The sequence below is a fragment of the Meleagris gallopavo genome, chromosome 4 (assembly GCF_905368555.1).
Source record: "Meleagris gallopavo chromosome 4, MGAL_WU_HG_1.1, whole genome shotgun sequence".
Taxonomy (NCBI): Eukaryota; Metazoa; Chordata; class Aves; order Galliformes; family Phasianidae; genus Meleagris; species Meleagris gallopavo.
In genome coordinates, this window is record NC_139407.1 from 39,888,292 (window position 1) to 40,006,460 (window position 118,169).

The following is a 118,169-nucleotide window of genomic DNA, read 5'->3' on the forward strand; positions in this document are numbered from 1 at the left end:
GGCAAATATATTATATAACATACATTTTAACAACCTATTACATGTACTTTTAAATAATAGGTAATGGTAGCAACTGCAGATTATTTTATGCTGAAGTATACTGAAGAGCTAATGCTCAGTCCTTACCAATCAAAAGCCACTGACAGAACAAAACAATAATAATTCAGGAACTGGAATAATAATTCCAAAAATAACTCATTTGAAAAAAGAGACTGTGAAACTTTTCCCTGAGATTTTAAAAGACTAACAATTTTTAAAGATGTTTTTCACATACTCTTCAAACAGTACTTGAATTTCAGGATTCAGTTTCTTCCTCCACTCCTAAACGTCTTGTGCACAGAGCAACATTGGAAGATCATTGATTTGGATGGCAGACTTCCTCCAAGATGGAGGCTCCATTTCTTCCATTAAATAATAATAAAAGGGCTCTGAGACATGTTGGAACAAAAAATTCAGTAAGCAAAACAAAGAGAAGCCTGTTCTCCTGTGCCAGATGAAGAAATAAACAGAACATGAAATACAGTTCAGGTTTTTACTTAAATCCATGGGAATTATTATGAATTAACTCATCAATGCAGTTGGTTGTTCATTAAGACCAAACATCACGATTTTTGTAAATCATAAACAACTTGATCATAAGAAACTGCTAGTAAGATTTGTCCTTTCTTGACAACAGTGGACACTCCAATGTAAACAGGGATGAGCTCAAAATAGCAATCAGGCAAGCTGACAGCATCTTCCATTTGTTTTGTCAGTGAGAATGTGATCATCATATCAATTATTTTATTAAAATGAATCAATTATGACTGAATGACGCGAGCTGAACACACATTCAGCAGCTTGTACTTAGCCCTGATATCCAGGAAACATGCTACTAATGAAGTCAGCTCTAGTTTATGAAAGCATCTTGTGCAGTTTGTTTGGCTACAAAGAGATTACAGAACAGAAAGAAATGAAAACCCTCAGGTATGGATATTTTTAGGATTTAAGCACACATGTAATGCATGATCCGGTGTCCATGAACTTCAGAAGACAGAAGAATTTGTTAAAAATAGCAAAATATACAGAAGTTCTGATTAAGCAAGGTTGCATTTTCAACTTGAAATGTGTAGCTGGTCTGAGTGAGGTCATAGCAAAGCGGGGCAGTTGCAGTACTGGACTTTCCACTGTTAGGTTCTAATTTAGTAACTAGATGTAGGTACTTCAAAAACAAAACAGGTGGATACAGCTTGGGTTTGTCAAGCTAATTGCTTGTTTGCTATAGTGACAATGCAAAATGATAGCAATTATGAAATAGGCTTCTCCCTCCCCCCAAAACACACCACTTGTTTTATCCCGGATTGCTTGTTTATACTTAACATCAGGGAACCACTTTTCGTCCTGCATGATTCCCATTCCTTCTGACAAGAAATACTGCATTTCTACCTTCTGGTCTCATCACTCCTGCCAGTGATGTTTTGAAGACCATTTGGAAACTCAAAGATTTCTTCACCAACCCTTGTAAATACCAGAAATATTTCACCTGACTTGTGAGATTAATTTGAAGCATTTGGATTCTTGTACTATAAGAGGCATTGCTGGTTGATGAACACTAGCCACAAGACTGGGCCCCTTGAGGACAAGTGAGAGTTCATTTCCCTATACATACATATTTCTGACTGTTTATTAGAGGTTTCAGCTTAAAAGACTCACCTATTATCCAAAACTCTTCCCATCACTAACAGTGATGGGAAGAGCACCTCACTCACAAAACTGCACGGCTATCAGGCTCCAGTGACTCTTCTTAGAGAAAAGTAAACGAGCAGATCCCAGGTTTTCCTGTTGACAATCCCAGTCCCCCTTGCAGTTTCATTTGAAGGTGATTGACATCTCTTCTCTCTGTTCTGCTCCCACACTTCATTTGATTTTCTTCTGGTCACCCTTTGACAGCCTAAGGTCACCCAGACTGCTCCTGCTGAGACAGGCTGCAGGACTCCACATTCCCTAATCTGTTTCCCCCTTCTCTCAGTTCTTCCTGTCTACATCTTCACTTGGTTGATTTATATGTCCATATGTCCATATAAGAATCCTTAACTACATATTAGTAGTTACATCACTGATGGTATTTATATTAAACACAAGGCTCTGGTGCAAATTTCAAAGAACCCAGAGAGAAAGAGAGAACTATTAGAAACACCAAAATACACTTTTACCATCAAATCTGTGCTTTCAGATTTGGTATCTTGAAATGGTATGTCGGATTCATAACAGATACCTGACTGTATTACTTGTAAATGATGAGGTGACAATCTGCTTTCCCTTAACTATCTCAGGCACGTGATTAAAAAGATTATAAAGATATAAATACACAATAAAATGCATATATTGAAATATAGTATAAAGGATTATATAATTTGCCTCTTACCTACTGAAGACTTAAGATACTGTGACAGCTCAGGAACACTGAGCGTGGGGCTTTTAATTTGCTCTGCATTGAAAACTTCTTTACTGTTCACACATTCTGACAAACAGTGCCACTGTTAGTTGTTCTGCATGACAGCAAAGGGAACTCTGCAAAAATATGACATGTAGGCTCATTTGAAGTGTATCTTTTACTGAAAAATACATTTTATTTGTCATTACATTCAAACAAAACAAAACAAAAAACCCACCCATAATACAAATGCTTACTCATTCAACAACAACCTTCGGTATCTGGCAGTTCCAACCAGTCTGTTCTCAAGCGATACCGACGTCTCGAGGTGTCCTTGACGTGTAGTGCAATTCCCAGAGCCACTTGGCTTCCCTAACATCCCAGGCTCATGGCACTCAGCAGCAGGATTGCTCCAGGCTTCAGCTGCGTGCTCCCACACTGTGGCCTACATTGGAAGCAGCTCAGAGTCCATTTTTCTCTAGTTACAGCTTTATTTTTCCACGTTATCCACACAACGCTTTCACGGCATTTTCCTGTTTGCCTTATAACTCACTGCTCTTCCATCAGACATACCACCCACATTCTATTAGCAATCACTGCCCTTACTTCACACGTGCACTTTTAAATACCTTTACGCTGATAACCCACCCCTTAGAAAGAAGGGGAACAAGTAAGAAAAAAATGGAAAAAAAGAGGGATGGAGAAGAAAAAAAAAACACAGAGAGAGGTGGAAAAAACACAAGTATTTTTAAAGTACTGTATGTGTTCTTGGGTAGTGACAAGTCAATGATAATTTATGAGAATTAGGAATGACACTTTGGTCATCAGCACTAAATAGTAGAGGCACCTTTGAATGCAGACAGGAGAAAAAAAAAAACCCAAACCACACACAACCCATAAATACATTTTAAATCATTCACCAGGGATTTCACTTTACTCAAGCGAAACCGACCTCGCTGCGAAGGACCAGAGCCACATTCACGCATCACTCCAGTCCCATTGAACCTAAAACTCATGGCTGCAACAGGCCTTGAACCCCGCCACAGGGTTGAAAGGGAACCCAAGTGGTGGGCAGGCCTTTCCCTGTTGAATTTCAGCTGCAGTGTGCTGTAACTGCACTATGAAATATCTAATACAAGCAGCTTATAGACCCCAACACCAAGGGCTTGCCTCTCACCCAAGGCACAAAGTTATGCATCGCTCCATCAGAAGGAGAAACTCACCCCTGGCTATCCTGAGGGAGCACCACATCCCCAGATTTTTTTCCAACAGTCTTTTCTGGCAATATCTGCCAGGCTTAAGCCCAGGCTGGATGCACACTATGTGGAGAACCAGGGGCTTGGCCTTGCAAGTTACTGGTTGCTCCCAGCCCAGCTCAGCAAAACATCATGCTGTCAGGCCAAAAACCATCATGGCCCCAAGAAGACCTCAGGAATCTCCAGAGCCAGGGTGCGGGAGGGCTTGGCTGGGCTGGGCTGGGCAGGCATGGGCACCGTTTGGTAACAGACAATATCTAGCAAACATTGTATGACATTAGAAATTAAACATTCTACTGAAGAAATCTCCCCTGAGAAAATAAAGTAGCTGTTGGTATCAACTCATGTCATTGCTTTCATCTCTACAGGCAGTTAAAATAATAATAATTAAAAAAACAAAACAAACAAAAAAACCATACAAAATTTTCCTCCAACAACTACATTTTGAAATCCTGGGCACTTGTTTCCTAGGCATTTTTTCCCTTCAAGTACACTGGGTAAAACTGTAAACCCTGAGTTTGTGTGTGCAAACCTCTGTCTTGTAAACTGCAACATGAAACTTCACTCTGAGCACCGATATAAGAAAAGGTAGCACGCAAATATTTTTAAACATGAATGCTAATATTGTAATGTACGTACCATACACGTCTTTGTCCCAGTGGACAACTTACTCTGGTACCTGTGCCGTCCTGCAGTCCAAAGCACTGTTTTAATACTGATGGTCTACTGGTAACATGCACAAAATTACTGAGTAAAGGGAACGGGGACAAAGCATTCATTTTCCATAAGAGGCATTTAGCCAGAAGCCCAGCAAAAAGTTAAGGCTTGTAATCAGATCAAATGAGAGAAATGCAGAAACTTAAGATTACATGCTACAAGTTCTAATCGGGCACTTCAAGCTCTTAAAAAGGGTCAGAATATTATTTTTAATTAGATTTCCATAACAATGAGATAAATGAGAAGATCCATATTACATCAGTCACTATGTGTGTACATGCAGTGCATCTCATCCTGAGGGCAATGTCAAACAAAATCTCACACCCATAAGGACAGCTGTAGCTGATCTCTGTGTTTTGCAAATTACTTGCGGAAATGACAATTTGGGGAAAAAAAAATGAATGTAAAAAAATACTTTGCCAGGTAAAACAAATCAGCACAGCCAAAGACTTGGTTCTCATGTAGAAAGATCGTGAAAATAGCTAAATTCTGCATAAAAAAAAATAGTGATAGAATATGATGAATAGAAAGCCCAGTAAATGCTTAAAGTTAAAAACTACTCAGTTGAACATTCACTTTATGAGCTCTAAAGCTGACAGCATCTATCTCCTTCACAAGAGTGCAATAGCTACGTTATTCCATTTGCACCATGTTTCACACTGTGCTGCCTACCCACCAGATCTTTTCAGTTCTAACAGTGAATGGAAGAAATAAACTTTTCAGGATTTACTCAGTTTAAAAGAGCAAAAAATGCTAATGAATAATGCATATACAAATATATTTATATTCTAAATAAATAGAAAACTTTACAAATAGCTTGAATGCTTCTCCATCACCAGTTTGGAAACTAGTGGAATAATTCTCTTCTTCCCGTTAGCGTGACAATTATTTAGAAGTAGGCACAGGAAAACCCTGGACATGGCAAATCATTAAGTAGAGGCTTTGGGGGTTTGCATTTAGATCTAAAATTTTCAACATTTCACCTTGAGAAATTTTTACATTAAATAACTTAGGTTTGATCTTATGCTTACAGGCTTCTCAAAGGGCTTCACTGGACTGAAACTTTGGGCAAGGAACATGAGTAACTAAGTAGTAACTAAGGCAAGTAACTAAACTGTTACATCTGCATGTTCATAATTCTTTTTTACTGAGAAAAAGTAGTTGCTGTCAGCAAAATCATCAGTTGAGCAACATTGGACACACGTTCACAAGTCATTGCATTTTGAGTGACCATGGAGTTTCTTCTTTAAAAGAGAACTGTTTTCTTAGCAAATAAAGATAGCACGGATGTGGCCCTCAGGTGAACCTGTCAGACACTGTTAAATGATCGTGTGTGAACGGAACTGGAACAAAGAAGCTTCTCTCAGGAGAATCAATAGGGGTATCGGCAATGTGGCAGTTTGAAACAGAAAAGACTGCAGCCTTAAAAGCAAAATAAATGCTGTCTTCTCCTTTAGAATTGAGATCTACAAATATTACATCCATCTTCTTTCCAGTATTTCAACACTGCGATAATTAAGGCAACTTGTGATGTTCAATACAGTACAAAGAAGCAAACAAAAAATGAAAGCAATCAAACATATCTTCCGATATTTACACAATCTCTTTTGAACCATGCCAAAAAATAAACACTACAAAGGACTTGAACACTACAGTTCTCTCTGTTTGCAATTCAAAGTGCATGACTATAGAGTACAAAATAGAGATTTGACCTTAAATTGGCACCAAAACCTATGGGGATGATTGTGATGTGCAGCAGTGGCAGAGAGATGAGTGTCTTATTTCTTATTCAAGAGCCATGTAGTTACATTGGCTAATCCCAAGCCACTGCCAGCACCTGGAGAAAACTGTGCTTTGATCCAAATCCAAACACAGCTCCATTTGCACACTCCGTTTTACAAACAGCTGCAGCAGCAGCAGCGCCACTTTCAGCCACATACAAAGTCTGCAGAGCAGCTTCCATACAAAAACAATTGTGCAGAAAATAAAGCAGTGATTTACTGTCATTGAGGAAACCAGAAACTTACACACTTGTTTTGTATGAAGCAAAAAAATTAGAAAACTGTAGAAGCAGTTTTTAGGATGAATGTTTGGAGTTACCAGGCTTATTTCAATTAAAGGAGAGTGATCCTTCTTCCTTGGCCCTGTAAGGAAAAGAACAATCATTAATAAAAAGTAGATTCTTAGAGAACTGCCACAAACATTTAAGCAATCGTTTCTATTCCAGAAAAGCATGCAGCATGTCCTTCACTGCTACAGTATTTTTCCTATGAAGTCCCCCAAACTTCTGCCAAGGATGAAACAGCAGCATCCCAAGATTTTAAACAGTGTTCAAGGCCAGGTTGGGTGGGGCCCTGGGGCAGCCTGATCAGGTGGGTGGCTGCAGCAAGGGTTTGGAACAGGGTAGGCTTTAAGGTCCCTTCAAACCCAAACCATTCTGTGATTCTGTGAACCTACAGTCAAGCACCCTTGTATTTTCAGCAGAACCAATCCCAATGTGTGGGGTGTGAAGCACACATTGCTTTAATTTCCTTCTGGGGAGCCCTGTGTAGGTACATCAGAAGAGTACAAAACCATCTATCAGGGATTTTTTAAGCAAAGGCTTACGTTGGCCTGGAACATCTATGTGTTCAGTGCTCAGTCTGGGATAGCCAGACAAGTTTTCTGATTTTAGTAGCATCAGTAACTATACACATCTGGGAAGTGCAGGTGCCAGAGTTTACTTACAGGCCTTGAAAGTGAGGTACAGCACCCAGCACGATGCATGTAAGTGAAAGAGCCTGTAACCACATGTGCAAGCATTTGCAAAGTTAAAGCTTAAAAGCTGGCTCAGGAAAGAAAGCAGAAGCACTGCTGGTGGTGTGACGCTGAGGGCTACATAAAATCTCTGAGTCAACTCTGGATTGAAAGAAGAGTTTGGAAATAGGCTTTGCTTCAGCAGCCATATGAAAAAACAGCAGCAGGAAAATCAAGGTAAGAACTGAGCTGCCAAAAGGGGACAGAGGCCAAGCCAGGTGAGTCCCTTATGTGGTGATACAGTCTGTGAAAAAGAAAGAAAATATATCCTTTATGGGAAGATACTGAAGAATGGAGAATAAGTATGGCTCAAGCTTCAATTCAGATAGAAAAAATGGGACCCAGCCAGCTCAGTGTGTCATCCCTACCAGCCGAAGCCAGGTCTAAGCGATGGAATCTGACTGCTTCACAAAGCCACAACCTGACAAACGGCCCGACCTCATGAGAGAGCAATCTGTGCGAAAGATGACCAACAGGTCCTACCTGGACCTGTGTGAAACACAGAACTGCCACTTCTGCTTCTGCTCTCGCATCGCAGTTTCTTGTTAGGGGAAAACCTACCCCAAACAAAGCCACAGATGCGATCAGAAAGATGAAGACAAAAGGGTAAGAAAGGAAACCATGATAATCACAGAATCATAGAACATCTAGAGTTGGAAGGGACCCACAAGGTTCATCAAGTCCAACTCCTGCCTCCACACAAACCACCTAAAAGTCAGATGCTGCATCTGAGTATCGTCCAGGCGCTTTTTGAGCACCGGCAGATAATGAGAGAAAGAGCCGAGTGGGGACAGTGAAGTTATGAGGACAAATAGAACCACTGAGTTTATAGGAAGATCCAACACGACAACGGGGAGAAGTACTGCAGAACCCAACGGATGCCCGATCTTGGATTTGCCCTCCGACCCAAATGGAAGAGGTGAACCCTTTTCCCAGTCTGTCACCTGACGCGCTAACGGGTAGCGCACCCCCCAGCCGCTGCCCCTCGGCACTCACCGGCGCTCAGCGATGCTCCACCACCAGCCGCATGGTCGTGCCGTCGAAGGAGGGCGGTGCCACGAGCCGCGAGCCGCCGCTGGGCGCCGTGATGCTGACAAGCGGTTTGGCCTCGGCCGCCCCGCGGCGCGCCGCCGGCCCCTGCCCTCCGGGCACGTAGTAGGGGCCCTCGGGCTCCGCCGGGCTGCCCGGATCGGCCGCGCCGCTGCCTTCGCTGCCCGGGTGGGAGAGCGGGCGCGGCAGGGCGCCGGCGGGCAGCACGGCGGCGGCGGGCAGCAGCCCGGGGTACAGCATGTAGGCGGCCCCGAAGGCGCCGGCATTGAGGGCGAGGGGCGACAGGGGCAGCGACAGCGGAGCGACGGCGGGCGGCGGCACCGGCACCTCCACGTATTGCCCGCTCTCGGGGTCGAAGAGGCGGCGCTTGGCGGGCTGCTGCGGCGGCGCGTCCAGCAGGTAGTACTGCCCGCTGCTCACGTCCAACAGCACCCGCCGCTGCGGCAGCGGTTCGGCCGCGGCCACGGATGGCGAGAAGCAGAAGAACGGCGCCGGCGGCGCGGCGGCGAAGGGCGGCAGGGCCGGCGGGAAAAGAGCGGCCGCGGCGTCGGGGGACGGCGGGGCGGCGGAGGCGTCGGCGGCGGACGGCAGCCCGGGGCCGCCCGCGGGAGGGGCGGTGCCGAAGGGCACCGGGGCGGGGCGGCCGCCGCCCGCCGTCGCCGCCGCCGCCGGGGCGGGCCCGGGTCGCGCGGCGGCGAGCGGCAGGGCCAGGTAGCCGTCGCAGTCCGCGCCGCGCTGCGGCTCCGCCCGGCCCTCGCCGCCGCCCGCCGGGAGCCGCGGGGCTCGCGGAGCCAACGCCGCCGTCGCCGCCGCCGCGGGGCCACGCACGCCGCCGTCCACCGGGGGCTTGGCGGGCGGCGCGGCGGCGGCGGCGGGGCCGCGGAGCGTGAGGAGGGCGCGGGGCGGCGCGGGGCCGCGCTGGCGCTGCCGGGCCAAGCTCTCGAAGGCGGCCGCCTTGGCGGACACCTTGTCGGCCGCGGCGGCGGGGTTGGCGGCCCGGCGCGGCAGTCGCTCTCCTCCCGCCGGGCCTGGGCCCTTGTTCGCCGGTTCCTCCGCCTTGGGAGTTGGCTCGGCGGCGATGGGCGGGCGAGGCGCGGCGTCGCGCTCCTGGCTGGCGATGAGGGACAGGACGTGGCTGCCGGTGATGGGCAGCGGGTCGCTCTTGCGCTTCCACTCGCGCTTGCTGAAGCTGTACAGTTCCTCCATGCTGCGCACCGCCGCCGTCAGCTTCTCCAGCGCGTTCTGCACCGGCGCCGCTTTGCCCTCCTCCCTCGCGTCCTCCTCCGCGCCGCGACCCTTCTCGGCGGGCGCCGGGGCTGCCTGGTGCCGCCAGGGCGCGGCCGACTTGGCGACGATCTTAAGCACGGCGGGTTGTCGCGGGTCACTCTTGTTGGGCGCGATGGTGGCCACGGGCAGGCGGCCCGAGGTGCGGTGCACGAGCACGGTGCCCTCCGGCGGGCAGCCCAGCGCCCTGCCCGCCGCCGCCGCTTTGCTCCCTGCTTCGGCCGGGCCGGGCTGCCGGTGCTCGGCGCCGCCCTGCTCGGATCCCACGCTGCCTCTGTCGCTGCAGTTATCCGCCGAGTCGCCGCCGTGGGAGCCTTTGATGAGCTTACGCACGTCCCGCACCTGATGCAGGGGAGCCTGCGCCTTGCCCTTGCCCTCCCGCACGTCGCGCACCAGGAACTGTGGCACTCTGTCGGAGCCGTCGGACCGCGGAGCTCTGTGGCCGGTGTCGGGCGGCCGGGCTGCCAGCTGCGGCGTCAGCAGCTGCGCGATGCTGAACGGTGGCTCGGCGGGCGGCCCCAGGCTGATCTTGATCTCGGGGAGCCGTGGCCTTGCGGCGGGAGGCGAAGCGGCGACGGGGCGCTGCCCGGAGGGCTCCTTCTCCTTAGCAGCGTGCTGGATGCCGGGCACGAACAGGCGCGACAGCTTGGTGGCCTTGCCGGCGGCCGGCTCGCCCGGCTCGGGCCGCGGGAAGGGCTTCGCCTTGCAGCCTGGCGCCCGCTCCTCCTTGCTCTCCGTCTCCCGCTCCTTCCACGACCTGAAGGCGCTGTGCTGGCTGCGCAGGAAGGTGGCCCTGGCCGCCTCTGAGCCTCCCCGCCGGGCCTCGGCCGCCTCCTCCGCCGCAGCTCTCTCCTGGCTCCCTTCGCGCGGCGTCGACGCTTTGGAGGCCGGCGAACGCCCGCCGCCGCGCTCCCCCGGCTCCTCTGGCGGCGGCGCGCCGTGCTCCGAGCCTCCCTCCGAGAGCCGGGAGCTCTGCCGCTGCACGCCGCCCTCCCGCGGCCGCCCGCCGCCTCCGGTCCCAGCGCCGGGCTCCGGGTCGCGGCCGGCGGGAGGCGCGACGCCGGGCCCCGCCGAGGACGTGTCGGTGAGCTCGCCCCGCTCCATCTTGAACTCGTGCTCCAGCTGCATCTTCTTGGAGATGACGTTCTTCAGCAGGCTGGAGGCGAACCTGGACTTCTTGCTGGCCTCCTCCTCCCCGGGGCGGGCGGCCCGGCCGGGCTCCCGCATGCCGAATGTTCCCCTGGGCGGCGGCGGCGCTTCGACGTGCGCGATCTCGCCGTCCAGCTTGCTGACCACGAACTGCAGCGCTCTGCTGGGCGCCTTGCCGGAGCGCACGCACAGCTGCCCGCCGCCCGCCGCGCCCCGCGTCCCCAGCGCGCCGCACTTGAGGTCCAGGTAGGTGGACCAGCGGTTGACGCCCAGCGCATGGTCGGAGAGGGAGGCGGAGGAGGCGCGGGAGCCGAGGCTGAGAGTGTCGAAGTAGGGATACGCCAGGCTGCGGAAGGCGCGGGCCGTCAGGTTGCGCACCTCCTTGTCGGCGTCGTCCAGTTCGCTGACGGCGCTGGAGGCGCCGCTGGAGCAGCCGCCCGCCTCCCTGGCCCCGCAGCGCGTCTGCAGGCGCGCGGGGACGGCGATGAACTTTTTGGCGTGCTGGCGGCCGGCGTCCTGCCCGAAGCCCGCCGCGCGCTCCGGGGCCGCGGCGACGCGGAGGCTCATGTCGCCTTCATGCTCGGCGGCGTAGATTGCGTCGCGCTCTTCCCGCGCGGCGCTACACTCATTTATAGCCCGCGAGGCCGCTTTGATTGATAGGAGGATGTGTCCCGCGGGGCTCGCTCCCGCGCCGCCGGGCCGCCGAGGCGCGTCGCTGCCCGAGCTGCCGCCCGCCGCCTCGCTGCCGCTGCCCGCGCTGTCCGCCCGCGCCGTGCGCTCGCTGGGCGTCGTGCTGAGGTAGCAGCTGTTGTCCTCCGTCGGCGTGTCGCCGGGGGTCTCGTCGCTGCCGAAAGAGGCGTAGTCCACGAAGGAGTAGATCACGTTGTCGTCCTCGAAGTCCCAGCGGGCGGCCAGCCCCGCGTCGAAGTCCATATCGTGGTCCACTTCGCTCAGCTGGATCTCCTGCGTGCTGATGTAGTGCGGCCCCGCCGAGCCGGGCGCGCCCCCGGGGGCTCTCCGGGGGGGGCCGCCGGCCCCGCGCCCCGCTCCGGCCTCCTCGTCGCTCTCGCAGCCCAAAGAAGAGGAGGAGGTTTGGCCCCCGGCCGCCGCCGGTTCCTCCGCCCCCCCGCCGCCCGCCGCGCTGCCCGCCGAGGGGCAGGAGGAGGAGGACGGCGACCCCGTCTCCGCGCCGCATCGCGGGGCGGCGGCTTCGGGGCGATTCCCTGCCGGGGCCGGGCCCTCCGCTGCCGCCGCCGCCCCGCCGCCCGCCGCCGCGCTCGCCCGGGCCTCGCTCTCTGTTCCGGCCGAGCCGCACACCTCCGCGTACGCCGCCTCCTCTTTCTTCCCGGGGCCCCGTCCCCCGGGACCGGCGGCCGGCGGGCCGGCAGCGTCCATGCTGGGGCCGGCGGGCGCGGCAGTGGCCCGAGGGAGCGGGCGGGCCGCCCACCCGGCCCCCTCCCCTCTGCGGGTGTGGCCCGAGGGGCCGGACCCGGCTGCCCCCGGGCGGCAGCGGGGGCTTCGGGGGACTCAGGAGCGGGCGCGGGGCGCGGCTGGCAGAGCCTCCGCCTATAGATAGAGCCGGCGTCACGCGTGCCGCGGGGCAGATGGCTGTTTGAAACACCCGGTACCGGCACCGGCACCGGCGGTGCTGTCCAGTGCCGGAGAGCCCCGCGAGTCCCGGCCGGCACAGAAGGGCGTTTCGTGGGCTTTTCTGAGCCGAACCCGAGCGATTCGCCGAGCGGTCGCAGCAGTGGCACGGCTCCCCTCCCCCAAATCGCCGTGGATGGGAATAGCGAGCTGTCAGACCGCTAGGAGACTAAGGAGAGCGGGCGAGCAACGCCTAGGAGCGGTCCTGGGGTACAGGATGCAGCTAGCAGCCGAAATTCATACATTCGGAGCCATACAAGCCCCTGCACACTCGGCGAATTAGCTGGCGTTGGGCTGACGTTGCGTATCATCTGGGGGAGGGCGTCAGAATCCCCCACACAACACCACTGGTCGAGCTCTCGCAGTTGTGCCCGGGTGCACCAGGGGGAATGCGGTGGAGAGGCAAGGCCCAGCCCTCTCCCCCAGCATTTCCACACCAAAGAACGGGTTTCCTGGTGCTCCTGGCCCTGCACTGGGGCTGCTCCACTGGCACTCACATCCCGATGCTTGCAGCATTCCCATAAATCACTTCTTTGTTTTTGAAACCTGCACAATTCCATTTTTAAGTGGTAACCGTTGTTCACAGACCCAGGCTGAGATCCCCAGCCAGCATCCCCACCAAAATGAGCATTTCTACGGTCTGGTTTCCAGCTGTGGCAAGACATGGTTTTTCTGTTTTCCTGTGGCAGTATTTTGAACTGGATTCACTCAATTGCACAAAACCAACAGATGATTTTCACAACTGAGGCTAAGACCATAGCAGAGCACTCATATATGTATGCTTACAACACTTACAATGCTTACAGCTCCATCACAGACAAAAATCCACACCTGTTCCCCACAGGAACATGCGCATGCCTTGGGCATTTGCACCAGCATCCTCCCCCTGGCACCAAGGTGTACCAGCCTAAACACAGACACTTCAACCCCACCTCCCCTTGAAAAAAGCAAACTGGTAACATCTGGCCTAAGTGTCCTACATGTATTGGAAAATGGGAAAAATTGAGAGGGATTTCCTCCTCTTTTTTTTTTTTTTTTGTGGGTCAGAAATTTCTGCCCTGACATGTTGCCAGCCCCCCAGAGCTACTTTGCTGTGCGCCTGGCCTAGAGCAAGGTGCAAAATTCCCTGAGAGGTCAGCCTGAATTCCTCCTTCCCAGCCTTCCCCCTAAGCTACCCTTGTGGAGGCTTCTGGAGAGCCCATTTCAGAGGTGCCTCCAAATCCCTGTGTATTCCACGAGGAGCACAGCCTGTACAGTGTGTAAGCCGGTCCTCACACAAACTTCTCCTTGTCCCACTTCAGGTCATCAGACACAGCCTGTGATCGTTCAGCGAGATTTTTCTTCCCTAGTGGATAAAGAAGTGAAGTTTAGTATGCGTGAATGGCCGAGTGGTCAATGTGTGCCACTGTGCCAGGGCACACAGACACTGATAACTCACAGCTCAGACTCAGGAAGGCAACAATGCCGTTCACTGACTCAGGAGACCAAAAATAAGGAATTGTTTATTTTCAACAGTGACCAAGATGTGGAAAATGTTGAAAAAGACCATCTGCTGATTTTTTTCCATAGTTTTTGTTGCTGTCAAGTTATCGGCACAAACAAATAAAGTATCCTTTGAAAAACCAAGCCAAAGAGTTTAGGAGAGCCAGCACAGGCTGAATTTCTTTCTTGTGTCTGAGGATCAAACTTCTTCAGCACCTTTGGAAAGCTGTGGATTTCTTAAAATTGTCTGCATCTACTGCCGTTGCCAGACAAAACCTATAGCAAGTGATGTGTGAGACCTGTTTGCTGCCTGCCAAATGGGAAGGCTGAGTCTCCATCCTGTATTCTTGCAAATAGCAGTTTCTCTCTCTAATCTGGCAAAGCATCTCATTTTTAATACTGCTGGCAAAATATCTCATATTAATCTCCAATTAATAATCTAATTAATTTTACTTCATAATGTTGGAAATCAGTAATAAATAAATCACTTTATTATACTCTGTATAATACTCTTTTGTTTTCACCTTTAACTATCTCTGACTCATTAAAGGTGCCAATGTCTATGATTTCCAAATCAAAAACTGTTGTGAATCTGTCCTGACAGTCAAATAAAATCTGAGTATCACATGCCTACCAATAAAAAAGTCTGCAACTTTCTTTGTTACAAAAGCTAAGGCACACTGTTCCACCACAGTAAAACTGATGGAAACATTCCAGACACACTGAGTTTGCACACCCTACAGCACATCACTCAGGGAAGCAGAGTGGGGATGGAGAAGGGATTTCAGAAGAGGCACCAGAGCAGAATAAAGAGGTTCCAAGTGAAGGGAGGGAGACTGAGGCAGAGCTGAGGTGCGGGAGGCCCAGGGGGATTGCTGTCTGAGCTGGCACAAGGGCAGCAGCATGCATGAGGGGTGGTGGAGTAAGCAGAGAGGAACGGCTTTGCAGAGCAACCCCTGGCAATGGGAAGAGAAAATGGTAATTTGTTCATTAAGAGATGTTAATGCTGTGCTACACGTTTTAGTTCTTGGGGTGTTGTCAAAGTTTTTAGACACTGAAGTAGAAATAAAAATTAGAAGTTCATAAAATCAGATCAGAGTCGAAGAACAATTACAATATTATTTGCACAGAAAAGAAGTTGTTCCAGTAGTGAAGATGGCCCACAGAAGAGGTTAAATGTCTTGCATGGAAAGAAATGATGGATTTTGCAGAAAATAAGGAAATTGCAGAAGGGTCCCACTGCCTGCTGTGCACACAGCAAAAGCCTTCATTTTGCTATAGGTTTGATGAAGAATGATACAAGCACAGGAGGAAGCTTTCATTCTGGCAGACCAGTCTCCTTTGAATAGTAACTTGAAGACTGCTGGATTTGATTTCTTTCTTGGCAATTTTTTTTTTGTAGCATTGTGTGCTGTCAAAATGAGCCCTATGGTAGGCATCGCCTTTCTGCTCTTTAAAAGTGAAACAAATTCTTCTGGCTGGAGATTAGATATGTCTTAAAGAGAAAAAAAAATCAAAAATAGCATCCTGATCTGCTCTCAGAAATAGTGACTGGAGAGGGAGGAGTGAGGGCCACTGTAAGAAGGAACAGCACTTGTGGTTTAGCAATAGCAGCAAAGCCCGGCGCACGTTATAAATCTCTGAGTGCAACCAGATACAAGAAAAGAAAATACAATCCCCACAAATGCACTTTGGTATGAAAACTGTGGAAAAAAAAAGCAAGAGTTTTGGAGCTTTCACTAAAACAATGCCTCTTTGGGTTTAGCAGAGTCCTGGCTGATACAGCACTGAGCCCTAAGTGAAAATCAGCATGTGAGGGTCAGCCTCTTCTCTTACACACTGTCGATACAAGCCAAGTGGTCTTTTCCTTTCCATCCTGTGTCTGTTGGAGAGATTCAGGGACTCTCGACCTGCGCATTTGAACCACACGTGGGTTCCCTGCTGGCAACCCCCTGCCTTTTGGTGCAAGCCAGACTCTCTGGTGGGGCTGGAAACCCCAGGGCTGGGTGGGTTTCAAGCCCCTAAGCCTGCAGGGCTGAAGGCCTCATGAGCAGGAGGCTGCATTTCCTTCCAGGATGAGAAAGGATTGTGTCTGTGTGCTTTCTAATGTTCCTGTGTAACTGAGCCCTGCGAGAGTTGGGGGCTAAAGCACTTGTTAGACAACTAACACTCCCTCAGAAAAAACCCCTAGCTATAGGCAGCTCCTGCTGGATACCTTACAAGGTCTGCAGAAGATGCATATATTTTTAAAACAGATCCACCCTTCTCTTCCAGGCCCTAAAATCTCATGCCAAACCAAACAAGTGCAAAAGTAATCCCAGAACAAGCTTGGATTTCTTAGGTATTTTGCAGCCGTGCTGCAAATACAGGCTAAATCTGAGTTTGTGTATTTATATGGGGTGTCCGCTACCCAGATGAACTAAGTTAAATATGTGCTGAATTTTGCATATGGCATGTTAAACTGTGTCTGCAGCGTTGTGGAAGCAGGAGAATGTTCTGCTGGCCATTGCACCTGGACAGCAATAGCACACACAAACTGCAGGAAGGCACTGAGTAAGAGTATTTATAAACAGCTGATTGCCCTCATGAACATCCCAACAGGCATCCGTCCAGCCCGTCCTGACAAATGTCTGCTGCAGAGGCTTCACAGCTTCCCCAGGCCATCTCCTCAGGAGCTCGGCTTCCCCTGCCCCCAGTACTGTCCTGAACTGTACTATAAACCTATCCTTTCTGCTATGGGTGGAAGAAGGAGACAATTTCCACTCTTCACGCTGCAGCCTCTTGCATATTTAAAGGTGAGCTGTGTATCTTCTCTTCCCAACTTTTCTTTAGGTCCAACAGCCCTAATTCACTGATATTTTACCCATAGGACATACCTATTAGATCTCCCTCCTTTCATTGCTTTTAGGACTTTCTTCAGCAAACCTGTAAGCATGGCACAATGGGTTGGCCGCAAGTGCAAGGCAGAAACTCACCCATGCTGAGAAGAAAGGAGGGATGGCTTTGTGACCTGCTCACACATCCCTGAGTATCATGGACACGACCAGGTCCTTCAGCTCATGCCCTGCTGCAAGCATGTTTTCCCTTCATCATCTGAATTTTAAATGAAAATTTTGAACAAATGTGACTATTCTGCCCCCCTAAGTTCCCTATTAATAAAAATGATGTAGTATTTGCAACTACTCTTCAAGCGTGAGCCAAGCAGTCATTTCTCACCTCACAACTTCATTGGTACACTGCTCCCCAGAGCTGAAAGAAGGGCACAATGCTGTACCAAAGACAAATGCTATTTCAGTACTCTCTGCAACACCCTCTTGCCCTGTTTTGAAAGGAAATCATACAGACCCCTCAAGAACAAACTGATATCTTGTAAGGGCTACAAATTGCACGTTTATGCCAGTATTTTGACAGGAACTGAAGTCACACTGACTAACCTAAGCTCTACTGCTCCTTCTGCCAGGTCTGCTGAGGTCTCTCTCCCACAGGATCCCACCCACTAGCCTGCTCTGCCGGTTCAGTTTGCCCATCCCGCGCTTCTTGAGATGAACTTTCAGCAGTGACCCTATTCTTTGTACAGTATTATCGGGTAACTTGAGACCAGCAGATGTATCTGATTATTGGAACTGTGGGAGCGATTGCCACAAAACCTGAAACCATGACCTTTCCTTGAGTGTTATCAGCCAAGCTGGGGGTTGCAACAGAGCTGATTTATGACCATTCATTAAAATTACATGAAACTGATTATTTATAGAGGTAAGAGGTTCAGGACCAAAACCAGTCTCCTTCCTAGGTTTGGAGGTGGTAAACCAAGGATTCTATATGATCTTGACGCTACATGAGCATAACAGGATAAAGTGTATGTTTTTATAAGTGTCTATTTTAGCTGGGTAGTGGCCATTAGACAAAAATGTAGAATTATTAAGGTTGGAAAAGACCACTAAAATTATCTAGTTCAAACATCACCACTGTGCGCACTGAACCATGTCCCTCAGTGCCGTGTCTACCCTCTTCTTGAAAACCTCCAGGAATGGTGATTTCACCACTTCCCTAGACAGTCTGTTCCAGCACTGCCACTCTTTCTGAGATTAATTTTTTCCTAATATCCAATCTGAACCTCTCCTGGTGCAACTTAAGGCCATTATTTCTCTTCCTGTCAGTAGTTACCTGGAAGAAAAAGTCTACCCCACCTTGCTACATACAACAGAATTGCTGTTTTCCCCTTACTTTAGAATTAGAAACATAAACAGCCAGGTGACATTGGATAATTGAGTAATATCAGCCCTATATGCAATCATCTACCTCCCAGAGGACAACAATATTTTTCCATTCAACTGCTCCTACAGCCAAATGTGCACCTAAGCCAAACACTGCGGATTCTGTATCCTGAGACTGCAACACGAAATTGCCATGCTGTGGAGAACAGCCAGCACTGGACTGGGCTTAATCTGCTCACAGAGTTCAAGCAGCGTGTTCGGAGGGGCAGGCGAAAAGCAATCTGTGTTGATCGTGCCTACCTCCTGCCAGGGGGCCTATGTTTGGACATGGATCCATGGGCTGTGCACCAGGCCCGGGGGTGTTTCTCCCTGGGCTTACAGTAAAAGCCAGCTCAAGTGCCTGCCACCACATGGTGATGAAAGGGAGGATCAAACAGCTCCCAGAGCGAAGCCTCTTCCAGGCTGGAGTTTCTATATATAGGAGAGTTCAATAAACACCATTATGAACTGTGTGCAATCTGCCTGTCCAGAATTAAGGTCACACGCATACCTACGTCTCTGTAGGTCTGTGCTTCTCTGCCAGCTCACTTTGCTTACAGATTAAACAATTATATATGAGACGCTGCATAATTAGTAGTTACGAATCATGGAGGCTGCTGACTTCTACCCCACCTCAGGCAGCAGGCTGTAGAGGAAAGCAAGAATGAGATTCTTAAACCCAGGTGTAAAATCCATTGTAAAGGTCAGGCTTATAAGGAGATGATCCCAAAATGCTAATGACATGACAGTTTTATGAGGCTGGAAAATGATAGCTTGGCTGAAGCTGAGTAATATTAGAACAAGGGATTTATTTAAATTGGACTACTTTTTTTTAATTATTATTTTGAATTTTGCCTTTGGTCCTGTCAAATCTCACTGAGATAAGAGATCCTTACTTCTGTAAGTATTTCTCCATGCGGTTGAACAACTGAGGTGAGAACAGGCTGTTTAGGTAAGTATGGCATAATGCTGTGATCTTACACTCAAGGACTTTTACATGTTTTTCTGCAACATATATAATTGAAAGCTTATACCTTTTTAATGCCTATACTTTGCAAAATATATGTAATATACAGTATAGGCTCTTAACAGCTAGTCTCAGAAATATGAAGGCTGCTCTAAAAGTAATACCTCTTTATTTCATTATGTTGGCCTACGACATCAGAGGCATGGTGTTATGGCAGTAGAGGCTGAACCTTCCCAGCAACATCACTTTACATTTTATTACTGTGTGACAGATGGCAGGAGAGGGGCAGTTTGACAAAATGGCGTCTGACCTGGAAGCACATTTGAAGCAAAGGTGTGTCATTGAATTCCTTCATGCAGGAGAAATTGCATATATTGACATTCATCAATGCTTGCTCAACCTTTATGGAGACCAAAGAGTGGATGTGAGCAAAGTGAGGCAGCAAGTGGTGTGTTTCAGCAATTTGGCAACAGCAATGTGAAGGACAAGCCTCATTCCAGATGGCCATACACAGCTGTCACACCACGAAATGAAGAGCACCTCGATCAGCTCATCCATGTGAACTGGCTAGTGCTGGTGACTATGATGAAAAACAGTGCTTTGTGGCTGAGAATGCTATCAAACAGTGTTATTATGCTCTTTGTATCTGTTTCCATGGATATAAATAGGAGGCATTATTTTTGGAGTGACCAATATAGAAATGGTAGAGCTGTTACACAAACTTTAACGCAATTTGTCTTAGAGAAACCACATTTCTCTAGTGTGGCACAGGAGAAAACCTGACCAAAAGAGTTTATAGTCTAGTGTGTGCTTTTAACATAAACATATACAACCGTAGCCTGTACCACCTTACCAGGGCACACTAAGGATAGGTACTTGGGTGTCTAACCAGAGCGTAAGTGCTTTTTCATTTGCAGGGTAGAGAGATCTCTCTCACCTTAATGCTGTCCTCAAGAAGCAGTATTAATATGAAGTCTGAGTTGGTTTCTTGTTTTGGTTTGGTTTGGTTTGGTTTTCTTTACTTTGCCCTAATTCTTTTGCAGTGAGTGAATTCAGTCTCAGAAGGCTGTGAGCCCCAGGATGCATCCTTCATCAACCTGGCACTTCTTCTCATGCTGAAAAATAATGCAATTTTCTTTAAACTGCAATTTCAAGCTTCAGCCTCAAAGCATGTAAGATCTATTAGTGTTCTGCCTATAGCTATGCTGGATTTTTGCTTGTATAATTCTGTCTTTTCCACAATTCCTTTAATCAGCAGTGGTTTAGGAAAATCAGGAACATCTTACAGATGAAAATCCTCCTTTCTCTTCTATCCAGTCAGAAATTGTCTACGTCTACTCTTTTCCTCTGTCGCAGCATGAGGATAACTCAAGTGGTATCTCAGCACTCGGAGGGCTCCCAGCAGGCAGGCCTGATGCTGCGAGGTGTCGAGCACTCCCTGGGAAGCGATGAGCTCTCTGAAATCTCTGTGATCCAGGTCACTGGGTCAAACAGAGCTGGCCACATCGCCCGTGTCACCCTGGGAATTCTCCCCTTTGCAGCATGAACCAGCCTCGTCTTCCTCAGTTCATACAAAGCTCTCTGTGCCCAGAGTGATTTTGGGGCAAATACTGGCTGCTCTGAAGACTGCTGTGAAAGAATGCTGACACATTCATCCATGAAAGCCAGAAATACCCTATGGGGGCCATGCTCTGCTGGCACAGTGGTGGTCAAGGACTCTGGTGAGGATGCAGACAGAGATGGCATTCTTCAATGAGGATGGGTGTGCCCTCACCTCTAATCTTTCATGTTTTGGTCAGGCAGAAGTTCCTAAGTCATAGCTGTTCATGCAAGTGGTATTCATGCCACAACAAGATGAAGTGGAGAATCATTCCTGGAGGTGTTCAAGGCCAGGCCCTGATCTAGTGGGTGGCAAGCCTGCCCAGGGCATTGGAGTTAGAACTGGATGGTCCTTAAGATCCTTTCCAACCCAAGCCATTCTATGATTCTATAATCATGTTGTATAATTTTCATGAGATGAAAAATGGATTCTTACCAGAACTCTAGCACAGCCCTGCTCAGACTGCATGTACCTGAGCACCCTATTCTTGCCCTGCAGCGATGCTCCATGTGTCTGTCTGCTGCGCCAGGGCTTCCAGTTGAGGAGGCAGAAACAGAAAAACATCATGCCAGGTCAGTTAGAAGACATCAAAAGTAGTTTCCTCAATGTGAAACATTACAGTACTGGAGCTCCATGTCATACCAGGTAAAGTGATCTGATGAAACATTTTGACTTTGTTGGCAAGCAGATCTTGGCACATTTGAGCTGTATTTACACCAGAGGAAAGGAAATTTAGTTGGGGCTGAAGACACAGAGATGTTACTGGCAGGATGAGAGAGATCAAGGTAGGGAAGCCTGGAACAGTTGAGTTCTTACATCAGACAAGCCACCTTGGTGCATGCAGCTTCTTCAGGTGGCCATAAAATAACCAGCTTGCTTCCCATTTCCAAGGAAAAGCAACATTTCCAGAGAGACTGAGCCTTTCTAGGGTCTCACAGAGATACATGACGTACTGAAACCCATAACTGGGTTTCAGTGTTAAGTATGGATTACTAAATTTGAAACAGGATCAGCTGTCTCACCAACTCCACATTGCTAAAGAGAAAACCAATGAAAAACATTCCATGCTTTAGGCAGCCGTGGTGAATGAAAATGAAAATGTTTGAATCGGTCAGTATTGAAAAAAGCACGGTCATATATAAGCTCAATAACTGACACATGGGACAATGCCTCAGTGATACATTTAGCTTGAATGAACTCATGAGCTCTGACTCAAATGCATGCAGGTACTGCATGTTCATCTCCATGCAGGAAAAAGAGCAGTCCATGCAGGTCTTATTCCAGTATAGCAGAGGTCTAATTCTGCTGACTTTCCTTTGCAGTAAGTCATACAATGTGAATATAAAGCAAGTATAAAACACAGAGTAATCAGTTTCTATCACTGGCCAATAAAAGGAAGCATGCATTGATTTTTTAGACAAATTGCTACTGCCAGTTGAAGTCTCTGTACATCGTACAGGGATACACTGGGATGGGCAGGCACTTCATTACTGAAGCCAAAACCAGGCAGTGCCTGATAAAGCTGTATTGGTATGTATCCCGTTTGTGCTGCACAGTTGCTCTTTGTGATCAGAGAGAGGAAAAAGCAGCTGCCGGGACAGGATGGCAACCTGAGAGAAGCTGTGCAGTAACGGAGGGAGTCCAGCCCATAGCACAGCACAGTGCTGGGTTGAAAGATCAACATCAACCTACAGTGTACGTTGCCAGGTTCTTATTCACACGATTTCACCCATCCCTTACCAGGAATTATATTACTAGTAGTGTATGTTTAGGGGAAACCCATGGTTTATTAGCTTCTAAGCCAGAGATTAATGTTCTCCCTCTTTACCTAGAAGAGATGGTCATCCAAGGTTACAGGGGAAGAAGCTGCGAGATCAGCATGCAAAAACTGTGGTGGCAGCTGCCTTAGTCTGTTAGGCAGGCTTTTCTACTCCCGAGCAGATGGCTTTGAAGTTGGCACAAAAGCCAAGCAGACGAGACATGGATACACGTACAAAGCTCTCTTGCCCCAGCGTGCACTGATACCCTCTGAAGACAAGTCACACCGTGCTTTCACAGAGAGGCCTCAGTGTAAGGGTGTGTAGGAAGGTCACTACATTCTTCTGTTTAACAAGTGAGTTTTGCTTCCAAATGCTCGGGCAACTCAAAATTCAATACTGTCATGGTGAGCTGCAGCAAGAGAGATGAGAGCACAGTGGTCTGGAAGCAAGCAGGTCTTACCACATTCTGTGGGTTTTGTTTTCAGATGAATTTAAATACAAGAAGTAGTGAAGAAGTGCTTAGTAAGAACACTTCAAAAATAAACTTAGAATATTTTTAAGAACATCCCAAAAAGGAAATGATTAAAATGGAAGAAATAGCTTTTTCTCTTGTGCTATATGATTTAGGTTTAATACTGCTATTTTATGTTGGAAGGAAAAACAACACAGGGGCCATAAGAAACGTCAGCAGAACTATTCATATTCCTGATAGCACCTCCTGAAGTTTTCTGCAGTTATATAGCCTTGCTGCTCTTCCTGTGCAAAGTGCTGCCCTGCAGATAAATGTTACACAGTATGGTTGTCATTTCCTGACCCATCAGCTGTCCCACCACAATATAGATTATCTGACCTGCCTTAATACTGGGTGTTCTGGCCATACTTTTATGGCGGTGTTGGCTGACCAGCAATGCAGAACGGAATACGGTAAAAATGAATAGAAAATAACATTTAAACTATTTTTTTTTCTATAAAACACAGAGAGAAGGTTAGCCTGATCTTTGATTTGCAAATCTAAAGAAATAAGCCTAGGTCTCCAACTCTTATCTGGCTGCTACACCTTTACCAAGTGACCCAGACACCAGAACAAGGCAAATCTGCTTTGACAAGAAGAGTAGCTGACCAGCATGAAAATACAACCAAATGCTCACTATTTTGTATTGATCAAGCAGCGTTTTAACATATCTCCTCAGTCTAATCTTAAGTGCAGGGAATATCATAATGGTAATCCTCGTCACTCCTTGTATGTATGTTTATTGAAATGTATTTCAATAAAATATAGGAAGGTGAAGAGAGATATCTGAAAATTGTTGTCTTAAGGACCTGGTATCTTCCACAGGCAATTTATTTTTCGTCACGTTGTGCTAACATGAGCACTAAGCAGAGGATGCAGCAGCTGCACTGTTTATAAAGGCACTGCACACAGGTGAGTGGATGTTTGCAGAACAGCCCTGCACTTCACTGGTTACTTGCAAAAATGTAAAGGAGAGAGGTCAGAGCATTGGACAAAGCGAGAAAAGTAATTCATAGTAAGACTTCAGACAAGGTATATGTAAAAATTCTTGGTGCTGGATTAAAAATTAATCATATTACCAATACCAAACATTTAAACTTCAAGATTCATCAGATTTCTGTGTAGGCAGATGCAGTGGTTTGGAGTCCCCACTGGTCACCCTCAAATTCTACCGTTAAATCACAGATTTTTTTTTCAATAATGGTGACAAAACAAAACCCATTATTGTTTCTACCTCTGTCATTGAAAAGTTACAGTAAAGCTGTGGGGTTTTGACAAAATGTGCGTTAAACGCAAAGAACAAACACACAGCCCTTTTAAAACAAGGTGAGTTTTGATGGGAGTTTGACTGCCAAATACTCCCAAAGGAAGTTTAATGTAAGTCAGTACAGAAGTATAATTATCAGTTTTATCTTTGAAGGTGACTGTACCTTACCTAGCCCTTTTCAGTACCTGCTGCTGCTAAAGAAACTTCTCTAATTTCCTGGCTCTGCTGCATGAGCACCAAGCTGCTTCAGAGTGCTCTAATCCATGGGATGGATATACGCAGCATGATCATACAAAACCACAAGCACTGCAGGGGCTGAGCAGCCAGTAAGCATCTAGAGGGTCAAGGATTTTTTGTAGCAACTGGGAACAAAGAGTAAGAATGAACACTGTGGTCACTGCTAATGAAGGACAAAGAGCTCAAGCTAGCAGTGTGGCAGAGCCATCAGGAAGGACGTCAAAAACTGAGTAATAAAATTTGGGAAGAGTGAAGTTCACGTGACCTTTTCAGATGAAAAGTGAGCTCTCTAATGGAGGAAATACCCAGAAAAATACCTTCTCACCTCTCACTTCAATATTTGGAGCAGAACGGAGGCTGTGCTTTCACTAATCATCCCTTACATCCAAGAAAGGGCACTAGTAACCACCAGTGAGAATACTCTGGCCTTTGTTAGATGTTCACAGAACTGTGAGCCAGAAGCAGCTAACTTACCAGCATCCTGATAAAAACTCACCGTATGTCAGATAATCACAGAACAGACAAAGTTGGAAGGGATGACAGCCCAGAACAAGACATCTGTTTTCGGAATTTCAAAGTTTAAATTGAAATACCCAAACAGGAGCCGAAATTGAGAAGAACTGTACTGCCAGACTGAATTAAAACCCTAGATCCAAGCTTCTCTGGGGTTAGTAAAGCCTGAAACACAAATTGGGCATTTTGCAAAACAAGACATGCAATTTTCTTTTTCCCCATGTGTACCACAGCTTCCTAACATAGATGGCAGTACAACAAACTTACAAAATACCTATCAGATGAGCAATTGGTAAGTTAGCATATTTCCAATATCACCCATCTTTGCCATTTTGAGAAGAATAAGTGTTCTGTGATAGTCACTGCCCATGCAACAGGCCCTGCCAAAGGCTCTGTTCAGGACAGAGTCTTAGCGGAGCTAACGTCAGAGCCCAGAAGAGCTCCAGCAAAAGCTTTGAGGGGTTGAAACAGAGGGGGTGAGGAAAGCAAAGTGCGTGGAGTAAACCTGGTAAAACGGGCAGTTCAGAGGGCATTTCATTTTCAATTTGCCCTTTAGTCTACCTCACCAGGTAGCTCCCTTTATAATTTTCAGTTAAGCCTGTAAGAAAAGAAAAAAACCAACAACCAACTTAAAAACAATGTTGTTTAAACCATTCAGAGAAAATGAGCAGGTTGCTGTGGATTCCTGCAGCACCTTCTGCTCTCCCAGCTGTAACTTGCTGCCAGTTTAATGCTTGCCTTTTACAGGCAACCATTTGCAGGTCTGCAATCACACTTCAAATGAACTGCATAATTTTAGTAGATCTCTGAGATGGAGCCAGCATCTGCAGCAACCTTGCAGATTCCCTTGCTAAATGGCAACATGGGACATGTGCTGAAAGGCACCTACAGAGCAGATTGACACCTAGGGAGCTGAGGAGACATCTGTTGTGCTTGTATTTTAGCAGCACTAATCCGGGTCAGGAAGAGCAGATTTGAAGCCCTTGGGGCTGAAGTCAGTCACGTTTAAATGCCACACAAAGAAGAGTCGGGGGTGGCAGATGTCTGATCAATGTCTGGATGGGTCACATTCACCCAGGGCAGGAGACATTTGGGAATTTCAAGGAGAGTAGAACTCGTGCCAACCATGCTTTGCTGCTGTAGGTGGCAGAGGGGAACAGAGAGAAGCTTCAGCTGTCCCGTGTCAGGATGGGAGCCATTTGAGAGGCTCTGGTGCTGGGCTTGCGAGCAGCAGCATAAGTGGAGACAGGCAAGGACACTCAGAACACTCCCACACCATGCAAGGCATTGAGGGCTATGGCACCCCAGGGCTGTATAGATCCAGCACTCACTGCACAGCAGCAGAGTGTGACAGAAGGGCTGCACCAGCTGTGGTAACATCCATCCCACTGGGCAGCGTCCTCCAGCTCAGAGCTTTGACAGAGTGGTTGTATCACTCCTGAATCCACAGTCAGCTTATTTGATGTTGGCTTTAGAATCTTGACATCCTTCTCCCTTGCTTATATGCTCTTCAGTTGTAGAATAGAATGTATAGAATATCAATATCCTGGTAATGCAATCAGGTGCAGTCAGGCCTACACAGCCTTTCTTCCCCACAGTCTGGGGAACCACATCACATTGGGACTGGCTTTCTCCTCCCTTTCCTAAGGAACTCACAGTACCAATGTATTTCTTAATATGTCTGGTGCTGCTCAGCAAGCCAGCTTAGCTAATTGCTGCTATAATAACATTTAGTGCTCTGCAGCACTGTTCATGCTATATTTCTGCAGCTCTGAGGTAGAGGCATTTAGAATTACATTTCTAGCTCTATGTCGTAAATAATTTTCAAAGACAGTGCAATCCAGGCAATAAGAGTTGAAGACAAGATTATGGCTGCAAAACTGCTGGTATTTTGAGTAAACACACAAGATATACAGGTTCTTTGCTAAAAAAAGACAACCACCCAATTATTGTTGTGTTTTTAATGAGAAAAGCGTACATGCCTTCATACAGAAATGACCTTTCACTGCTCTTTTAAACCATGGATGGGATCACGCCTCACTCATTTCCTTCACAGACCACAGGGTGGCAAAGACTGCACAATGCTTCGCTTCCACGCAGTGAAATGAAGAGCTGAAGCACCAGGCCTTGGCATATAGTCGGGCAGAGGCCTGCACCTATTGCTCCAAGGTTAGCAGTGCTCACTTGGATGAGTGGGTTGTGCTCGCTTCCTGCAGGAAGAATGGTGGGTGTGGAAGAAAACAAGTGTACTGATGCTGTGGCAGAAGATGGGCTTGCAGGTGGAGTACATACAAGGCCATGCCTTTGCTTGTGCCAGGCCTCCAGTTCCTAACATGGACTGGTGTCCTCACAGGGCCTGCTGAGAATTCACACTGCAAATAAACTGCGAGGCAGCAGGTGCTGCGGGTCAGAGCCCACAGGGCAATTGTTTTCTCCCAAACAGAGTAATTTACTAAAAACACAAGTCGTGCCACGGTTATTTTTGGATATCCAGATGTCCCTTGAGGAAAAAGACACAGCAGTTATGTGACATGTCAGTCAGAGCTACCTGCTGGAACCATCCTGAAGTTACTGTAGAGATTTTGAGATGGATACCTACCCAGATCAGGGGCTAGATTTTCTGCTTGCCACATGGCAGGCTATCTTGCACTACTAGGTACCCAAATTTTCTTTTAATTTGAGTGTCAAACTTCTTGCTTTCTCAGAGATCAAAATGCTTGCTGGAATAAAGCTGTAGTGCAGGGAATAGGGAACATGGAGGAAATGCTGCCTCTATTGAAGATGTAAGTGGACTTATAGGAAAGAGATTTGCCTTTGAAAATCTTCCTGAGTTTAGACATCACCTTCCCATGCAGCTGTTCAGCAGAGGAACATGGCTCGTGCAGCAACCCTGCCCCTAGAACTCTACCACAGAAATGGGGGTTAAGGCCACGGCTCTGTAGTTCCTAGCTCATTCTTGTCTGATCCTTTGGGCTCCCTGGAGGATGTTTTATGCTCCCCGATAGACTGCTTTTTAAAATTGATTTATTGAGAACATTTCTGCTGTAGGGGGAATAGTACTGTGCAGAAGGGAGAGGGATTCATGTACTGTCTCAGTGTTATCTCAGCATTTAATGTAGGGTAGTATCAGGGATGGAGGTGGATGGGTGCTTAGTCCCACAGAACAGGAGGATGAAGGCTCCCCTAAACCTCTGCAGTGGGTTAGCCACTAGAGGGGTGCAAAGATCAGAGTCTGCCATTTGGCTGTTGCTGAAGGTATTTTTTACGACACTTTTACTTTCAATCTGCTTTCAGCACTGTGTTATGCCAAGCCCCCTCCTGCTCCTCACTAAACTCATGGTAAAATTAAAGTGTGACATCGACCATCCCAGATATTCTGTACATTGCATGCCAAAGGCAAAATCCTCCTTCAGAGGTCAGGGCCTCAGTAAGAGTGATCAGATTTGAGACAGAAAACAAACAAAAACAAAACAAACCCCAGAAGGTTTCCTATGTTAGCAACAAATTTTGTTCTACACAACAAAAAAATATATACACATTTTTTTTCCGCTTCACTGTTTTGAAAAGAATGTCTGGAAATCCAAACACAAACAACACTATTTTCCTCAATAAAGCAGTATATTTTCTGTCTACAGAATACACAATATTTAATAATTTTGAATATACAATATGTTTGGAATGCTTAGCCAATAATTACGATGCAAACATACACATATCAGGGATAACATCTAGGATACAACGTTTTGGTTTAACTCAAATGTTGTTGAAGGCTAAGAACTCTAATGTCACTTTGTCTTCTCGCTCCTTGCAGTTTTTATCATTACATTTACTTGCGATGGTTATAAAACAAGACAATTACAATGCAATTAGTGCATTGATTCAAACTGTTTTGTAAATAGTATGAGAGCTGCATAGATAAGGTGAGTAATAGTACTATAGGTGGAGGTTGGACTAGATGATCCCCAGAAGTTCTTTGTGACTTGAATTTTCTTACAGAATTCTAACACATACATTTATATGCCAGCGCTTAATGCTGCCCTTCTGCCATAAGCTCGTGGAAACAGAAATACTCCCACAGGGCAGACAGGTCCCAGGGGCTGGGACCTCAGTGAGATGTCCTCCTGTGCCTCGCTGGACCTAGCTCCAACGAAAGGCGATACCCTGCCCTTAAATATCTCACTGGCCTTGCGGAATTGAGCAGTGGTATCTGAGTGGATGGATGCACAGACCTCATGGAAGGAAATGATTTCTCAGAGCCCTTACTTTTTTCTTGCAGGAAAGTGAGAGGGTGAGGCTGCTGGGCTCAGCAGTGGTGCTGAGCCTTTCGGAAATCCTCCACCCCTTGCTACTGGCTTTAGTGCTCATGAAGCAAACGAGACAAGACACTGGCACTTCACTGCTGAGGGAAACAAGGTGGTTGCTTCCCTCTGCTAAAAGTGACTGCTCCTCCTAGATCGGTTCTTGTGCAGCACAACACAGAAAATCACATTCTATGTACTGTTCTCGTACTGAATTAGTTAACACTACTCTTTTCCTGACTTGCAAGCATATATACAACAAAGCTTTGTGCAGACCCTGTTTTTCTAGGCCATTTCTGCCATCTAAACTCCTAAAAACATCAGCCATCTTCCAAACACCCAGCAGCCTGCTGCCTTCCAGCACTGGGGCAGCACCCAGCAGGAGTCTTTCTGCCCGTCTGTACCTTGAGCAGCATCTCACGACCCTTTCCCATCACTGGTTTCCTCCTCTTGCATACACTTACACACACACTCTTACACGGGGACTTCCTGTTAAATAATACAACACTGTGAACTACAAATTTGCAGCAGAAGCCCCAGTTCCTCTATCACAGATTGCACGTGGTGATATGCAATCACTTACTACACCTTGGTGGTGCTCCAAAGGCACCTGGAATCAAAACTGAACAGCTCAATCTTTTTAAAGAAGACAACAAACACATATATTTCCTACTACCATTCCAGAAATGGTAGTAGGAATACCTACTCAAAACCAGAAGCAAACCCGTCTGATATCCTTTATAATTAAGTTGCATTAGTAACCCACAGATCAATGTGTTTACGAATTCACATTTTGTTTTATAAACAGCAGCAGCTGTTTATTCCATGACCCACAGACACCGAAAGCTATTTAAATATAGCGTTCCTGTATTTCCCAGTACCTGCCAGGACCACGGCTTGCCTCTGAGTTCTCTTTTTCACTACCTGCTTTTCATCTCTCCATTCAAGGTTTTACATTCTTCAACCACTTTTTTTTCTACCCAATAATTTCAGAATAAGATATATTTAATTTAATCTAAAGTAATGAAAAAGAAAATGTTTTTCACCCACTTATTTTCTTAAACCAAGAGAACAAAGCTGAAGACTGTTTTCAAAAGAAGACCCAAGCCAGCTTTACAAACAATCCCCTTAAAGCCCACAGCACTCAACCTGACACTGTTTGCTTGTGAATTTATTGAGTTCTACCTATGACTTCACTCATGTTTTTTCAAGATCCTGCAGTTCTATATGCTAATGGATACTCATACCGCAGCTTCTCTTACAGACTCTTTGGATACAACTGAATTTCACTGAATGCCATAGTCAGTTTCTATTTTTCCGTTTCCCTTCCAGGCAATCCCACCATTTTCTGCCCTCGCCTCTCCTGCCACTATTATTGTCTTGAACTTAAAGGCTTCAGTCTCCCTGTTTTGTGCCATGAATCCACCTGCAGAGAGAAGGGCATCTTATTCTTGGTGATAGCAGATGACTGCTTTTATGATGGTGGCACTACCTGAGATACAGCGAGGCTACAGGTACTTGCAGGAGACCAACAAAGCTTGTGCCATCAGAGAGAGCTAAAGAACTTATGGATTATACCCTTTGAAATTGATTTGTAAAGCTAAAATCAGAAGTGAGAATAGCTAAGAACGTTACCACAATTTTTTAAACAAAACCAGGAATTTAGTAGCAGAGATGGGAGCTATACATGCTGCTGATCTGAGTCTCTGTCAAGAGGGAGAGAGGAAAAGGGAGAAGCTCCTTGGAGCCCCATGATCCAGCAACGTGAGGAATGCGCCACTGGCACCTGCTCACTGCTCTTCTAGGACACAGTTGAAATGCCAGCCAGGTAGTTTCTTCCAAGAATGTTTACATGCAAAGGCAAGAGGGTGAGACTTTCCTCCCTCACTGGTAAAGCTGGTACTCGTGGGGCTCTTGACTTACACTGGCTGGACTCAAAATGCAGGCTTCCTGATACCTTTGGGCAGAGCACTGGTATAGCGCAAAGAGGGCTGCTTCATTAAAAAAGGCAGACAGGGAGCCTGCAAGGCTCCACAAGGCATCTGTATGTCCCTCTGCACCCCAGCTCTTCCTGCTGCCCTCCCCCATGGCCAAAAGTGATGTGGTTGGGGGTCTGGATGTGGAGACAAGATCAGCACCAGCTAATTACATCCATTACACCTGCAGCGCATGGCCTTTGTTTTTTCTTCCTGCTCACCTGACACAGGGACAAAGTATGACTGCTGTGATACAATATCTGCCCAGAGAGCATCACTGCTAGGTGAAATCCTGCCTACTTTTATCTCCTCATTAAAAAGATCAATTGAAAAAAAATCTAGACTAGGTGGAGAGAAAAACTGGACAACACTGCAGCCACTGGACAGAGCCTTGCCAAAAAATACAGCTCCACATTTTCCACTCCTCTGGCTTCAGATTTCATGTGCTCAACCCAGCTGTACAAATTTCAGTCTGGCCTTTAAGTTTAGGTGACAGGCCACCTTAGTAGCTCATCTAGACAGCTGCAAGACTGTCCCAAGTGGAAGTGAGGGGCAATTACTCAAATGAGTCTCTAAGTATTTCTTGGAAGAGTTTCAAGTCTCTTTGAAACCCTCCACAGAAATTACAAACTACCATTGCTGTCTCTGCTGTCTTCCCTCTTTGTGCTACTTTTATCCAATGTATAATTATAGTAACTTTATATTCAGGATTACTCTCAAAATATTAAGTGCCTTCATTTGGGCATACTGTGTGCCATCCTGATTAAATCTGAAAACAGAAAGGAGCTCAGAAAGCTGAAACTAAAATATCGTTGTAGAACTTGCATGCACATGTGCCTCAGAGCGAAAATCAATGGGTTGTTTACTCCAACCAACTTCATTGATACTGGAAAAAACAGCCTTGCATGTTTGACAGCTCTGATGCTGAAACTTTTATCCAAAATGAAAACACGGTGCTTTCTATTCACCTCCCCAGGAAAGTTCACAGAGCTTTGATGTAGAAGCCTGTATTATTTCTTTTCTTCTAGCTCTAAGTATGACTCATGTTTTCCTATGTAGAGGTTCCTAAAGTAGCCCAAGCATTTCAGAAAATCTATACCACGTCTCACACGTACATCATAATTCTTCTCCGTCTCCAGAATGGGAGCAGAGGGACAGCATGTACATAAGGGGCACTGTGGGATTCATTCATCGCTGTGCTCTCCTGAGACATGACAGTGCTATTGGAGCATGTAGCAAAACTTAATAAAATGCTGTCTTTAAGGGCTTTGCCCCATCTTCTGCCCTTAATCTATACACAGGCACAAAGTCCTAAAGTGGAAGTTCGGCAATGGAAGAAGTTGTGCTATCAAAAAGTAGCCAAAAAACCTTCCCTTACACGAAGGGACACCCACATGCTAAACTGTATTTGCACCACACTCAGGCACATGAATGACAAGTGTGATATATGGCTGTCCAGCAGTATTTATACCCTGGTGACTACTGCAGTATCTGGGCAGCGCAGTATAAATACAGCAGGGTGATAGCCAGGGAAGCCCAAGGAGTGGGTGAGGAGGGCGGGTGGCCAAGGCAGCTGACAGACGTGCTGGTCCAGGGCATCTCCTTCAGCTGCCTGAGACAGCAGATTGCCATCGAGTGGAGGTCAGGAAGGTTAGAAGAACTGAAATCTCTTTTTCCCCCTCTTGGAGCCCCTTTCCCATGCTTTGTTTGAGCCCTTTGTTTGAGTGTCTGTCTGTGACACACTGGTTTATTACAGACAGTAAGATGAAGCAGAGAAAAAATTAGAGGTGGGTTTTTCTTACCTAAAAAAATTAGCCATAGGGCTTTTAAGACAGCAGCTCAAAACATATTCCTATTTAAATATAAGTGTAAGCAATCAAAGGAGAATGGAAGTGGTTGTATAGGGAAAACTCCTGGGTGTGCATCTTTCAGACGCACGTTTAGCTTCTCCCCAGTGTACATTAAATGGCAAGGATGGTCCAGCTGGCTCTGAACAGGGCCCTTCAGCAGTGAGACCAGTGAGAATTCTGAGCTTTGCAAATGGACTTCTTTCTTCTTTATAAATAAATGAAAGTCCTCTATAACCAAATGAAATCCTTCAAATAAAATATAAGCAGGAAAGATTTCCTCATGTAAAGGCTATGAGCTTAGATTTTTGAATTCCGCTTTCAGCACTTGTGGAATAACGAGTTTCACAAGAAACTCTTTCTTAATAAGGTTCTTATTTGTTGTGAAGAAATGGGATGGTTGCAGCAGCCTACATCCTTGCTACAATTCTTGAGTTACATCTGCAAAAATCCAACCAAAACACACTGTCATAATTCACAGGATCACACGCAAATGTGACTCCTTTTCCAGCAAGGTCCAGTACCCCCGTAAGAGCAACCTCTTTTGGATAAGATTTCCTCTTTCCTCCCCCTGTTGCTACATATCTCAGTGGCATGTGTAACCCTGAGACAACTACAATATGTTTTATTACTACATATTTCTAATGTTGATGGAAACCAGAATTTAATAGCAGAATAAAATCATAAGGTGTTTTCTTGTGTTGAGCAGTTGAATTTGCCAGGAGGACAAATTCAAGTTGGAAAGGAAACTTTCAGCATGTTGACTACATGCTGGTAGCACCAAGCAGCCAGTTGAGTCTACTTCTCACTGTGCAAAGAAACACAAAACCATGAGCAGAATCCATCACTCATCAACCCAAAAAGCAGTTTTCACCTCGCATCCCAAGAAGCAAAGCCTCATTTTTTCACAGTGCTGATAGGGGCTACTGCCACCTAAGTTATTTTATGTAACCATGAGAGCAGACAAAGGATCAAAGTGACATTTTCCTTCTTGGCACCAACTAAATCGCCTCCTCACGTCCCTGCATCTGACTCCACTTTTTTTCTGGAAATGCTGCAAGTGTGATCCCTATTTGTATACTAGTGAGACATCTACAAGGTATGCTGGATGTGCAGCTTGCCTTTGATGAACATGATTATGAACATGCGTCTGTTATTATAATGCTTCTTTACCACTGGCAAAACACGCCACAGGTTCAATGGTGCCCAGCTTCTTAGGGCGTCACACTTTTGTTAGATATAGATTGAATTGTAGCAACACATACACAGACACTACATATATTTTAAATCAGTTAGCAAAATGGTTTCTCTTGGTACAACACATTTACTTTGGCTAGCACCAGCTGAACTGGGGTTTGTTATTGTTGTTCTGTTTTTAAGGTTTCAAAGATTTGGGTTAGTACAGGCGAGAAATACCAGTTGAATAGCTAATATTTTCCAGGTATTAGTGGTGGTGGTTTTTTACTTTTACATTACTGCACTTCTCAACAGATTGCAGACCCTGGCTGGTTGGCTTGTTTTTTCACTCCAACTCTAGCAAACAGATTCGTGGACTGTCAAGTGCTTGCAAAGTGAGGAAGCAGTTCATTACATTGTAAAGTTCATAAAGACGATTGCATAGAGAGCTAGCAGCACATCAGCTTCTTGCCTCAGACTTGTGATGTTCTGGGAGCTCACAAGTAGCCCACCCCAAATCCCATCAACATCACATATAAAAGTGTAAAAATCAGAGAAATGCCAAGAAGTAAATATGGCCAACGAGAGCTCCCAAATTCCAGTTCCAGGTATGATATCTTTCTTACAGTTTCTCAAAATTTAGAAAGAAAGAGATCTTATATATTTAGCAGATGTGCAAGTCTGATGAGGAGGTTCTTCATTTATAACATGACCCTCATGTTTCTCAGAGTGTCCTCCAGTCTTTTGCAGTGTCAGGTCTGTGTCTCAAATTTCAATTTCCTTAATTCTCCCTCTTCAAACAGACCAAATACTCTGTTTTCTCTTGGGTCATAGGCAAATTTTCTCTTTGTTCAAGCTTGGCTTATATTTCAATCCACAGTGCGGCAGAATACAATGGCCTTTTAATTACTTTTGCCCACCTGTAATGAAGCTAGACGAGTGGCTATACTTGGAGCACATCCATGGTGTTGACAAGGTCTGAGTGACATGCACTTTGCAACAGTTAAACCTGAGTGAACCCTAATTTGCTGCATGGTAACATAACCAGAGCTGATGACCGCCTAGCTGCAAATAGGTCCAACAGTATTTCTTCCTTGCATGATTTCTTCTCTTTAGTTTAGCCAAAAGGGAAAGCAATTTTGCTGCAAAGTGAAACCATTACCCAAAAGCTGTACTTTGCCCACTTCAAAACAGAGCCCTCCTGTTCTGCCAAAGTCACGCTGGCAAGAACACACCCGAATCAGCCCGCCCAGCCACTCGCTATCTGACTTGTTTATGCCAATCAGTTTGAGGATTTTAACACTGGAGTTAAGTTTAGCTGCGCTGGTTTTTGAGGGCTAATTATAACAGGCAAAGCGGGGTGAGATTGCAGCTATGAAAGTCGCAGTGTAAATAAAAGACCCTGACAGGTTGGCTGCTATGTTGGCACAGGACAAACATGTATGTCACGTGGAATCCAAGTGCAGCTGTTGCAGCCCATGCTACAATAAATAGCTATGGGAAAGCTGCATGGCCATGCGGGATTTTTTATTACCACCTACTGTGCTACTTGGCTGACTGTATGCACTTGCAAAAAATGGGCCGCCTACCTGCAGTTTAAACATATGGCAGGACACTGCTGTTGTGTTTTGAAGGCTTTAGTGAGAGCACGGCACGGCTGTCTGCCTCTCCCAACCATCTTGCTTCCACAGAGCCCTATCTACATTTCCTACACACGACTTCCTGCTCAGCAAAACCATGAGAACACTTGTTCTCATCTCTGTAAGCAGCTCTGCACCAACAGAGGACGCTGTGTGAGAAAACTAGATTAGGCCTCCTCCCTGTACAGCAATGCCAAGCAGAATACATGCAGCACCACGTCTCACAGCACTCACGGATGGAGAGGGCCTCAGGTAAGGCTGGGCTCTCAAGAGGATCTCTATTTATAACCCAGCCCCTGGGTGCTAATGTGACAAAGTGTTGGTTTTTAGAGTAGCTGAAATGCCTCAACATGAAGTGGAAGATGAAACTGCCGATGGCGTGTAAATGGTCATTCATGCCATTTGCTGGTAACAGAAGAAGCAATCGGTACTCAGGATTTGCAGTGCATTGAAAACCAGCTAAACTGAATAGGGGCCATGAAATACTAATCATAAAGCATCTGCATCCTTTCTAAGATTAGGTTTTTACCCTTTCTAGAAGAAAATAAGTGTCCTGCCATGGGGCATATGCAGCTTTAAATTAGCAACTGGCAATGAACTGAGCTTTTGACAAGGCTGTGGAAAATGCCTGGCATCCATAACTCCAGCAAGATGCCTTCTGGGTGTCTATTACACAGATGTGAGCAGCAAATTAACCCTTGTTTCCCCTGCAAGCAAAAGGCATTACAATTACAATCATTACCCTTAGAAAGTAAGGGCCCAGATTCTCGGTAATCTACTTATTCAGATCCCCCAATAGGCAAAATTATACAACATTCAAATGCTATTGATGTAGCACAATTTTATTTGAGCTCCTTTCTACTCAGCTCTCAGCATTTCAAATAAGTGTATCCCCGTATTCGTTTCTAGCTGCACAAAGGGATCAGGCTATCAAGTTTGATAGTGTAGACACACATTTTTATGCTATCTGAACCCAGACTTTAAAGCTGTAAGACAGTCCTGCTTAGAGAGAACAACACTGCTTTCACACGGGAAGCTTTAAAGAAACTTCGGCCATTTCTGAGGAGACCTGAAAAACATGTTGAAGGATTCTAGCACTGGTGCATGTGCACCAAACAGTGTACTGAGAAAGTTCCTAGAAGGTTTTCCTTGTAGAATTAAAACTGGGAACATGCAGACTTCACGTCATTATCTATGCTATTAAATCTGTGGAAACTGAACCACGTGCAACAACACAGCTGTTCAGCTAGCGGCATTTAATCTCCCACTATCATCTCAAAATATACGTGCTCCTGCTCTTGGTATTGACACAGCAAGCAAAGACCAGGAAAAAAAAAAAGCAAGCGTCAGGGGAAACTTCCTTCACTGATCTCCATGTCCCTGTTTAAGTTCACGGATCGGAAAAATATCCTTCCTTACTTTCCTCTAAAAGGGTAGCTGAATTTCCTAGAACAGATCATGTAGAGGTTAGAAATGCTCACTGCGGGTGGTCCCAGATGTCACATCTTCAAGAGGCTGGTGAATGTGAGGTTGTTTAGTTTTGGTTTTAATTAAGAGCAGAACTAAGAGACTTAAAAAGATGTATTACTAACAGAACATCTCTGGGATTGCCTATGAGCATATGTGCAGATGGCATGGCTATGTCCACTCTAGCTTGGAGGGAAAAAAATGCAGAAATGAGGGAGGACATGGCTGCTGGAATCATCTGTTATACCTGGGTGGATGTTGTTCTCACCCTGTTCTGGAGAACAAGCCCTGATCCTGACAGGGCTACAGTGATCTCTGAATTCTTCTCAATCTCATTTTCCCTAAGAACCTTGGCAACTTCTCATCCTTTTTCTCCCCTCTATTCTGCCCTTCCTGTCTCTGAACATATCACAGACAATGTCGGGTTAGTTGGCATCACTTGTAAATGTGTTGAAATTGGAAATGCATTAAATAAATGTAACTCAGGCATCTCAAACTCTGTGAAGGAAACTCTTTACTATGTTGATACTCAGTGCATCAAGCGTCTCCCAGCAAAGCAAACAGTATGACTTGTTTTCAATAAGCACTCCAAACTAAGAACAACCAAGTTAATTGCAGAAGGTATTGGTGCGCATGCTGTGTGTGAACACACTGGATGGATTTCCACACAGTTCCTGTAATGGATTTTCCTTTAGCATTTTTTTGGGTAGCTCAAAGCTGTCTGCTCAGATTATTACTAGGTGAGGTGAAAGAGTATATGGAAAAAAATTAGAATTTTCTTTTTTTTCCTGCCAAGTTCCATAAAGTATCTGGAGTTATTTCATTGCACTTCTGCAGCACTCATGCCTCTTAATCAACTTTATTAGTAGCTCAACTCCCTTAGCCAAATACTTTTTTATTACATTAATATGTCTTGGAGCCCAAGCACGGAATTACACTTATCTGAATAGATGATGATGACTTACTAGCCTAAATTCTGAATAAATTGAAATTATTTAGGCAGTTGCTCTGCAAAAACTTGAAAACCTGGAAGAATCATTGTGAAACCAGGATCTGATGGCCTGCAGGACCCAGGTGATTCAATCTCACCCAGAGATCCAGCAATTTCTGCCCAAACACAGGCATGTCTTCCCAAAATGCCTTATCCTAACAGTAAGCACCTGGCAGTCTGTCAGATCTGGCAGCTGCAATGGGAAGTGTCAGTGAAGTTTAAAGTTTGCATGTAATGATGGAATTCTGTAATAGCCTAGAGTGACACAGAAGACAAGGAATTAATATATAAATAGAAATATCATTATTGGCTTTCCCCTTCCGATTTTGCTGGCCATAGTTTTCTTTCTGTTTAATTATGACCTGAAATTAAAATGATAGTTTTTTGCTTTCCCTCTTTCTTTTTCACCTATAAGAAGACAGCCAGTTCCAAAAGACTTCAAAGCATTGTTCTTGCATTATATCACACTTTTTGCTTTATAATCACTGAAAGGTGTGAAGAGGCAGAAAATAAAACTCTACACTAATTTTCAGACACTTTGTTCTGCTGTTCCTTTCTGGGGTGTACAGCAAGCGTTGGAGCACTGCTGCTACCTACAGGTCTGCTTTGCACAGCGCCCAAAGCCAACACAAATGCAATGCTTTTGTGCTTGGGAAGAGACCTACACCCTGACAACAGTGCCTGCTGGCTTTTGTGAAACTTGAGCTGGCAATGTGTAGCCTTCCTGCCTTGTGGCTAAAGCATGTAAGAAAAACCAAACCTACATGGATCCGATTAAATAGAAGGCAGATCCATGCTGCATAACAGTTCAGTTTCTACTTTCATTTCTTTCTGTAAGCAAAGAGGAAATGTTGCATTCCCAGATGTAATGTAAGAGGAAGCATCTGCACCGAGAGGGGAACCCTCTCCCACCGCAGCCACGAATGCACAAAATATGCAGGAGGTCTGGAAAATACCTTCTGGTCTTCACTACTGAAATTCTAAGATAATTTGTGATATAATTAGAACTTGCTAAAATTTAGTTGTGGCTCATCACTCTTCAAATTTATGCCATCTCTTTTTTGCCTTTTTCATTTTCCACCTCTCTTAGTAACACGGGCAACCAAGATAACCTGAAGTGGACTCAGCAGAAGCACTGCTGAAAATAAAGCAAGCAGCTTTCAGAACATAAGAACAAAAAAAAATATAAGCAAACCATGGAGACATCAAAAGCTTCTATTGAACTGAAAGTCATAGATTTCAAGATCAAATTACCAGAAAGAATATCAGATCACACAGGCTTCAGTAAGAGATGGAGGAAGGGAAAAATGCAGGCAGAGCGAGTAAGGAAAGAAAAAGTTGATTTATGAAGTCGTCTATAGCTGAATGCTTCACTGACAATATGAATGGTCAAGCAAAGGAGAAGAGCATTCTGCAGCCATGATTAGATTGAACTCCAACAGCAGGATAGGCTGATCTGAGATACAGAAAATCCATGAAGCTTTGCCCATTCAGGAGGCTAGAAAAGCTCTTGTAAAGCCAATTCACTGAGAGCATCAGGAGCAGGAGGCTTTTACTGAGCCTGTTCCAAACTAACCTTAGTTCAAATGACTATTTATGAGAAAATAATTCACACTTCTGACCTCTTTGAATATCAGATCTTCTAGAAACAACTTATTTTCAGTGCTGGGTATGCAGTGAAAACTGTACTGGGACTGGAAAATACATAGCACTGTACCTCCCCTTAATTCCCCAAGATGGCCTTTTTTTTTTTTTTTTTTTCCTCCAAAGAAGTTTAATGAAAATAAGAATTTGACAGAGCTACAATAATTACTACCACGAAGCATTAGGGAACACAGAGAACCTCTGGCACACAGCACATCTTATAATCCTTTGGAAGGACAGGCAGCAGCTAACAGTGAGACACTTATCCACGGAGCTCATCCATCATCTAACAACACTTCATTCCCGGTTACACACGATGTTTTTGGCAAACTTCCATACAACTTTCCTACTGCTGTTTCTAAGTAGTCGGCAGGATCTCTCTAAAATTTACGTGGAGAAGAATGGCAATCGCCACAGTTATTACCAACCACGCAGCTACGAGCGTGAAAGAGCTCAGGAAAGCGAGCGCGAACCACTGGCAGCGCGGTAGGACAGCCCGCACCGAGCTGCCCCCGCCCCGCGCAGGCCGCCCTGAGGCGAGGCGGCCGCTGAGGGGCCGGCATCCGCCCAGAGGCACCGCCCGTGCACTTACCAGCGCCCCGCGGAGGCGGCCGCGGGCAGCCGCTGTCACCCGGCGGGACGATGACCCAGCGCCGGGAGCCGAGCGCCCATCTGGACGAGGAGCTGCGGGCGCTGGGGTAAGCGGCGGCGGCGGCGGCGTGGGGGTCCGCACGCGAGATGGCAGCCCTCTTCTCCCCGACCCGCGCCGGGGGGCGGCTGAGGGTCGCGGGCATCCCCGCGCAAAATGGCGGCCGCGGGGTGCGGCGCGGGGCAGCTGGCGCTTAGTTCTGGCTTCGGTCGGAACGCCCGGGGGTAAACGAACGGCGGCGTGTTCTAGCGAGCGCCGCTCAGGGCGCAGCTCAGCGCCCGGTCCTGCGGCGGGGCGGGATGCCGAGGATGCTGGCAGACGACGTGTGAGTGTGATGTATCAACAATTAGAAAAATCAAGAGCGCAGGCAGGTGCTTCAAACATAACCAGGAGGTTATGGCTACTTCAAAATGTGACAGATATCCCTCTATCAGGGAGACCTTGTGTTTTGTGCTGTTCTCCCTGCGTGGGACCAGGGAAGGAATTCTGGGGGGCATTTGCCACCTGTTCATCCAACATCCGAGGGAGCACCTCCAGAGCTGGACCGCTTTCTCAGGGTGCCCTCGGCCCTAGCAGGCAGCCTGGTCACCCAGCACCACACCCCAGGGGGCACAGGGCTGCTCTGTGCACCTGTGCTTCAGCTGCAGGAATGCTGGCCCCTGCCAGATGCCACCGTCGCTCCAAAACAAAGTCCAGCAGCAAAAGGAAGGCCGCGAGTTGCCACAGGTCCTGCTCCCTTCTCACCACTGGCCAGGTGATATGGCTTGCCCACCTGCCAGCTCCAGCTGGTTTTGCTTTCCACACCAAGAAGGCTAGCAGGAATTTTTTCCACAGACAGCATTGCCACAGAGGGGAAGGAGTGTGGGGAGCAGCACTGCACAGCCAGGGAGGAAAGGGTCTGTGGTAGCAAAGATCTTCACTTACTGAAGAGCTTGGACTGCAAAGTTGAAATTGCTACACAGCTAATCATTTTCCTTATTTGGAAGCACCTGTTAATGAAGTGGCTGTTACTGAAGCATCTAACATATTGAATGAGGTAAAGTCACTTTCGTAATGGTAGCCAGAGTGTGCATTGTTTGCATTCCCTACATAGCTGTAAGATTACTCTCATGAAAAACAAAAATACAGAAAAACTTGACTTGCAGCTTCTGTGGAAAATGGGGTTCCAAATTGCTAAACTTCTATTCATTTAGTCTATATGGCTTGAGTTGATCTAAACCAGCAACCTATGCTCACAGATCGCTTTGCTTGTTTCAAAGTTCATCCTAATAGATGAACCCTTAGGACTGCAGCCCAGTATGGTACAAGGAAGAAAAGACAACTCTGTGAAAAAGCTACCCAGATCCATCTTTAAACTGAAGCTTATTTATTTTATTTCTACTTCAGGGGAAAATATAAAGTTTTCACCCTACTACAAAGTACCAACCATCCCCTTAATGCAGTGCATTGAATTAAATGAACTAAAACTGAATAAGCAATTCCAAGCAAGGACTCCCTTTGGATGACTAAATAAAGCCTTTTTTTCTAGTATAAAGTTGACTTTTATTTTCATTTTTCATTTCCTTTTTTTTTTTTTTTTTTAAAGAGGAAAAAAAAATCTCACAAACCTAACACGGTCTAAAAGATATCAATGTAAGTACTTTTTCGCTCCCCAGACATTAAGATTCAATTTTTTTTTCCCCTTAAAGTTAGTTCCTGGTGCTATAACAGCAATGGGCTCCCTTAGAACCAACATAGTATCTATCTAGCACAACTGAGTCCTGGTTCCAGTGAGGAATATATATTATTGCCATAGTAAAGACCAACAGAGAAAGGATTCATTCAGACAGGGAGCAGCTTTGACATTCATATATCTTTTGGGGCAAACTGGAGTGGGTTATTTTAAACCTTCTGCTTTGCTGTGCAAAATTCAAAGAAGTTGGAAGAGGTTGAAGAAGTGTGATATGGGAAGCATTTTAAGGGGAAAGATACAGGTGACAGAATAACCTCAGTTTACCAGATCAGCTGTGATCAGAATTGAAAGTTGACAGCCATGCAGATAGGTTTTGTACTGCATACTCATCTGACACTCTGCTAGGCTTGGAGGATCTGGTATTTGCTGGGTTTGTCTAAATTAATGCTACTGTAATAATGTTGTAATTACTACATTGTTGAGCGCAAGGCAGGAAAGAGAAGATAAAGTTGATATATTCAAATCCCCATCTTATTTTGTCCCTGCCAGGAGTATACCATCCATCACAAAAAACTAATCAATGAAAAAAATTAACAATCCAAGTTATCTTCAGGAATAACCGTAGTCACTTAGAGACCTAGGCAAATCTACAGCTGTTTATCAAGTTATATCACTGCTCTCAAGAGCCTCAGTATTTATAAACATGAACTTTTGGGGCCTTTCCATTAAAGCAAAAGAGAGCAAGTGTAATGGAGTTGGCTTTTTTTTTTCTTCCTTGTTTTAAACTGTTTCATTCGGTCGGTCAGTCTGAGGGAAGATGGTGGCTTGTTTATTTGGAGCCCTCTAGACAATTTGAGAGGTTTAGTGGTCAGTTAGTCAAGCTCAAAACGGAAATCCAGAATACTGTCAGCATCATTGTCAAGGTGTTTATAGGTGGAACCACCACCGAAAAGAAGATCGGAATCAGAACATTTGTTGTTAAAAAACACATCACCTCATTAATTTCTTCCCTAAGTGTATGAACACTAAAAGGGAGCTTTGAAGCTTTTCAAGAGACACGTATACTGGTTTAAAGGAAAAAGAAACTGACGTGATTCTCCTTATGACGTCTGCATGGATGACTGGAGTCAGCTTTTTTTCCAGTTGCATTTATTGCTAAAATATTTTATATTGCATTGTGAACCTCGCGTAGCTGATCGCATATAATCTGAGTTCGGAGTATTCCTCTTTGTATTTCTTATATTTGTGCAAGAGATGAGAATGTGGACTGTCTGGGCATCTAAGTAATTACAGTCTGGTTTGGTAACATACCTTCAGTCTCAACATGGCTTTGGTGATACTAGTGTATTTTCTGTCTTTCAGGAATGAAAAGAAGGGGGGGAAGAGGAAAAGTTTTTGTAGCATTCTTCTCTTCATAATTTCACTGTTCTTTCTCATCTATTGTAGCGCAGCTTTTATGCTTCTCCTGCTCCAGGTTTGACAGTACTGTGTGACAGGTGGTATTTGTTTGACTGAACAGTACTCTTCGTACTTAGCTTTAGTAAGAAAATAAATTATATCACAGGCCTAAATCAGATTATGATACATTTTAGTTCTGGGTTGAGGAACTGATATGAGCAGGACAGGACAAGTAGTCAGAAGATTTCTTTTTTTTATCTGTATCTCTAATGTAAACAAGAGCAAAATTAAAACAGTTAGAAAGTTGGCAAAAGAAGTGGGTAAAAATCAGAACCAAGTCAGTTGAGAGAGTGGAGAGAAAAAATAGAAGTGAAAAGCAGAAGCTGAAGTAGAAACAGCCTGCGAATAGAAGACATGAATGTAAAGGTTGGATGCATTGAAGTCACTTCCTCGTATTTCTATTTTTTAATTATTGTTCCTATGACATGCTGAGAAGTCAGTCCAACCAAGTACTTCACATGGGTGTGTGATTAGGTGTGTCACATTAAGTTTCAGTGTGACACATGGAAAAGTTCTCTAATAAACACATTTTAGGTTGCCTGCCACCTATAACTCTTCTTGGCATTCTCACCCTTTCCTAGATTTCTTGAACCTAGAATCGTTAAGGTTGGAAAAGACCACTAACCATCTAGTCCAACTGTCAACCCATCACCACCATGCCCACTAAACCATGTCACTCAGTGCGATGTATATCGACTTATGTACCATTAAAAACATTGACAAATCATCATTTGTAGTGATGTGACGTAAAAAGATCCCTTCCAATTTTAAGATGATAGGTAATATTTCTAGGGGAAAAAAAAAAAAAGAACAAATTTGACACATTTGATCTTGGAATTTCTGAGATTTAGCATGCATAGACTTGGAAAGCCAGTGAGGCCATTATATAGAGTCATTTTTTGAGTAAAGGCACATGAAGAGCATCATGTACAGTCAAATGAGATAAATCAAGCAGTACAGTATGCTAATCCTTAAACTAAGAATGGGAATACTTCTTTAAGAATATATATATGGTATATAATTTTGTAAGGAAATTCAACTTGCTATAATAGAAGGTAATTTTTATACCTTAAAATGTGCAAAACCTGCCAATATCTACCACCATCAAAGAAAAAAAGAGATTAAATAGCTGTTCTGAATAACATAGGATTGAAGTCCTATTGAGAACACTTTTAGATCACCTCCACTTGCTGAAGAACTTAATGAAGATCTTTGTTCCCTTTTAGAGGTAAATGAGAAGTGACGTATTTTACTGTATTTCTGCTTGGCACCTGCAGCCTAGACAGCCACAATGCTATCCACAGGATAACCCAGCTGAACACCGAGAATCTCCTTCCCGATTCTGAGAAGGAACTGTGAAATCACCTGACTTTTACAAGAGTGAACCAAACATACAGAGTGTCTAACTCCATCCAGGTTATAACTACTTAAGAGCATAATCAGATAAAGACACAGAAAATAAGCCAAACATCTGCCTACTGCTCTTATCTGATAGCGAGGCATGCATCAGTTAAGCATTGCTTCAGACATGAAAAACAAATGGCAATCAAAACTTCTTGCTGTGCGTACTACTGCTGTTAGATATCTTTAGTTCTTATGATGAGGAAAAGCGAGTGCTTCCACTGGGTGTTCAGCGGTTTGCATACAGAAATGACCGAGAAGAGGGTCAGCCAAGTCCCTCAACGCTTACCTGTAGGTCAGCCATAGATGAGTGTTTGTGTTTCTTGTATACTCTAACACCGTTAAAAAGTTAACCTTCCTGATGCTGGCTGTAGTGTCATTCACCAGCCCCTATTTACAGGGGCTGAAAATAAGTGTTTTAGAGGAAATGTCTATACAGTTCATAGAATCACCAAGATTGGAAAAGACCTCCAAAATCATCCAGTCCAACTGTCCACCTATGGCCTGTATTTCCCACTAAACTATATCCCTCAATACAACATCTGAATACTTCCTGAACACCTCCCGGGACAGTTGCTTTGCCAACAGCTTTACTGAAAAAGGCAGATACCATGCACAAAAACTGATCTGTAGGTGACATTGGAATGAAACTTCTGTAACTTTTTCTTTGATATATTTAGTTATTAAAGAATAAACGAACATTTTGAAGAGGGTGTTCTTATCTGAAGAGGAAATTCCCCACTAAAAACACTGCTACAGTGTGTTTCTGATTACCACCACCACATAGAGAGCTCTAGTTAGTACGTTAGCTGTACAGATCTTAAAAAAAAAAAGAGGTTGTCATGTCAGCACACCCTTTTCTGGGGTTGCAGTGAGTGTCATAGCTGCAGTGATACTGATATAGCTCGTGCTGTGGCCACCAGTTTCCCCGTAGTGGGAGTCACACTGGTGCCTAGGTGGGCAAATACTTAGGACTGCACTGGGATGTCTTGATTCTCTGGGGTACCGTCTTTTTTCTTATTCTTCCTCATCTTGACAGTGAAGCCCTTCCTACATTGTCACTGATATGATCTAATCTGAAAAGTAGTCTGATTTCTGGAAATGTGATACTTTCCAAAGAGAAGCAAAGCTAATCCCAGTAGTGTGACAGGCTTGCCTTTAGACGTGCTGTCCATAGGCGTGGAAGATGCTTCCACTCTGAAAAGCAGTAGGAATAGTATGGTTCTTCAGCAGCACACAGTGATTAAAAAAAAAAAAAAAAGTGCTTTTGAGCATAGGATAGTGAGATTAACATAATTTTGGACAAAGTTAAAGGAACAAGAATTGACACATGACTCTGGCAGCAATTGTATACCCAGTCTGAAATCATTTGTCAAACTGACAACAAGGAAACTAAAACAAGGAGTGGTGCACACAGGACTTTTGATCAGAGAAATGAAGTAACTGGAAAAAACCTTCCAGATGCGTATGAGTTCGAGAGGATATGCAAAGCCAAGGGCAGCCAGCAGAAGTGGCTCAGAGAAAGGAGAGGTCTTCTCCCTCTTTCCCATTTTATTTCTTCATAGAGAGGTTTCTGTATCAGCATCCCCAATTTCTTCACTCCTGGTAACTTTCAGTCTGACAAGTATCGGAGTATGGAACATATTCCTGGAATTTTTGTAGTAGATAAAGTTCTGTAAGTTGAATCAAATAGAAATGACTTTTTGAAGGATATTTGGAGAGAGCCCATTTTACCACACGTGGACTGTGATTTAAAAATGAAGAGCTGACAAGACAATTCAGCTTTTGGGAGTGGAGCTTCCTGCTGGCCTCAAACAGCTGGATGTTTGTAAAAACTTTTAAATACAACTAATTTCTTGTTTTAAGTAGATAGACAAGAGAGTTACAATGCATTTTCTACCTGTTTTCCTCCGCCAAGCATCATTCAGAACAAAACTCAAGCAGAGGGCGACTGCCCCTTATAACGAGCCATGTCTCCCTACTTTGATACCTGCAAAGACTGACCTTCAGCCAGCTGTCTTAGAAGTTCTGTTGGTATCAGACACTGATTTACCAGGTTAACATGACTTTCTTTCTTGCTTTTTTTTTTAATAAGAAAATTTGAAGGATTTCTCCTCCTGCCCCAATCTCCCAACAAATACTTAAATTCAATGGAAGCACATGTAGTAGTATTAACTACAGGGCTTTAGGTTAATTTTTAGCGTTATTTGCTTTTACCTTTGTCATCAGACAGGTTGATTAGGAGAACAGAAGGATGTTTAAACATTTTCATGGGGGTGTATTTACTTCCCTGGTAGTCTGTGTGCAAATGATTACTTTTCAATGCAATTTTTAAATTGTACCCATTTCCATATGGTCGGAACAAATTTTGAATGTCCATTTTCTTAGCACAATAAAGTAACCTGAGAGTTGTTACTAATCCAGCCATCTGTAACAATAGATGAGGGAAAAAATAGCCATGAGTAAGATAGCTACTTTGACGCTGGGAGCTGTGTTATTGCTTCATGTTCACTTTTTAAAGCTGAGAAAGATGACCATAGTAATATCCGAGGGATTTTTGTCTGCAATAGCGTATTGCAGAGGAGCAATGCAACTTTTTCAGCAGATTTAAATATTTACTTTAAGCCAACGTTATTTTTCCGGGTAGGTGGTATGACTTTCTCCTTCCTGCAATGGTAGAATGTCATTAAATCACTCTTGCAAGTAAGAGAGCACATGTAAACAGTCCATTTTATAAACCTGACCGACTTCTAGTTTAAATTCTTCATAGAAGACTTCTTGGAAATAAAATAATAGCACACTTATAAGTGACCTTCTTTATGAAGATGACCACTCACAGATTTACTGAATGTTTCTTTGTCACAGCAGTAAGAGAAAACGCATGATGAGATTGCACTCAAAACACAATGTTGTCTTCTCAGCTGTAGAGCCTGCCTACCCTGCATGCCAATACGATCCTCATCGCATCAGAACAGATCTGACCTTTGACTGTTACTTACTTGGGCAGTTAATCCTAAAGCAGATTTTGGCTGACAGGTGTTTCTGAGGATGACAGTTTGATCTTTAAATACTTATTATTTTATTCTACTGTGTAGATGGTCCACATAGCACGTTCCAGAGCCAAAGCAGCCATACTCCGCCTGTATTGAGTTTCACATGGTTCTTGTCTTCCACAGAGTGGAAACAGTCTGAAATCTCTCATAAAGCCAGCTGGCCTTTCAGATAGGCAGCCATCTAAATTCAGAGATAAACATTTGTGAGAGATGCCAAGATAAGTGGCAGGTTCTAATGAACAGAAAAGGAAAAAAAAAGAGTGTATAGTTACACATCATTTCAGTTTGAACACTGTTGCAATATGAACACCAGAAAGCACTGTGATCCAATGTCTGCTGTCAGTTAATCTATATTTCAAGAGCTGAAATAATAATGAGTTTGCCCCCACAGTTACAGGCACATAGTTTTAGAGAAAGGGGATAGGGAAGCAGCACCGCTCCCATATGGATGAGGGGAAGGGTAGTAGAGGTACTGCATTCTCTCCTTCTCTATTCGTACACACACCAGAGTTTCTGGTAGTCATTGTTAATATTTGCCTACAACCTCTTTTAGAGAATTAGGGCTTTAGCTTTCTACAGCCACATCCCTTTTTCTGTGACCAGTTTCAAGAGTGGTTCTAATGAGATCCTTCTCTATTGAAAGAAATAAGATGTTTCTGTTCCAAGTCAGTCTGGATAGAAACAAGGCTGTAAGAAGCATTGTGTAGTCTTCATCACATTTTTTATTTATTTATTTATTTTTTAATTTTCCCCAGAACATTCCATGTGGATTCCTCATGGAATTTTTCATACATAAAAATGTATGAAGTGAATTCTCATTGAAGTTAAATGAAGCAAGTGTTCAGTGCTTTGTTGCATTGCTCAGGTCATATGCAGCTGAGTGACAGCAATGGCAAGGTTCCCAAATTCTCACTTCAGATTCTGCTGGTTTACCTTCTTATCCTCCCCTTCATTCCTTCTTCCAAAAAGGTTACGCTTCATATGAAAGCATCAGTTTAGGCAAATCAGCTTAATTGCAGTTATTAGCAATGCTGATGAACTGAGTTGAGGGAATTAGAGACTGGGAGGAGATATTTTTCTGTTTTTATACCCAAACGCTCCCTGTTTGCCCCAAAAGAGGAAATGTACTAAAGTGTATAGATTTATCAGGAAGTAGAGATTCTGAAATTAGACAAAGGGTCCTGCATACCCCCAGAACTGCTTTCACCTTATTAGAGAACATCTGGGTAATTTCTTGGTACTTACACAGTCAGCTCTTTGTAAATTGGAAGAGCATAATTTCATAGTTACAACAAAGATCATTTTGTAAGCTTGTCAAAAGGAGGCTGCTGAAAGGGGCACAGTTCTTTGCAACCTGTATTTGCCTGTTAGAAGAATAACTCAGTTGTAGCAGAGTTCGTTCCAGTTCTGCTTCTTTCTCTGACTCAGCTCCAAAACTCAGCAGAAACTGTCAGCTACGAACAGAGTGAATGATGCTTTAAACCCCTTGTGTCTTCCCAGGTGGTATCATTATAACCTTACTCGACATGCAGCAGAAGCCCTGCTTCTTTCCAATGGGAAGGATGGAAGCTATCTCTTGAGGAAGAGTAACGAAAGAGAAGATTTGTATTCCCTCTCTGTAAGGTAGGGTATGAACAGAAGCATCTATCTTACGGTACCTATCTGATGCTACACAGCTGGTACTTTAAAGACTTTTCACTTAACTTCCATGTATGTTTGCATCTCATATACTGATAATACCTTCAGATTTCATTCTGGGACCCGAACTATTGGAAAATACATTCCTCATGATCTAGTCCTGTTGAGTGACTTTAGAATAAAATATGCACTGAATTTGGAAAGGGCTGTCTTTTTTTCCAAAATACAAACTAATATTATTGGGAAAAATGTCATTTTGTGAATTGGTATAGATATTCTGTCTGTATGGTAAAAATCTGCATGACAGTAATGAGAGCTTAAATGCCTGATAGATGTCAAAAATGTTTACAATGAAGAAATAGTCATAAATAGAAAGTAAATTTAACAGTTAATTGATTGTAACTTTACAGTTTCTGGATCTGTGAAACTGTCATCCAGATAATCCAGTGATTTGCTGGATAGTTTTACTCCTCCAGTCTGGGCTAAGACTTGATTTGTAACCAATAGTGTACTACTGATTCAGGTAGTATTAGTATTTCCCCAGTTACAGAAATAAGGCTGTTGAAATCATCAGAATTTCAGCAATTTACGTCAGTTCAGGACACAGCCAGTACAAAGCACACTTAGCCTACCCTGGGTAATTCACTACTGAATCATATTGAAGGAATCCTTAAAAAGCCAAGAAGCAGAGAAGCCACAATATTTTTTGGCAGGCAAAATGAGAGAGACATGCATTAGACACACAAAGTAGTTGCTGCATGTCAGCACCCTTGAGGTAACCAGCTTTAAATACATCCATAACTTTTGGCAACTATATGATATATTAAGTCTCTAGTGAATGTTCAAGCTATTGCATTCATGCTCATTTCTGCCTCATATTGGGACTCTGAACTGCAGCTCTGGTGAATCCTTGCCCAAGGAGTTTGTGGATGCCCCATCCCTGGAGGCAGTCAAGGCCAAGCTGGATGTGGCTCTGGGCAGCCTGGTCTGGTTGGTTGGCGACGCTGCACATAGCAGGGGGGTTGAAACTAGATGGTCATTGTGGTCTTTTTCAACTCATTCTATGATTCTATGAATCACAGTAACTTTTTAAACTAAAAGTACTTGGATATACACAGTGATGCTGGTTATTCACAACCCTTGTAGGTGGGAAGTTGTTCTAATAGGAGATGAAAGCTGAAGCGTTAATGAAAATATATTTGCCATTTTAACAAGTTCTAGTCTTATGATACCTAGAGAAATCTACTTGGGCCAATTCCAATCTGCTATTCAGCTCTTGTAGTAAGGATCAAGAGTTGCTCGCTGCATCACTGCATGTGGAGTATTCCAGACCTGAGTCTGGAGGTTGGTCTCTTACTCTGTTACACTGCTTTCATGGTGGCACAGCTCCCTAGAAATACTAATTTTTATTTTAAGATGTTTCATTTATTTATTTTCTGCTGTAAGTATAATTTGCTCTTTAGATTTTTTATATTAAAATTTCATTTTGGAGTAAGTAATTCAGTTTCATTCTGATGTCTTGCAGGAAGAGCCATTTTAGAAATTATAGCTTTCATTTTCTTATCTCCTAAAATTCCTTTACTTCCCTTTTTACCTCTCAAGAAACTTCACCAGTCATCGTCATTTGTAAGAGATAGCCCTTGGTGTTTTAACCGATTGCTGTAAGATGACAAGGAGAGAGATCACACACTGCCTGAAACCCTATCTCCCAGCTGTATTAGCCAACTTGAAAAAGGAAATAGAGTAGAAATTGCTCTAATTGCAACATTGTATTTCCTGTGAAATTAAATGAAAAGGTGAAGACCCTGTAATTGCAACAAACCATTGCAGCAGCTATTTGTTAGCCAGAGAGTCAGGCTTGTGTCTGAGCTGATGGTAGGGCAAAGCACAGGAGAGATGATTAGGCACGTTCTACAGTGCCATGTTCTAACTATTGTTCAACGAGAAACACCAGTTTGAAATTATAAGCTCCTGTAGAAGTGTCAATAAACATTAGAAAAAACATTGTAAACCCCCTTTCTCAACAAAATTTGTTAGTATTTTTGCTACATGCATTTTTTCTGAGCCAGACTTCTCTCTGGACCTCTCTGGATGCTAGTAATGTTAACAGAAGTCACTTTTTCACAGAAAAGATGCTTGCTCTAAGCGCTTCACTGACTTCTGAATAAAAATAAGTACCCTTCCAGGAAGTGAAGCCTTGCACACTTCTCTAAATATCACCAGCTTGCATAAACAAATTATGTTACTTCTCTGACAGTAAGAGGACCCTGACTCTTGTTTGACAGCACCCAACACAGTGCAACCCTGAGGACAGAGACAGCACAGGCAAATTGTAAAGCCTTCATTGTTCAAACAAAGCAGAGAATGAGACTGCGATGACACCTGAAAAGTAAAGCAAGTACTTCAAATAGTAGAGGCAAGCCATCAGAACTGAAGCTGGGTAAAAGATGATCATCAACCTGCTTAGACAGAAACCTAAAGATCTTGTTTATAAGTCTTCTTATTGATTTGTGACAAGATTGACTATCTTGATCTTTTGTGGCTTTTGCTACCGTCATCTGTAAAGCAGCAATTGTGTTTTCTTAATGAATCTGATTCTCAGATGTATTGACTAAGACTGAGGGACAGTAAAGCAACTGTATTACTGCTAAGACTGATTTTGTGCTAGATTTCCTGTAGTAGAAGCTACTGTTTAAGGATTTTACATGCCAAATGTCCTTTACAAGTCCTCTACAAGTTTTCCTTTTCTGTTGCAGGGGAAAGGATTCTGTGAAACATTTTCACGTTGAGTATACAGGAACCTCACTCAAATTTGGATTTAATGAATTTTCCAGCTTGAAGGAATTAGTCATGCATTTTGCAAATCAACCTTTAATTGGAAGTGAAACAGGTAAGTAAATTTTCACAAACATGCTTGTAGTCACACTTCATACAGATCTGAGTAAAAGGCATTTTTGGTGTGTTATAGGGTAGAAATGTTGTTAAAGTGTTCCTCTTCAGAAATCCCCAAGGTATTTAAGATATCCCTCTTCAAAAACACTTTCAAGTATGCTGTAGACAAAGTACACGCAGCCTGAGTTTTTGCTAGCTAGGGACATAGAATGCTTTCTCTCTGAGAACCAAGGAAGCTCTTGAAAACATGCATGTAATGGATGGAGCAGAACCTTCTTATCAAGGACAAAACCAAAGCAGAATGTTTACCTGGTGAGAAAAATACATATTCATGTATAAAATTAAAATCTTCCTAAAAGAATAGGAGGAAAAAGGACCTGAAAATTTTGCTCTACTCTCCTTCAATCAAGCAAGTGATATCCTACACTTTCCTGTAGGAAACATGCCCTGTGTTATCTCTTTCTCTGTTTACAGCAGGTCAGCCTGCTGATCCCATCCCACCATCACATGGATTTGTGTTGCTTTAAAAAAAAAAAAAAAGAAAAGAAAGAAAAGCACGGGTTTCATGAGCAGCCAGCATGCTACCTGAGTTAAGTGTCAAAAAGTTAAACTCTATTCCTACAAGTGACTTGAACACGACACTATCAGACTGGGACCCCCCAACAAGTAGATGTGCATTAGCACAGAAGTGCCAGTTTTACATTTAGCTTCAAGGGTGAGAGCTGACAATAAGTCAATACAAATTAGTGCCAAAAATTGTAGTATCCCATGGAAAAAGTGTATACAAATAAATCATACATAATGACCAGTAGTGTGAAAGTGACCAGCTAAATGCTGGTTGTCAATGCAATAGCTGGGATACGTCACACAGTAAATAAGCACCAGCGCTCTTCTAACACAATGGATCAGCAGCATTCAATTTGAAGGTTGCTTTATAAATATTTTACAAATATAATGCAGTGCTACACTCAATATTGTGCTTGTGTCTTTCAGAGCATTCTCTTAAGTTGTTTTTAAGTATGCTTAGAACAGTTTGTATTTGTACTCTTTGCACCAATAAGAAATGCTTCCTGCAAAATCAGCCATGCACCTGCAGGCCTAACTCTGCAGAGATGCCAGATGACGAGGCTATACTTCCCCATTCTGTCACTGCATGCATTACAGACACTAGTAAATGAGGCTTGGGTGTCACACAATCTCTATGGACAGGATCAATACTGCTGAATGAAGGGCTCACTTGCCACTTTAAAGCTCCTAACTGGATTCTGCTAGCTCTATGGAACCTCTAAGGTATTTAAGTTGGACATACTACATAGCAGGAAAAGGGCATTTGAAGATCACATCAAGAATTCCTCTACCTTCACTTGTTATGCATAACAGTAGAGAGGAAGAGAATGACAACACACTGTGGGGTGATAACTGATGTATGCTAAGAAGGGAGCAGGAGCTCATTAGAGCCCATTCTCACCCAGTCAGTCATCATGGCTGATGACCAGTACAACACAGAGACATACAGCAGGCTTGCCAAAGAGCCAGCAGAATTATTTCTTAGGCCACACTTCCTTTCAGTGAAAGGAAGCTTTCACTGTACAAATCAGCTTTGGCTCAGGCATGAGCAGAAGGTAGTTGGACCAGTTTTTCTTAACCATTGTTATCCTTACAAACAATTTTATAGAGAAAGACTGAGGTCAGGAATGAGAGCAAAGCAAGATAACACGAATACTTTTCATCCCCACCTTTCTAATAGACAGGATTTGATAAGACAGTAACAGTGAGGTAGAATATGTAAGAATTTTTACTATCTTCCATCCACCTTTAGTCTCACTGCAGCTAATTGTGTATCTGAAGACATACACCAGGCTCTTTGATCAGCTCTTAAACTTTTAACTGGAGCACAGCAGTTCTTTTGTACTGGGACAGCTGCAGGATTGTGCTTCCAGGCCCACAAACCTCGTTTTACTACAGCTTTGTTTGCTACTCCAGATTGCTACACTGACTAACATTCTTTTCTGCATGCACTTCCTCCTGAACTACAGATAATTAAAAGGAAACTGAGACTGTCAGTCCAAGAAATAAAACATTGCAACCTGAATCTGTTCACTAACAATCTTAAAACAATTTGGTGTTGTGTTTCTGTGTTTCAGTCTTTATTCAAAGTGAAAGGTCAGAATGCTGTTGTTAACCATTTGCTTTGTTTATCCATTCTCCTCAAGTTATTTTCAAAACATACAAAAGCTTTGACTTGTTACTCAGAAGAAAAAAAACAAAAGCCTTGCTAACATGTGGTTAGTAAGTTTCTTCTTAGAAATAGATACATGCACAAACAGCAAGAATCTGTTACTATTGTTATATCGTTGCAAAATGATTCTGTACAAGTATCTTTTATGGAGAAAAAAAGGCATGGAGAGCTTAATAGAAAGCACATACAGTATAAGATGTTGAACTAGTCCAGCCAGTTTTGCAGCATGGATCTTTGCCTACAATGTATGTACAATAACACAGTCTGTGCAACAGATGAAGAGTAGTTTTGTAGACTGGTGATAGGGTGCGTCTCTATTTTCTTACTGATGCTAAAGCATTTTTTTCCCTGCAAGATCAGAGAGAATTAAACCAGTTTTCATTTTTGACCTATTGCAAGCTGAACATAGGTACATATACCCATGTGCCTCTGTTAACAGGTATCAGTTGGTTAATTTAAAAAAAAAAAATCATGCTTTCATTTCCCTTTGTTGTCCTTCTTATTACAAAATATGATTAAGACTTCATTTCATACTTAAGTTACTCAAATCACCTGCAAATTTCAAATTCAAGTCTTTAACACCTCTTGCACTCCTTCTGCTTGTCAGCTAACAATACCAACATAAAATACTAACGTAGCAGCATTTAGTATGCTGTGATGTTTTTAAAAATGGTATTAGAAGGTATAGCCATTCCTGTTTTGGGGAGATCTTCTCTATGAGGAATATGTATTAGATTCACTGTTGTTAATGCAGCCTTTGTACAGGCAGTATTACTGAGATCTTAGGGAAGTTATTAGCTCTTACAACTTTACAATTTTTAGGAGTCTATAAGCAGGAGAGGAGTCAACTTTTCGAAAGGGTAGATAACAGCAGGAGAAAGGAAAATTGTTTTAAGTTGAAGGAGGGAAGATTTAGATTGGACGTCAGGGGGAAGTTTTTTTACTTTGAGAGTGGTGAGGTGCTGGAACAGGCTGCCCAGAGAGGTTGTGGATGCCCCATCCCTGGAGGTGTTCAAGGCCAGATTGGATGGGGCCCTGGGCAGCCTGATCTAGTATTAAATGTGGAAGTTGGTGGCCCTGCCTGTGGTGAGGGGGGGAGTTTGAGATTCATGACCCTTGAGGTCCCTTCCAACCTGGGCCATTCTGTGATTCTGTGAAACTAACTCATTCTACAAGCAAGCAGCTACTTCCAATTACTTTCTAAGACTGTCTTGACATATTACTCACTCCTGCTCTTTTTCTCTGCAGGAACCTTAATTGTATTGAAGCATCCCTATCCACATGAAGTGGAGGAGCCATCTATTTATGAGTCTGTCCGAGTTCACACAGCAATGCAGACAGGAAGGACAGAAAATGATCTTGTTCCAAATGCTCCCTCAGTAAGTTGCTCTCTGGCAAGAAAGGTGTTTGAGTTGGCTTGAGTTTAATGTGATTGCTAGAGTGAGCTATGGAGTAATGCTGATAATTCATCACTGTATGTGTTCTGAAATACAAGTAGTCTTCACCAAGTAAGGCAAAGCAGACTTGCTAGAAACAGACAAATAGAGCCTTTCAGAGCTGTTGCCTCTGAGACTGCCAGTGCTGTCTACAGCAGGCCAAGGTGAGTCTGACCATCAAGCAAAGTATATATAAAGGGTTTTATATCTCCTGTGTTACCTTCCCTTTAACATGCAGTCTTATCAGGAATTAGAAAACAAATTCTAAAGGCCAGATTGAGAAGTATTATACTTTTCTGACAGCACTGGTCAGACTGTATGCAACAACACCTATGTCAGGTTGCACAGCAAGCCCTTGTTTTGGCAAGCTTTTAGCAGTGTACAGGCTGGAATGGAGGAGATAGCACCTGTGAATCCCAACATCAGTTAAAAATTGATCTTTTTTAAAAAAAAAAGTATATTCAAAAATATTCAGAGACAGATAGGGACACGTTTGGAAAGGGAAACCCCAAACTGAGTGTGCTACAACTGACTAAGTGTATCTGTATTCTGGTAGTCACATTACATTTGATTTTTTGTTGTTGTTTTTAGCATTTTCTTATTTAGACTTACTGCCTTTTAATCATCTCATCTTAAAGCAGAAAGATGGCTTGCTATATTCTAACACAGACTTGCACCCAAAATAGAGAGAAGAGCCCCTCAGCCCTAGTAAAAAGCAGTGTCATGTTAGAAGCTATGGCTTCCTGGTGTGAGAAACAAGAGAACATCTTCATATCCATTTGAGCCATCTGTTCTGATATCTGTGACTCACTTGGACAGTAATTAGAGACTTTAAATCCCTAACTCCTATTTAAGTGAGACAGGTGGTTTGTCAGAACAGTATGGCTCAGAACACAGAGGAGAGTATTCTAATAACTTACTAACTTTTTGAAGTTAAAGAGGAAGAGTTACATTAATACACGCTAACAAAGTCCATACAAGAAACACTTTGTATCCCACATCCAACCATTCACAGCTGATTTCCACTTAAACCTCTAAAGGAACTTAACTTTCCTATGCAGCCAATAAAAGGCTTTCCATCCTCCACCCCACGCCCCCCTCCAGTAATGGCAGTAATTCACTGACAAACTCCAGGTACTTCTGTCTATAGCATGTAGAGGCAGACAACCAGCTTCACTAAATAAAGATCAACCATAATTGCGCATATTTTACTTCATTTAGTTGACAAGATGGCAGGCCAGAAGATTGAATAGAGAGGCGTGGTGGAAGAGTTTGTCTCTGGAGTCAGCAAAAGTTGGTGTTTATCTAAGTGGTAAGGAGCAGGGCACTCAACAACAAGGACAAGAGCAAGTGGTTACAGGAAGCTGCCTGAGAACAGATTGCTCTTCCATCTATGGTTACAGGCAGAAGGGGATGTGGGAAACGGAAACTGAGCTGATTCTCTAACCCCAGTTCTTTTTCTTATTACTTCACAGCTTGGTACTAAAGAAGGATATTTGATAAAACAAGGCAAAATCGTCAAGGTAAGAAAACCTCTTATTCCTTGCTTTTACCCTGTAACTGCCCACCGAAGCTAAGGAGAATGCTGAGCTTGGCCTGGATTTCCCTGTGGGGAGGAATAATTTGTCTTCTAAACAACAGCAAAGCACAACTGTAAAGCAGAGCAAGTCAACATATATAAAGGTTTTTCTTTCCTAAGAAGTGCTACATTAAATTCTCACAAGACAATTACCATCCATTCTCGATCTTTCAGAACTGGAAGACAAGGTGGTTTACACTGCATAGGAATGAACTTAAGTATTTCAAAGACCAGACAGTAAGTAGCAAGCACCAGTTCTATTCTCTAAACCTGTACAGGGGCAGCCACAACATCCTCCTACTTCTGGCTTCTTGCATACGTATCGCTGTTTACCAAGTTACAGCTTCCCAAACTGTCAGAAGGACTTTCAGGTATCATATTTTCAGAAGGACTTTTAAAGTCAGAGTTTTGCTGATTACCTTGATGAGTAAGTCGATAAGTATTGTAGCTAGAAACCATCTGCTGTGCTCCACCTGAGTCTTACCTACAGGTCAGAATTGCTCTTTACAATGCATTTTTTGTTTCTTTGTTTGGTGGATTTCAAGCTACCATCACAGCTTTCAGCGGTAACTTTAACAGACAGAGAACAGTACTACTGACGTATTTCTGCAAGTACTAGAAGTGTATTTTGCATTCCTTGATTTCATCCTTTTAGTTCAAGTGGTTGTGTAGTTTACACAAACAACTGCAATTAAAGGAAATTCTTTCTTATCAATCTGCCTAGCACAAAGACAGACCTCTTGCACCTGGGAAAAAGTTTGTCGTTACAGTTGTGTTCCATTTTTAACTTAAATGGAGTAAGAAATACCTTTAGAGTCCCTCCACCCTTATAGTACCTCCACGGCAAGTTCCTGCACAAGTGCAGTCAAACCATTGGCCACTGCTCAAGTCTCTTTCAAGCATCTTGCAGATTTTAACACCACAGCATACACCTGCCCTCTCAACCCAAACATTCCCATCTATAAACAGCTCTGTAGTACTTACAGGGTTTGCCATTAGTGCTCATTTCAGTTAAAGCCACCTGGAATTAAACTTCCAATGTAACATTTCTAAGGGCAGCACTCAAGTGTCTGAATTGCCTTTGTGACTTACCAGGCAAGAACACAGCTTGGTCAGAAGTGCAGACTTCTCCCACACAGTTCCAGCAGCCATTGATGTTTCTGTTGTTGCTGTACAGTTCACTGCTAGCTCTAGGCTGGCACTTATTAGCTCATCTCAGCACGTGCAGCTTTCTCATAACATAGTGCACAAATATCAGCTATTGAAACAGAGAAAGATGTAAGGAAAGGTGAGAAAACATCCATATGAGTCATAAAGGATCACAAGAATTGGTGAGGATGTTCAGATAGAGCAAGCAGCTCTTTCATTTCAGCCACCTCTTCTAAGGTGCTCAACACGAGAAAAATAAATCAAAAGGACTCTCACACCTGGACAGAATGAAACTCCTAAGGGAGTACATACCTGCTCCCAGATACTTCTGGGCCTATCCCCTAGAGAGCCACACACACATTACTTCAGCTCTCCTTTTGCCTTCTTCCTTACTCAGCTTCAACCTTTTAAAGCTTTTAGGAATTAATTAAATCTCCAACAGCTGGTTAGAACTGATAAGATGTGTAACTATCTCCTTGTCTCTGTGAGCCTTAGCTGGATACTAGTTGTATTATAATGAATGACCCAAACCCTTAGCAGTCTGTGTCTAGCTCTGACTTCCTGCAGTAGTTTGTCCAGATCTGAACCTACTGTACTGTCTCTTATATTAGGCTCAATTCATCCCACTTCAGCGCTGATGTTGTTTAGCTGATTTAGGTTCACAATGCTTGTAGCTTTCATGCCTGTACTCAGAGAGACCCAGAGCACCCATAAAGGTCATATGCACTGGAGATGGACAAAAGTAGCCTTATATTTCATTTTCACATGTTCCCATTATGAAATTATTTTATTTTAAAGGCCACAGAACCAATTCGGGCACTTGACTTAACTGAATGCTCAGCAGTGCAGTTTGACTATTCTCAAGAAAGAGTCAACTGTTTCTGGTAAGTTGCATTCTACACTGTGCTGGGGAGATCAGAGTAGCCAGGGGTTTCAAATGGAATCACTGGGTGCTTTTGAAAGCTCCCTATATTCTGAAGCCAGCCCTGATCTTAACAAATCTGATGATAGCCTCTGTCAGTGCTGCGTCGCTTTGCCAGACTACCGCAGGCAGAAGGTTTTATTTCATGATGGGGAGAAAGAGGGCAGGCCCATATTTTGCGGGCACTTCTTTTTCTGATCCTGAAAAGGCATATAATCATTATTGAGGCATATGGTACTTATTGAGGTGACCCAGCTGGCACTTGGGTCCCAGTGGGATCCCTAGGAACATGTCCCTGAGCCATAGACTGTAAATGCTGCCGGTCAACCTTTCCTGTACATGCTGCCCTGCGCTCTGCCAGTGGTGGTGCAAACCAGTTGGCTTCAGTTTTAGGAGGAACTACTGCTTGCTCTAGCAACTTAAGAAACAGCTCTAATTGTTTATTTACAGCTTAGTGTTCCCACTAAGAACATACTACCTGTGTGCAAAAACTGGAATAGAAGCAGATGAGTGGATTAAAATACTGCGATGGAAACTGGTAAGATGGTGTGTGTTGTTATGGCAGCATGCCTTGTGCAGCAGTACTGTGGTACTGCCATGATAAACTCCCAGTGCTAGAGCACACCAATGCTCCAGGTGTCATTATCTGCATGGAGAGAGTGCTGCTCTGGCTTCCAGGCAACTAGGCTGGAATATGGAGTTTTCATGAAATATATGAGCCTGCCAGCCTGCTATACTACTTTTGGGATGTACTTTTTGATATATAGGCTTGTTATGAAGAAGCAATTAACATCATTAAAGTCATTGCCCTCTAGATGGTGAACAGTATTGAACAGCACAGATTGCACATGTTGGTCCTGAAGGAAACAGGAAGACTTAAAAACGTTACTTCCTTAAGAAAATCAGTATTTAGCTTGGTTTTACTCACCCACATCCACATGCAGGTAGACAAATGATAACGGGTTGTTTCTCTGTTCTAGTCACAAATACGGAAACAAGTGGAGCAGCGCAGTGCCTCCAGTTCCCAGTTGCACCCCTAATCCTTCTACTCCATGGACAGGAATTGCCTCTCAACCACAGGGAAGGCATCTGACCACAGGAAGACAGTTCCACGTCTCCATTACTTGCCCACACGCAGAGATTTGCATCCAGCTCTGCATACAGAGGATCTGTACAGCTGACTGACTGCTTTCAGGCTGCTGAGTCGTGTGTGGAGACCATTGCAAAATCACAGCGTCAGTTTGATGTGTGTGGTTTATGTCTTCAAGGCTCAGTCATTCGGGCACCCATTAACTAATCACAGAAGTAGTCACTTCAAAACTTCTGTGGTTATCCAGAGCCATCTTGAGAACTTACTGCACGCTCCATCACAGCTACTGTTAGCAGCACAGACTGTAACACTCAGCCTGTTATTTAAAATGAGGCCTTTCTGGAAACATTAAATATTACTTTTGTGTGGCCTGTTGGGATCTAAGCCAAAAGAAGAATGACAGAGCCAATTACATTTTTGTAAATAGTATCTACATTAACACCTGCAGAATTAAACCTAGTATTTCAAGACTCTTTTGAAGGTGATGAATGAGTAATAGTTCTGGTCAAGCATATTTTTGTCCATTTTAGATTTATACCACTGTTATGGCTTTGAATGAACATTTATTTTAAATGGCATGTACAGGATATGGTAAGCAGTGACAGAAATGCACGCTTGTTTACAAACCCAGGCTATGAAAAACAGGCAGCTAATTCTAAGCACGTGTGTGTGCTGCTACAGGACCCTGAGGATGGATGACAGAGCTCTGCAGAAGGCTTTGCTGGTGGCAGCCACCAACATTTTAGCAGCACTGAGTTGGACCCCATATGCACCCCTTTGAAAATGAGCTGGATTTTGTATTTTTTTTTCCTATCAAGCAGATAACTTGGTTTATAAAACAAGAAGTTTTATCCACAACTGCATTCAAGAATGAAGCACTGAACAAGAAGAGCAACAGGAAAGCACAATATACACTAAAAACATACACATATGCGTTTGTGTGTTTGAAAGAGTATATCTTCTACATGATGGATGAACATTTCCATATACATTTTGGAAGACTCAAGCACACCTAAGTGTTGTGGCTCACCAGAGTTCAGAAGCAGAAGCCTTGTGTTTTGGTGCTATAATGAAAAAAAAGAGGTGTTATGTTTTGAAAGCAAGTTTTAACACTGGAGGGTCTCAAGGCCAGCCCGGTCTGATCTCCCATCTGACCTGCTCCTCTGGGAGAGGTGGGGTGAGCAGGGAGATCCCTCTCTCTGTAATGGTCACATTTTTGATGAACTGCTGCATGCATGCAAACCTTTTCCCTGGACAATGTGCAGCAGCAGCTCAGTGTTCAGTAGATGCCTTTACTGTGAGAAAGATGAAGAGAAAAAGGGGAAGAAACATACTAGAAGAACATACTAGAAGGAAAATCCAGCTTTGGACAGGAATAGCATTTTATTTCAACTTATACATTCAAAACATTTGTAAATATTTTTATACACTGTTTTCTGAATAAAAAGTCATTATAAAACTACCAAAGCTCTTCTGTAATTCTGTACTGCGTCATTAAAGCTTTGCAAAATAAGTTAGTCCTTCTTTCTGCCTTTAAAGTCAATATAACAACTTGCATCTCCAACTTAGTTAAAAAGCACTGATGACTTGGCACACAATAAAGGCGGTGTCAGGAGAAGAAAGATCTGATGTTCTCCCGTACCATCGCTCTCCTGTGCGAACAGCTTGGGAGCGAAGCTCCAAGTGCAACCACTTGAAGCAACCTTCCTCTTCACATGTTACAAAACATCAGAAGCAAGCTCAGTATGTGATGCCACAGACAGAAGCCAGCAAATCAGCACTTGGTTGGCTGAGGAAGCATTTAGGGCAAGGGCACCGGATGGGTTGAGCAGGAAACAACAGCAAGAGATTCTCCCTGGATGGAACGGGAATGATTTTTGCCACAAGCACCCACACAGATGCCTTGGGGCCCAGTTACCCAGAGCTGTCTCTGTGATTACAGCTACAGAAAGCTTGAGCTAGGAGCTCAGTTTAAATGGGAAAGGGTTGACTGACAATTTTTAATCTGTGAGAGATTCTGAGCAAAGAACTGCCAGCCCTCCTGGCACAGAGACGGGCAATGTGTAAGCGTGATGTCAGAGACTTGCTAAGAAAGCTCCATTACACCAACAGTCTTAGATTTGACTATATGCACTAGTGGCACAGAGAGACTGAGGGAGAAAAAAGGTGATGCAGAGGGCATGGGCTGGAACCCCTGTGATCTTATAAATAGGAAGCCAGTCAGCTACTAACTTTTCCATCTACATATTGACACAGGATGCAACATCCACTCAACCCCATTGAGATGCACACTGGGTAGCTGCCAGCCTGTAAGCTTACAAGTGATTAAGAAACCCATTCTCTGCACAGAAATGGTACTATATTGCAGTGCAACAGAAGAGTGGACCAGGTTCTGTCATTTAAAAATACATTTTATTTATATTTATTTACTTAGGAAAACCTAGGGGTAAATGAGCTGAGTGTCACCCATGATTAATCCACACAAAAACTACAAGGCATGAGAACTTCACAACTGTTACACAAAAACCCCACAAAGTGAAACATGATTCATGTGCTTTCCTGTGGGCATTAGGAAAACCCCTAAAGCAACAGCTTTCATAGAAAAAGCATTCTCAGTGAAAGCAGGATGCAGCCAACACCCAGATTAATCAGATTCTTTGACCGAAGCATCACCAACAGGATGGGATACTGATTGATTGTACTGATACATCACTGCTAGCAAACAGGCTCTCACAACGCTCCTTCAGCCACATCTTTGGTAACACCAATCCATCTGTTATCCAGTAAGCTGCAGTAGCTAACCTGAGGATAAACTCCACTGAATGCCTGGTGCCCAGTAAAGCAAAAGGTCTGTGGGTTGCTCAGCTGAGCCAAGAGCACTGTGCTCATATGGCTAAGTTGGCTGAGCCAAACTCCATGGGAGCTATTTGGTGGTCTCCAACACTGCACAACACAAGAAGCGTGGTCTAAAGTAACATCTGCCTACAACACACCCGTAGATCATTTCAGATTCAATACTATGTACAATTTACTTAGTGTACGAAGGAACTGTGAAATCTTCTGAGACGTGTTACTGGACTGAGGATTATTGAGTCTTCCTGTCCATTGGGCTGCAGATGGATGCTGCACTCCGACTGTACCGTCAGGTTAAGAAACTTCAACAACCTGCCTTAGCTCTTCAAACAGGGGCGTGAGCTCCTTCTCTAAACTTACGATCAGCCCTAGGAAGAGACGAGAGATGGAACATCCATCAAACATAGCAGAGAACCACTTTTCCAAAACCTGCAGCTTCCAGTCACAGGAATGGTTTTCTACAGCACAAAACATTTCCCTTCACTCGCTCATTCTCAGCAGGCAGGACTCTAAAGCACAGAGCATGCAGACTCAGGCCCCAACAGGTACACCCCGTACAGCACAACTCTCTTTATACACAGCCAAGTGGCTGTACAAGAATTAAATCCCTTTGGCTCACAGCAACCACCACCAAAACCCTCACACACAAGCCCAGGTGCCTTGCTGAAGGACTGCCCTGTTCTGCAGAACTGAGATGACACTGCGCATCTTACTGCAGAACGCAACTTGGAGCGGATGGAGAGACCAGACAGCTGGTTTGTGCTGTGCAGTCATTGCCTGCACTGTAAACACTCGTCACATAGTAAAGATAAGGTTAAATACAATAGAAATGAGGTGTTTCTAATGAAATCATAACCTCAGCAGGTCACCTAGAATCTGTGGGTCTTTACCCATGCATCTCTCTTCTCTTCACAATATTCTGACAATTCACAGTGGGAGAAAAGTTAATGCACCTTGAAGAAACTGGTAATTTACTTTCAAATATTTAAAACATCCGGGGCTTAAAATACTGCAAACATTTAAAATCATCTGAAGACGTACCAGTATTAGCATTGCTGCTAGCAATGAAGCTCACTACCAAAGGTAAGCGATTGAACTGCACCACCTGCAAGACAGAGAACACTGTTTACCCGGCAGCTAACGCATGTTGGATGTCACAGATAAATGTGCTAAGCAAGTGGTAGCACAGTGCAGGAAGCTGTATTTGGAAAGCCTGCCATCTTCCTTCTTGCGTTCTGTTGTGTTATTCACCCAACATCTAACTCAGCATCAAGAGCTGCAGTGTACTCTGTGGAAGCTCCTTTCTACAAATAAGAAGAGGGTAGGCAGGCTTATTATTTTAACATATGCTTCAGCATATAGCAGTATTTCTTCTTCCTCTAACAGGAAACTTCAGCTTTAAGCACGTAAACCAGTAACATCAAGAATCAAAGCAACCTACTCCTGTATGTAAACTAATTAATTCACCCATTTATTTTAGAAACAAAACAAGGTACTGCAGGCTAAGCAGTATGCTGGTTTACTGCAGCCAAAATGAAAAGCTCTTAAGACCACTTGAGCTTGAGAAGGAGCAGAGAATTGGTAGGTAACAAAAGATTTCAGGACAAAAATATCCAGTTTGTAAGAACTGTAAGTAGGTATTTCAGTGTTTTCTTACCTTGAAATCCTTCTTACAGCAATATTAACTTTTAAGTGAGCTGCATGTGCTTGCGTAACTGTGTCAGTAATAAACAAATACCCTTTGCAAATAGAACATAAACCTTTCACAGCAGACTCTGAAGACCACATCAACAGCACCACCTGCTGGTGCTTGGTTGTCAGCGGCTCAGAAAACTCGACCAGCTTCAACCCATCAGCCTTCTCAGTTTTGAGAAACATATGAGAGTTCAATAAAGCGCAAGAGTGTAGCCTAGCCAGCTTTAATTGAGAAACAAAGCACAAAGAAGAGCCAAGTGGAAATCTAGCAGAGTTTACACCATGTTCTCTCTCCCATTACGCTCAGGGTAACACATGAGGAGCTCCAGCCCCAGGCTGTGGTCACTCACCTGGTATGTGTTGTAATAGCAGATGATACTTTTGTTCTTGGAAAGTCCCAACTTACTGCCCTGATCTGTTGCAAGGGCAAACGTGGACAGAAAGCCAGGTCGCAGGGCATGTTCAGGGGCGTTATCATTGGCAACTGGAACAGAATAAGACATTTTTTCTTTAACACGGTATCTGTGACTGCATCACAGACCCTTATCTCACTCAGTGCTGTGCAAAAAGCAGACATGGTGTCAGGAACACATAAGACATCACCTATGCTTTCACAACAAGTACAATCTTCAAGGGCAGCAGACTGTTTAATGCCTTGCAAGTGACCTGTGGCCATGGCACAGCATGCTCCCAGATCCATAACGGCTGGTACTGGCAGCACTTTCAGTTCATGTCCCACATACGGTATTGTGGAATCACTTTTGGAACTGACTGCTGGCAAATAGCCACCCAAAGGGAGGTAGATGGAGATAAGCAGCTAGCTGGACATGCACAAGTACTCTGGGACACTAAGAAACCCCACCAAATAGCAACACTGAATCCTTCTGTTCTTAAACCACTTACCTGCACTGCAGAAATATCTAAAAGAGGACTGCTGAGATAGGGTAGAATCACAGTATCCAAACACAGGAAGAATTACACAGCACATGTGGAAGCCGGATGCAGTCAACTCTGAGCAGGCCCGGCCAGGGCCCCAGTGTGAGGAACTGTCGCTGCTGCCCTGCAACAACTGAGGGCAAAGGACCCCACACCCCTCTTACCCTGCACAGCGATGGTGCGAAAGAGGAAAGCTCCTGCAGCCTGTGATTGCTGGGGACACCGCTGAGGCACTGGGCCTCAGTTTTCTCAACTTAGTGAGAAGCTACTGAAGTGAAAGCCTCCTTTAATCCCTCGGTTGTGGCACTGGGCACAGGAGGCTGCCGCACACTCCCCGCTTGCTGCCGGGCCAGGGCTGCAGCACAGCTGCCATTACCTTTGATGACGGGCACTCCGTCTCTGTCTGACACCACAATAGCGTGGAGACCTTCGACGCTGCAGAAAATAAGGAAACAATATTTACAAACGGAACAGTTGCTAGCATACTTATTTATCGCTTTTCCCCTCCCCAGAACAGACGCGCGAGGGACAGGCACAGAAGAGGAAGCAGTGAGGCGGAGGTGCCACTGGAGGGCGGCCTCGGGGCGGGAGCGCCGCACGCAACGCGGAGGGGGAGGCGCGGATGGAGCTCCTCGTTACCTCGGCAGCTTCTTGTAGAGGAACCTCTTCAGGTCCTGCGGGGATAGACAACGGCGTGACGCGATCCGCTCCCCGCCCGACGGAGCGCGGCCGCAGCGCCTCGCGCCCCCCGCAGCCCCCGGTCCCGCCCGACCGCCCCGCCCGGCTGAACCGCGCTTACGTCGGCCATGGCTTGAGGCTTCGCGGCGCTGCTGCCCCTTCGGCGGCCCTGCAGGACAAGAGGGCGTCCTGTCAGCGGCGGCGGCCCACAGAGAGGAGAGGGGAGGAGGACAGGCAGCAGAAGGAGCGCTCCCGCCCCGCGGCCCAACCGTCTCCTCCCGCCCCGCCGCGGGAAGAGAGCGGGGCCGGGGCGAGACCGCCTCCGCGCCCCCAGGGACGCGGCCACGGCCGCCCTCCCGGCTACCTGTCCGCGCCCCGCGCTGCGCTCCCGTCCGCGCGGCCCGCACTTCCCTTTAAGCCTCTGTCAGCTGACAGAACTCGGAAGCGCGTCCTCACTCGCGGAGCGGCAGATTGGTCCCGGTGGCGGCCGCCGAGCATGCGCGGCTACGGGGCGGCGGCGGCGGGGCCGGAAGGGCGGCGGTCCGATGCGGCTCTGCTCGGGGCCGGGAGTGAGCGCCGCCGGCGGGCGGGAGGTCCGCTGCTTCCCGTAGCGCTGCCGGCCCGGCCCGGGCTCCGGAGGCCGGTTCGCAGAGCAGCGACGGGAAGGCGCTGCGCAGCACGGAGGCGCGCGCAGTTACGGCACGCTGCTGCACGAGGGATGCGGCGGCAGCACGGCTGTGCCGGCGGCAGGAGCGGCGCTGCGCCGAGCGTCACCGCGCGGCGGTGGCTGAGCCGGCTGAGCACGCCCGGCTGAGGCTGTTTCACTTACAGCGTCCGGAATCGGCGCGTTAACTGCAGTTGGTACGCCGGAACGTTCGGCTTTACCATTGCGCGTCCCCTCCGCTCAGTTTGACAGAAGAAAGGATAGAAACTGTTGAGGGGTGAGACCAAACGCAAACAACCTTTAAAAACATAGTCTTGCCCTCCTTTTACAGCACTCACTATAAAATTACATTAAAAACATATATAATAACCGCCTTTACAATACATCTGTTAGATATCTATGAAGATAATTTTCTACCTTTTCTTGGAAGCTTTGAAAATAATTACGACTGCTTAAAAAAAAACTGTTTCAGCCTGAGGGAAGACCTTGCAGGGAACCGCTGGTGGGATGGGCACACAGACTGGAACCGCTGGTCAGAAGGGCACACAGAACTCGCTGGTGCCCCAGGGTGCTCCAGAACGAGAACAGATCCCGCTGCTGGATCTCAGCAGGTGCAAATCACCTCCCCTTTGCGTTATGGCACATCAGTTATGGCACAGGCAAACATTTCTGCTTTTTGTGGGACTTCCCTGCTGGCCCTTTTATAGGAGAAATCAACTCACGCTGTCTTAAATCCGGGATGAAACACGGGTCAGAAGTGAATAAGAAAGGAAGGAGTTAACCCTAAGCAGCTGGAGAAGTTGAGGGATTTTTAGTCAGGCTGCTCAAAACCACAGTTTTATTTTCTCCTTTTCTTTCCAATCTCTTCTATAATTTAATGAGAACGTTACCTTCTGAGAAAAGGTCAGCTGAAAGATTCCGGGACTCCACACTCTTCAATTAGCATCTCACTCTTAGGAAAATGTGCTCTGAACTTTCCAGCACATTTCATTTAACAAAACCAGGGAAGATAATGACATTTCTGAAGAGAAGAACCTTCAGGCTTCAGAGAAAAAAAGGAACAATCACAAGGAGAGATACACCCACTGGAAATATTAAAAGAATGTTTGCAGACCACATTTAGAGCAGATTCATCTTTATGCTACTGAAAGTAATAGCACCATTCCGCATATTTCAAAGTGTGCAAGTTTTCAACCTGTTAAATCTGCTAAAGTACAAACATACGAAGTTTCCTTTTCTTCTTTCAAATGGCAATTACAAACAGATTATCTGATGAAATGTAGCGAGCGACTCAGGTCTCACTTCTAAACCAGTGGGACGCTGACACTGCCATGGGACACAGGCGCTGCATTATCCCAGTTTGCTGAGATACCAACAGCAATCTAACCAATGTAACGTGCAGCTCAGCCGCCATGCATTTCCCTGCTGCAGGGCAGACATAATCTATCAGAATATTGTAAGCGGTTCTGCTAGGAACATCTATCAACTCTGACTTACTTCACTGTTCTAATATTTAACAAATGCACTACGCATCCCTTTTCCTCTGTGAACTAAAAGATCGTCTGCGTGCTCAGACTTTTCTTAATCAGAAGGTATAAGTACTTATTAAAGTCTTTGCAACTATTTTCTTTGTTAAGATGACACAGGAGTACCAGCGTGTACTTTGATAGGGTTGGTTGTTTTTTCATTAGTACAATTACAATACATTCTGAGCAGTTGCACAATCAGGCAATTTGTTTTCTCCATACATTTTTACTGCAAACTTCAAAGATTTTGGTGTCCTTCTATTTCTTCTTCTTTTCACGTCATCCTGGTAAGGACATCCAGTACAGCATTTATTTCTGCGTTGCACCTCAAGCTTTGATGCCTTCTTTGAATGATGGTTTAGCTGCTTAGTTACATGTCTGCAGCTCACGTTCTGTCTGTTCCACCCAACTAATCCAACAGACGGCATTTCCAGTGGGACAGTTTAGAAAAGGTACACATGCAAACTGATTTTTGGATCACGAAGAGCAATGGCATGTAGTGTATTTCTGAAGTCGAATACTGCTCTCAACTGACAAGCCTTGATATGAAGGAGTTCCAGTGTGGTCAGGCAAGTATTTCAGCTTTCAATTCAGGAGGTGAATTTGGCTTCACATAAACCAAGCACGTTGTTCAAAGATGGCAGTTGTCTTAAGCAAAAAATAATGTCCTTACAACGAGCCATCTAGCATTCTCAAACACAGGAAAACATTTTCTTGCATAGCACTGTTAAAATGTAAAACCAAAAACACACCAACATTTTCAACTCACTTTCAACAGGCTTTAAGTACATTGTACATAACTGCTTCAAAAGACCTCTTTGGTTTGCTTTATGAGGTCTGGCTACACATAGCTTCCATGCAGCAGGCAGTGAGTTAGGTGACGCTGGACGTAGGAGCCGGACAGTATGTTTGCTCATTTCTAGGAAATCAATCCAGCGACATTCAGCTCCAAAGAAATGCATACCTACCTCCTTCTCTACTTTCAGGCCTGAACAAGTGATATGGCTCTGACCACAGGAGCGTACCACAAGCCAGCAAGCATTTACATGACTGGCCAAAGAGTTGAAAGACACAAAGCTTGTCCTTAGCAGTGTTTCTCTGCTTCACTTGTGGTGCACACTGACAAATCACTGTTAGGATCTAGCTTGAAATAAAAACATTGTAAGAAAATGGAAGTTTCTCAGGAAAAAAAAAAAAGGTTGCTTTTTTTTTTTTCCCCTTCATGTTTTCTTCTGTCTTTCCAGTGAAAATTAAGGAAGCTATATGCATGTTAGCCATATGTATGGATTTACTAGTACTGGAATACCAAATGATAGAGCTGCTGTGAACTGCTGCAAGTACTAAAAGCAATGCTTACAATGGTTGGTACAGAATTTGCAAATCATAGAATATTTACTTGGAAAAGAGGTTAGTGTAGTTCTTAGTTTTCTCAGCATTGCTTAGAAACACTAAAAAACTACAACAACTGACTGCTACTCTACACCAGATCAATGCACCCCAACAGATAATTAGGAATATATGCCATTATATTTAAAAATACCAAGTTCCTCTAAGCTGGCAGGCCTAGAAGATTTCACATAGAGATAAAATATTAAAAATTCTCGTTTCAACTCCACACACTTGACATCTGAATAGGAGTGATGTAATCATACTATTTATTCCATTAGTGAGACAAAATGTTGTATGGAACTAAATTTCTGAGATTTTAAATAGAAAGTCATTTAACTCGTATATACACAAAATGTTCTTTCCACAGATTTTTACATGGCAAATATGTTAGAGGAGAACCACTATGACTAAGTTTCTACAAGTATAGCATCCTTTCTAAGCTATTCTCTCTGCTGAAAGAATTCACAGAAGCTTCGAAGTAAAATCTAGACAATTAAAGTTACCTATATTTCACAGTAGGTAAAGAAGCCATTACATGATATTTCAGCTTAAGGTTTCTGGAAACAGCTACACAGTAGAGTTTTACATCCACCCCTCTTTTCCAGCATTCATGGTGAAACTAAATCTCTTCTTAATTTACAAGAGAGATAATGGCATACGAAAGATGTATAACTGTAGGTCATCCTCCTCGATAGAGGCTGGTCAAACGTTCTAGTTCTTTGCAGTTTTCCATGGACATGGAGTCTGCTTTCTTTCGGAGACGATCATCTCGATAAACTTTTGATGCATGAAGTAACTCCGTTTCTTTATGAAAAAAAAAAAAGAGAAAACATTTTTCAGGTTTAAAACTGAATGCTTTGCATTCCTTCTCAGAGCAGTCCAGAACAACTCAGGTTTAATCCTCATCCTTTTCTCTTTCTCTCTCTATTCTAACTACCCAAAGAAACCATCTAAACAGCAGCACTACAGGTTTTCCTTCACTTTGTCTTCACAAACATTTCATCTTTTGTAGCAGTCACAATAGTAACAACCTTCCAGCACCCTCATATTTCATACAGCAGTACCTGATTACAGAACAAAAAACGACTTCTTGCATCATTTTGCATGTTACTGAAAGCTCTAGCATCTTGTCTGTGCTTCACAATTCATTCTGAATGTTAAGCCTATTACTTCAATAGATGCTGCTTCAGATTGCCAGCGTTCATAAGTATTATTAAGAGCTCTCTGTATTATACTAATGTTCAACAGCTTGACACTGCTGAGCATTTTAATTCATTCCGGAGCATCAATCAACGCTGGAAAGAAGATTCTAACTGTCAAAAAAATTCAAAACATGGTAAGTATTCTAAATCTGTAAAAATGTGTCAGTTGTTTCTATAAATAGAGAAAATCTATTGGGGTCACTTTCTTATACATCAGTTTGGGTAATTATCACAATCTGATAAATTGCAAATAGCAAACAATGTGACAGTCACCACTTTCAGGCAACTGTTGTTCTTTACACTAGAGTCAGATGCTTCTCCAGCCATTAAATCTCCCATTATGTATTTACATATGGAAAGTTAGGGCTCTTTGCATTGACAAGGACTCTGCTCATACTCAAAGTAAGCAACTCAAGACCAAATGATGAAAAATGGGAAAGGTATTTTTCCCTCCTCAGTGGATATGGCATATCAGCCATATCTTTTCAAAGATATCTGGACAGAAAATATAGGAGACATAAGACAGGAAACACAAATACCATATACCAGTAAAATCTCTGTATAATAACTAGGTCACTAAACGTAAACTTTTCTTCTTTGTCCACACAATGCTGAAAAAATACACAAAGAATACGTTCTCTTCCTTTTATTGTGCTGGTTTATGTCTTGTGTTTCATTTTTTTGTTAGTAAGCACCTCTCATTTTTGAAAAACCTTTCGTTACATATGACTATCAATCATTCATTTAGCAACCACCCGTAGATGAAAAATGAGGCATTCATTTTTTGAAGAGTGAGAATATTCAAACATTTCAAGATGATCAAAAGACGACCTAGTCCAAAATATCTTATGCATAAGCAGCAGGTACTCATGAGTAAGAGCATAATGCCTGTGGGAAGCAGTGGGTCTGCTGTGCATGGCCAAAGTTCATATTTCTATCTATACAGGTCAATTGTAATGAATGCATGCAGCCCTGTCCAGGCATGTAACTAGCTGTAAGTGTCTGTCTTTTACAGCTGGCAGAAGCTAAGGTGGTGCTGCCTGAGCTGACAGGCTTGGCATTTCTGGTTGCAAAAATTCAAGCTATGCAGTAACACACAACTTCACTCAGAGAATGAGTGAAATTTGCAGTCGGTCAGTGACCGACAGTTCATGAATCATTTTTTTCCCAGAAAGGTAATACTGAAATAATGCATAATAGTTCAAACCATTTGGTCACAGGTGACAGAATAACAGGTTAAAATTGCTGATAATTTGGAGATGGTGGATGCTATTCAGTATTCTTATGCTTTAATATCAAATTCCAGGCTGCCTCTCCTGCAAGAAAATAGCTCCTCACATAATATTAAACTAGAATGGCACCACAGCTGATAAGCTAAAAGACTGTTTTCAAGGATGATATAGCTAAGGACCCATGCAGCACTGGCAAAAGATTAAGCACTGATTTTTAGGTTACAGTGTTTTACACGCTGGGTGTCCTTGGTTGCTTGGAAGAGTAAGTGTTCATTTGTACCACTGTCCAAGGCAGATTATCTTCTCCCTCTCTGGAAGTATCTATGTGAGCTTTCATTTTATTTATCTTAAAGCAGCCCCAGGGATGTACACAATACTAAAGATACTGGCATGATAAAATAATGTGAAAGAATTCTAAGCTCTCATCCTTAACTTAAAACAATTTATTTCTCATTATCATTTCACTGCTGTTGTTAGTTTTCTAAGAAATCATCACAGATAACAGGTTAAAATATTTGATGACTTGCAGATGGTTGTTTGATCACTGAATAAATGACAGCAAAATTAGGTGACACTAGCAGGGACACCTCAAGAAGTAAGAAACAGTAGGGAATCTTTCCTTTGTTTTCTTGTCCAGATATATGAATAATACAAGTACTCCATTCTTGCCCGAGACAATCTCTTTTTTTTTTTTTTAAAAAAACTATGTAATGCATTATTTCATTAAATTACCAGACTTACTTTGCTGCCTCTCCTTCCAGCAGTTATTACGAATGTTGGACACATAATCCTCTTCCACACTCTTTTCCACTTTCTGTAATGATGCTCCTTTATATTCATTTCGAAAGTCCTTGTTGACATAATAAACAACACCCAGATTTTCTGTCTGCATTTTAATAGTCTGCCTTGTACTTCTGCCAAGAAAGGAGGTAGGGAGAGGCTAGATATTTGATTTTTTTATACCACAAATTCACTTTTAAATCATATTGCTATTACAGAAGAACATCAGCACATCGCTGAATTTGCCATTTCAAGATAAATACTGAAATGAATGGCTGTATAATCTTCCAGAGAAGAAAACTACTACCTTTACCCAAACACTAAAATTTTGGTGTTTTCATCCTTGATCTTGAACAAAATAATTTAGTAAGATTTCATACCCCTTTAGCCACATGTAAGCTTTGATAACAGAAAATTTGATTCCAACTCAAAAGAAAAAGAAGCCAACAAAACACAAGTGACAACCCAATATAGGTATCTCCATTCCAATGTGTCTTCTGCAATCCATGACAAATCCATTTTCCTGCTTGCATTCTGAGAATTAAAAATCAAGGACTGCCCATAAACATTTTGGCAGATAAGTGTTAACATGCATCATAATAGCTTAGATGCAGAAGAGAGAACATCATATTCTGGAAATAAAGAACTAGGAAAAATAACAAAGGAGAAAAGAAGCCTTTTATTGTGGGGATGAGAACTCTAGAAGAAACTGAGGACCAATAAAACAGTTGTGTGTGGACTGAATCTGCTAGCTAACTGCATGCTTGATATCTTCACAAGTTACTTTCTTTAAGATAAAAACACACATATCCTTCTGTACAAACCAGTTAAATTCTACTATCAGAATCCTTGGAGAGAAAACAGAGATATACTATTTTATCATCATCTGGAACAGACAGTTTCTCTAGCCCTTATCTAGTTCAAAACTTGAACAAGAATGGGAAAGTTTCTTCAAGCACTTTGCTTGCTATAAGCCTAGATGACCCCTAAAAGAATAATGAGCCTTAGCAGTTTTCAGGATTTGATTAAATACACAGGAAATGCAAACACCTTTGCCTCATACTAAAAGATGTGCTGAACTCAGGCACTGCTGACTTCTTTTCTCTGCTACATTTGCACAGCATGTTCTTAGCACTAACCTTAAAAGTTTTGTTTTGCTTCACTTCAGCTTCATCTACGCTTTCCCTCTGTTCCCTCGCTGTAGGAAACAGAGCACCAACTGATGGAAGACTCCCTAAAATGCTTCTAACTGGGAAAGCGTGGTTAAATGTCCTTCCCTGTTTAAAATGAAGGTAATTGAACATTACTTACGATCTTGGGTATAAGGCATAAGGAGGGTTAGATACCATCAGCTGGCTCAACAAGGAGACAAGGATCAGCACTATAACAGGCATCAACTGAATGAACATAGAGAAACCTCCCTGAGGAAAAAAAACCACAACAGATTCAGATATCTCATAAACCAGTATCAAGTAAACAGGCATGTTTGATAAAATTTAATTCTAAGCATGACTTTCTTTTTTCAGTATCAAAGGCATTAACTAAAAAGCTGCAAAAAGTTAAGAGCTATCTTAATTTCCAGTGCATACAGAATTCATTGATTAGCATGTAGCCACAAGCAAGTACTAAATTAATATCTGAATTCAGTCACAAGTACTTGATGTTTTGGTCTCATTGATACAGTTCTATAATAACTATACAAGTCTCTATATAATTCATAAGCACCATTCTTACTTCAGCCCAAATCAACTTTTAAATGCAAGCAAGGATTAGCCCGATAATGGTACACAACAGATTTACAAAAATATGCTACTATCTTCTCAAAGCTGTGTCTATTTACCGCATCAGCTGACTGCCACTTGCCAACACTTTCAAATATGTAACTGGCACGTATAAATTTTCCTCTATAGTACAGAGCTGCTACACAACCACATTACTGAACGTGACTACAAGCAAATATCGCAACACACGATTTAGAGTCAATGGTGCTTAAACATACATCACCCCTCTCTTCCTCCCTCTCATGTCCACTCTGACGGTGCTGATTAGGATGACTGTAGCCAGCACGACCATTAGAAAATGAGTGCACACTACCTGTGGAAAGAAATATCCATATTTGAAATGTAAAAGAAACTATTTGAGAGGTCAATATAGGAGCAACAACATAGTTTAATGTCACTGCACGATGATACATAAAATAAACCAGCTTTAAGACATCTTACAATTCCAAAGTAGTTTAAGTATTCTAAGCTGTAAAATAAGTGATTTACTATTTCACTACAGAAATTCTAAAGAACTCAACTCACATTCTGGGAATTTATCAATACTTTGGGGAAAAACAAACCGATGCGGATAAGAGTTGGAGATGGGAGGGGGTATGGAGTAATTTTATTGTTTTGGAGTCTAAAACTCCAGTGCCACTGAGCAATACCACTAAATCTCCGTTATTATGCTGATGAACAGAAATACCTGTTGGAAATGCCCCTCCAAAAAACATGTTGAACAAATCTTCTGGAGTAATATCAGCTTCACAGCCTCTGTGAAAGTTGAATCTACCATTGCTAGGGTGATTGCATGTTTGCTCTTCATTGCCCGTAAGGTCGTACTGCTTTCGTTTTTCTGGATTACTCAGCACAGCATATGCATTTCCTATTTCTGAAGCAAGGAAGAAATACAATTTCAAAGTCAAGAACAGGCAGAGCTTGATGTCCTTTACTGTGTGTTACTTATCATCTACAGTACAACAGGAGTCAGAGACATCTCTTGCTTTTAGTAGCATAGCTTCTACTGGGTTTCCCACCAACACTATTCAAAAGACTTTTTATGCTGTTGAACTATGCAGAAGGTTTTGTTCCTTTTTCTAGAGGAGTACCCACTTCCACAGAAATTTTCTCTCTCACTGCAACTGAGAAAAAAAAATCAAGCATCATAAGGAAACTTTTGAAATCAGGTAACTGCAAAGTTCCATTTGCTGTAGCAACTTCAAAGCATCACGGACTCAACAGGTTTCTCTGGTTTCATTTGGTAAGTGGCAACTTCTTTGAATATGTCAGCTTTACATTCACACACTACTGAAGATATTTTATGGAGTACATTAATAACAGAAAGTTTTGCATGATGGAACGTGAAGAGTACAATGTGATTGCATTACAAGAACCTGTACGTTCCTGGGGTTGTTGATACAGCCTTAACGGTTTGAGAGTCTGGCCAGAATGTTTGTCTCCAATCGTGCTACATTATCACAAACAACCAACCTCAATTTTGATAGCAGAAAAGGGACACTCAGTCAGGTGGCTACAGGAAGAATCAGTGTGAAAAGACCACAAGGTCTGTTGGCCTTCCAAGCTTTCACCCCAGCTGCATAAAGCTCTTGTAGATTTAAGGAAATCTTCTGTTAACGCTCAATGAATAATCTTCAATTGGATGTATGTTCACTAAGACCTTTCTACTTTCCTCCAGATCTCTCCAAAAAAAGGCTTACTTTGCACCCCATCAACACAAGGCAGAGGGATAACGTTTTCTGCTTGAAAAGCTTTCAGTCATTAGAAGTCTGTGAAAGCTGCAGCATTATCACCTCAACACAGGCAAGTAAAACTATGGCTTTGAATAACTAATGCTTTCAACATTATTCAATCTAAAAAAAAACATTAATGAGTCCTAGCCTTGTGCCTTTTAAGATGCCCTTAGAAATGATCATTAATAATTCTGTAAAATAGAGAAAATCCAAAGAAATGAAACCTGAGAGCATGTAAAATATACTAATAACACCAAATATTGCTGCAAGATTAATGTGTTAATGAGTAAAGGATATAATTGGCAATAAAAAAAACAAGATTTTTTCAACAGTTAAAAATTTCTGAAATGTTAATCGGGTGAGAAATAAAGTGAAGAGACTATACTGTCACAGTACAGTCAGCACACTTTTCTATTTGCTTTTGATTATTTCATGCTAATTCCAAACAGATTAGCATATAGTTGTCTTTAAATGAAGGACTTAAAGACAAAAGAGATTCAACAAGATTAAAAGTGATTATTCCCACACAAACTTCTTAATCTAAAATAAGACCTCAAAGAAGATTCTGTAATACAACAGAAGTACTGGACAGCATCACACAAAGTACTTACTTAGGCCTTAACACTAAACTCAATTCTATTTTGTAATGTGATCTTTCCTTAAAATAATAACATTTGAAGAAAAAATACATTATGAAACCTCTTCTTAGGCTGGATGTTAGAAACTCATCTGGCACCTTTAAAGGCAAACTAAATGACACATTTACGCAGCCATCAATAAGATGACAGTAATATCAATGTAAGAAAAGTGCTAGCATTTATTAATTTTTAATCAGCAAAATGTTCTGTTCAGGCACTCATCCAGTTAAGAACCAAAAAGTGAAACCGCATCCAAGAAAACAAATGTGACCAGAGTACTGATGTTAAATAAAAGCTAAAACAGTAAGATACCAACTTCTTAGATTTCAATTATTTAAAATGCTACTAACAAGGGAGAACTATTTAATTTCTAATGCTGGAGACAATTTTATAAGAATATAAGAATAACATATCTTTTAAATGAAAGTAATCACACAGCATATTAAAATCATCATTACTGAGAAACTTCCCTAATATACCTGGAACTGTACACATGCTATTATAATTACCCCTTATGTCTGTATCAGAAGTTTTGTTTGTTTGTTTTCTTTTCCTGTTTTTTTTTTTTTTTTTTTTTTTACCCTCATACCCCCCTTCTCCCAATGTAGGAGTTTTACCATTGAGTTTTTCAAATGTCTGTATATAAACTTCACAAAGGAAAAATACACTGAAGTACCACTGTCAGATTGTCTCTTTATGCAAGACCTTTTCCTATAGATATTTTTCTTCATCTGTATCTGACTTGAAGCCTGTTTTCTTCAAAAGGCTTTTCTTGCACAATTCTCCTTGCACAGGGCAGAGCTTGGCAGCCTTACGGTCTGCCTATCAGACTGTAAATCTCAACCAAAGAAACAGTTAAGGGGAGCTACTCGTGGGCATGTCTGAATAAGTGTTTCTGTGTGGAAAATGAAAGAAAGCTACTCCCAAGGAATTTTACATACAAGGAATTCTAAGGAAAAGAAGGTAACTTAGAATGGCACACAATTCAGTAAAAACTGCCTTTTGCAAGCGAACGTTATCTTGGTCTTTTCTTTGTGCTCAAATACCAATTTCATAGATTTAAGTGTATACCTAGTAAAATTATATTCATTTCAGCAATATTAAACTAAATATGCCCATGGCCTTTTGTATATTCAGTCAGGATATTTTGACAGGGTAACATCAATGCTTACACTAGAAATCAGTTTCATAACACAAAATGATTCACCACAAGCTCCGTATCCAGTTAAAGCAACACAGCAACCACTAAGTATCACTTGTCCTTTTAAGCGTACTACTATCTTTCTGAAAAATAATAATGCATTGTCATGGACTGATATTTACCCCACAAAACTACTATTCTTCACCCAAACAGCCATTCTTGATGCAAGTACTGCAGAAGCCAAAGTAATGGCAAATGCTATAATCCCCCAAATAACCTCAATAAACATACCATATGTACTGATATTGAACCAACTTAAAATGACAGTAAAAATCAACTGACTGCATTTTGTGCAAATGAATGACAGCAAAAAAACGCAACTGGGTTTCACAAATCAAGTTTTAGTATCCTTTGCCTGTACCTGAAAGTTACAGTCAATCCTCTGAAACCAAACTCAACTCCATTCTGTGCATGTGCTAAGATAATAAAGGTCAAACATTTCCTTGGATAAAACGTCAGTTTAATATTAGCTACAAAACACTACACGGGCAATTTTATATAGAAGGACAGTCTACCAGTGCAGATGAATTCCTTTTAAATTGACAGAGTTCAATCATAAAACAAAGTTTAAGTAAACATGGTATTTTACTTTTAAAAGCCTCTGTTGCTCCAGGTGCATGGTTTTTATCTGGGTGAAATTTCAAAGCAAGTTTGCGATAAGCTTTCTTCAGGTCTTCTTCACCTGCATCCTTTGATACCCCAAGGACTTCGTAATAATTTTTATACTTCTTCATACTGCAAAAGAAAATGAAATAAAAGAGAGTAACCAAAAAGATGCAAAAGGAGTATGTTAGAACACTCATAACGGAGGCAATACATTGCACTGATGCAGTACAGTCAAATTCTCACTTTCAATATAGAATACACAAAAAATTCCCCCAAGTAACAAAGATGAATGCCATTTTTCACAATAAGCTCAACCCTGCAACAAATAACAATAAAGTATTGTACTCAAAATTTCTTACTGCATACATTTAATTTATTGCACTTGTACTGTGCAGCTACAAAAGTTGTAAGAAAAGGCTTCTGTCTGCAATTACTGTAGAAGTTCTTTATCTTCAATTACATGAATATTGCTGTTAATAATGCATAAAATGAAGATTCTAAGTTTATTTTGCATAATTAGCAGGTAGGAAGGCCTGTTTTTCAGTCTCAACAGTAAATGCACGAGACAAACAAAACCAAACAACATCTCCTCTTCTCCAAACAAATGCCAAGTGATAGCATCATTCAATCAGTCACTTTTGAGGGAAATAAGGCATGTGAGAACACCTAGGAAGGCACCTAAATCTTAGCAAGCTGCTTTTAAATTAAAGCAACAACAAAAAAGCAAGACCAGTTCCTGATTTAGATTTAATTCATCTTAAACATTCAATGAAGCATTTTTTTAAACTCTTAAAAACCTACCATTGGTATGCTTTAAAATACCCAGAAAAGAGCAACAGCAGTTACTGGGGTAGAGAGAGCTTTAACAGTATGTAGGTAGGAAGAACTGACCAAAGAATAAATACATCTTAAAATCAATCTTGTTAAGTTTTGATTTAAAGAAAAAAAAAAAAGGTATACAATAATCTGGAGAAAAGTTCAGAAACTCAGGAAAAAAAGGCTGTACCACAGTACTGCACTACAGAAATGAGGCACATGCTAACATTTGGGGAAGAACAAAAGAAAAAAGCTGGTCTGAGCAAGAAATTACTTTCAGAACTACTTAAAAAGCTGGCATGAGCCTCTTTACGTGGCTGTAAGTGTGTCCACATTCTTTTAAATGCATACATTTCTACATAAATATGAGTTTAGTGTTACAAAGACTATACATATAGAAGCCAAGTGGAAAAAAAGGGGGTAAGCAAGCATTTGGCAACTTCATGAAAGAATGGGGACTCTGTAATTAAGGAAATGCATCAGAAGTACAACCACACCATCGTGTGTGGTCCTTTAAAGTTGGGATTGAGCAAATCAAACTTCATTTGAGGGATCCCTTTTTCAGCATTCAAACAACATGAGCTTTTACAGCAATCTCCACGTAATGCTCACTAGAGCTCTGAAGAAAACACATGCAGGCATCTGCCAACATGAACATCCTGTGAAATAAATACAGCTCATTATATTCAAGTAACATTTAATAAGCTCCTTTTAGGATGCTGATAATGCTAATTAAAAATAACACAGCGAATCCATCATCAAGAAGGAGTGGAAAGGAAAGCAAATATATTAAATTATACTCTGAGTACTGGAAACCTTTGTTTGTTAATTTGTACAGTAAGCAAAAACTTTGGTACTATCCACAGATCCATTCATCTTTAGCTTCAAGAGCTGGGTTACTTATGAAACTTACCAAGAACAAAGAGCTTTATTTAGAAGTCAAATTAGGCTTTTATTTCATGAAATTGCTGCATCAGCATCTGATCTAAATTCTTCTCTTCAGTAATTCAGAATCTGAACTATCAATAGCTCCTTTCCCCCAAAGCATATGGTCATTTCTCATGGAAGCAAGAAACATGGAAAAAAAGCCACGGAAGTTTACTTCTGAGCAGACTTGATATTCACTTCTTTCACAGCTGTCTGAGATGGAGCCAGGAGAAAAAACAGGAGGAAAAAAACTTGAACAACCCAAGAAATGTCAACCAGTTCTTCTAATCCTCAAAAACTTCCTCCCCTTCATGGGCCGTGGAAGTTCCACAGTGAACAACCCTCACGAGGACAGCTGGAACAGTTACTATTGACCAGAAGATGTACAGGTCAGGATTTGCCCATGTTCTTCGAGATAGTGTGTCAAACCAGAGCTATGGCTTCAGGAGAAAGTGCAGGCAGGAACCTGCTTCGGGGTCACACAGCACTCGCCCTCAGAAGAGAATATAACCACAGTCCATGCAAAAGCTAGCCTGAACCTGGCCCAAGAATGAGCTGTTATTTAACAATAAACAAACGTTTGTCAAGAAAAAAAACATTTGCAAATACACAAACATCTCCATTCCAACATTCCCAATTCTGTATGAAGCTAGGATTTAATATTTCAAGCACTTCTTCTATCTGCTCGCCTTCCTAACTTAAACAACCAGACTAACCTAACCTAAACAACCAGATGCCTTTGTGAATTTGTGCTGACTTATGACTTTTACTGTCCCTTGCATGTTCCCATCAGGATAGTCATGTTTACAGCAACAGTGCCTGCAGCACTACCCTCCTTCCTACTGCAAAGCAGAGTTTTGCATGATACCTTCGACACTTCAAGGCAAAAATACCTGGACCCCAAGTAGCTGGTACTTAGTCATTGCCTAGTCTTACCAACACAGTTTCTTACAGGGAGAGAGTTAGCAACAGCCATCAGCACTTCTCTTGCTGAGCAGAACTCAGGGCAATCATTACAGGCTAACGGCTCAGTTCTTACCCAGGCTTCTCCAGCACGGCTGGAGCATTCAGCCCAGCCCACTGAGGCCTGGCTTCATCTCCTTCTTTCATTTTAAAGAGACGGAGACCAGAGGTGTGGCAAAGACTCTCCAAGACTTCATTCCTCTTCCCACACAGTGCCATCATCCCCATGACAAACTTCTCTTCAGCTGTTTGGAGCCGGTGGAAACCATGCCCAACTTCTGAGCCTTGATCTTTACTGGACATCCCCCACCACTATCTCTAAGCTAACTGATACTATAGACTGAGGTATGATTCTCCATTCTGACAGAATCTCCCTGCAATTCTTCCCCCTCCCACTTGTATCCTACTCCCAGCCACACATCACAGGCCAGTAGAGGCTGGAAAAACTTCAAGGAAAATCATCACTGATGTCACTTGTGTTTTTTACCTGCATCTAAAACCTCTCTCCTGCAGCACTCTCAGCATGAACAACTTGCTTTCCAAAGGTACATTTCAAACTACTGTTTCTATTTGGTCTCACTATTCTTAAGGCATTGTAGTCCTCAGTGCTTATTTTCTCGTGTTTGTAAACCCCACACACAGATGTTTCTTTTCAAAACTGCAATTTACACATCACTTGCTCAGGAACTGCCCCCTTTTGTATTGAACTGTTGTTGTCGTTTATTTCTGAACTATTTTGAGGTTGCTGCTTTGTGTTAATTTGTTTTATTTTAGGGAATTGTGTTTCTTGTGATTTTGCTTTCTGGTTGGATTACTTCTGTTCCAAATCACTCTCAGATTACCTACACTGTTTAGCTGATTTCTGTCCTTGCTGAATTCCTACCACCCTTTGGGGGGGTAACATTCTCTTGATGAATGGATTTTCTGGCTGTTTTAGGAGAGCACAGTGCTTGATGTTCCTGAAAAAATACCTGACTTTTTCAAAGTAGACTTCTCAGAACACACCACAGCAAGTGATGGCCTACTTTCATGCATAGTCTTCCAGTTGACAGAGGTATCTCAGCACAACTGGTAAACCTCCACTGTTCCATTTTGACAAGCCACCTGTGGCCAGCCCACTTCCAAGTGCTGGAACAGCCATCTCTGTCTGCACCTGCAATCCTTTCCAAGCTCTGAACGCAGAGAAAATCCCAAAATGTCTGCTTTCCCCTACAGAAATTCCGGGTCTACCAGCACTGGTTCTCCTTTTATAGGCATCGCCTACAAAATGATGCGATCCAATTGCTCTGCTTCTTGTTTCGCTTTTCAAATCTACAATTCAGATTAGGTCAGAATCAGCAGCTTTTATCAGGTTAACCAAACCTCCTTACACTTCCATATCAAATATCTGCAGCAATCAGTAATTCCAAAATTTTGTCTACCAGAATTACTATATATTTCTAAGGGCCTTTTGAAACCTCTGTGCACATGCATAGAGATAGCTCAAATGACAAATATTTTTACTACAACCTCCAAAAACTCCTGATTGGAGCCAGCTATTTATCCTGATGGTAATCTAAACTGAGCAGCAGTGAGCAGCAGTGTGAATACCAGCAGTGAGGAAAGGTGCAAAAGGAAACTAACTGACTGACTTCTGATCCCACCAGTGAGCTGAAAAATACAGTAAAACACAAACCAACTTCTGCATAGGCTCAAATTTCCAGTGATACCAGCAAGCCTGATGCAAATGGCATCCTGCAGCTGAACTGGAAATGTGCCAATCATAGTTGGGATGGCAGAAATGTAGTCTGAAAATGATGCTTCTAGACTGCAAAGAGAGGGGTCATCACAGTGTTGACGAGGAATTCAAGCTGGGTATCAAATACTCCTACTATGCCCCAGCAGTTTAAGATCTCCATTTTACGCACAGATTCAACAATACATGAGGGTAATAGTCTTGGCACTTTCTTCTTGGGGGTACCCAACCACAGTTTCTCTTGTGTTTATTACATGAAATATCCAGCTCTGTGTTTACATCAGCATACTTTTCACTACATTTAAAATTCTTAACTGTAAAAGGCGTAGCTTAACTATTAAAAGTGTAGATTGAGGCATTCTGTATCTTCTGTGCTTCCCATGACAGACCTTGTGACACTGATTTCTATCTCGACTTTCTTAACCATTCAGCTGGATACGTCATTAATTCCAAGTAGTTCCAGCAGCCCATCTAAAGGTGTCCTGATTCCTTTGCTTTGTGGTGGTGTGTTTTTTGTTACTGTTTTTGTTTCAAGAACAGCTGATTGAACCTATTATTTCATTTTAATTACCTTCTTGACTTCATGTTAAAAAGGTGACGATATATTTATTTGTGCTGTATTTGCAGAAGTCTGCAGAAGGTCTGCAGTTTTTTCTTGTCAGTCACACAGCCTGCATTCCTCACAGTTTGATCCATGAAATGCATGGAGGGATTTTTTTGTTTTGTTTACGCAAGGAATTCCTATCAAGCTGCTAATTATTCTTGACCATTACTGGATGAAATTTAACCCTGCCTTGCAAGGTTCCTACAGAACCCATCCCTATCTTAATTTGTTTTGATTCTAGCTCAAAGATCCAAGTACAAGCGTCTCATTCTTGCGCTCTTCCAAGGGGCAGGCACCAGCAACGCAGGAAAAGTAATATTCCCACACAGCTTTCACAAGATAACAGTTCAACTATAACATATTACTAGTAATGGCAGTTACTTTACATCCATTAAAAAAAAAAAAAAAAGGAAGCATACGCTATATATATTCATTTTCTAAAAAGCAGCACTGGACATCATATGATCTCTGAGATCATTTAAAGGGATGTGTATAAAGTACGCAACCTATCTACAGCTCCAAAACTTTTTTTTTCCCCTCAAACCATGCAGATAACAGATAACACAAATTTGAAAGCTTAAAAATACATGGTAAAGATTAAAAAAAAAATCAATTGCCTGCTGTTTATTATTTTTTATTTTTAATTTCATGCTAGTCCACAAAGCCTTTCCAAAGTCTCTGCATAGTTGGTATGAGAAGGCAGATACTATAAATACAAACTCCTTGACAACTGTAATCCTGATCAGCACTTCTGCAGTTAACCAGAAGAAAAAAGTTTACATTTTCTTTCTTACACAGAGGTTTCATTTCTTTATCTCTGCAAAAAATGCCATCAACCTATATTGAATACTTAAGGAAGTACTTTAAGTAAGAGACTACAGAAGCCAAAAGCAAGTTTTCTGGTTTTTATCATGCGTGTGATTCTCATGCACTTAAGCCGACATTGCTCAGACAGGATTTGTTTAGAGACTTCTAGAGCACTTGCCCTAAAAAGTTACTGCTGCTCCTAACATATTTCTGCGTATCTCTGATCTGCAGGTCACCTAAAGTGTTTAGGCTACTTGATCCAGCTTTTGGGGACAAAATGCATTTAAGAAAAAGATACATACATATAGATGGTATTTTCAAAGCATTTCATTAAGAGTCAAAAAAAAAAAAAAGTGCTTTTGAATACTTCAACATTTGAAATGTCAGACTGAAATAGTGAGCTCATTTCTTACAAGGCACTTATGCAACCAGTAGAAAGGTATTGCATCTCACCCTTCTCCCTGCCGAGTAACTTGTTTGCAAGCTCATGCAATGCCCTACAGAAGTGCTGCAGCAGCTTGCTAGTGATCAGTGTCCCCTGTGTATGTGGAAAGGAAGTAAAAACAGCACTCGGTTGCTTGTACTCATACTTATCTGCATTACTAGAGTAACCCTGAAAAGTAAGGCAGATTAATTAGTTACATCACTCCAAGTGTGTCTTCACTACACTTCTTAAATCTCCTCTGACAAGCAAATGTAAGATTGCTGGCCAACTCCAGGTACACCAATCCAAGCCAGCGAGCTCCCAGGCTGTTTCCCTGTCCTAGAGCTCGCAAGCGCTTGTAAGAACGGGTCGTATAGAACGTGTAGTTACATCTCCAGTGCTTTCCCTCAGTCTATACTCAATTACTAACGAAACCAAAAATTTCTAGAGAGAAGAACATCTGAGGTTAATGACCGTCTTTCAAATCATAAGCATACAAAACAACAGTTTGACAGAGTCAAATTAATGGAAAGACTAAGAATTAATAAACAATTTAAGACTTCTTAACTTGCTAACAGGCACAAAACCCAATTTAAATCTACCTTTCTCACACTGCAGTTCTGTAACCAATTCAAAAGTCTGAAAACTGTTCAGCTATGGTATGGCAGAAGCAAACAGTGGTGACAAGCTTGGCACTGAAGAATATCCTCCCCAAAGGGACATGTTTCATTTAATTGGAAAAGCCTGGGGTCTGATAAAGCAAAAACATATGCAGACTGTCATGTTTCCAACTAAAAAGCCCATTCTCACTGCGGTTTAAATATGAGCTTCCCTTAGCTATCATTACTGAACACACTACATTTTTCTATCGAGTTTTAGCCCACTGATTGTACTTAATCCTGTTCTCTTTGGCAAGGAACACACATTCTTTATCTTCTTCAGCAACCAATTTACTAAGTGGCGTGTTGATGTCACTAACAGAAAACATGACAAACTCTTCAAGAGTTCCAACAAGACTAGTGACATCCTCTGCTCATTACTGCACATATACACCAGAAGTCTGTCTCTCTCCAAACGTTCATGAACTGCTATACTACAGAACAACTAGTATCTGGCTAAGGTCAAGACAATGTTTTAATAACTGATTTCGTAAGTTGTACATAAAATACAAACAATCACGGGTTGCTCTGCAAACTATTGCAATTACTTCTTTGCAAAAATCCGCATAGACTTTAAAGACACAGATTTTATATTCAAAAAATATGTTGTTGAAATAACCACTAAGAATCAACGTTGCATGAACATTACCCTCAATGTATAACTTCCAAGAATATCTCTGGTTTTGATCTTCTTAAGGTAGGTTGATTTTATCTGGTATTTTGTAAGCCCCTTCCAGGAAGCAATATCATGGAAGGAAATAGCGTGGAGGAAAGCTGGCTCTGCAGCATTGTTTTAGGCAAGACATAATGGAGAACATTTCTGGCTTCTGGTAAAATAAACAAACAAGCAAACAAAATCCAGAACTTGCAGGGACCCTGATGTCAAAGCAGACTGTAGCTCAGAATGGCATGTCATGGATGAATGAATACTGGCAGTAATACAGCAGCCATAATTGTAGCAGCTTTCTGAAAACGTGCCTACATGTCTTAATTTACACAAAGCCTCATTTTACAGAAGGACTTCTTGCAGGATATTCCACCCCACATGTCCACATGCACATCTGCATGCACACAGATCACAGCCAATATTTCAGTGGTCAAAAATTCACACTCTTACTCAGGTTTTACTTAAATATGCATGAAGGTCAACAATATCAATGAAGCAAAGCGAAGACAGTAAATGAAAAGTTTTACTAAATAGTTGTTTGATACATGATACAGCTTGATACAACTGTAATCATGCCAGACACTGTTCTCTTTCTGACCGAATGCACTGCTGCTTTGTCAACAAAGAAAGGCAACTTTTTCCTTACTCACTGAACATCAGAAAAAGATCCCAAGATAGTAACAACAGCAACATACATGTCACATCAAAAAATTACCACACAGATGTCCATTTTGCACAAGAGGTCATCCAGTCTACACATACTAGGAAACAGCAACCTTTGGATTTCCCTTCTTTGAACTCTCTTGAAAATATTTAGGCCGTGTTTATCTGAAAGTAGAGGTAAGTTTTGAGGTGTGCAGTTTGAGAGTGGCTAGTCCAATATTTCATTAGCAAAAACCAAAGCACACCCCAAAACAATATTTTTCTCACTTCTATGGAGAAGTGTGGAATTTTAACACAACTTAAGAGCTACTTGCCTCAAAAGGACATTTCTACTGACCTTTATTTCTTTTCTTGCATCCTCCTTTTCTGCTGTTGTCCCTTCTTAATACCGTAACGCTGTGTGAAGTCCAGACGGTTTATAAATGCACCTCAGACTACGTGCTTCAGTGCTTCTCAGAAGAAGCACTATACTTCCAGAACAAAACAGTTTTAACACTGGTCTATGATCAGCCTGAACAGCAAGATTAGCTTTGTAGGTGAGCATGCCATGCAAAATTAAATAGCTGAGTATAAAAATAATTAATAGTAACACTGTTCCACAAGTTTTACTATAGACTTTTCATCACAACATCTATTTACCATGAAATCTACTTAATTATTTTGAGTACGTTTTATAAATCATCCACATTACTTCTTATAGCTGAGTATCATCTTGCTTTTATTGTGTCTGAACACAGTAACACTTTCTTGTAATTACAATTCCAAACAAGTAACCACTCCCAGCTAAGCTTCTATTTCCTGTTGCTTCTTCAGATGCTACATCTGAAAGCATAGGTACATAACACACAGAACGAAAAGTAGTGATGTATTAAGCGAGGCCATACCTGAATACTCCTTCCATTTGGTCTTTGGTGTAGCCTTTTCCACTTTCACCTGCAGCAGATGCATTGCCCTCCCTCGTGCTACTGGGCTTACTTTGATCATTGCTACTGGCTGGTTTTCGGCAGTAAGCGTCTCCCCCAGCAGTACTTCCATTCTTCGTAATAGCTTCCAACAAAACTATAAAACAACAGTATATCATAGCATCATTATAGGCATTAGTGATTAAGTCGGGGCTCTCACATATCTTAAATGTGAGCACCTCACTGTAAGACACTAGCTGCTGCATTCTCCGTTCTTGTTGACCACCACTTTGTATCACAAACACCAGTTGGCAGTCTGCCAGTCTGCAACTCCTTTGTGTGGCAAAACTACGGAGAAAGTTTCAAAATTTGCGACTGGACTTCTCTCCATCTCTGACAAGGTAACACTGGAGAGAGCTCTCCATCTCTGGCAAGGTAACACTAGAGAGAGTATGTCCAGGTTCTTCAGCTTCACATGCTTTTAAAAGGGATACCAAACCCATTATTTGCAGTGAAAACATCAAAGTATCTGAGTAAACTGTTGTAAGCTGAACCTGAGAGTTGCTTCACACTGAGACCTAACCTAAGAGTCTATAGGATCTGAGAATTACTCCACACAGAGACCAAACGTGCCCCCTGGTACACAGGCAAACACATCCTTGCAATCAATTTAATGATATTTATGACACAGTAAGATTTGGTGAGATTTGTCTGGTTAACGGATCAGGAAAACAAGAGTTACAAACTTCCCAACAGAACTGATAATCCATTCTCAGTGTTTCTTTAAAAAAAAAAAAAAAAAAAAAGAAAAAAAGATTTGGAGCATTTCACCAATGGGTTTCTATGCCTCACTAATACCAAATAAGAAGATGACACAGGAGAAATGTTTCTCCAATAGCAGACTAGAACTCTGGTATCTCAGTGTTGTAGCAAACACTCTTTGGCCCGTAACTTACTCGGTTAACCTTAAAAAGGGTGACAGAGGAAAACAGCCCGCTCTTTAGCAGCTCATCACCCTCACAAGCCTTTGTAATGAATAGACAAGCAACATATGCTGTGCCAGGGGAAAGGCTGCATCTAATCAAAACTCAGGGAATCATTTGCACGAGTTATATGCTTCCATAGGCAGCTGCTAAGAACAGGACTATTCAACTCCTTATCTTTCCCAACAAGCAGCCTTGGGGTTGCCTCAGTATCCATAGCTAAGGTAATAAACAAAAGATGTCTTGATTAAATTCAAACATGACAAAACATATATATGTTTATAGAAAATGGAACATAGATAACAAGACTGAGGCATCACTCTGCCTGTGGAACAACAGTAGACATTATGGGAACAGCAGTGATCCTGGATTAAAAAAAAAAAAATCCAGCTTTTTTATAGTACTGTTAAAGCTTTCAAATAGTGCAAAGGCAGCATCCTATTTTCCAACCCACGAAGAACAGCCTAGATCACAGGCTCAGTCCCTGAGCTGCAGAATGAACCACTTGACTCATGTCACAACCTATCCCATGCTGATCTGGGAAACACAATGAGTACCGCTACGTCTCAGAAAAGCACTGATAATGTAGTCATGATTGGAATGATAAGAAGCAGAAAGATGAAGACACATGTTTGTAAGATTGGAAAATGGCAATGCACCCTACCAGAGGTTTCTTTGAAGCAGCATGTCAGCTGCTACATTATACAGATATTTGCAACTTGAGCCATTGGTGGCCATGAACTGATGCTCTATATCCTTTTCAGGCAGCACTAAGCTGAAATTCAAGCTATTGTTTGCCCCAGGAAACCCAGATGAGACAACTATAGCCAGTTTTTGACTCCTGAATTTTGAAAGTCAGCGTGCTTTGCTAGATCTTCAAATCTTCTTCCCTTCTGTGATCCAAGAGATCTCAGAGCATCTTTAATGAACCATTAGACAGGAGCTGTCTTTTTATTTAAGTTATGTGGATATAAACCTGCATTCTGGAGACATCCACCTTACCAGTACATCTCAACCAGCACCATTCTAACGTAAGGGACTGCACAAGAAACATAATACAGGATAAAAGATTAATACATATGGAAGAGAGAGCCTTTTGGAACAAGATGGCAAACAACAGCAAACTAGGCTGCACTTCATAACCAACTAAGAGTTACTCCTTAAAACCCTCCACTGTTTGCTTCTATTTAATACCTTCCTTACTACTCACTGGCCACAGCAGCCTGAAGACAGACAAATAGCTACACAAGGCCTGAACAAGGAAGTTGGCCGATTTCAGCGTTGCTCTTGAGTTCGTGCCTGCCTCAGCAAGATGCATCCATTGATCAGATCAGACTTTTTACTGCCAAAATAAAGAACAGGCAGGCATTTAGATGCTGGATTGTACACTCAGAGGAAGTCTGCACTACAAAGAAAAGAGGCTTTTTGAATACAGGAAAGCCATAGTTACCTTACTTCAATTTAAAATGAAGCACAGAGCCAAATATTTGAAAGTTCCTTCTGCTACCACCTGAGGTCAATAAAGTAATAACAAATCAAGATCAAAGATTTGAACAGACAGTGCCCCCAAAGTGAAGTATTTTCAGTCCTGATTTGCTCCAGATAAGCGATAATTGAAAACACTCTGTCTATACCATGCTTTCAACACTACTTCTACCTCATAAACTTTTCAGACCTCCCACCCCCATAATGGAACCACGCTGCTTAGATGACAATTTAGGACACTCACAGAAAGTATGAGATCTCTAGGAGTTAACCTAGAAATCATAGTTAAACTTCATATTTTGACTGTACATCTGAAGTTCAAATGCATTTTCTACCAAAGAGTGATGTCAACATGACCACTGCTCCTGTGAAGTCATTAGCTAAGTATTACTGAACAAACACTGACCTTACGTTTCACACTAGTAAAGCCTTAAAATAGCATTGCTGCAGTCAGCGGATTTCAGGCTTTGTTTAGCAAAACTGAACTTCATTGATGACCAAACTATAGTGCTGAATGCACTTTAAATGCAGATGTTGCCAAAACCAAACTGCATGTAGCGTCAATTTAGAGACAGTGGTTAAAACCTGCTCCATGCCCTTCTGTGATCAACTATAACATGTGAAGAAGGAAGCTCCCATCAGTGAAAAAAACCTCAGCACTACTATTCTAATTGCTTTGTATCGTGGACAGAACATCATTTTTGAAGTGGTGGGCAACTGTTCCCAAAATTATAAGAAAGGTACACCCTGTAGTGAACTTGTGACTCGAGTGACAAACTGGAAAAAAGTTCCTTCTAATACATATCCTAAAGAGAAAATGCAGGTGCACAATGACAACTGGAGCTGCTCCATATTGTCCTCTCCCCATGTAAAATCAACCCACTATGACTGTAAAGTAAGAAATTGCACTAGAATTAAGACTGCTCACAGTCTTCACTGTTTATTTCTTTTGGATACGCTCTCTGACACAATTTTTAATTATCTAATGAAGCAATGTGTTGGTTTTTTTTTCCAAGTGGACCCCTGACTTCAATTTTAAAGATGACAATGAGATAATGAAGCGTTCATTTCATTTATTCTTTGTCACCATAAAATCCCAATTTGAATTTAATGCACAACTTCCAGTTCCTGTCCAGATAACAGAATACTCTGTGTGCTTGCAGCTTACTGCACTTATAGCAGGTCTGTTTAAGAGTCTCACAAACTTAACTAAATTAAATGAGTTGGAGTTATTTTGGAAGGAAATGGAAGGAACTGAAAAGAATTACCAATCTCCACAGCTAGAAAACTGAAGACAGAGACACTGCATGTTTACAAAGTCCTCTAACTCCTAAGCACCTAATTCAAATGAGGCCTAGGGCCTGATTCCTGCAGTGGTACTAGGGCAACTGCAATTCTCAGTAGCTTCAGATGGAGTTTGAAGTGCCACTAGTTCCACAACCCAGGCCCTTGCTTTGAGCAGAATACCTGAAAAACGAAGCACAATTAGCCATCACTGATGGAAACAGAGTGAAGTGACTTATTTAACATAAAAATACAGTGAAGAATTTTGCATCAGTGCACAATTCCCCAAATTACAGTCTGCTACAGTAACCACTAGACCATCTTCTTTTCACCAGATCTGTACCTTATTTGTGACATACTTTGCTCATTTCCACAGTGAATAAAGCAAGTGTCCTACAGACAATAGCCTAATTAGCCATTTATTCCCTGCACTGAATACTTTACAGTGATAGTTACAAAGTAGGAGCCCTACTTTAAACAAAATTAAAAAAAAACGAACGAACACAAACACTGACAACAAACAACAAGAACTCAAAATTAATCACTTGGAGACACTTTATTTTACTTTCCCAAGAATAACTGTAATTCTTACTTTGGAGAAAAAAAGATGGCAAATAAAGTGTGTGAAGCAAATAAATTAGTTACCCTCTTAACCAGAAGAAGCAGAACTGAAATTTTCAGCCTTTCAACCTCCTGATCAGCACAGCTTCCAAAAAGCTAAATGTGTTTTCATGTGTCATAACCTATGACTACAGAAATGGAACGGATACAGTAAGTTCCTGCTAGCTGCATTTTTCAGCAAAGCATGATGTCAAGTGACTAGAAAAATAAATGCGCCACACACTTGACATAAGCAAAGTAGCAGTTTCTTTCAGATGATGTACCAGCAACATCCATCCTGTCTTTCAGGGAAAAAAAATAACTCTCTAGTTACTTAGCTTATTGCATACATTTGAAAAGGATTCGGAAGACAAGAGAGGATGGAAAACATTCAGCGAATCTCTTCATCTGACATCAAATGAAGAATCAGGCCTCACAGTTCTGGAACACTGCTTTGCTGGAAATTGCAACTGGAAGTTTTCCAAGCTGTATGTTATTCTGTAGGAAAGCCCTCAGGTCAGTACAGAGCACTAAAGTGTTCTCTGTTCCTTTGGTGGCACAGACAACCACAGAAAGAATGAAAAGAAGGCAACAAGTCACCGCGCCCAGAGGTTCTGACAACACAAAACACAGAGACACCAGGACAGGGGAGCAGTCTGCATGGTGTGCACCGAAACCTTAGCATTGCTCCTTTTAAAGAACAGTTTCTAGATGCTAGAACAGCCAGAAAGATGGTAACTTTTTGGAATCGTGGCAAAGAAGCGTCTGAAAGGCCCGTTATATTGCGAGGGAACGAGGTATCCCGTTTTCCTGAGGAAGGCCGAACCTGTGCCTACCTCCTACTTAGCCAGAGCACGGCCAAACGGGAAACGCCAAGAAAACCCCAAGCAATGTATGGAAGGGAAGCGCCGCCGGCCTGGAGCAGCAGCCGTCACCGCGAGCCGTCAGCGCAGGGCTCGCTGGCGGCGGCAGCACTCAGCCCAGGCCCTGGGCCGAGGCGCGCCGCCGCTAACCGGGGCCGCGCGGATTCGAGCACCGCTGTAACGGCGCGGCACGGGCTCAGACCGACCCAGAACGCACGCCCACCCCGCTCCTCCCGCCTGCCGGGCGCGCCAGCCCCCACCGGGCCGAGCGCACACGGCAGGGGCACAGGGCCGAGCAGGCCGCGCCGGGACCCCTCGCATCAGCACCGCCGCGCGCCGCCCGACGGCTGACGGCCGCCCCCCGGCGTGGCCCCGCGACCCCCCGGGACAGCCCCCGCCCCCCAGAGGAGGCTTCACCTCGGGCTGTCTCGGTGGGATAGAGCTTCTGGGCCTTGCCGAGGAAGCGGAGGGCGCGGTCGCGGTTGCCGGCCTCCAGCGCCTCGCGCGCGATCCCGATGCACTTCTCCGCCTCGTCCCGGTTCCCCTCCATCAGCTTCTCCTTCCGCCGCCTCCGCCCGCCGCAGCGCAGAGAGAAGGGGCCCGAAGCCAGAGCGGAGCCGGGCGGGGCGGAGCGAGGAGCGGAGCGGGCGGGAGGGCGGCCCGGGGCTCCCGTCACTCCGCCAGGCTCATCCCGCCGCCTCGCCCCGCGCCGCCGGTCCCGCAGCCCCAGCGCGACTCGGCCCAGCAGCCGGTCCGGCCCACCGCCTCCTTCCGGGGCGCCGCCGCGCATGCGCCGCCAGCCGGCCCGGGGGCGGCCTGCGGCGGCTCCGCCATCGGCCCGAGGGACCCCGCCGCGCACAGCGCCGCCGCCCGGCCGGCCCCTGGGTGAGCCGCCGTGGAAAAGTACCGCTGCACTGCGGGACCGGAGCGCCGCGTCAAACTCCGCGGGCCCTTTCCTGGGATGAAGCGCGCGTCAAGATCTAGGTCAACACCTTCCCGCGGCCCTGCTGCAGAAGACGCCGGGAGTAAAGGCGCCTGCTCCATACGGCAGTGCTGGTAGAAGCAACTCACTGCTGGTGTAGGCATGGAGCTTACTCCCCTTGCTGCTGAAATGTGACCTCTGCCAAAGAGGAGCATCTGCACAATGGTGACATAGGCCTTCTCTAAGTAATGAACTTTAAGAGAGCTAAAGGAGGTGCAATAAAAATCCCTTTAGTCCACTTCTCTTGAGAATGCTACTGCTGTACAAACAACAATCCCTCATTTTTAAACTCAACAGGTGTAGTTCAGCACCCAAACAACCTAAGACCAGGCTAAAATAAAGCCAACACTTTGCACCTTAGAAGACAAACAATAGGCTGAAGTAGCCCATCTCTCAGTATCCAGTCAGCATACCCTCTTCCCCCGACAGACAGCCCCCCCTCCCTCCACAAGAGCTGCCATCAAGCTGAGCTATCCTTCAACAGGAGAGGCCTTACAGCCAAAGAATGGACACGCTGAGTCCCAGACTTTATTCTGATAACTTTAACTAAAGCAATTCTTGCTCAAAGATGCACATTTGATGATATTTACCAAGGGCAGTATTTATCTAGGAACATGTTTCCAGATATTCCAAGTACAGCTTCCAGGACTACATAGTCCTAAGTTCTTGGAACTGCTCTTTAAGAGCTGCATAACTGAGATGAATTATTTTTCAGTTAGTGGGCAAGACACAATCAGTATTCATATACCATTTATTGAATATTTCCACTCTAGTGGATGAAAAGTCTGTACAAAACCAAACATTTCATTTACTTAGTCAAATTCCATTTACTTACTTAGTCAAACCAATCTAAAAACAGTCATCTCAATCAAAACCCACTGCAAATACAATAGCTTCTTTGAAGCCATGGTAACACTTAAATACGGTTAAGACTTCAATGCAGAAATTTGGTTTCTTGAGAAAGCTCAAGTGAGCTTCAGCTTCTTAAAGTTACAAAAAGGCAAAACTGTGTTTCACAGATACAGTCCACTGGAATCACCAACACTGGACAATAAGTACTTAGAGTCCTGAGATAACAAGGGAACCTGGTATCCTTTAGACTGTTTTCTGTTGTCCTTTCTTTCCAATGAGAGATTTGTGGATATGTGGTATTACACCTAAGAAAAAAAATAAGACAATGTTATTTCTCTTCAATTTTGCTAACTTCCACACTTAAAGATTAAGCTACCTCCGTAACTGTCAGACTTACTGCCACAAACAGCCACAAGCTATTTACGTACCACCACCAGCAATTGTTGCCTTAATGAGCGAGTCCAATTCTTCATCTCCTCTAATTGCAAGCTGCAAGTGACGGGGAGTGATACGCTTCACCTTCAAGTCTTTGGATGCATTTCCAGCCAACTCAAGAACCTGAAGACAAAGATTTTTGAAGCAAGTTACAGATACCAAATGAAATCACATGCACAGCCTTAGCTATACCCTACCCAAATGTGCTGGTGGTGACAAGACAAGGTAAAAAGCACACAACGCTTTTTAAAGGTTTCCTTCTCTGGAGCTCTGGATTTAGTTCTAAGATCTGTGTTTTACAGCAGATATGAAGTGCTGCAACTGCACATTAAATACTTCACACCTCCATGCGTCTTCTAAATTGGGGAATTTTACCCTGTATTTCATGCAGGTAAAATAGCTGCATGTACTTCATCGTCTTCTGAGGAAGCACACACTTGGATCTGCTCAAAATGTGTGAAGAGCTCACAGTTCAGTCTCAGTCTGTGAATAGTGGACTCTGGTCATTGTGTCATTCGGGAATTATTATCCTGCATGCACCCCTCCCAGGGGCTTTACCTCCGCTGTCAAGTACTCCAGGATGGCAGCACTGTACACAGCAGCTGTTGCTCCAACACGCCCATGGCTGGTAGTCCTGGACTTCAGGTGCCTGTGGATGCGGCCTACAGGGAACTGCAAAAAAATAACATGAGTAGAGTAGGTTTGACTACAGACATGTGGAAAGAAACCCAGTGCGCCAAAGCACACGCCAGAAATGCCCCACTACAGAATGCTGTTTCAGTACTTGGCATCTCACTCTTACAGCTGGATCCTAACTTCACCACCCTGCCCCTGTGCAAGGGGGCAAAAGCCTAGAAACCATTCTCTTACCCCAGCCACACAAGTACACAATAGGTCTAAAAGAACAGGATCAAGCTGCACACTTCCTTACAGTCCTTCAGATAACAGCAATACTGCAGGATTCACACAGCACACCCAGAGACACAAGGCTAACCCGAATTCCCTTTGCCCACACCCCTCTCTGCTCACCTGCAAACCAGCCCGTTGAGAACGGGACACTGCTTTTGTCTTGGTCTTTCCGGAGTCCTTCCCAGCCTTGCCACCAGCCTGACGAGAACAGACGCGTGAGGCCCGGCGCTCTACCCGCCATCCCCCCCCACCAGCGGCACAGAATCCGCGCGCAGCAGCAGCACCGCCATACTCCGCATGCGCTAAGCTCCATCCCAACTCCCTCCCCTCGCCTTACGAGACGACGGCGCATGCGCACTGCCCACTACACTTAGTAGCACGGCCGCTCCCTGTGCGCATGCGCGGCCACCACTCCCTCTCCCCGGCGGCGCCAGTGCGCTTGCGGCTCGCCTCCCCGCCACCCTCCTCCCCCCTTCCCCCAGCTTCCTCCAACCCCCCTTTCCACCGCCTACCGGCAAGGTAACACACCCGCTGCGCGCGCTGCCCGTCCGCGCTCCCCTCCCCCTTCACCTAACGGTCACTGTCCCTCAGCCTCCGCCATCGCGGCCTCCACCCGGCCCAGCAACCTCCCCACCCTGCGACTTCTCACCATCGCGAACCGGACCGCCGCACAGAGATAGATAGGAGAAAGACAGCCTTCCGCAAGCACCGAGCCCGGACGACGGCACCGACCAGCCTCGACCCGCCGCGATTCAAACTGCACCCGCTCCCGCCTTCCCCCGGCGCTTTATAACCGCCGAGCCGCCTGCATCCGGGAACCCCGGCCTAGCCGCCAGCCAATGGCTGCGGGCGGAGGCATGGCGCTCTGCCCCAGCGACAACCAATGGCGGTACGGGGCGGTGCCGGCCGCGCGCTGTGGCGCAGAGAGAGAGGCCCCGCCCCCATTTAAAGAAACAGGCTCCGCGGGCGGGGAGAGGGCGCCGCAGTGGCGGGACCGGGAGCCATGGCGGGTGCGGGGGACCCGGCCGTGGTGGCCGTAGCCTGCCTAGGACTCAGCGTCAGCTGGCACGGACGTGCAGTTGCTTCTTCAGGCATGTGTGGTGTCACACTCTCGCGGCTGGCAGCCACCCTTTGTATGTCACATCCAGTGGCTGTAGAGGCCGGCGGGGAAGAGGTACTCTCATGACAACGACACGCACATGCTCTGGGTTTTATTTTTACCTCCGTCTTACGTAAGAGGCACGTGTTATCGAGGGCCTCAGACCTCCTGGTCTTGACTGTTCCATTAACCAAAGTTATGCCAAATTCAGGTCTCTTCTTGACTGTAACAATGCAGTGCATCAACATGGCACTCATGTCATGTTTCCCTGACAAAACATCTCATCCAGAGTTTATTTCAGACACCATTTACGGTACACCATCATCATTTTTCACTTCAGAAAAAGGCAACCTACCCGTTCAGACACATTCACAGGGGCTCTTGGTTGATCTGCCTCCTACAGCTCTATAGTACTGGCCATTATCTGTGCCATCCCACTATACCATAGATCTTAGGGATACACGATTCACCTACAAGCATCTCAGAGAAATCCTTATATGTCAAAGCCAGTTGTCTCCTTGGAGGTTCACCCTGCCATGACGTTACCAATCTATTCACAAAACCACTACTCTACCTCAGTATTCATAGAATCATGTTATAGAATTGTAGAATGGCTTGAGTTGGAAGGCTTCTCAAAGATGACCTAGTTCCAATCCCTGCCACGGGCAGGATTGCCAGCCACTAAATCAGGCACTAGATCAGTCTGCCCTGGGACCCACTGAACCTGGCCTTGAACACCTCCAGAGATGGGACATCCATAGCTTCTGTGGTCAGCCTGTTCCAGCACCTCACCACCCTCTCACTGAAAAATTTCCCTGATGCCTGATTTAAACCTCCCGTCTCTTAGTTTAAAACCATTCCCCCTTGTCCTTTCACTATCTACCCGTGTAAAAAGTTGACCTCTCTCCTGCTTATAAGTTCCCTTTAAGTATTGGAAGGTTGCAATGAGGTCTCCCCTGAGCCTTCTCTAGGATGAACAAGCCCCTCATCCTCAACCTGTCTTCATAGAAGAAGTGTTTCAGCCCTCTGATCATCTTCATGGCCTCCTCTGGGCCCATTCCAACAGCTCTACAAGGAAGAGTCGCAAACACAAGGATCTCTTCAGCAGACAGACATTTTATGGGAAACGATAGAGCTGACAACACAAACTGGGGCTACTCTTCCTGATACAACTTTTTATTTTCCTTCAGTCATGTTCGAGCTCTGTGTGGCCTGAGGCCTCACGTGTGTCTTCACCATCCATTGTGGCTCAGGCATTTTGTGATAACTAATGCTGCTTCAGGTATTAGGTAAAGACCTAGTTCCAGGCAGAGCAGCAGAGCACAAAGAGGCAGAGCCAAACTGTGTGATGGTACTCCTACATACATAACAGGATCTGGCATTTTATTTTTATGTAACTGTCTGGTAACTCTATTTGAGGCATTAGTTGTTTATGCTGTCCTTCAGCAAGCAAGAAGAGAAGAGGTTTTTGTTTTTTTGAAATGTACAAATAAAAAATAAGATTTTACAGAAGCCTGCAGAAGTTAAGATTCCATTCCACTTGCTGTTTTAAAAATGGATTCTGTCCCAAACCTTTCAGCAAGGATTGAGTTACCCTTTTCCTTAAGGGGAAGAAAGGCTAAGTTTCTACCATGCGACCCTCTGGTAACGGATGTAGGAGGAGAGGACTGATTTTCTCCCTGGTTACAGTCCAGCAATTTGCTAGAAAGAAGACACTGTCTCCTACCAGGTGCAGGTGATCCCTACCGCAGATTTTCATCCATAAAAGCTTGCTGTGGCTGCACACTGTCAGCCACTCTAGGCAGCTTGGGCTGCATGGGAAAGGAAGCACAACACCAGAGGGGTTGCTTTGCCCGAGTTTGCTGGTAGTAAATGTGTCCCATTTTAGTATGCACCAAAGATCAGGGTGGGTATTATTAAGCTAACATAAAGGTACTGAATGCAGTTTATAGCGGGTTAGGGAAGTGTCGAGTACTTGAAACTCACCTCAGATAACTTCACACTAGCCCCACAATCTAATCTTACTCTTTATAGTTAAAAAGAGAGAAATTAAAACTAATACCCCAGCATAATCCCAAAGCAACTTAGACCCAGTTATGAATGCAAATAACTTCCACCTCAATTCCACATGCACAAAGGAAGCTCTTACCACCTCTACCTTCCTAATGCAGACGCTACCCTATGTTATCCAGCTTTTATAACGTAACCTTCTGATGGTGGGAAGATGGACGTCTTGAGTGGGTTAGAGTCTGGTCTTTATTGGTCCTATTCACTTTGCTAGGTTTCTCAGATCAGCTTGGACCACTTGCAGGATTAATTTTCCTCTATTTGCAAGTACATGGTAGACATAGTTTTTGCTTATCATGTGAATTTACAGTTCTGTTTTCTGGCATTTCTAGTTGGTAGCATCTAGCTAGAGCACACCAGGAAGTGTTTCTTTATTTTGGCATTGTCTGAGTACTTCATAAGGCTGTTTTACCTCCAGGCAAAACTAGTTGCCAGTTTTAAATGGATGAAGAATCAGCACCAGTGCCCATGGCTGTATTTCAAAGGACAGTTTCTCTTAGGTCTCCCCACTGGCAGGCCATTGTCTGCATTCTAGTAGCACTGTCATGCTGTGCATGGTGATGAATGGGGGCAGTTGTTTGTTTTAACAGATACATTTATTAATCTGGTATCTGGAAATGGCTTCACATGTCTCTATAATAGATCTGCAGACAACACATACATGCTGATTACTGGAGAGACGTGAGCTCTCGCTTGTGCTCATTGTACACTCTTATAGTTGCTATTAATAGTGCCGTGATGACTGGTCTGAATAAATTTTTATCTTGTTCATACTTAACCAACTGTGAAAGGAAGCTCCAGAGATTTAGGCAAAACAAAGTGAGAGCCTGCCAGAGACAGTGCCAGCTACAAGTCCTTGCCCGCTCCTCCCATTGCCCTGTGCAGAAGGCCTCATTGCTGTGTGCCTCACACCTCCCTGCAGTGGGAGGACTGATCCTCCTCAATTCCTGCATTTGAGCTCCATTCAGCAGGATAACAGAGATAAGTAATATTTATACCGTATTTTGCTATAAAGCCATATGTGAGCGCAGCTCCAACAGTATTCAAGTTGGTGAACTCTCAGGGTGCATCCAATCTGTCCTGTGCTACTGATGCCCAAAGGACACTTCAGTTAGTCCCGTGCCAATTATATCAACATGGCTATAGCAATTTATTTTCCTAATAGAGAAGCCTGGAAAACTTCCCTGAGGCAAATTGGCCACCAAGATTCCAAGGCAGAGGCTTTGTGTGCTGTGGTAAAGTTAGGGTGTTTGATTTGAACATGGCAACATGCTAGGATTGTGGCCTATTTTGATATAATTACCTTCTTCCATCATTCTTTTAACGATTACATGTTTCTTCGGTCAGATAGATCACTGAAAAGTTTACAGTTCATCCTGGAAAATGAGCAACAAACTTCAAAAACCAAATGGGAAAAGATGAACAGTATCCTACATCGGGTTTCAGTGCAGTCTGTTATTCTTCCCTCCCCCTCCTCTTCCCTTTCCTCTTCCCCTTCTCCCTTCTCCCTTCTCCTTTCTCCCTTCTCCCTTCTTTTCTTCAGTGTAGGTACCCAAGTAGTCTTCCTGTTAACTCTTTACAGCCACTGCCACGCATTCTTCTTACAGCATTCAACCTCCATCTTTCAACTGAAGGGAAGCATCAAAGCGCTTCCAGCCCTGACCACGCCAATGCAGCAAAGAGGAAAATAGAAACAATGTGACTAGAAAAACTTTTGATGTGAAAAATAAATGAAAAGGAAGTAGTGTTTTCCTGAGCATGGCTGGCTTTTAGTTTTCAATCAAAATGCTAATCTGTTGGAGCTTGAAATGGCTTTTCAAAAATTATTATGTGAAAGGGAAAATAGAAATGCCATCTGCCCCTTGTTCTCTCTGTGCCAAAATCACAACAGGGAGGAGTGATTAACTATTCTGTGGTGGTCAGAGGCAGATACTACAGCCATCACTGATTTTTCACTGACAGCCCAATTCACTTTTTCTTTGTGGTGCAAGCTGATTTTTGTAGATAAGCAGCTCAAGCTCACTGCTGAAATGAGAATCTGTAGTGCACCTGGGTTACAGTACAATAGCATGGTTTTCACAGATAATGTACAATTCATTAGTAATAATGCTTTCCAATTTATAGTCACCTGCATTGAGGAACTACAAGCTCCAGGACCTGTTTTGTGCAGATAAAAGCACATTGTGATAGAGCTAGGTCAGGAATCAGGATAAATCCATTACAGACACTCCTTTACAAGCAATGGTAACAGTGACTCAGAGGTTTGCTTTTGCCAGATTTTGGATCTGCAGCTAGAGATCAGTTCATTCTCAAGCAGAATCACTCCCTGAGACCCACCCTCCCCCTTATAAAATTCTAAGAATTGTAGCTAAAAAATCAAAATGGGTAAGAGAACATAAGGGCACTACAGCCTAAGTCCTTCTCATGGCTTGTTTTAGAAGCAGTTGGCCCTGCAGTACAGGTATTAACATCCCATTCAATCTATATTCTGTGAAAATGGATATGACTGTAATGTGACTGTATCTGAGCAATTGAGATTGGCCCCACGATGGCAGCACAACACAAGAAATAAGAATGTTACCTCAAATGCAGAGGGATGAATGGCTTCCTCTTCAGTAAGAATTTTAAGCTGACTCATCTTGCTGTAAATTTGGAAAGAAAAAAAAAAAAAAAACTTTTTGTTTTTTACTGTTAGGCAACCAGGCAAGATCAGTCCCTTACAGGAGATGGGTCTCATCTACCTGCTGTCTGATGAAGATCCTTGACTAGAGCTTTAGAGTGGGAAGGGTAACTAATAGGAGGTAGTGCCTTGTGTTAAAAACAGGCATTTTTTAGCTGTGAAGGCAAAACACAGTTTGTTGTCAGAAGGTCACAGAATTCATAGGTTTTGGAAGGAATCCCTGCAGATCATTTAGTCCAACCCCTCTGCTATAGCATGTTCCTTTGAGTACGTTACATAGGAAAGCGTCCAGTCAGGTTTTGAATATCTCCAGAGAAGGAGACTTTACATTCTCATATTAGGAGCAAGTTTTTCACTCAGTGGGTGGTGACACACTGGAACAGGTTGCCCAAGAAGACTGTGGATGCTCCATCCCTGGAGGCATTCAAGGTCAGGCTGGATGTGGCTCTGGGAGCCTGGTCTGGTGGTTGGCAACACTGCACATAGCAGGGGGGTTGAAACGAGATGATTATTGTGGTCCTTTTCAACCCAGGCCATTCTGTGATTCTATGATTCTCATACAGAACTTTCTGTATTCCATTTTTTGCCAATGCTCTGTTGTTGAGCACCACTGGAAAGAGCCTGACCCCATCCACTTGACTTCTACCCATTAGATATTTATAAGCAGTGATAAGATAACCTCAGTCTTTTCCAGGCTGAAGACTCCCTGTCCTCTCAGCCTTTCCTCATAAAGGAGATATTCCAGGCCCCTCATCATCTTTTCAGATTGCCAATGGATTCTTTCCAGGAGATCCCTGTCTTTCTTGAACTGAGAAGCCCAGAACTGGACACAGTATTCCAGATGTGGCATCACCAGGGCAGAGTACAGAGGGAGAATAACCTCCTTTGTCCTGCTGCTGGCCAAACTCCTTTTAATGACTCCCAGGATAGCATTGGTTTTCTTGGACACAAGTGCACATTGCTGGCTCACAGTCAACCTGCTGGACACCAGGACAACTATGTCCTTCTCTGAAGAGCTCCTTCCCAGCATGTCAGCCCCTAACCTGTACTGATGCAAGCAGTTATTTCTCCCCAGGTGTAGGACTCTATACACTTGCCCTTGCTGAACTTCATTGGGTTCCTCTTCATCCAACTCTCCAGCCCGTCCAGGTCTTGTGGAATTGCAGCATAGACTTTTGGTGTGTCAGCCATTCCTCCTAGCTTTGTATCATCAGGAAACCTGCTGAGGGTGCATTCTATCCCTCCATCTAAGTCACTGATGAAGATGTTGAACAAAACTGGGCCTAATACCAACCCCGAGGAAATACCACTAGCTACAGGCCTCCAACTAGACGCTGTGCTGCTGATCACAGATCTCTGAGCTCTGCTAGCATAATAACATCCACTGCTCTCCTCTCATCTACCCAACTGGTCATGACAGTCACTAGGTGAAGGCACTGCAGATGAATAAAGGTAAAATTATACAGCTATAAAATGACTGTATATAACATGCAAACTTTCCAGCTTAACAAAAAGCAACATGAGTAATCCCATCCTGTCAAGCTTTGTGGTGGTGATGGTGGAAGTTGTATATTGTGATAATTCCCTGGTTACATGTCATTGCACCTTGTCTAATTTCCTTACCTCAGGCTACATCTTCTCATGTTTATCTGACACAACCAGAGGAGATCATGCAACTGATATAACAAGGTGCCCAACATTTGCAGTGCTGAACAACATCATTAATGTTCATGAAATGCTTTCCTTTTCATGAGAAAAGCAGGAAAAAAAACATTTTTTTTCCTTTTCCTCATCAACTTTTATCAAATACAGTAATTTACCCATCCTGTTTGTTGCAGAGTTAAATACTGGTGGTTTCAATAGGTGTCAGTGGGAGAACAGTCTCTGCTTTGATGCTGCAAGGTCAGTATGTCCATCCCTCTTATCTCAGCCGGGCAGCTGGACCACAAATCAGGAGTGAAGCCAGGTGAGGGGACCTGTGACAGAGCTGTGAAGGAGGACAGGGAGCTGGCAGCGCTCAGGCCCTGGCAACAGGGAGCTATGGTAGACATCAGGCCCTTGGTGCGGCGTCACTGGGTAGGAAGGGGCAGCACCAGCACCCATGGAAAACATCCCTCCCAACAGTGCAGGCAGCACCCTGGTTTGGCATGGAGCACTTGGGAGGTAAGTGTGGGGCTTGGGATGGCAGCAAGTAATTTGGATGGGAAGGTAGGGGTTTCTCACTGCTTTTGCTCTCTGAGACAGCTATTTTCTCATACTGTGGCTCACTCTGCCTTAAGCAGTGTGTTTTTCCTCAGTTTGGGAAAGGCACGTAACTGGGGGGCTGGACTGCTGAGATGTCTGCACTTCAGGGATAGGCATGAGCAGGGGCTGTTGGTTCACACATCGTTCTCGTGGATTCCTTTGGGGCACGTTTACACTGAAACTTTGAATAGTTCTTCCCTAACACTGTTGGGCCAGCACCTTGAGCCCAGCTTATAATCATTTTTCTTCAAGAGCACTGCTGGAAAATGAGGTGATATTAACTTGGGACTCAACCAAGGTTTCCTGCCAGTTTAAATGGATGCTGGAAGCGGCTCTGAATCAAAGGTTGCTTTGATTTTCTGTGGTTGTGTGAGGCCTTCTGCATTTCTTTTTGGGGAACACGCTCAGGAGGCTCTATAGCTCATATGAGTATTTGCTGTAGCCAGTCCCTGGCTCCTTTTTCTCCTAACATTTCCTGTTTTGCAGCTGCTGGCTATGTTGGCAGCCAGCCTGCTGCTGCTCTGCATCCCGCTGTGCTACCAGGCCTTTCATTTCCACGTGGCACAGGCCTACGCACGCCTTGGGTACCCCCACGCCCAGCACATCGTGGGGCAGAGGTATCTGCAAGGTAACCTTTGGTGTTAGAGGACATCCGTGTATGTGAATCTCAAATGTGGCTCTGCATGCTGAGTTCGGCCACCGTGTTTTATGTCATCACTGTAAATTCACTGCCTTGTATTTATCTCAGGTGCTGGAGTGGAAAAAAATGAGAAGCTGGCCATGCACTGGTTCAGGTGAGCTGCAGAAATATAACTCCTGAGATGGCACATTGCTTTCTGCTAGAAAAGATTGCTGAGGCACAGGGACAAAATTGGCAATGCTTTCTGAGGGCACTGGGCCATCCCCTGGGAGGTGCAGGCAGCATGGAGATGGCCAGCTCTCTCCACATCTGGCTTGGGGTCACACCTTCCCCCACTTGTCTTACTACTTTTTAACCAATGGGAGAAAAATATCTCAACAGTGAGACAGTATGCTTTATGGGGCAGTACAGCCTTGTTCAGGAAATGTTCAAAGGTTGCTTTTCTTCTATATTTTCTGCTCCTTGCCTCCTCTCCTCTCCCAGGCAAGCAGCAGGACAGGGCCACCCACACTCCTCCTTCAGCCTGGCACTGGGAGCTCTCAGCAACATGACGGCAGCAGAGGAGGAAAGGTAATGCAGCTGCTCCTGCCCCTTCCTGCTCCAGAAGATGATCTGGTTCCTCCTGGGGGAAAGTTCTGTGCTGTAGGCATCCCATGGATGTAGCTGCATAGGCATTTTTGAGGTTCCACTGTTGTGTTGTCTGCTCTGCTTGTAGAAAGCAGACTGCATGCCCTTGTGTTGGCCACCAGTGCCCTGTTAGCCTCAAAGAGGCTTGGACACTCTCTCCAGCATTCCTGTGCCCTGCAGTATGCCCAAATGGAGGGACAGTCAGAGCCTGCTGTCTGCACAGTCACTGAGATGGCTAAACCAGGGGCCACTCCTAGTTGAAGCAAAAGTGACCAACGAATTTCCATCACAGCGCTACTCAGTCTTCTTATAATTGTTTTGCTTGGAGTTGTTTTTACTCCAAGCTCCAAAATACAAAAGCAAAAGCCTGTGAGCTGAAGCCATCATGTTTCATTTTGATCCTGTGTTGCATATTGATCAGATAGACAAACGTATTTGGTTGTACAATAACTATATATTTCAAGAGTTTCAGATCATACGGCTTCGGTTCAGTCAGGTCAGGAAAATCACCAATAATCAGACATACATGCTCAGATCACAGTGAAAAGCAAAATGAAAACCAGATACTTTTCTGAATATTAGACCGCTGAACACCACAGAATCTTTCAGATCCAGTAGTGGTTGTCCTTTATTAGAAGCCTGGGTAAGTAAAATTCAGATAGGAACAACCCAAAACTCCTAGTTTTTCTTGATGAAGATTTCATGTCCTTCAGGGAAGTGGAAAAACTCCTTGGTGTGGCTGCAGCCCATGGGCTCCGAGAAGCTCAGGAACTTTTGGAGAACATTCTCAAGAGCAGAAAGCTGCCCTGAATGACTGCACCAGCCTTGTCTTCTTCTGCACCTTTATTGAAATCGAATTATGAGCTGGAGATCACACCTCATACCAATTCATCTCCTGATATTAAGTTAGATCCAGATACTGACCTGGGTTTGATGTTGTGGTTGTGCTGTATCTATTTCATGCTCTGCTTATTTTTTGCAACAGATGATTGTGATTAAAGCTTTGTTGTCATTAATCAGCATGACGTGTGTGAGTGATGTCACCTGTAATATAAATAACAGTGGTTTAATAGAAAGTATTATGGCTAAGATAAATAAAATCTTCACGTAACAGCTGCCATTCCTTAAAAACTTCACCATTACCATGCCAGTTTTGGGGAAATATAATTAATCCTAATGGAAACTGCCTTCAGCCTCGAGGTGGTCTCAGTTTAAAACTACTGTGGGAAGACCTGCATTTGACAGAAACTGCATTCACTATGCAGAGCCATACAACAATTTGCTGGCAATAGTGCTGCTGCTGGGGATGCCCAGGTTGGTCTGCAGTCACTGCCTTGCTGGTTCCCATGGCCTCATACAACCAGCCGGTGACTTGTTATCCAGTGCCTTCCAGTATTTTGGTAAGAGCTGGGAAATAAGGGCAAGCTTGAGTATCAACAGAAGCTGCCGATTGACTAAAGTGGGAGCAAGCTATCGCAACTCAGTGCTACACCAGTTTTTCACCACATCCACAGGCTTTCCATGAAGCACAGAAACAGCATTCACACTATGAACCTTACACCACCTCCCCATAGGCACAAGTTTCTCCCACTCAAATGCTTTCCAGTTTGATTTTCCCCTGATTTTCTTTCAGCATAACCACCCAAAACACAGGTTTGTTTTGCTGCCAATACCCAACTAACCACAGGGACCTGATCTCATCCTTGTTTGCTGAAACTGGTTCTTTCTCTGTACAAACTCATCTGTAGTTTTTGGCTGCAGGAAATCAGCCATGAGCATCAGCAGCTGCTTTGGGAATGTTCTGCCATCCCCAGTACAGCTGAGCTAGTGGGGAAGGGCAAGGGGGAGGAGGTAATGCTTCCTGGCTTCAGTGCTCTTTGCACAGTTTGGCTGGAAAAGCCCAGAAAAAAAAAAAGAAGACAGAAAACAAACAAAAGTTTTGAAAAATAGTAATAAAGAAAGGAAGGAGAAACAGAAAAGGAGAGGGAATGGAGGAGAGAAGAGAGGGGAACAGGAGAGGAAGAAAGGGAGAATAACAGGGAAGTGAAAAAATCATAGACTCATTTAAGTTGGAAGAATTGTTAAGATCACTAGGTCTATCACTTAACAATACCAAGTCCTCACCACTACACCGGACCCTTAATGCCATGTGTATGCATCTCTTAAAGACCTCCAGGGATGGAAACTCCAACGCTTCCCTGGGCAGCCTGTTCCAATGCCTCTCCATGAAGTTCTACCTGACATAGGAAAAAAAGAAAAAGGGAAGGAAAAATTAAAAAAAAAAAAAAAAAAGGAAGAAGAAGGCCAGCTGCCCTGCCTTTGGAGCCACTCCTGTAGGCCCCACGCTGTGCCCCACACCTCGGCTGCAGCAGCCCTCTCCTCCTTGGCACTGTCTATACAGCAGTAATTAGGAGGATTTTCTTTCCCAAAACACAACTCTAATTATAATCTAATTCAGCTTATTTGAAGTACATTTTGGTAGTGTTTCCATTATGCAAATATCAATTTATTATCTGCACATTATGTTTTGACTGCAGTTGTGTTGCTAATTAGAGGCAATTTGGCTGCTTTAAAAAAAAAATCCTTTCCTCTCCCTGCACTTTTACTTGGGAACCACACAGAACTGACGTTCAGCATGGTGTCGGTGATGAAGACCTGTGGTTAGCAGCTCTGTTTTAATCACTCTAATTGACTTTCAGTGTGTTAGAAGCCACTTAGAAAGTGCAGGTTTTGCTGATTTACTTGGGTTTGGGGCTGGAGGCGGGAAGGAGAGAAGGGCAGCTCATTCCTGTTTGCAAGCGTCACATTCTGCATGCAGTTTTGCTGGGTTTGGTACCTGTACATCAAAACAATGATGCCGTGGAGCTGGGGAAGGGGCTAGCGGCCTTTTTGGAAGTGAGGCTCAGAGATCTGGGATTGAGTTTATCTTGGGGCTAGAGGATATCCCTAAAACCTTTTAGAGTTATTTCTCCCAATGCCTTTTACAAAGCATGAGTTCTGTTGCCAAACCACCAACTTTATGAAGCTATTTTTTCCTTTATATGATTGCTCACATGAATGGCTAATACCCTGGTATGGAACAGAGCATGAGGATTTCTGCACCCCAGAGTACTTCGGTACTTTTACCATCGAGTGACCAACGTGACCAAACACACAGATGCCTGAAGAAGCGTCTGCAGCTTCAACTCTGAAGCGTGTGCTCCTGCAGCAGGCGAACATTAGGGGTCCCCAGTGACCTTTCAAAGGCTTTGTAGGGGAAAAAAAAAGTACCCTCGAGCTTTCCCGCTTTTCCTTACAACACAAACCCCGTACCCACCCACCTGCTAGCGAGCTATGTTGCTACAAGGGGTGAAACAGCTCTGATGCAAAGCTAGGCAGAAACCACCTTGCCGAGGGCCCAGAGCAGGGCTGTTGCGGCATGCAAATCCATGGGGTGCTGCCACCGGGGCTTTCCTTCTTGTGGGACTTTTCTTAGGGGCCTCCACCAGGTGCCTTCCTGAGGCTAAAACCAGTGGTTTGGTGCAGGTGTCCAGCAGCACACTTTAGAGAACTGCCCTGTCTGTGTTCTGCACTTGGCAGTTCTGTATTCTGCTCCCAGATCACCACACATGATCACTCACATCACCTCCCCTAGCAGATTAAAAAGGGAAAATCATAATGATATGGTACCTTTAGTATTTAGGAAATGATTAATGCAGGACAGATGTGAAATGAACTGCACTGTGAATTGCACTTATGCTTTATTGATGTTCTGCCTAGAACACTTACAGCAGCCAGTCCAAGAGAGGATTTAGGACTTTTAGTGCAGGGGATGCCCATATCTCACAAGGGACTGCAGCACAGGGAATGCCCTGGCAACAAAATCCAAATTGTTTCACATCATTTCAGTTTCCCTGATGCAATCAAGATATTTCTGAGGGAAGGTGTCCCATGTCTCCTTCCCCATTACAACAGTTTAATGGCTAGTCCTTAGGATTGTTGATGCCTTCCCTATATGCTGATGCGCAGTGCAGAGCCCACCAGCTCACTGGAAGTCTCACTGGAGACTTCCCAAGTACAATGGCAAAGTCTCTGTCATTGAGGTTTCTGTACAAATAGATGATCTTTGGCTACAAATCTCTGAGTGCTGTAATGGCTCAATTAGTATGAAAGTGGTACCCTAAGTTTTTGACTGTTTTTTTTTCAGTGTGAATTTTCTACACTTCACTTAATCAGAGCTTAATACATGAAGCAGCATCATGTCCCTTTAGTGGCTTCTAATTACTTTGAAAATCTCCCCAGTTATCCAAAACCATAATCAGAAAAATATTCAATGCACATATAACTCATTACCCAAATGCATTCGATCCTGATCCTTTTCCTCTACCAAAATTTAGCTGGAACTCACGGTTTTCAGAAGCCAGCAAAGGACATGCAGCATGTGTTAGAGGGGAATTATTCGCAATATGGAAAATGTCTTACAGATACCTCCAAATGAGACTCTGGTGCAAAGGCTAAGGGGAGATTTTGGGAGAACTGCAGCAGTATTTTACAGGATATCTTTTAAATTCCTTACAGAAAGACATGATTCTTCTTGTAATTTTTCTGTTTTACAGTTGATGAAGAAAAAGGCAGAAGAAGCTGTGAAAATAGGAGTCCCTATGAGGAACACATGAAAAAACATGCTGGTCAAACAAGGCTATGCCGCATCCCATAGCCAGAGCCTCCAGTAAAGTAATCCCATGAGAAACAGTCATTATTGGTGGCCAGAGAAGCCATCCCCACCTCAGTCTTGGAGCCCATGGCTGAGGAGTTATTAAGCAAAACCAGACACATACAGCATACAGCTTATCACAGGGAACACCGCAGCTCAGCTGTTCTTGGCTGCTTGCCAACAGCAATAGAGAGATATTTAATTTATTTTAAGGCAGAGACAAACATGAGATTCAGAATAGCACTCACACATCGCTGCTGACCCACTATCCAATCCAAATGGGACTTAACAGTCCCATTTTCACCACCAACCGTAGAGATTACTTTACAAAACACTGCTTTTAAGTTCTGTTAATTAGAAAAAAAATTCACATCTTAGCACTGGACAGACATGAACAACCGTATTTCTCATACTTCTCAGGTTTCTTTTGATCTTTTTGAAAGAGCACTGTGAGATAGAGAAGGTAATGGGTTGAGACCTTCAGGAAATCCCAGATATTGGGGGAAGGAAGCAGGACCTTCAGTGGGGGAAAAATAATTAATCTGCTGCTTTCTTTCATGGCTTTATTGTGTGTGCCTTTTGATAATGAGTGAGCACTAAATGCAAACACATTATCCATGTCTCCTCCATAAAGAGGTAGAATCATAGAATTATTATGGTTGGAAAGAACGTGCAAGATATTAAGTCCAACTGTTAACCCATCACCACCATGTCCACTAAACCATATCCCTCAGTGCCACATCTCCACGTTACTTGAAGACCTCTAGGGACAGTGAACTCCACCACCTCTGTGGGCAGCCTTTTCCAATATCTCACCACTCTTTCAGAGAATAAATTGTACCTAAAATGTAACCTCAACCTCCTCTGCTGCAACTTAAGGCTATTACCTCTTTTCCTTAGTAGTAGTATCCCACAAACTTCTTTGAAGAAGAGAAACACACAATTGCAACTTCCCCACCTGTATTTGAAAGATAATCCTTGCTTACAAAATGATCAGTCAGTACCTCTCAATGAAGGGAGAAGCATGCAGTGAAAATCTTCAAGGAAACATTTCATTTTTCCATGCCACGTTGAGGTAACTTGAGAGGCTGATTGCCATGAGATCTCCTGAAGCTTTCAAATTAGCCCAGAATTAAGTTGATACTTAGTGAAAGGTTAGTGCCTAGATGCTATTACCAGACTCAATGTTCAGAAGACATATCAAAAGCAGGATCGCAGCATCCCCCTGGGGTATCTGCTGCTCCTTGTAAAATAGGTTTAATTGAGCGGCAGCAAGAAGTCAGCTCAGCAGCATTAGAACGTGCTGCTGGAGCTTAACACTGACCAGATCCCTTTTGCTGCCAATTTTTCTCCAGAATGAATAGCTGGACATCAAGGTATTTGCTGTGGCTGTCTTTTGCCTGGCTTTCCTCCATTTATATCTCACCTTGGTATGGTTGTCTGCCTTAAAAAAGCTGTATCACGGAATCACAGAATGGTTTGGGCTGTTTAATGGTTTAAGATTATCTAGTTCCAACCCCCTATTGGCTGATTTCCCCTCTCCCATACCACTCAGTGAAGGTTTATGCTCATTTGTTTCCCAAAGTGCATGCTGGTGTCTGGGTTATAGCCAATGGAACCTTTGTGAAAGAATTCCAAGTGCAATGTCAGAGGTTTGCCCAAGCTCTGATAGAAATCAGAGTTAAGATAAGAAGGTTTTGATCACAAGAACAGAATCCAGCAGATTCTGTCCTGAAACCTCAGTCTAGAATAGTACTTAAGTCTGTGCCTAACTTATTTTAATTATTTTATAAAGCAGGATTAACAACTGGCTTAGGATGCTTTGTCTGTTCAGCATTTTCAGCTGTTCCCAGGTTGTGTGCCCACAGCATGTTTGTGGAACAGCAACAACACAGTTACACAGCTCAATTTTTTTAAAGGGAAAAAGACAAAATAAGCAACAATGACATAGACGCATACATTTCCCTTCTTATATGATGTGGGGAGTAACCAGAAAGAAGCTTCCTGAAACCATTTCCAAAATGTACATCCCTCCCTCTTCTTCACTCAGCTCCATCACTCAAGTCACCTGGCCATGTCACAGGAACATATTGCAGAGCAACAGGCAAAGGATGGAAGTAGTGGACTTGTAGCTCCAGGAGTGTTTTATATGTATTTTGTTTGCTGGAGAAGAGCAGATGGATTAGAGGGAGCAGATCCCTCTGTCTCATGAGTGAATCCCTTTTGTTTCTGTGAGAACATTATCTTTTTGTGACCCCATAGGTGAGGATGATCACATCCTACCCTCTCCAGAGGATGAAGAAATGAATTCAGGCTGAGAGAACAGATGGATGGATGGCGGTTACAGTAGCCAGCTCCAGAAGCAGGAGCTGTGATGAGAGGGTGGGTGCTTCATGCTGCTTTCTGGCCCCAGCACCAGGCACGTTTGCATGCTTCAAGTTGAAGGAGGCTCTTTGAGCTCAGCAATCCTCTCATTGCTGTAGCCTCTAATCCTGACCAATTATCACACAAGTGCTTCTCAGGGCTTAGTATGAGGGTGGCTGAAGCCACAGCACTAAGCAGGACCCTGCTGAAGAAAGGGGAGGACTTCAGGCTCCATCCAGTTGCTCTGTAACTCCTAGAAGGAGTCCACCAGAAGGCCACAAAGATGATTAAGGACCTGAAGTGTCAGCCTTATGAGGACAGACTGAATAACTTGGGTTTGTTCATTCTGGTGAAAAAAAGGCTGAGAAGGGATCTGATAAATGTTTATAAATATCTAAAGGGAGGTGGGAGGCAAATGGATGAGGCCAGACTCTTCTCGATAATGTATAGTGATAGGACAAGGAGTCTAAAAGGAGCCTAAAACTTGAACAAAGGAAATTCTATACTAACATGCAGAAGAACATCTTTATGGTAAGGGTGACGGAGCACTGGAACAGGTTGCGCAGAGAGATTGTGGAGTCTCCTTCTATGGAGATGTTCAAGACCTGGCTGGATGCCTTCCTACATGACCTATTGTAGGATACCTGCTTTGGCGGGGGGGGTGGACTTAGCGATCTTTTGGGGTCCCTTCCAACCCCTGCAATTCTGTGGTTCTGTAACACCATAGGAATCTAGTCCAGCTGCCTTGGATCATCTTAACTTCATGTAAGGAGATTTGCTGTGGGTCACTGACCACAGTGGCTCAAAGAATGTGTGAGCCCCAAAATAGTTCACCCTTAGGCAGGAGATGACACAAGCACTGTCAAGTGGGTTCGCTCAAGAGCAGTGGGAGTTATAGCCACCTGGAATGAGTTTTTGTTTTATAAAAGCAGCCTGGCCATCTCTCCTGTTTCAAGGCCAGAGAGCTGCAACACTAATCTACTAGCTCCTTGCAGCATGGTTCTTCTCTACCATTCACCAGGCAGTTTGTGAGAGGAGGACCACAAAGTGTATCTTTCATGGGAAGCAGCATTTCACACCAGGCACCCTGCAATGAATATTGAAAATAGAATATTTATCCTCAACACAGACAAGCCCATTTCCTTCTTTAAAGATCTGTTTTTAGGGGGTAGTACGATACCAGCAAGTGACTGTCATCACAGAACTAGAAAGATGAGATGACAGCAGAGGAGGCTGCTATCCCATGGTAGGGCAGCAGACAACCTCCACAAGCAATACCATGTTTGAATGAATTGTCTGGCATTAAAACCATCATAGATTTAAAACCCAAGGCAGCCTACAGTGGCCCAACTCCAGCAAGCCAAATTCAAGTGCTAGGAAGGTCCTGCAAACCAGGAACTCTGTAAGTCCTCAAGAGCCATGAGTATTATATACACTGTCTCTCACACTGCTCAATTAAAAAAAATGAAATAAAATTAAACATAGATAAAAAATAGAAGATGATATAGATGCAGGAGGCTGAAACACTTGCATTGGCATGTTAACACAGTTGTGACATCTGATATTGAAGAAGCTTCATGAAGACCTGAATATCAACATGAAGCAACGCTGTTAGTCTTTGCTCAGAAGAAGGGCACCTGCCTCACCCAGACCGGGAAAAGATGCTCTCAAAGCAGCATATTTTCTTTTGAGTCTGGTTTCAAAAGAAGTAACAGAAGAACAGTATTTGGTGTTCTGTGTTTTTTTCCCCCTACAAGAGAAACCCAACAGTGAGAGTCACGCTGTTCCCTGGTGGGGCTCAGGGACACCATGCACTCAGAGCAGACACTCAGCTCAGCGGGGTTTCAGTCAGAGAGGTCAGGGGAGAATGGAACATTTTCCTGTAGCGTGAACCACAGCTAAGCTGTGATTTCCTCTCAGAAGCTCAGTCTGGCCTCATTGAATGGCACCAGGGAATTAATTAAAGCAGGGAATTAATTGCAAAGAGCAGGAGGAGCAGGAAGACATCTTGCTTGAGCCCGTGGGTGAGGAAGCATTCAGCTGAGGATGATTTCCCAGCTGGGGGCAGTGGGCCCCATCGCGTCACATGCCTCTGAAGTGTGCTGCACTGAGCCGCACTTCAGCTGATTAAACTAATTATCATTGCAGACTTAATGAAATCATTTGCCACTTCACTGCATTATAGCCACTATGAAGTATTTTCTTATCAATTTGCACCTGAGAAATTCATGGCATTGGTGTGGGTTGGGGTCTCCGTATTCTTATGGTTTGCTAAAAGGAAAGCACACCACCTTCTTTAGACAGGGACACTTTCAAGAGCAGATCAGAGAGGGTTAAACCATCCCAGATAAACCACTTAATTTTGTCTTCCCTGATGGAGGGAAAAAACACCCCAAACTTTTCAGAAGCAAAGCTGCATTATTGGGAAATCTAAGCAGCTGTTTTCTGCTGCAGTAGAAGCAAGCCATTTTAACAAGAGAAAAAAAGAAAACCTAGTGTGAAAGCCATGAAGATAAAGCACACAGGAGGCCTCACCACCACCCTGCAGCCATGGCTCCTTCTACCCTGCCATCCTCCTTACCCACCCCATCCATCCTCACAACCCAAAGCTTTCCCTGCTATTTCTGCTCTGGGAAGGATTCAGGGCATCAGGGATTTAGTGGGCATACAGGTCCTCTGGGCTTTCCATGGCAGAGGTGGAGGAGGAAGGGAGGCCCTGGGTTAATTAATTAAAACTTCCCCTGCACCTCGAGTCATTTGGGGCGATGGAGCAACTCCAAAGGAATACAAATGATTAGTCTCTGGCTCATTAACCTTACTGATTACTTCTAATCTGGCAACCTCCCCAGCACAGGAGCCTCACCAGGATAAATAAACCCCTCATTTTAGACACTAAAAAGGCTTTCCAGGGTGTGCTGTTAGAATAATTGTGGCCACTGAGCAGTAAATCCATTTCCAAGAGAAAGCATTTGGTCGTCTATGGGGATGCATGACTGAAAAATAAGAAAAAAAAAAAAACAAAAAAAAACAACCAACAACAACAACAACAAAAAAACAAAAACGATGTTGAAAACTACAGGTTTTGGGTAGATAAACATTTGTTCTGTCTCCCTCTTGGAAAGTGTGAAAAAAAGATTCACTTAGGCAATCAAATCTATTATTATTTACATAAAACACGGCACATATTTGCTCTGTGGTGTGTTAGCTGAAGGATAAATAGGTTGTATCCCAAAAAATGAAAAGCAGTGGCGAGTGCCAGAGATCCTGCTAACAACCTCTTCGCAGCCCTGAGCAGACCCAAAGCAGAGAGGAAGTGATATATAGTTGGTGCTATTTGAGAATAGTTAATATAATCTAATGAAAAAATGCAATTTTATCCTCCATAAAGTAGTATGGGGCCTAAGCCTGTGAGAGCCAGCTGGAGCAAGTTGCCTCCTCATGGTTTTGCTCCCATTGAATTTGGAAAGCCCTTTTGAACTCCCAGGCAGCTTCATTAGAGCTATTTGGAACTCTAAACTTCTGTTATTTATTTTAATAGCTCTTAAAGGCAATGATTTCACTGCCATTCCTCCTGATGGTCTAACGATCACCAAGATATCCACACATGACTCTGCTGCAGGGAACAGAAGGGAAGGGCGCAAGCTGAAGGAAATTCTCCAGGAGCTGCCAGTCAGTAACTGGATGGGAGGTCTTAGTTCACGGGTTTCACATCTATAACTCATTATGACTGGTCTTGGGATGTGTGACAACTAGTGACAAAGCATGAGCTTTTAGGAGGACGCACTTACCTTCTTGTTTCCCCTTTCTAAGGACACAAAGCATTCCTGGAGTTTCATAAGCTGGAGTCTTTGACCACAATTTCTGGCAGTCTACTCAAAACAGTCTCTCTGTATGAAGTGCTGCCTTACTGAATTATAATAAAAGGCGATGCCTTTGGGAGCAATATAAATAACTCAAATATGCGACAGAAAATGAATTATAATTCAGAGTAATTCTTGGTAGGCAGCATACATTTTTTAATTACAATCGTAACTGCTTTTTGATTCTGAGATAAGAAGTGGTTACCATAGTGACCCAATCCTTAAGAATAATTTTTGCCTAATGCTGTATAAACCACTATATGATACCTGCTTTCAGAGAAAGCAATTTAGGAGAATGAGTT

The 118,169-nt window shown here is 43.7% G+C and overlaps 6 protein-coding genes across 10 annotated transcripts; 2 read left to right on the plus strand and 4 right to left on the minus strand.

The window, feature by feature from the left end:
* Window positions 1-6,391: 6,391 nt before the first annotated feature.
* Window positions 6,392-12,205, minus strand: C4H4orf54 (chromosome 4 C4orf54 homolog). The gene is made up of 2 exons (XM_085222949.1): window positions 8,179-12,205; window positions 6,392-6,530 (listed from the first exon to the last, which is right to left on the minus strand). Exon 1 carries the CDS (start codon window positions 12,058-12,060, stop codon window positions 8,185-8,187), a length of 3,876 nt encoding a protein of 1,291 aa, XP_085079075.1. The 5' UTR covers window positions 12,061-12,205; the 3' UTR covers window positions 6,392-6,530; window positions 8,179-8,184.
* A 28,255-nt stretch (window positions 12,206-40,460) lies between these two features.
* On the plus strand, window positions 40,461-62,586 carry DAPP1 (dual adaptor of phosphotyrosine and 3-phosphoinositides 1). 3 transcript variants are annotated; one of them, XM_085222962.1, is made up of 9 exons: window positions 40,483-40,639; window positions 49,675-49,797; window positions 52,569-52,702; window positions 56,192-56,322; window positions 57,855-57,902; window positions 58,133-58,195; window positions 59,906-59,991; window positions 60,480-60,567; window positions 61,010-62,586. In XM_085222962.1, the coding sequence occupies exons 1-9, from the start codon at window positions 40,584-40,586 to the stop codon at window positions 61,067-61,069; spliced, it is 789 nt and encodes a 262-aa protein (XP_085079088.1). In that variant the 5' UTR covers window positions 40,483-40,583; the 3' UTR covers window positions 61,070-62,586. The 3 variants fall into 3 exon arrangements, 2 of the variants coding, with proteins under 2 accessions (XP_085079089.1, XP_085079088.1); XM_085222963.1 differs by lacking the exon at window positions 58,133-58,195 and having other exon boundaries at window positions 40,482-40,639; XR_014883071.1 differs by lacking the exon at window positions 61,010-62,586 and having other exon boundaries at window positions 40,461-40,639; window positions 58,133-59,991; window positions 60,480-60,545.
* A 923-nt stretch (window positions 62,587-63,509) lies between these two features.
* LAMTOR3 (late endosomal/lysosomal adaptor, MAPK and MTOR activator 3) lies at window positions 63,510-67,804 on the minus strand. 3 transcript variants are annotated; one of them, XM_085222966.1, is made up of 7 exons: window positions 67,646-67,752; window positions 67,403-67,450; window positions 67,243-67,277; window positions 66,980-67,038; window positions 66,018-66,151; window positions 65,014-65,077; window positions 63,510-64,340 (listed from the first exon to the last, which is right to left on the minus strand). In XM_085222966.1, the coding sequence occupies exons 2-7, from the start codon at window positions 67,409-67,411 to the stop codon at window positions 64,267-64,269; spliced, it is 375 nt and encodes a 124-aa protein (XP_085079092.1). In that variant the 5' UTR covers window positions 67,412-67,450; window positions 67,646-67,752; the 3' UTR covers window positions 63,510-64,266. The 3 variants fall into 3 exon arrangements, with proteins under 3 accessions (XP_085079092.1, XP_085079090.1, XP_085079091.1); XM_085222964.1 differs by lacking the exon at window positions 67,243-67,277 and having other exon boundaries at window positions 67,646-67,804; XM_085222965.1 differs by lacking the exons at window positions 67,243-67,277; window positions 67,403-67,450 and having other exon boundaries at window positions 67,646-67,800.
* Window positions 67,805-69,604: 1,800 nt separating this feature from the next.
* On the minus strand, window positions 69,605-95,232 carry DNAJB14 (DnaJ heat shock protein family (Hsp40) member B14). The gene is made up of 8 exons (XM_085222950.1): window positions 94,833-95,232; window positions 89,183-89,357; window positions 80,017-80,162; window positions 76,544-76,729; window positions 76,074-76,168; window positions 75,386-75,495; window positions 74,036-74,208; window positions 69,605-71,664 (listed from the first exon to the last, which is right to left on the minus strand). Exons 1-8 carry the CDS (start codon window positions 95,203-95,205, stop codon window positions 71,540-71,542), a joined length of 1,383 nt encoding a protein of 460 aa, XP_085079076.1. The 5' UTR covers window positions 95,206-95,232; the 3' UTR covers window positions 69,605-71,539.
* An 898-nt stretch (window positions 95,233-96,130) lies between these two features.
* H2AZ1 (H2A.Z variant histone 1) lies at window positions 96,131-98,427 on the minus strand. The gene is made up of 5 exons (XM_003205752.5): window positions 98,243-98,427; window positions 97,714-97,791; window positions 97,243-97,356; window positions 96,678-96,807; window positions 96,131-96,554 (listed from the first exon to the last, which is right to left on the minus strand). The coding sequence occupies exons 1-5, from the start codon at window positions 98,243-98,245 to the stop codon at window positions 96,493-96,495; spliced, it is 387 nt and encodes a 128-aa protein (XP_003205800.1). The 5' UTR covers window positions 98,246-98,427; the 3' UTR covers window positions 96,131-96,492.
* Window positions 98,428-105,347: 6,920 nt separating this feature from the next.
* On the plus strand, window positions 105,348-107,907 carry LOC109367323 (uncharacterized). The gene is made up of 5 exons (XM_031553118.2): window positions 105,348-105,602; window positions 106,170-106,311; window positions 106,432-106,477; window positions 106,807-106,893; window positions 107,664-107,907. Exons 1-5 carry the CDS (start codon window positions 105,348-105,350, stop codon window positions 107,758-107,760), a joined length of 627 nt encoding a protein of 208 aa, XP_031408978.1. The 3' UTR covers window positions 107,761-107,907.
* Window positions 107,908-118,169: the final 10,262 nt, after the last annotated feature.

What these genes read in the sequence shown, in the direction of transcription:
- DNAJB14 (XM_085222950.1), bottom strand. Translation starts at nt 95,205, where the DNA reads ATGCGCGGCGGCGCCCCGGAAGGAGGCGGTGGGCCGGACCGGCTGCTG. An exon ending in TCCCACCGAGACAGCCCGAG is followed by an intron (nt 89,358 to 94,832) that starts GTGAAGCCTCCT and finishes GTTGTTTTATAG; the next exon opens with TTTTGTTGGAAGCTATTACG. An exon ending in AGCAACAGAGGCTTTTAAAA is followed by an intron (nt 76,730 to 80,016) that starts GTAAAATACCAT and finishes TCCTTGCTTCAG; the next exon opens with AAATAGGAAATGCATATGCT.
- C4H4orf54 (XM_085222949.1), bottom strand. Translation starts at nt 12,060, where the DNA reads ATGGACGCTGCCGGCCCGCCGGCCGCCGGTCCCGGGGGACGGGGCCCC.
- LAMTOR3 (XM_085222964.1), bottom strand. Translation starts at nt 67,779, where the DNA reads ATGCTCGGCGGCCGCCACCGGGACCAATCTGCCGCTCCGCGAGTGAGG. An exon ending in AGCCTCAAGCCATGGCCGAC is followed by an intron (nt 67,039 to 67,402) that starts GTAAGCGCGGTT and finishes TATTTTCTGCAG; the next exon opens with CGTCGAAGGTCTCCACGCTA. An exon ending in TAGCAGCAATGCTAATACTG is followed by an intron (nt 64,341 to 65,013) that starts GTACGTCTTCAG and finishes GTCTCTTCCTAG; the next exon opens with GGCTGATCGTAAGTTTAGAG.
- H2AZ1 (XM_003205752.5), bottom strand. An exon ending in CTCAACGGGCTGGTTTGCAG is followed by an intron (nt 97,357 to 97,713) that starts GTGAGCAGAGAG and finishes ATTTTTTTGCAG; the next exon opens with TTCCCTGTAGGCCGCATCCA. An exon ending in GGCAACAATTGCTGGTGGTG is followed by an intron (nt 96,555 to 96,677) that starts GTACGTAAATAG and finishes TTTTTTTCTTAG; the next exon opens with GTGTAATACCACATATCCAC.
- LOC109367323 (XM_031553118.2), top strand. Translation starts at nt 105,348, where the DNA reads ATGTCCATCCCTCTTATCTCAGCCGGGCAGCTGGACCACAAATCAGGA. An exon ending in TGGCATGGAGCACTTGGGAG is followed by an intron (nt 105,603 to 106,169) that starts GTAAGTGTGGGG and finishes CCTGTTTTGCAG; the next exon opens with CTGCTGGCTATGTTGGCAGC. An exon ending in ACGGCAGCAGAGGAGGAAAG is followed by an intron (nt 106,894 to 107,663) that starts GTAATGCAGCTG and finishes CATGTCCTTCAG; the next exon opens with GGAAGTGGAAAAACTCCTTG.
- DAPP1 (XM_085222962.1), top strand. Translation starts at nt 40,584, where the DNA reads ATGACCCAGCGCCGGGAGCCGAGCGCCCATCTGGACGAGGAGCTGCGG. An exon ending in AACAAGGCAAAATCGTCAAG is followed by an intron (nt 57,903 to 58,132) that starts GTAAGAAAACCT and finishes TCGATCTTTCAG; the next exon opens with AACTGGAAGACAAGGTGGTT. An exon ending in GAAAGAGTCAACTGTTTCTG is followed by an intron (nt 59,992 to 60,479) that starts GTAAGTTGCATT and finishes GTTTATTTACAG; the next exon opens with CTTAGTGTTCCCACTAAGAA.